The sequence below is a fragment of the Hemibagrus wyckioides genome, linkage group LG23 (assembly GCF_019097595.1).
Source record: "Hemibagrus wyckioides isolate EC202008001 linkage group LG23, SWU_Hwy_1.0, whole genome shotgun sequence".
In the NCBI taxonomy this organism is placed as follows: domain Eukaryota; kingdom Metazoa; phylum Chordata; class Actinopteri; order Siluriformes; family Bagridae; genus Hemibagrus; species Hemibagrus wyckioides.
In genome coordinates, this window is record NC_080732.1 from 5,675,284 (window position 1) to 5,816,245 (window position 140,962).

The 140,962-nt window shown below is 38.4% G+C and overlaps 2 protein-coding genes across 2 annotated transcripts; both read left to right on the forward strand.

Annotated features, from left to right (window-relative positions):
* Positions 1 to 10,726: 10,726 nt before the first annotated feature.
* Positions 10,727 to 115,337, forward strand: kcnb2b (potassium voltage-gated channel subfamily B member 2b). Its single transcript, XM_058376918.1, has 3 exons — positions 10,727 to 11,011; positions 15,237 to 16,208; positions 110,991 to 115,337. Exons 2-3 carry the CDS (start codon positions 15,627 to 15,629, stop codon positions 112,986 to 112,988), a joined length of 2,580 nt encoding a protein of 859 aa, XP_058232901.1. The 5' UTR covers positions 10,727 to 11,011; positions 15,237 to 15,626; the 3' UTR covers positions 112,989 to 115,337.
* A 7,709-nt stretch (positions 115,338 to 123,046) lies between these two features.
* terf1 (telomeric repeat binding factor (NIMA-interacting) 1) lies at positions 123,047 to 133,452 on the forward strand. The gene is made up of 10 exons (XM_058375908.1): positions 123,047 to 123,399; positions 125,194 to 125,289; positions 125,851 to 125,978; positions 129,639 to 129,725; positions 130,325 to 130,474; positions 131,115 to 131,209; positions 131,503 to 131,541; positions 131,676 to 131,773; positions 132,839 to 132,918; positions 133,000 to 133,452. The coding sequence occupies exons 1-10, from the start codon at positions 123,213 to 123,215 to the stop codon at positions 133,156 to 133,158; spliced, it is 1,119 nt and encodes a 372-aa protein (XP_058231891.1). The 5' UTR covers positions 123,047 to 123,212; the 3' UTR covers positions 133,159 to 133,452.
* The last annotated feature ends 7,510 nt before the right edge of the window (positions 133,453 to 140,962 follow it).

Below are 140,962 nucleotides of genomic sequence, written 5' to 3' on the forward strand. Positions count from 1 at the left end.
AGTGTACCAGATATATATAGCAACTAACCACATGCCGGTCCTGACAAGTTTCAGAATGAATTTAATAAGATTTTATTGATGGGAATGGAATGTAGGTAGATTTGGTCTTGGTAGATTAGATCTGTTATGCTGACAGAGATTTGGCTTTGGAACCTGCATACACATAGAGATATTAGAAACATGTTGCCGCTGCGAGATAAGGAGGAAAATATCTTGCCACACAGTGAGAGTTTAGTCGGTGTAATAAAGGGTCGGCGTCTAGAGAACCAATCAGTGCAAGAGTAGAGTTTCATGGCTGAACCAGACATTTTCCTTTACATTTTATCCTCCATTTCCTGTCAGTTGCTCTCACATGATATCATGAGTGCTTGAACCCCTCATTTGATTTTGCTCTGATTTGTTTAAATGATGATTTCTTTGTTATTTGTCCTCCAGTGCAAGTACTTTCGGTTTCAGTAAACAGACTCTAGATACTGTGTCATTTTTTATTGACATTGTGCGTCACATGAGGATATGCACATGAGATTAGGGGGAAGCATGTAAAATGATTTCAACTGTACTGCATATTGTTTCCACATGACTTACAATATCCAAACAAACTAGAAAGTTCCCTAAGACTTTGAAATTGAGAGTGACACTGAAAATCAGTGCAGTTTCATAAATAGTGTCTAGCAAATTCTGAGCAATTCTTCCACAGGGGACAATATGTTTTATATCCTAATGATGAAAGATAAAATCTTATACATTAAGCTTATTTTGCTCTAGGTAAAGAATACACTATGCCAGAGTAGTGTAATACACTTCAGTGCAAAGTGGAAGTGTGTTTATTATTGACTGTAAACAATGTTAGGAAGTGTTCATGAGACAAGTTAGTTCCTGTTATTACCAATGTTGATTATTTAAACTATTTGTAAAGTCTCACCAGCCTGAAAGTGTAACTCTATTTTTGTTTTAAAGAACTATTTTTGTTTTTCCCATGGTGGAAAACTCTGTGCTCTGACACTGGAGACTCCTTCTGTATATATTAAATATGTATAGTATCTCATAACAAAAAGCTGGAACATGTTAATGATTTCCCTCCTGATCCATCCAGAAGCTCTACCCCATGGTTGGAGTCTCATCGCTTGGTGGTGCTCACTGCTGCTGGGGATAGATCTGCATGACAACCCAGAGGACCGCTGTGGATAGAACCACTTGGAGACTATCTTTGAACTGCCGTTGCCTCAGTTAGCTTTCAGCAGAAAGGGAATTAGTGCTAGAATGAACTCAGTAACACTGACCTATTAGTTCCTCAAGAGCTCTTGCTCGCTGTTGTAGAAAGGACATTATCAACAGTTACATTATTTACTGTCCAGTGAGGATGAGATTCCCTTCTGAGACTAGTTCCTCTCAAGGTGTCTTCCTCATATCATCTCAGGGAGTTCTTTCCGTCGCCTCAGGCTTGCTCATTAGGGATAAATGTGAGGGATAAATAGTAACTTAACTTTAAACTTTATAATGTTTTCTATGTTTCTAAAGCTGCTTTGGTCCATTCTTAAAAGCACTATACTAATAAACTGAACTGAAATGTTTACAGCTTTCTTTCAAATCTTTTTTATTATTATTATTATTATTATTATTAGGTTTAGATTACATGGAGTATCAGCCATACCATAACCATTCCAAGTCCCTGTGAATGATTTGTTACTATATAAATACTAATGCATTAAAACAAGTGCATTAATCCAAACTTCTGACTACAGAGTCATGCTGGTACAGAAATTTTATCCACATCTTCTCATTCATATTTACATTTGGTTCAAAAATTGCTGTCGTAGTAGTACAGAATGTACTGAAGCCCTTGATCTACAATGCCCAGTTTCATTTTCTCAGTAATGAACGCTTGCTCCTTGTCCTTCTCAAAAGAAGGATGGATATGCCCATGACCTCTGACTGACCTTAAATGAGTGTTGAGATTTATGAAGCCTTTCATCATATGATGCAATCAGAAAGACACTCGAAATGCCATCGAAGTGCTATGTCTGTATACATATTTTGAATTTGTTTATAATTAAACACACCCATGTTTGGGTGTTTTTTTATATCAGATATTTGATGATTCAGGAATTTTTGAGAGTTTTGAACTTGTGGAGATCTCTGGGTGGTCCCCATGAGAAACATTCTGCTTTTTATTTATTATTAAAAAGCTGGATCTTTTATTTAGGTTTATTTAGGAAAGTTCTCATAAAGATGTGTGTGTGTGTGTGTGTTAGGAATAAAGAAAATATGTGATAAAGTGCGAAGATAAAAGTGTGTGGCAAGCAAATGATGCCACTGGGAGTGCGTGTTCCAGTTTAAGTGGTGTGAAATGGGTTTCATGCAGCAACACAAAGCTCAGAAGCTTGACACTCGGAAACCGACACCTCATTAGCAACGAGCATCCATAAACAAAACAAAAAAAATTTTAATCACTCAATTTAATAAACGAATTCATAATATGCCTGCATGCCATAGGTCAACTTTTGAGGCTTTACGGCGTGTCAGCTTGTGTATATTCCTCAATCCACAGATCAACAAGCACAACACTGTTTACTTCATTACGCTGCCTGATATATAGCTAATTACCCTAATGCCATTTAATTACACTGAGTACATTTTAATTAAATGATTATTTTGGCGTTCAGGTCTTTATTACAGTCTGTGTGTGCATCTTGTAAAGCGCATAATGTATTAAATTCACACTTTGTTTTGGAGATGATTAAATTAAGCTATTGATTTTTTACTTTATGCTTCATATGTAATTTTTCTAGAAGTTTCCCTGTATAAATATAATTGAAAACAAATATACTTGTTTTTGATCGAGGCCTGCTGCTTGTAATATTAGGTACTAATATCTGCCTTAAAAATCAAACAGGTAATAAATAAAAATAAGAAAACATTATGAAGTTATGGATTAAAATTAGAACTGATCTTTTAATTGGCAAAGCTACAAGTTGATTTGCATTTATTATTATTATCTTGTTAAACTCTTTGATATTTTATCACTGATACTGATCACAGACGCCTTTTCGTCTCTCTCTCTCTCTCTCTCTCTCTCTCTCTCTCTTTCCTTATCAGCTTCCTTTCTGTCATTCCTTTATTCACATTCAGTAATGAACATTAATTCACTGATAATTTCTTTTTAGAGAACAAAGAAAAACAGACAGGTCCTATTTGCCTTCAAATCTTACTTTGAATATACTTTGATATACTTAATTCCTCTGTTTTCTCTTTAAAGGTCACGTTATTTTTTATTGCTCTAATCAACATAACTATCGTTAAAGCAGCAGCCAGAATGCGTTTGGTTTAACACTGCGATCTGATCATCAAATGATTTTGCCATATTCACAGCATGTAAATGATGTTGTAATTAACATATTACCCAGAAGTCCATCCAAACACCTTGTAAATACCGGTTATTGAAGTGCTCTATTGGTCATGACAGTTGTTCTACAACACGAGTGCGAACGGAAAAGCCGATATTGAGTTTCAGGAGGTTGACGATGTGATTAAAGAGAGCAGGTGCTCTGTCCGACAAGATAATAAGGGATCTTTTTTGAAGGACAGAAGTGTCCGCTAACACCACTAAAGCTAAAAACAGACGTACAGCTGAGTAGATAATCATCAGTGTGCTTTCTTTGATGCTGATGTTTAACCTTGATCCATTTTATTTCAAACGACAAATAGAAATTTCTGGTTTGCCATTGTGATAATGGCGCACACATCTACAGGGAACATTTCAGAAATATCAGAAACATAACATTTAACATGATGGATGCAAAGTAAATAACCTTTAATCCCACAAGGTTCAGCAGGAGTCAAGTGCCAGAGAATCTGAGTAATCTATAATAAACACACATGCATGGGTCAGAACACGAACAAACATACCTTGGTATAAGAACCATGATAAATATGAGAACAACAAACAAGCCACAAGAGCAAATCTTGGTCAACATCCAATATTCAGCTGAGCCATAAGGAGGGCTTTGTTGAAGGACATGAGCTTCCATGTTGCACACTCTCACCTCTAGAATGAATCATTTCAGCGCAGCCAAAGGGACGTCTAAAGCCCTGCATCGGTAAATATATTTCCTCACAAGTACATGCCTGTTAATTGAATACATTACTTGCTGTTGTTTATTAGCATTTTTAATTGCACTAATAAAACAACCTGAGATAATGATATAACAAATTCATTTCTAATGACAGAAAAGACAACACATCAACAAGTCGACTTCTTTTTGCTTTACTGGTTGACTACCCCCGCTTATTAGTGCAACAAGTATCAGACTCAAAGTACGTTTAGACTGTCTAGAGAAAAAAATAAACACACTTCCGATCCTGGTGTTCCCTCTGTTACATCCTCTCTTAATTCACACCATGACAGCACCACCTCCCACATCCTGTCATAACGGTGAAAAGCAGGTGTTTCAGATTTTGCCTCCTTATAGGTTTCATAATGAACAAATACACACAACTAAATATTGAAATGAACACAGGGAACACTAGCATTTGCCAAAGGACTGCAGGTTCTAGAGTGCACAGAGGATTCTAGATCTGCAAAAAAGAATCTAGAGCTGTACAGAATTTTCTAGAACCACTAGAGCAATACATACAGTACTAAGGATAAAGCGGTTGCTTTGAGGATTTCACTTGGAGAACATTTTCAGTGAGATTATCTGGAGCAGAGGAGTATTCTAGATCTGCAGTAACAAATCTAGAACTGTACAGAATTGTCTAGAACCACTAGAGCAATACATACAGTACTAAGGACTATGCAGTTGCTTTGAGGATTTCACTTGGAGAACCTTTTCAGTGAGATTATCTGGAGCAGAGGAGTATTCTAGATCTGCAGTAACAAATCTAGAACTGTACAGAATTGTCTAGAACCACTAGAGCAATACATACAATACTAAGGACTGTGCAGTTGCTTTTAGGATTTCACTTTGATCACCTTTTCAGTGAGATTATTTAGAGCAGAAAAGTACTCTAGAGCCACACTGAGGATTGCAGTAAGATTTCTAGAACCTTCAGACTGGGACTTTTGTAACCACTGCACTTAGAGATGCTGAAAACATCAGAGCGTGAATTCTAGAACATCTACACCGCATTTTCCAGAGCTGCAATGAGGATTTCACAACCACACTTAGGATTCTAGAACTGCATTGATTACTACGAAGCCACCCACTGGATTTAAGAAATAAACACACTGATAATTCTAGAATTCTAGAAGTACACTAAGGAATCTAGAGCCATTCTGGAAAGACACAGAGAGAGGCGCATATGAATTTTAAAATCATGCTGAAGATTCTACAGGATTCGAAAACTTTCACACCGAAGATTCTAGAATATTCATATCCAACATTCTACAGCTTTTACATTCGGGATTCCAGAAATATTCTAAGGATTCTGTAGCGTTACTGTCAGTTCCAGCATTGCAATAAGGATTCTAGAGCTTTCATGCTGCACATATTCAACACAGAAAAGCAGATGACAGCATGATATACACGGTGTGGAGTGTAGAGGTTGTAGAAGTTGATGGATGTGTTGTGTGAAGCATCAGTTGCACATGAATCTTGCCCCCAGTAAACTTCCCTCTCTTCTCTCTCTCTCTCTCTCTCTCTCTCCCACACACACACACACACGCACACACACACACTTCAGGGCTGTTTCTATTTTTAGCACCATTGATTGAGGTCTTATTATTATTATAATTTGCAGAATCAGGGATCAGTTCCTCCCTCCTGCAGATGTTCACGTAAATTATAGTGACTAGGTTGTAAATGTCTGACAACACGACCAAGAACTGTTTATATTCCATCATATTTCTTAAAAACTGATACACGCAGGTATGACACACTGCAACTGGAAAAAACACACACACACAAATCATTTGTATTGATAAAACAATTTTTTCGTTGTTGTTGTTGTTGGATTTTTTGGGGCTTAAAGGCATAACCAGCTCACTGGGCCAAAATATCACTTGTGTTACACTATGGTTGGTGTTTCTATGGCAACTGCCTACACAAATACATGCACACACACACACACACACACACATCAAACAAACAGCTTTCAAAAAATGTTTCGTAGTCGTGGTAACACTGAGTGGTTCAGCACAAAGTTTATATTTATCTTTATATTTAAAGCTAAAATCAATAAAATAAACGTTGGCACAACATTCACACATATTTAATACAATTAAAATATACTAAAAAAATGTGCAATGTTATTGTTAATAACACACACACACACACACACAGTTTAGGCCTTGTTCTATTTTTAGCAACATTGATTGAGCTCTTATTATTATAATTTACCAGAGCGGCAGATCTGTTCCTCCCTCCTGCAGATGTTCACATCACTTATATTCGGTAGCTTGCAAAAGCCTGAATGTCTAAATCAGAAACTGTTTATATTACATCATATTTCTCAAAAGCTCATATCAATTTGGGTTACTCAAACAAAAGGATCCATCATTGTGTCCTCAAAGAACAGAACGTTTCAGCAGTTAGCGTGTAACTTTATGAGATTCTACATAAAATTTTACATCCTGTGAGTATTGCTCTTTCGCTCTCCACTACAGAGGTAATGATATTTCAGTGTAGGCAACAGAGACCAAAGCAGTATCTGAGATGATGAATTTGCGGGCTGCTTTTTCATTAAGGCATGCTAACGTCTTTAATCGAACTCTAAATGGGAATTACAATCATGGTATGGGACCACTAATCGTTAAAACACACCAGAACAGCTTACATTGCTTTTAAATGTATAGCCAGTCTTAGCTTCTTCTTTTTTTCTCTCTTTAGCTGAAAAACGAAATTCCACAGTGTCTTCTACTGGCTCTGCTCCAGGTCAGCTTTAACACATTCAGTGCCCTGGGAAGTTTCACACCTTCACCACCTCAAGAACAAGTCTATCCAAAGCCTTATGTTTCAAATCAGCAAATCAGTGGTTGCCATAATCAACATGAATCTTCTACAAAAAATTACAATATCTTTTCTCCACAGATATCAGCTACATAATTTATTTATACTTTATTTATAAGTATCTATTTTGGTACATACAATAGATATATTTTTAGTTTAAAGGATAATAGCATTTCTGTTTCATGCTTTTCACTTGAAATATGCCATTAAATGAATGGCAATGAATTTGGAAGGAGTCTCCAGGTACAGGCACACTGTAAATTTCTGTAAGAAGTTGCTGTTTATAGCTATCATAACACAACGTTATAGCTATCAATAGCAAAATAAAATGTGCAGTATCTTTAATTTGAAGTAAAAATGCTCTACCCCTGCTTGGAGTCTCTTCGCTTGGTGGTGCTCACTGATGCTGTGGATAGATCTGCGTGGACCGCCTGTGAACAGGGGACTGCTGTGGACAGAACCACACCGTCACAGATCTGCCGTTGCATCTGTCAACTTGTGACAGCAAGGAATTAGTGTCTATAATGAACTCAGAAATTATACTGCCCTAATAGTTTCTCATGAACCACTGGTTGCTAATGTAGAAAGGACATTATTTACATTTACATGATTTACTGCCCAGTGTCACCCAAATGAGGACGAGGTTCCCTTCTGTGCCTGGTTCCTCTCAAGGTTTCTTCCTCATATCATCTCAGGGAGTTTTTCCTTTGCCTCAGACTTACACAAAAGTATTCACTCACCCATCCAAATAATCAGAATCAGGTGTTCCAATCACTTCCATGGCCACAGGTGTATAAAATCAAGCACCTAGGCATGCAGACTGTTTTTACAAACATGTAAAAGATGTGAAAGAATGGGTCGCTCTCAGGAGCTCAGTGAATTCCAGCGTGGAACTGTGATAGGATGCCACCTGTGCAACAAATCCAGTCGTGAAATTTCCTCTCTCCTAAATATTCCACAGTCAACTGTCAGCTGTATTATAAGAACGTGGAAGTGTTTGGGAACGACAGCAACTCAGCCACGAAGTGGTAGGCCACGTAAACTGACGGAGCGGGGTCAGCGGATGCTGAGGCGCATAGTGCGAAGAGGTCGCCAACTTTCTGCAGAGTCAATCGCTACAGACCTCCAAACTTCATGTGGCCTTCAGATTAGCTCAAGAACAGTGTGCAGAGAGCTTCATGGAATGGGTTTCCATGGCCGAGCAGCTGCATCCAAGCCATACATCACCAAGTGCAATGCAAAGCGTCGGATGCAGTGGTGTAAAGCACGCCGCCACTGGACTCTAGAGCAGTGGAGACGCGTTCTCTGGAGTGACGAATCGCGCTTCTCCATCTGGCAATCTGATGGACGAGTCTGGGTTTGGCGGTTGCCAGGAGAACGGTACTTGTCTGACTGCATTGTGCCAAGTGTAAAGTTTGGTGGAGGGGGGATTATGGTGTGGGGTTGTTTTTCAGGAGCTGGGCTTGGCCCCTTAGTTCCAGTGAAAGGAACTCTGAATGCTTCAGCATACCAAGACATTTTGGACAATTCCATGCTCCCAACTTTGTAGGAACAGTTTGGAGCTGGCCCCTTCCTCTTCCAACATGACTGTGCACCAGTGCACAAAGCAAGGTCCATAAAGACATGGATGACAGAGTCTGGTGTGGATGAACTTGACTGGCCTGCACAGAGTCCTGACCTCAACCCGATAGAACACCTTTGGGATAAATTAGAGCGGAGACTGAGAGCCAGGCCTTCTCGTCCAACATCAGTGTGTGACCTCACAAATGCGCTTCTGGAAGAATGGTCAAAAATTCCCATGAACACACTCCTAAACCTTGTGGACAGCCTTCCCAGAAGAGTTGAATCTGTTATAGCTGCAGAGGGTGGACCGACGTCATATTGACCCCTATGGATTAGGAATGGGATGTCACTTAAGTTCATATGCGAGTCAAGGCAGGTGAGCGAATACTTTTGGCAATATAGTGTATATTCTATGTTTCTATACATCTGTAAAGCTGCTTTGAGACAATGTCCATTGTTAAAAGCGCTATACAAATAAATTAAATTCAACTGAAAAATATTGCTATGGAATAAGAAGCTGATTATTATTTGCCATGAAAAGTTTTTATTCCTTACCTGAGAAATACCTCCTTGAAAAAATGTAGGCAAAGGTACCAACAAGATTCTGAAGCCTACGGCCAGAAAGATTTTTTTAGAAAGAAATTTTTTTTAGATGCTTATTAGAAAGGCTAAGACTAACATAACTATAGCAGTCGCACAAATTCTGTATGGAGTACACAACCCAGAAGAGAAAACTCATGTAGAATGGAGGCATAGGGTTATGCAGTTATTAAAAGTTAGCTAAATAAAATAGCCAATTGTAACATGATGCATCATTAGACTGCTGTTATCTAAATATCCAACACCAAAGACAGCAACATGTCCATGTTAGTAATCCATAATAACATACACGCCAAACCCAGACTCATCCATCAGATTGCCAGATGGAGAAGCGCGATTCGTCACTCCAGAGAACGCGTCTCCACTGCTCTAGAGTCCAGTGGCGGCGTGCTTTACACCACTGCATCCGACGCTTTGCATTGCACTTGGTGATGTATGGCTTGGATGCAGCTGCTCGGCCATGGAAACCCATTCCATGAAGCTCTCTGCGCACTGTTCTTGAGCTAATCTGAAGGCCACATGAAGTTTGGAGGTCTGTAGCGATTGACTCTGCAGAAAGTTGGCGACCTCTTCGCACTATGCGCCTCAGCATCCGCTGACCCCGCTCCGTCAGTTTACGTGGCCTACCACTTCGTGGCTGAGTTGCTGTCGTTCCCAAACACTTCCACGTTCTTATAATACAGCTGACAGTTGACTGTGGAATATTTAGGAGCGAGGAAATTTCACGACTGGATTTGTTGCACAGGTGGCATCCTATCACAGTTCCACGCTGGAATTCACTGAGCTCCTGAGAGCGACCCATTCTTTCACAAATGTTTGTAAAAACAGTCTGCATGCCTAGGTGCTTGATTTTATACACCTGTGGCCATGGAAGTGATTGGAACACCTGATTCTGATTATTTGGATGGGTGAGCGAATACTTTTGGCAATATAATGTATTTATTGAAAATGTAGTTAGGAACAAATTTAAAATTATATAGATTTGGAGTTTGATTAATGCCTAATACATCATTTCATGAATAGTTTTAAGTGAATTCCTTTAACGGAGTACAAAAATACATCTTTTACATTAAGACGGATTTCACAGTAAGGATTAAGGCTGATTTTTGCATAAAGTTCAGTAAAATATGACCATATTCTTATTTTAGGTCATTTTCTATGCACTACCGATGCAGCAGCGAACAAAGATTAGGGTGAAAGTCCTGAAGTATTCATTTAAATTGCATATTTAAGAACTGCTGAGAGGTGTGGAAGACTGAAGTGTGGAACACTGTGTGACTGAGACACAGCCGATGACTGTTGCACTTACGCTTGGAGCTGGATGCAGTGTTCTGCAATATATGTGAAGGAAAGTAAAGGGCTTGTGCAGTGAGAAACAATGCATAAGTCACTAGGGCACATTATATTCTCTGTTTAGCAATTCAAAGTGTGTGTGTGTGTGTGTGTGTGTGTGTGTATGCCGGCTGTAGTCAAACTGCCCGCTCTGATGTGTTTCTTTTTCTCTCCACACTGTGGTGCAGCTTCTCTCTCTCTCTCTCTCTCTCTCTCTCACACACACACACACACACACATTTACACACCCTCCCTCACACGCTCACTCATACACACATACACACACACAGACTCTCTGTCAGCAGATGGACGCAGCTTTGCTCTGGTGCACACTCTTTTTTTTCCCCTCGTTATGTTGCAGCTGAAACGTTTCTCTTTAATGGAGATTTGCACGGAAAGCACTGAAGATTAATCTGCTCTAGGAAAATATCCCTTCTTCCTCTCTCTCTCTCTCTCTCACTCACTCTCTCTTACTGTCTATCTCTCAATCTATCTCTTTATCTATCCTTCTCTCTTAGCTGCTTGTGTGGAAGACGGTTTGCATGCCAAAGCTGCTTTACTTCAGAAAGGTAAGATCTCACACACACACACACACACACACACACACATGTTGCTATATATCCTCTGTCACTGCACTATAACCACACTGATAAAGCTTCATGTGAATGTTCAGGATGAAAAAGTGTTGCTGCAGCTTCACTGTTGTTTTCTTTAAGACTCTGAGGGTGAGTGTGATAGTAGAATACGAACGTGGTCCTGTGTGTGCAGCTAGTTAGGAAAAGCAACAGTTTGCGTCAATGCTGCTGCTGGACCTTAATTACAAGCTGCACATGAAAATGAAACGATCCACTCAACACCTTTAGTATCGGATTCACTCATGTGACCGAATTCAATCTTACACCGCTCACCGAACTTGATTAAACTCCTAGAGTGTTCATTTAGTGAATGAAATAACTACCATGTGGTGTGAATTAAACCTCAGGGATAGCGCTTATTAAACTCTATGACATGAATCAGTTCCTACTTGACAATGCCGAATTGAATTCACTAATAATCGGAGCTTCAGATTCGACTGAAATTATGACCCGTGTTACGTAATTAACGGCTATGTTAATTAAAGTGTTAATTCATCCATAAAGCAGAATTTCGCTGAAATCACACATCAAGTGGATTTCAGTTCGAAAAGCTTGCACACATATCCTCCATAATCCCTCGAGGAACCTTTTTATGGACTGTAATTAATGGATAATTCACAGTAGCTACTGTATAATGTTTTAGGATTAATAATGATATATATATATATAAAAAATTGTCACCCAAATTGCTGATTAAATTCTAACTTGAATTAAAATGCCCAGTGTTTGATTCATTTCTATACTGTTAATTATTTTCGAAACCCTAAAGATCCACTGGCCAGTTTAGACTTCCTTCCTGTTTGCAGAACCTTATCGAATATAAGAATATAAGTGTAAACTAATTTACTAAAACTGTTAATCATCCCGAATCCTTAAGGAATCTTTCTTTTTCTTTCCTTTTTTTTTTTAAAGATAGTAGTAAATGAATAATTCATAGTGGTAATAATATGCTTTAACAGAGCTGACAGTGATGAATTAACTTGTTAACACCTACGGTGTTGAGGTATTGAAATAACACGCATACCGAAGAAATGAACTGACACTCAAGAGTTCAGCATCTACACCAGTGTGGTCAGTTGTAATATTGATGAGATTGATTAGAATGTTGAATAAATGAACTCTTCTGTTACACTCATATTAAGACACTACATATGAATATTTTTTAAACGTGTGTTTTTCATGTTTACACAATACACAATTAATGTGATGTAATCACTTATTTATTTTAGAGTTGTTTAATTGCACCCTATTTTGCGGGTTTCCTCCGCATACTCCGGTTTCCTCCCCCAGTCCTTAGGCATGACTTATAGGCTGACCGGCATCTCTGAATTGTCCGTAGTGTGTGAGAGTATGTGTGATTCTGTCCTGTGGTGTTGTCATCCCTTCCAGGATATCCCCTGCCTTTGTGCCCTGAGTCCCTTCGCAGGCTCCATGTGACACTTTGTGGTTAATTTGGAACCCAAATGAATCATTTGTATGATATCAAATTTGTCATTATTGCTTTCCCAACAAGGAAGTATAGAAAGGTTCGCGTTTTAGTAAGACAGAAAATACAGATGAGTGTATTAAATAGTAAATCCAGCACTGATATTATGCTCATTGAATAATAAGCCTCACCCAATTGCTCATGAGGATCGCTCTGACGCAGCATGAGCTGCAGTTTGAAATGAATGGCTTCTGGGTTTGATAGCTAGTGTGTGATTTAGTTAGTTGTTGGGAAACTGGTTATGACTAATTGAAAGAAAAGGTATTGAATAAATTCCTAATGCTGAGTACACATAATATAAGTATTATAGATTTATATATGCAGAGTAATTGCTTCTTTGCTGTGTTTCATGTTGAAGGAAATTGCACTGCTGGCCATTTTTTAAGGAAGAAGATTTGATGCCATCGTACATAATACATTTTCAGCACAGTGGCTAGCAAGTGGATGCTGGAAAAACTGTGATGCCTTAGCTAGGTCATTTTACTCACATTAAAACCATATTGACAAATGCAAAGTGTAATTTACATATGTATTAACAAGTAAATATACTCGGAAGTCAAAGGGACGGTTTTGTTGCACAGTGTTTGTTGAAACCTTCACAGAACACTGCATCTGTGAACAGATTGATGGAATTGCCTTCACTGAGAAGGACACATGTGAGGTTGCCCTCAAATTCCTTCCAAATAGGACAGACTTTATCTTGGGAGTGCACAAATGCTGCCTACCTAGGGAGCTGCCTCGTGATTGCAACACAGTTGTGTTTGTGTGCAAGTAACAACCACAGATTGAAATCTTTTCTTTACTGCTTCATTACAACTAGTCATGTTTATTTTGTCTTAATTATTTTTGTCTTAAGAAATGCAGTGGTCTTTTTTTTTTTTGCAGGTAAGCGTAACACTATGTAGCTGTGTAATCACCTCTTGTCCTGGCAGTGCATGTCACTGCTGTGCTGTGAATGACCAACAACCAAAATAATATTTGCTCAGCAGTTGTCCAGTGGTGGTCACATTCCATAAATTGTGCAAAGTAATCCATGAGCTAGTTAGTAATCGTGACATGTGCCTGAAGTAATGGCCACAGTACACATTAGTCATTTTATACTGGGTCCAGTGTTGCCAATGTAGTAACATTTTGGTGGATTTCTAGACCGATTTAAAACCGAGCCTTGTGACAAATCTAGTGACTATTTGAACAGATGTTAGTGACTATCTTGCACTCGATGCAGCTCCATAGCTCACATCATAACTCTGGTTATAAGGGTTGAGAGAGCAGTCGACTTTGTTACGAACCTGACTAATTTGCGCTTGTGTGAAATGATGTTCCCAGCAACCAGTCACTGATTTCTGTAGTCTCCCACCAACCAATCACTGATCACTATCACCTCTTGACAACCAATCACTGATCTCTTTCATCTTCCAATAACAAACCACTGATCACTATCATCTCCCAACAACCAATCACTGATCACTATAATCTCCCACCAACCAATCACTGATCACTATCATCCTCCACCAACCAATCACTGATCACTATCATCTTCCAATGACCAATCACTGACCTCTATCATCTTCCAATAACAAACCACTGATCACTATCATCTCCCAACAACCAATCACTGATCACTATAATCTCCCAACAACCAATCACTGATCACTATCATCCTCCACCAACCAATCACTGATCACTATCATCCTCCACCAACCGATCACTATCATCTTCCAATGACCAATTACTGATCACTATCATCTTCCAATGACTTATCACTGATCACTATTGTCTTGCCAATTACCAGTCACTGATCACTATCATCTCCCAACAACCAATCACTGATCATGATCACCTTCCAATGACCAATCACTGATGACCATTGTCTCCAAATGACCAATCACTCATTACCATTATCATCCAATAACCAATTACTCATCACCATTGTTTGTCCCAAAATGCTTTTCTTTGTTATTTCCCAAATATTTACCACAACTTCTTATTTTTGGCTGCATTCATAATAAAAATTGTAGTATTATGTAAATACATATAATATATAGCTATGAACATCTGACCCATATATCCTTGTTGAACATCCTATTCCTGATTTCCTGTTACAATATCCTCCACTCTCCTGGAAAAGCTTTCTTTTAGATGTTGGAGTGTGGCTGTGGTGAGTTATGTTCATTCTGCCACAAGAGCATTATTGAGGTCACTGATTGTTAAGTAAGGAGGTCTGGGGTGCAATCTGTGTTTCAGGTCATTCTAAAGATGTTCAGTGGGGTTGAGGGTCAGGGCTATGTACAGGTCATAAATGCTCTTCCACTCCAACCTTGGCAAATCATGCCTTCGTGGGGCTTGCCTTGTGCCTCTTAGTCTCAGTGAAGGGAAATAGAAATTCTACATCATATAGTAACATTCAATACAATTGATTGCTTCCAACTTTGCAGCAACCCTGGTAATGGCTCTCATACGGGTGAGATGTATTTGGTCTGTGATAGCATGTCCGAAGACTTCCTCTTTCTTTGAGAAATAAGTAAAACTTGTTTTTTTCTATTTCATTAAATATATTAAGAATATATTTTAGTCTATTCAAAGACTCTTCAGACTTGCTTATTTATATAACACGTTTTTAATTTACTTGCGCCTATGACTTAAATGAACATTCTTATCTGTCTTTCCTTGCAGTCTTGGAGGCGCGCGTGTAAAGAGGATCCAACATAGACTGGATCACCTTTTTGTTTCTTTTTATTTTCTGGCAAGGACTGCTCATCCATGTTTCCTGTTTGGCTGATGGATAACCCGAAGAATACGACACAATCTGGTACATAGCTAAAATATTTTTTACGAATTGCACACAGGGAAGAACTGTTTTAATAGCATCTTTTTTTGAGTGCACGATATGGCGCATCCTAGTCGGTCTAGGAGTTGCAAAAGCGACCTCGCGCTCCTCCAGGTTGATTAGCTGTCACTGGATCCCATTATTATAAGATATAAAGTGCAACCCCATTTTTTATCCACTATAAACAACTGTTTTTTTTTGTATCCCGTCATCTATTTGTTTATTTTGAGTGAACCATGGCGGATAAAGCCGGTCTCGGAGTTCCAAAAACGGGCTCGCGCTCATCCACGTCGCTTCCTCCAGAGCCCACCGAGATCATCCGCACCAAAGCCCGCACCAGAAGAGTGCGGATCAACGTGGGAGGCCTGAACCACGAGGTGCTATGGCGGACTCTGGACCGGCTCCCGCGCACGCGTCTGGGGAAGCTGCGCGACTGCAATACGCACGAGTCGCTCATGGAGGTTTGCGACGATTACAGCCTAAACGAGAACGAGTATTTCTTCGACCGGCATCCGGGCGCGTTCACGAGCATCCTGAACTTCTATCGCACTGGGAAGCTGCACATGATGGAGGAGATGTGCGCGCTCTCGTTCGGACAGGAGCTCGATTACTGGGGTATCGATGAGATTTATCTGGAGTCGTGCTGCCAGGCGCGCTATCATCAGAAAAAGGAGCAGATGAACGAGGAGTTGAGGAGGGAAGCGGAAACTCTGCGCGAGAGGGACGGAGAAGGGGAGTTTGACCACTCCTGCTGTCCTGATAAGAGGAAGAAACTATGGGATCTTCTGGAGAAGCCGAACTCCTCGGTCGCTGCGAAGGTAAGACGATGCGCCTTGATGTGTGATCGTATTTTTAAAACCTCTCCCTTTATCCTGCACGTGCTTAATCAGCAGTAACGTTTGGTTTCCAAACTTATTTAACTTTTCTACTGCAGATGTAACAAGTAAAGAAAGCTCACAGCCTCAGGTTTAGCAGTGTGCAAACTCTGGACATAAATCACACACTTGTCTCAATGTTGCCAACATTTTCAAATTATCTAATGCATGCTCCTGGTGACCTCATAGGCTGATTTGCCTATTCACTCTATCCCCAAAATTAGTTGCATATCAGTACCTCACGTGAAGGAAGACAACAAGCATAGACTTTTATTAATACTTATAACGTGCTGCAGTTGAAGACATGAAATCTGATTGCTCAGAAGGTCTGGATCATTTCGATGGTGTTACATGAACTGTATGTTCATATTGAATGCGCTCTTTCTAGTATCTCTTTAGTACCAACTCTTACATAGAGACTTGCACAGGGGATGATTCATATGATCTAAGACTAATAATAAACAGATTTAAAAAAGTCTTGTTAAATATAAAATCATTGATCTGGTGTTTTTAAAAAATTTTTTTAGGAGATTTAACATTTCTAGTGAGAGTTTTGATTGTAAGCGCTTTGAACAGTCAAGTTTTTCAGATAAGACAGAGAGAGATAGTCAGAGAGAGAGAGAGAGAGAGAGAGAGAGAAACAGAGGCAGAGAGAGAGAGAGAGAGCGAGAGAGAGAGAGAGAGAGAGAAACAGAGGCAGAGAGCGAGAGAGAGAGAGAGAGAGAGAGAGAGAGGGAGGCTGGTCTGGAAATGACTTTGTCACAGCTATAACGAGGGTTACATCACCCAGGCATGCATTATTTTGGGATAACAGCACAGTTTGGTGTGTGTTGTTCCTTACATAATAGATCATCTTGTCATGACACCACAAACTAATTATTTAGGTATTTAAACCTACAAGGGAGTACCCAAAACTAATTTCCAATATTTATGTGGCGTGAAAACAATGATCACCTTATTTATTTATTTATTTATTTACATTAACAGGAGAGTTTATTCCCCCTGGACAGACTGTTAATTAGAAATTTAACACTTAAGTGCTTAGGGGTCTATGGGAAAAGAACATGTGGACAGATGGTGCACCCAGAGCTGGATCTTGCACCATGACAACACACCTTCATTACCACACATTATTATCTGAATTACTCGTAACGTGTACTATTCAAACCTCAAACATGACACGCCCCCAGTCTGGGTCTGATGCGCATAGCCCTTTACTTTAAACAAAATGTGCCACAAAATGGTAAATTGATAGATACTGGAGGTTACAGCTGTGATCTTTACTTGTACCTTCTAGAAATTTCCATTGGAATATTAAGAAGCAATGTTTAGAACATTAGCTGACTAAGTGAAAAAAAGTGTATGTGTGTATTGGCAGGATCAGTGGGTGTATGTGTGTGTGTGTGTGTGTGCGTGTGTGTTTATTCAGTGCTCTGTCCACAAGTTAGGGAAAGTTTCGGAAACATGGCTTTCATGGGTGCTTTTAACGGATTCTTTTCCTAACACAATGAACATTATGTATTACTGTGAAATAAGGAAGACTCAGTGCAGTAAGAAAGTAAGTGTGTGTTTGCATTTTATTAGTCCATCTGTGGTACCTGTTCTGGAGTCAGCTGAATGTCCCTGAATCCTCTTGCAGGTCTAGATGTACATTTCCTACTCCTTTAACTACATTCATTTCTTATTAGTTTCCCTCTAGGTACTGAATAATTCATTAAGTAATGAATACTATTCTTTAGTGACATTTTGTGGTGTTAAAGTAGCAATTTGCAATGCTCTGCAGAGACAGGATAAGGAGTAATCTTGTGCGAGCTGTTCTCTCAGCTGAGTTTTGTTTGTGTGTGATTAGTATAGGATCATTTTTTTTCGTTAAATTTTATAATAGCTTTTGATTTTTTGGTCGGAAAACATTGATTTTCCTTCTCGGAGTTACATCAGCAGTGTGGAGTTGATTCGGCTGTGACAGATTTGGTGATTACTCCTTTAAAGTCAAGGTGCTTTCTCCTAAAATCTATGCTTCCCTCTGCATGTAGGAAATATTCTCTGGCCGTAAAAATAAGTTGTTGATTTGTAGATGAAGGATGGGGTCATTTGTTTGGATATTACGTCTATGAAATAATACAAACACAAGCAGTCTTAATCTCATGTAAACTACAGTAGTGCTACAAACATAGATTTGGAACACAACAGAATATTTTTCACACTGTCGTTCATTTCTCCGGCTCTAAAATCGCACAAAATGTTGTATTATACGTAATTTAACATAAATATTTAATATTCTTTTGGTCCTCTGTTATTATTATTTTTGTATAAACAATAGCTCTTTTTTTATAGAGTGTCTCTGAATAACTTCCTACATCAGGTCACATAAATCAGATACACAGTCTCTCTCTCTCTCTCTCTCTCTCTCTCTCTCTCTCTCTCAGAAAAGATTCTACACACCAGCAGGAAAAGTAACATTTCAGCTTATTTGTTTCTCTTGAATAAATATTTAATCACGAACCATACAAGGAAGTTCCCATTGCTTGTCCAGTCTTGGAGCACATACTGCAGACAGGTAGATAGACAGACGCTTGTCTCGGTTAGCAATGACTCCATTCGTATGAAAAGTTTGATGGTTAGAGGCGTGGTTAGTGTTTAGACCTTTTCTTGTGTACATATAAGCTCATAGGAAGAAGAGACGCAAAATATGCACAGAGACAGACGGGTAGAGAAACAGACACATGCTGTAGATTGATAGCTGGGATTTTTTCTCATTTAGTATTATGTAGAAGGATCTTTGGGAAGGGGGAAATGTATTTAGTTAAATGTGGCAAATGGCTAAGGAATTGCCGTACAAAAAGAACCCCAAAATATATTTATGTGGCCTCACTCTAAATAAAACACCTTTAAAGTTTAAGAGTGTAGATAGAGAGATAGTCTGATTTCACAAAAAAAAAGCCCCCCCCCACTCTTTATCACTCCAGTTTGGATGAGACTGTGTCTTAGATTGCTCAGATATAGACTTCTAGGCCATCCATCCATCCATCCATCCATCCATCCACCTGAGGTGCTTTTCTGCTCACCTCGGTTGTAAAGAGTGATTATATGAATTTTGCTATAGTATTGGCACTCACCTAATGTTTTTTGTGTTTTCTGTTTAAACTCTTCGGAAAGTTCTGTGTTAAAATCCCTGGAATACTGAAACCAGCCAGTTTGTAACCAACCTAGCCACAGGTAAAGCCAGTGAGATCACCGCATCTGAAGATTTTGACCTGGATTCTGCATCGACTTAATGAATTTCTGGCATTTGGCAGATTCGCTTATTCAGAGCGACTTACATTTTATTATCTCATTTTAAACAACTGAGCAGTTGAGAGTTAAAGGCCTTGCTCAGGGGCCCAGTAGAGTCAGCTTGGTGGACCTGGGGTTCAAACTCTGCATCCACCTCTGCAACCACCTGATTGGCCGATTAGATCATTGCACGAATGAACAAGTGTACAGGTGTTCCTAATAAAGTGGCTGTACAGATACATTTAAACAGACAGCAGGACAACAGAGACAACAAATAAAGTTGTACAGGCTTTATTTCATTGCCCACTCATTTGAAGGTTAGTGCTCTCGGCCGCATCTAAGAGATTTCTCGCCACACTGGCAGTTATTTTATCTTTATTCCTCCTTGCGATCTTTTCTGTAGAACTTCATGGGTTATTGTACAAGAAATTTAATAATATAAACCACTGTGACCTGAATAAAACATTCACAGTCTACTACACTCCAATTTAAACCTTCTCTGTCTCACAAGCTTCATATCCGATCAGGTACACAGGCCCTAATGTACCCTCACAATGCATTATGGGTAATGCAAACATCTTACATGTTAATCTCTGCCTAAACATCACTAGCATTGAATTAAAGCTTGTAGCTGCCAGTTAGCACAATTACTCTTAACTAGCACAGTTATATGATTCCCAGTTTTAGTGCTGAATAATAGATTTTCGATCAATATAGAAAATGCCATTTTAATGTGCTCTCAGAATGTTGGCGCTGACATCGTGTGTAAATGTGACGATGTACAGTTTCGTCTCCAAGAGCTCGAGGATAGAAACGGGTGAAATTCGATCAGTGCTAATTCAGATGGAGCCTGCAGGATGATATTTCAAATCTGTCATGTTTAAGAAATAAAAAAAAGAAAGAAGAAATGACCCTGCTGAAAGTGTGTCAAAGACATGAGACTGTTTGAAATGATATCTGAAAATGTGTTATTGAACCTTCCGAGCAGAAGGCATGAGCAGAATCGTGTCCCACTGCAATATTTAATTTCTGCTTTCTCACACTTTTCAATTTATTTTTACATTTTGGAATTCCCTGGCCATATTGGAAGACGATGGTGATAGACGCACAACGTATTTCAGTGTCATGACCATGACTTATATCCTCTTTAAATTGGGATTGTAATTAAAAAATAAATAAATAAATAAACGGTACAAAAAAAAAGCATGGACAAATTTATTTAATAAACATAATCATAATTATCATGCAAATATTTGGCTTATTATTTATAACAGTATATGCAGTTATTTTGGGGATAATTATTCCAACCATAAAGCTTTTATTTCTGTTAATCCTGAACTCAATAATAAATGTAGATGCATGTATGTATAAATAAGAAAAAATATAATAATAAAAAAATTTTAAAAAGACAATCCCACGGCCCATGGTGATGCTTCCTGGCCTTAAAATCTCTATCAGCATGATTTTAAACATTAAGTAATTCCTTGTGATGATAAAGATCCACCCCACACTAATCATTTGCCATGAGGAGTTTCTATTTATTTAGTATTTAACACTCTAAAATCTCAGAATGCCTGATCAGGATTGTGTGGGCGTGTCAGATTGCATAATTATTGGAACTGGTGTTTCCATGGTAACATAACTGACAGTGCTAGTGCTGGAGAAGATGGGGAAAAAAAAAAAAAATGACAGAGAGCAGCTTCCGCGTCGCCTTCGTATTTACACGTAAGTCATGAGTGAAAAACGTGTGTGAACACACTCAGTGTTTGTTTTATTCGGTTGAATAAGAATCTCATTTCCGTGGAAGGAATCAAAACAGGCAGGCACCATTACACAAGGATTATCAGATAGTCAGAGATAACCATCATGGAAAAACTAGGTGAGGGTGAAAAAAAACACAAGCAGGTATAACTGAAAATAACTATACGGAACGAACGTTGATGGTTCTCAGCTCGGCATGATAAGACAGAGCTGAGAACAGAGGCAGCAGGGTAGATACGGATAAACTGGTTTCGGTCTTGACACAGTACAGGTAAACACATTAGGATAATCAGCCAATGTTGTGACAGAGCAGGATAGAGACAGGATCTAAACAAAGGCACAAGACGGGGAAAAATGACAGATAAGCAGAGATTGTTACTGCTCAGATTGCGGTTGCAAATGTATTCGTTAGAGCTAGACTGTAGGTTGAATTGAAAAAAACAAAAACAAGACAAAATAAAACTACGCTAGAAAGCTAATGCATGCTAATGCCAGTGGTGCAAAATTGATGTTAGCGCTACTGGTGATGAACCCTCTGGCATTTGAAATCGACTTATTGGACATTTTCAGAATGTCCAGGATAAAACAAATGGATAATTTTATGAATCAATGATTTTATTATTTTATTTTAATTAGTTTATTCACTGTTGGCTTTCAGTGTGAGATGTTTGAGATCCCCTCTGTTGGGATAACCTTAAACAGAATTTTAGATAACGCCTTCACATTTTAGATGTGCGAGCACTTGGGGCGTCTCAGAGAGAAGAAATGGGTTGGATATCAGGGTTTTCTTTGAAGACAGAAACATTTGTGTGGAAATTTCTCCTTTTTTAGAACTTATATATATGAATATTTTGCCCCTAGTAGGGTAGATAAAAATAGAAATACTTATGAAAAACTACAATTATTAAAGCACTGAGTGTCTACTTACATATAAGACATGAACCACTACTGTGAAGTGTGACATGACAAAGACATTCTATCTATCTATCTATCTATCTATCTATCTATCTATCTATCTATCTATCTATCTATCTATCTATCTATCTATCTATCTATCTATCTATCTATCTATCTATCTATTCCCTAATCACCCACTCATCTATCTATCTATCTATCTATCTATCTATCTATCTATCTATCTATCTATCTATCTATCTATCTATCTATCTATCTATCTCAAATTCAAATCAAATTCAAATTCAAATTTTATTTGTCACATACGAAATCATACACAGTACGACGTAGTGAAATGCATTTTACGACTGTCTTACATAAAAGAGGAAAGAGTAAAAAAAGAAAATGTGTGGACATGAAAGGGGATATAGTTAAGAAGTATAGGGAAAAATAGGGAAAAAATTAAATGGTAGAAATCACAATAAAAAAAAAAACAACAACAAACAAACAAACAAACTTGAAAATCAAGTGTCAGATATGCATATGCAAATATATGTCTATGTATGTATATATAACAAATATAAAAATATAAAAACAAAAACAAAAAATATATGTGTATATATATATATATATATATATATATATATATATATATATATAGTATATGTATAGTATATGTGAAAAATAAAACAATATAAATAAATATATGTGTAGACTCTATAATGTACAGAAGATACAGTATGTAGATAATATGTAGATGTAGATACAGTATGTAGATAAAATGGTCAACATTGAAATGGTGTTGCAAAAGAATATAGTATGTACAGTGTGCATATGTAAGATAAATATATAAATATATTGTAGATGTGTATATAAGGCAAAATATAATGTCCAGTTTAACAGGGAGTAAAGTGACAGTGCAGTGCACACACAAAGATGTATAGAGAAGATGTACAGATGTACAGAGAAGATGTACATCTATTTTGTTGTCTCTTCTCTAACTCACCCGCTTTTACCTAGTTCAGGCTTGTTAGCTGGTGGAATCAGATGAGTTAGTGGCAGGAAAAACACCAGAATGGTGTGGTGGTGGACTTCAGAAACACTGCTCTAGGGCACAGAGTGTACGTTAAAAACGCAAGACTGAACAACTCATCATGACCAAATGTAAACTACTGTGTGAAAATGGTAGCTAAAGCAGGTAGCTGAGAAATATAGGACTGCAGGACTGCCCAACAGTATATATAGTATAGCCTAGAAGAAAATTGTGTAGAAATCACTTTCAGCAGGGTATAAATGCCCAACTGAAGATATACAGCTATAGAAAGAAACTAAATACAGAGAGAGAGAGAGAGAGAGAGAGAGAGAGAGAGAGAGAGATCAGTTCTTTGAGCATCTCATTCCCTAGTTTGTTTAGGTAATGTTCAGCCACTGCAGTGACACCCCCTCAGTGTGTTGCTTATTTAACCCCAGATTCAACCGAATGTGTTATTTACATAGGTTTGCATAGTATATTTATGATAAAAGATCTAAGGGAAATAAAAGGAATGCATAAAAATCATCACAATACAGTGTATAAAAAACAGCCACTGCTGGATTAATATTTTTATTATTTTTTTAATTTTGGAGTAGTTATAAAACAAACTAAGGCGAACTAGTGTTCTGTGCTTTCTATTCTGTGCTGTGTGTGTGTGTCTGTGAGAGAGAGAGAGACAGAGAGAGAGAGAGAGAGAGGGAGACAGAGAGAGAGAGAGAGAGAGAGAGACAGAGAGAGAGAGAGAGAGAGAGAGAGTGAGTGACCCATCAGGCATGTTATCATGTTGCATTTTGTCAGGGGAGCTTTCCAAATACTGTACAGGGAGGCACACACACACACACACACGCACACTAATGTCGTCATTTCATGTCGTGTAGCACATGACATAATGTGATGACACATTATGTCATCGTTTTGCATTATGTCATGTGTGCCACGCTGCTTGAGCTGCGCTCTTAGGAAGGTGCATTAACATGAACAGGATGTTAAAATGACATTGATGGACCTTTTAAATTTGTATAAAGTTTGTAGAGAAGGACGACATTTGTAATAGAAGATATCGTGTGTGTGTGTGTGTGTGTGTAAATCCGTAGAAAGTAAAACAGTACAGTATATACCCATACTTACCACCTTTAAGTTTAAGCCATCAGATTTATTTTTTTCAAAGCCACAAGGGTCTCGAATTTATTTCTCCATAGCAACAGCTAGTAATGCCAAGTGTGATGTCATCAGTGTCATGGCCATTGCTATTACATAGTTTATTTATAGATCTCACTAGACTGGGGTTATTTAACTGTGGTGGCAGGTGGGCAACATAAAACACACACACACACACACAGCAGACAGACCAGTCAAACTAACCCTCTAATAAATGAAGGCCATAAATATATGAAATAAATGCAATCGATAAAAAGAATAAATGAAAACACTACCGCTATGTGGGAATACACAGGGCTTTAATCACACCACTCATATGGCAACTTCATTTAGCAAGTCCACCTACTTGGGAGGAAACTGAAGAAGAAACTCTACCCTATTACTTATTCATACCTAGTAAATATTCAAATTTATGATATTAATTAGGCAGCCGAAACATTGAAAAGAGCCTGCAGGTTCTAAGCTAAATAGAACCGATAGACCATACAGTAAAGTTTATGGTGTAGAACAAGAGTGTCAGACTGCAGTCCTACAGTTCCATGGCTTTGCCGAGTTTAGCATTCTGCCTCATTTAACATACCTGATTCAGCTCATCCGGTAATGCACAAGGCCTTCACGGTGTGTTAACGCAAATCTCTGCAGTGTTGTGGTCCTTTCTGGACTTGAGATGGACATTTTAAACGACATACTTATATACACATTATCTAAAAAAAAAAGTACTTAATTTTGTATTTATTATTTACTACTACTCTCTTACGCTTGACACAATCGTGTCTTTGCGTATTCAGTGTGCATATTTATTTAACACATATTAGACTTTTCTGCCTATAACATACTTTGACAAGTCAGAAACCTAACCATAAATAACCCTTTTAAGCTAATTATTTCCTCACATAATAAACACACACAAGTTGTAAGATAGCTACTGTACATGCTGTAGCTGACTGGACAGAAGCTGTTTGTAATCAGATACCTATGTGAAAATGTCTGTGATGATCCAGCGCTGGTGTCAGACTGGAATTTTTAAGTGCAGGTTTCATCTTTATATAAGATAATATTACTTGTGGTGGAGTTACATGTCTATATCAGTCTAGGAAAGCTTGCAGGCATCTGGACTATCCTGTATATTGTGGTCAAAATTTCAATTTGGGAAAGATTTTTTCCACAGATATTATTTCCACCATTGACAATTGGCTAAGAGTGCTTATAGCTGTGTGTACCACTCCGTTATTACTACGATTAACATATTAGAGTTAGCAACATCATCAACAGACATCATGAATGTTCATGTTCTTGTTCATGAATGCAACTTTAGACTTAAAAAAAAGTGAAAAAGAAGAAGGGATATGAGCTAGCTAGATAGTGGATCTATTTCTGCTAGCGGATTATCTGTCTATGTTCTGTCTGAAATGTCAGTTATACAGTATTACACAATATTAATTTCCTTTTTATGGTTTTGTTGTATAAAAGTGATATCATGCTCACAATCATGTGGTTATGCTGAATATTAAATATAGCTCTCAGCCTGAGGCAATGTGCCTCCAGCCAGTGCTGATTTTCTGAATACCTGCACTCTTGTTCATGTGAAATTACTGTAAATTATAAATGTGTAATTATAAAAGGTTGAATCTGCACCTAATTTAACAATGGACATGGACTGTTGGACTCAGCAGAACATTGACACTCATATGGTCATGTGTGGTATTGGTGTGAGTGTATCAGGGTGTAGCAGTGTTGAGAATTTCCTTCCATCCATCCATTTTCTGTAGCGCTTTTCCAACACAAGGTCACAGGGAACCTGGACTCTATCCCAGGGGATTCAGCGTACCAGGCAGGGGTCACCTTGGACAGGATGCTGAAACATCACAGTCCTCAATTACTCACACACCCGTTCACACACTACGGACAATTAAGAGATGACAATCAGGTTACAGCGCATATCTTTGGACTGGGGGAGGACACTGGGAGGACAGGCAAAATTTGTGCACACAGGATAGAGGCAGGGATTGAACCCCTAATCCTGGAGATGTGAGGCAGAAATTATAACTATTAAATCTTCAACTGAAAGACAGTGCTATGGCTCAGAAAATGACACTGATGAAGTCTAATACAGTGACATGAAAGAAAACCCAACACTGCTGTGCCTGATACACCCCAGTGTCAAGGAAAATGGTCCACCACCCAAATAAAATCCACTCGGCGCTGGTTGTTTTCCATCGACAGACATTTTGGAAATGGGCAACAAACTCCACATAGCAACACTTGGGCTAGAATCAATAATATATGGTAATTTGTCTAGTTAAAATGTCCACTGAATGGAACTATAAGCTATCTAATAAACTGGCAACTCAATGTACGTGTTTACCTCATTTGTGCTTCTTCTGCACATATCACTCTTCATAATCAATACCACACATTTAAGCTTTATAAACCTGGACATAAATTACAGGAATAAATTCCTCCTGAGGCAGGTTAGCTGCCAGTTCTAACAAACACCTGCGCAGATCTATATCCAGCAACAATCTTTATCCACACCACCTTGCTGTGGTTTCAAAAAGGAAGTGTGTGTTTGTGTATGTGTTTGTGTGTGTGTGTGTGTGTGTGTGTGTATGCGTTCTTTTCGGCTTTATGTTGGAGAAAAAAATCAACACGTCGATTCCTTAAACGCATCCAGGGTTCAATTAGCTTTCTTTCTTTCAGAGTGAGTTACGGTTTGTTTCTGTTGTAGCCTTACTTCTCATATCAGCTTCTTTAACCAAAAGGTCCTGCATTCCTTAAATGTTATATTACAAATACCTGACTTATTTCAGTTGTATATCATATTTTTGTTGTATATCGTATTTATTTGTGTTAAAAATGCCCATCTTTTATCTATTTATGTTATAAATTTCTTTTTTTCCCCTTTATATGACGTGCTAAAAATATTGTCATTTATTTATTTGTTTATTTATTTGTAAGTGTTTTATTTTTATAAATTAATTTATTTATATATATATTTTTTATTTTTTTAAATATATGTATTTATATATTTTATTTATTTTTATTTATCTATTTACATGTATATTTTTTGTAAATATTTTTAATTTTTTAAATATATATATATATATATTGTTTTTTAATTCTAATTAATAATTATTTATTTATTTAATTGTTTGTACATGTTTTATTTTAGTTATTTATTTATTTATACAAACATTTTTCTTTTTTTAAATATATGTATTTATATATTTTATTTATTTGTAAGTGTTTTATTTTTATTTATATATTTACATGTATATTTTTTATAAATATTTTTTACTTTTTTAAATATATATTTTTTCAAAAATATTGACAGAAAAACAGTGACAGAAATATTACAAGTAATTATATTAATTAAATTAACTAAATTGAAATAAGTAATTCACAAAAACTGCCATTTTTTAAAACTTCAAATATTAAATAATTCCACCTGTGATTTGTGTCCCTCTTCCTCCTGTGTGTATTTCTGGCGTTACATAACATTTTCACCCAGAGGCCCAATCAGTGCAGGTGGTGTATCATAAATCCTTTCCACTCACTTTCATGATCAGATATAAATCTAAAGATTATGAGGAGAGTCGTAATGGTTTTAGATCCTCTTTAGGACAGAAGATGTGCAGGAAATATGGCTGTGGTTGTTCAGTGTCATAAAACAGGCGTATGGCAGCATCTGTCTGTATATTCTCAGGACTTTTTAAACAATACATCTATAACTCTGTAAAAGCACACAGACTTTTCACACAGCAGGACCTGTCTGTATCATTTCCATGTGAAAATCACACGATGCTCAACACATCCAAATAGTGATTCATCTATTTCTCCAAAAAACAAAAAAAACAAAACAAACAACAACAATAAAACAACAAAACAACTTATCTTTTTTGATAAGTTTGACTTTTCTCTGAGGAAATTCTCAAATGATTCGTTCTTTTTTGGTGGGGATAAGATTAACGATACGCATTCATAAGAATTGTAATAATTAAGAGAATCAAAATATTGCTGTTCGGAAGAAAAGAAAACAAAGCCGTATTTCAGAAACAGCAGGATGTTTCATCCCGACTGAGAGCTTTTTCTACATGACTTACTCTCAGTAATGAGAGTCACACCAGGATACTGCTGTAGTAATGGACTGTAAAATGATGGCAGAATAATCACAGTAATGTCACGATCTACCTGAGTGAATTAGTGTAAATGGACCGGCAATGCGATTAAAGGTTAGCTCAGCGGCTTAAATCATATCAGCTCGCTCTATTGTATCCGTCACAGAGGGCAAGCGAGTGCAAAAATGTTTCAGCTCTTTGCTGAATGAACCCAGGAAGAGCAGTTAGGTCTTGTTACTTACAATATGTTCTTACTAGCGCAGCGCCCATTTTACAGTTCTATTTCATATCCTGTTGATAGCGGAGACTTAAAGGACAGAGGTAACACAGTGGTCAAGGCTTTGGAGTACCTCTTGAAATTTGAACTGGAGATCTTGCCTCTGCTACACACTTGAGCGTAGCCTTTTATCCTCAACTGCTTTGTTTTGTTTTTTAAATAGCTATTTATAAATGCTTATAAATGTTCATATTAATGTCTAGCCCTAACCCTGGCTAGCATGAGCTAACCTGACAGGGTTTTTAAATCATATTCATCTGTTCATATTTTTCCTCTGCTAATGCTAGACAGCTGGCTAACATGAGCTAATCTGACAGGATTTGTAAATCAAATTAATCAGTTCATATCTGTCTATGCTAATTCTAGACAGCTCGCTAACATTAGCCTGAAAGGATGTTCATTATTTTCCCCTGCTAATGATACACAGCTGGCTAGCATGAGCTAACCTGACAGGATATTTAAATCACATTCATATGTTCATATTTTTCCTCTGCTAATGCTAAGCAGCTTGCTAACATGAGCTACCCTGACAAGGATTTTTAAATCATATTCATATGTCCATATGTTTCCTTCGGCTAATGCTAGATATCTGGCTAACATGAGATAACCTGACAGCATTGTTAAGTCATATTCATATGTTCATATTTTTCCTCTGCTAATGATACACCGCTGGCTAGCATGAGCTAACCTGACAGGACAGATTTTTAAATCATATTTATAGATACAATGGTTTCACTGCCAGTCCTAGACAGCTTGCTACCATTAGCCTAAACGTTTGTTCATATTTTTCCACTGCTAATCCTAGATATCTTAAAAAACATTGAATTAACCTGACAGGATTTTTAAATCATATTCATCTGTTCATATTTGTCTATGCTAATTCTAGGCGGCTTGCTAACATTAGCCTGAATGGATGTTCATTATTTTCCCCTGATAATGATAGACAGCTGGCAAGCATGAGCTAATCTGACAGGATATTTAAATCATATTCATATGTTCATATTCTTCCTCTGCTAATGCTAAACATCTGGCTAACATGAGATAACCTGACAGGATTTTTAAATCATCATATTCATAAATATAATTCATAGTTTTCGCTGCCAGTCCTAGACAGAATGCTACCATTAGCCTTAAAGTTTGTTCATATTTTTCCACTGCTAATCCTAGATATCCGGCTAACATGAATTAACCTGACAGGATATTTAAATCATATTCATCTGTTCATATTTGTCTATGCTAATTCTAGACAGCGTGCTAACATTAGCCTGAAAGGATGTTCATTACTTTCCCCAGCTAATGATAGACAGCTGGCTAGCATGAGCTAACCTGACAGGATTTTTAAATCATATTCATCTGTTGATATTTTTCCCCTGCTCATGCTAGACAGTTGGCTAAAATGAGCAAACCTGTCATGCTTTTTAAATCATGTTCATAGGTTTAAATGTGCTTGCTGCCAGTGCTAGACAGCTTGCTAACATTAGCCTGAAAGGACGTTTGTATTTTTACATATACTGCTTATCCTAAATATCTGGCTAACATGAGCTAACTATTCCTCTGCTGATATTTTTCCACTCTATCTAGACAGCTGACTAGGATTTCTGACAGGATTTAAAACAAGTTCTATTTTATTGTTGTTAATAATGTTATAGTAATAACTAACACACACATTTTGAGTGGATTTATTCATAAAAAGTCCTAATCTTCATTGCTAATGCTGGGTAGTGGATTAGCCTGAGCTAAATATTCAGGAAGCACCTTCAATTGTGCAAACACAATAGTTGTGTTTGGCTGTTTAGGTCAGTAGTTCTCAAGGTGGGGGTGCAGGAAACATAACCAGGGGGGGTTTGTGTGTGTGTGTGTGTGTTGTTTTATTGTGATGAAGATAATGATGATGATGATGATTATTATTATTATTATTATTATTATTATTATTATTATTATTATTATTATTATTATTATTAGCCTATTTTACAGGTCAAATGAAAATGTTTAATCTAAAGCTTAATCCAACAAAAAAACAATTAGGACCAGTCTGAACCTAATAACATTTTGAATTGTTTCCAGTGAATGGAATGTTCTGGAATAAAATAAAATAAAAACAAACAGACAATGGCTTAAATAATAAATAAATTAATTAATTAATTAAATAATAATAATAATAATAATAATAATAATAATAATAATAATAATAATAATTATTATTATTATTATTATTATTATTATTATTATTATTGTTGTTGTTGTTATTAGTGAGTTCTTATAGTTATTAGCCTATTTCACAGGTCACATGAACACGTTTAATCCAAAGCTTCATAATTCAAAAACAATTAGGACCATAAATGGCATTAGCTTGAACCTTATAACAATTTAAATGAAACTGTTTCCTGTGAATGGAATGTTCCGGAATAATAAAAAAAGATATTTATTCGATATAAGTTCGCAAACCCTGGGTTAAGTAGTGGGCAGTTTTTGCACATACAGAGTGACAAAGTGTTCAAGCTTATCTGAAGTCAGACGATTTGATGGCTTGGGACCCGACCTTTCTTTTCTATTGAACGAGGCAGGCGCTGCCTCCTCCTTGATTTGCTCCATTGAAACCTATGACATTTCAGATTTGCTGGTTTAATTACCTCACAGTTAGTGAAGAAATCAATGACGCCGGTAATTACAAAAGCTGTGAGTGAAGCTGAAATGACACGTTCACGGATGCACTTGACAAACGTGCTTCACGGTTAGTGCTTTATTTTAATAACCTCTTATTTCTGTGTATAAGGGTCACTACAGGAAATTCACTTGGGATTGGTGGTGTACTGTAGCGGATTCAAAGAGTGGCAGAAAAAAATCCCCTATGTGATGCATGTAGTAGCTTCATTTAAATGTTTTTGAGCTGGATTAAGATGTAATACTCATTAAAACTACAGTTACTATAATAGTCAAGTAAAATAATGCCAGTGTTTCTTGACACATTTCATATAAAACATTGCACTGTGATGAAGGATAAAACTTCACTCTCACATCTTGCTTTGTTTCCCCCAAAACCTGCCCTAACATTCGTCTAATAGCTAACGTTTGCACTTTTTGTCTTGGGATAGCCTCCAGATACACTGCAGCCCTGACCAGGACGAAAGGTCAATAGAGGGAAGTCAGCAACATCACACTGGAAGTGTTAGGGTACTGTCAAGTCTGACAAAAAAAACACAAAATGAGTTAGGGAGTGACAAAGTGTCTGACTCTTGAGAAATAAATGGTTCAGAGTTAGCCAGCCAAGGGGGATTAATCTGCCAACATTGGGGAAAACGTGCCCCGGCGAACTGAAGCACAGACAGAAAGAGAGTGCAGGTTCAGAGGCTGAACTGTAGTAAAAAGCCTCATTCATCAAGTTTGTAGAAGTCTGTGCCCAGATTTATCATTACCCTGTGAGCAAATCTCATGATACCTCTGAAATTCATGTTTGGTCTTTTAGTGTTGGCAAAACAGCTTACAGTACCAAAAACGATCCAAGAAACCAAGAAGTTTCTCTGAGGAGCTTCATTAATTTCATTCATCATCAGTAACCGCTTTATCACCCGTCAGGGTCACAGGGGAGCCAGAGATTATCCTGGGAAGAACAAATGCAGTCCATCACAGGGTACCATGCATGTGCACAGACACACACAGAGGAATTGAGAAGACAAATCAGAAAAGAAAGAATGAAAGAAAAAAAATATGGAAGACAAATGGAGAAAAGAAAGAAAACAACTGAGAAAAGCAAGGACAAAAAAGACAAAGGAGAAAATAATTGAAGAAAGAGAAAAAAACATTGGTGGAGAAAATTAAGAAAGAAAGAAAGAAAGAAAGAAAGAAAGAAAGAAAGGTGGGAAAAGAAACAAGACAAATTGTGAAAGAAAGAAAGAAAGAAAGAAAGAAAGAAAGAAAGAAAGAAAGAAAGAAAGGTGGGAAAAGAAACATGACAAATTGTAAAAGAAAGAAAGAAAGAAAGAAAGAAACAAACAGAAGACGAATAGGAAAAGAAGGAAGGAAAGAAAGAAAGAAAGAAAGAAAGAAAGAAAGAAAGAAAGAAAGAAAGAAAGAAACAAAAGACGAATAGGAAAAGAAGGAAACAATGAAAGGTAAGAAAAGAAACAAGACAAATTGTGAAAGAAAGAAAGGAAGGAAGGAAGGAAGGAAGGAAGGAAGGAAGGAAGGAAATTGAGACTAAAATCTTGCTCCTTTTTGTGTTGCTTTGTTGCCTGAACATGTTGTTAACATTAATGAAGCTCTATAACTCAGCTTGTGTAGTCACACATGCATGAAGTTCAATTTCATGTTTGCTTTTGCCACAAGCAGGTTGGCATTACAATCATGTTCACACGTCCCTGCTACAAATCTGACTTCCTGCAACAGAAGTGTCGCAGAAATGTACCGCTACACGTGTAGTACCACGGCACCTCTCGGCATTCATGGCATATTAATTAAATACAGGTTTTCATAAAAGGAAGGTGATGCAGTCGGCCATTTTGCAAAGTTGCTTAATACCAATCAGAAGTATTCATTACAGCTAGTTTCACCGAGTTCTGCTTGTTCACACAGATTGACTTTCACTATAAAACAAGAACTAAAGTCATCCTTTCTTTCCTCCGAAACTTGCTGAATGTCTTGATATCATGTGACACCAATAAAATATAATCAGATACGGTTTTGTGGATTTATGTGCACTTAATCTGCCCTCAGTTGACAGCATAACATCTGTAAAATTGGTATTTTGGTTTGTATAAAGAAAAATATAGTGCACTTTGTTATCTGTAATATCATAAATTTCATACCTCTGGCACTGATGTCTTGAGGAACCCTCACAAATATGACATATAAATTAGTCATTTACACAAAGCACATGAAACACGCTTTCTGAAACGGTATAATCGGTCTCTAGCTGTGGGAGTTTCTACACTGCTGCTGTGCGTATGTGTGTGTTTGTCTTGCAGACATCCATCATGGTCCATTGCGATGTAGTAAGGAGTGTGTTTAATCATACTTACCATCCAAAGAGAGAGGAACAAAGTAAACAAAATTTATCTTCATTTGCCTGGCAACGAACAGAAGAGTATTAAGACAAGACATGATGAGAATTTAAAACAACAGAATTTTCACTTATTACTTTGTGGTACACTATAAACTTTCATTTATATATTTATTTCTATAAAAGGATACAACAACTGTTGCAGCGTTTTAGATTTCCTGGCTGTGTCCCATATGCTAGCATTTGTGACAGGCTAGCATTCATACGAGCAATGCAGCATTCACAAAATACTAATAAAATTACGTAATAAATTGATACTGTTAGTAAAAGAGAACCCATGATGCATGTGTATTGCGGTATTTCTGTACAAGTTTTCTGACAATTTTAACTCAGTGTGCTGACTTTCATAGAGAGCTAATCATGTATGCTAACCGATAATTAGCCTATTAGCAGGTAGGGCAATTAGTGTTACTCCTGTATTTGAGTTGCAGTTAGCTACAAGATAAAAACTAAAGTTTTAGGTTAAAAGCAAAAGTCTCTCTCTCTCTCTCTTACACACACACACACACACACAGTTTTAGTTTTACTGGCACAAATCCTTCCCTGGAAGCTATGTAATTGACTTCATGCTAATTGTTGTGTTAGACAGTGATTACAGGGTCTTGTCCAATTTTTCTGAGGTAATTATAGGATTTCAGGCTATGACAGCTTGAGTTAAAAGTCCACAGAATGTAAGAAAAAAAATACACATTTATTCAAATGTACAGCTTTTGCCTTGCTCTCTATGCTGTGTTTTGGAGAGCTGTTGTGTCTGAAACCATTAATGGCATAAATGATATCCCACAATTCACTGCAAAAGGTTGGTGTCTAAACCAAGTAGTACACTATGGTTTGGGTTTATAATGAACTAATGACGATGAAGCATTTTCCCGGTGTTTATTAGTTCTATATATTGAATAATGTGTGTGGCTTGGGAGACTTCCACAGTCGACTGATTATAAAACATTTATGATGATGTTTATTATATAAAGTGAATAGCATCTATGTTAGGTGTTTTAATAATTAAATTGCACTTCTTAAATGTGAATTAAAACATCTCTTACTTTACGAAGAGTGTCACGGCTTGAGCGAGTCCAATCTATAAATTCCTCTCTATTGTTTTTCGCTCTCTCTCTTTCCTAAACCCATACCTCACTCTTCGACAGATCTAATGAACATTTATGAGCTCCGTTAGATATTTTTCCACTTAATTTAACACTAATTTTTTTTTTTGCCGAAGGTGAATCCAAGCTTGGTGTCTGCCAGTGAAGTGTCTCAGTTCTTGGCTTGATGTGGTGGTATTGAACGTTGAGCTGGCTGTAATCCTGCTAAAGATTTTTTAATGCCCACTGTTCATGCAGTAAATCCCTCTAAGCACCATGAAATTAACCCTTTACTAGATTACTGTTTAAAATGAATTAATTGTTTAGAAATGACAATGAATTATCTGAATGTGTCAGATGAAAATGTACTTATATCGTCTTGAAACCTGAACTGTTATTTTTTCTGACCAGTCTGTGGCTTTGTTTAAACTCACACTCATAATTTCTTTTACTTGACTTCCTTTTGTTTACTTTCTTACTCATTTTTCATTCTTCGCACTGTTGGTCTTCCACTATATTTGTCTCTCCATTCTTCTTTCAGAAGACTTTGGTGTCTTTTAGGTTCTGTTTCCAAGTGCGTTGACATATAGGGGAACCTCGGCATACGGATTTAATTTGTTCTGGAGGCGAAAATTTGTATTGCGAAACGAATTTTCCCGTAAGAAATAATGTAAATGCAGATAATCCGTTCCAGACACCCAAAAACATTACCAATATGACCGTAATACAATATGACTGCTTACAAAGAACTGACCCAAGCCAAGCATTCCATGTCAAGGGTCCTCACATGAAGTCATGCCACCAAGCTTGGGCTAAAAATAGAACACGCCACCAATCTGTCAACAAAAAAAACTCCTGAAAATCACGTAGCTCTTGAACGCATGCCAAAGGCAATGTTGGTATCATGGGTTGACTCTTTTGAAACAGCTGACTGGAAAAAAAATTCGTAAACTTGCTTCTGTTGGCTTCATTTGGCTTTCCACTGACGCAAAGTTTTAGGACGGCTCCCGGATGTACACACAACTCATTTGTATGCCAAAAATACTTTATATGGTGATGCATTTAGTGAAGATCCTTTTTTAGGTGATATGTAATTTGTGCTTACCAGATAGACCTGTGTGCCACAGTGAGGCTCCCAGTATTTATATTTTTACCACTAATACAACTGGTGAATGGATGTGAATTGACAACCAGAGTGAGCTTCTCCTTCATCTTCTTTATCACTGGAGAAAATGACTCGAGCCTCGCTCAGTACATCTCTCCTATTGGCTATTGCATATCACATTATGGTCCATTGTTCCATCAAAATTCCGACAGCAGCTACTTTTTACACATCAACGTGTATTGGCGTGTATTATCCATGAATGTATTGTTCTCATCAGTGGATTGTCAGATTCCCACCTCCTCCTTGTGTGCAGAGTTTGCATGTTTGCTATTGGTTTTCTGGTTTCCTTTCCCGAGTCTAAAGACATGTATTATAGTGTGTGTGTATTCCACATTGTGCCCCGAGATCCCTTGGAATAGACTCCACAATCCCTGCGACCCTGTGATGGATGGATATAAAGGAATAAAACTTTTGGGCTCATGCGGTTACAGGCAAATAATAAACGGCTAGATGATGGGACGCATAGTTTCTTTTTTTTCCATATGCTGATGCTATTCTTTCAGATCCCATTTATAACCAACCTTGCTACATGGTTTATGATGCCTTCACAATATTGTGTCATTTTCAAACTTTTATGGTCCAGTGAGCAGAGTTATGGGATTGCCTTCTTTGAGAAATGCCCCGTCCGGACACATACTTTGTCCCTGTGCTTGAAAAAGATGTCAATCCATCCATTATTTCAAGCAATACTCACAGCACAGCACTAAGTCGCTCACCACCTAAACCCTGAGAGAGTTCAGGAATACCCTGATTTACACCTAGTATTGATTTGTTCATAAAACAAGCACTATATGTTAAGCACTGTACTCAAACTTTTTGTGTCTTTTCTGTGAGTTGTAGTATTGCGGTGTCAGATTTCCTGTCAATCACAAAGACCTTTCTTTATCATAATCCTCTAAGCACCACACATTTAATTAAAACATAGGGAAGTTTGTAAACTTTGGGTTATTTTAGAGGAAATCCTGAAGGAGTTTTTTATTATTATTATTATTATTATTATGATGATGATGATTATTAATGATTTTATTTATTTATTTATTTATTATTCACCACAAAATGCTCACATATGATTCCAAACACATTGTAGTAGTTTAACGTCTACTGAATTCTCAATTTTGATTGGCCAGAAAGAGTTGATTTTTTTTTATTAACATAATATCAGTACCACCTGACATATATATGTATGTGTGTGTATATATATATATATATATATATATATATATATATATATATATATATATATATATATATATATATATTTTCCCTACATGGGGAAATCTGGAAATTTGGATTTATTATATATGGGCTGTATATAAAACCTAGATCATTCCAGAATGCATTAAAACATGAACCGTTTAACCATTAAGCATCTATATGCTTATTATTTTAATACTCACGCTTATGCGTTCCCTTTTGTTCACCTTTTGTATTAAAGTAGACTCCGTGCAGATTTGATGAGGTGACCTCATTGTTCCTAAAAAGTGCCTTAAAAGGGATTTCTGATTCCCCAGCACACGCAGAGCCAGATAGGGAGATGAAAGAGGAGCTGGATGTCACAGAGCTCTCCTTTATGATTGTAATATATTCAGCTCGACTAGAATAAAAGCACCGAGAATTCACTCACTACCTTTTAACTCATCGATCTATTTAAAAAAAAAAAGAAAAAGTGTACTCGTGATTAGTGGTACAATTCTCTTTATCTTTATTTTGTAGGTTTTGCTAGCAAACTCTAAAAGACTTTTTTTTAACAAAAATATCTTTAGTGAAGATGTGGTTTCATCCATTTTTCTTTTTTAGATTTATCTCATAATAGTATGATTTGAGAGGAAAATGTGTTCCATCAGGAAATTGACAGATCTCACAGCATTCTTTTTACAAAGCCAAATTTCTGTGTGTGTCAGTCTGTGCATCTGTGTGTGTGTGTGTGTGTGTGTGTCTGTGTCTGTGCCGTATGTTCCCACATCCTGCATTTTGCATCTGTACTAAATGGAACAAAAAGCACTTACAAGCCACAAAACCACAAGACTTTTCAGAGCACTCAGTACAAATACATCCATTAAACCGTCAAATGAAAGTTACACTGGGGATAGATCTGTAGGTATACTGGATACAAATACATCTGTAACACACACTACACACTACACTAGGACCACAAGAAAACATTCTACTGATCATAAAGGTGTGTGTGTGTGTGTGTGGGTGTGTGTGTGAAGGACAAGTAAGTCACTTTGCGCTTTGGATATCCTATTCTGAATCGCACAAAGTGATTAGTCAGCCACTCAAGCTAAAATCCTTCATCACATTGCATGAATGATCAGGCAGGATAAATGTAGCTATTAAGCTGCAGACATCCTCTACTAATATTTGCATAAATGTCTTCTCCAAGGCTTAAAGAGTGTTTTGTAGAATAACTTTATAAACTTTTCCTTTACTAGGAGCAGTACAAAGCTCCTGAAGGTATGAGATTCACGTGGATAACAATTAAGAGTTTCATAAAAGATGAAATATATGACCTGAAATGTGTCCGAGTTGTACAGAAATCTCACACAGACTTAGTATGTAGCTTAGTTGGAGGTACTGGTGTTGGATTACTGATCTGAAGGTTGTAAGTTTGAATCCCAGGTCCACCAAGCTGCCCCTGAGCAATGCCTTTAACCCTCAATTGCTCAGTTGTATAAAATGAGATAAAGTTGCTCTGGATAAGGGCGTCTGCCAAATACAGTAATACCTCACGCATCCGCGAGGTTACGTTCCAGGACCCATCGCGAATGACGAGGTTTCGCGGATGTGGTGGAGTCACTAAAAATGCTAATAATGTAAATGCTTATTTTTAGAGTTTGAAGCCTAAATATGACCCCGATCATGCTCCCAAAACACTTTAATTTCATTTAAAAGTTAGCTTAATACATTACCCTTAAAAAAGTTAAAATAAATGTTTACATTTATTTACATTTATTTATTTATTTATTACATACATGTAAAAATAGAGTACAGTGTCGCCTGTATAAAAGCCAAGGAAAAAATCACTGAGATCACTGATTCACACTTATGGAATATACGTGCGTGTTGAACCGAGTACAAGGTACGAGGAGATGAACCGCGACATCACACATACAAAGCGTCGTAGCTACCAGCCAATCAACAGCTAGTAACAGTAAAACTGTTAATGCTCTGTGATTGGCTACTTCCAACCCTTCCAGCCAATAGCGTGTTGTAATAGCTTAACTCTACATATGTGATATCGGCGACGTTCAATATCATTAAATAACATTTATATTTTATTTATATTGATATTTTGTTGATTTTACTTTTATATTACTAAATAAATAAACTTAAATTGAAATATAAACTTTTCTTAATAATTTCGCCTTAAAAGCATGAAAATGTATAAATTGCCACGAAATTAGCTGTAAACACTTTTGCCGGATTTTGCGAGGATTCCGCGGGTATTACTGTACCAGAAATGTGAATGTTATCAAGGTTGTTTAGGACAAAGTGGGTTGTGTTATGTTACGTGTGTGTAGTCAGGACGTAATACTGAAATTGCACACATCAGTATTCAGACCTCAGATGTAAGTGCGATTCAGAAGTTCTGCATTAATTCTGCACATGGCTAAAGCAGGGTGTATGTCAGATATGTGAGACGCCGTTAGACTTGAGTCTGTTTTTCTTGCGCTATTTCGGCTCAAACGAGAAGCAGTATTAAGACCAGGACTACTGTCTTACAGTCTAATTTTAATATGTCACGCTAAAATTCACGTTTTAATATAATAAATATTCATGTCATTTGCAAGCATTATTAAATACGTAAATATTACACTACTCATAATATAATAGAATTGTTCATGAAAAGTTTGTTTAAATCAGCTGTAAACAGCTTATCCTTAAAACCAACATAGCACACGGTATCAACTCAACCTTTTATTAGGTTCTCTTTTCTTATGCTTAACTTTTTTATTAGCACTTATTTTATTCATTAGGCAAATAAAAGAGCTAATTAAAAGCAAATTAAAAATAGATTATATCCTGTGGACACAGAATGATTTGATGACCTTGATTAGTATCTTGTGGCTTAATTAAATGCGCACCGCACTGTATAACAGAAAAATATTCGAGTGTGCTGAATCAAGTGCTATTTTATAAGATGCCAAATAATAATGGTGGAACATATTGTTAAATCAAATATGCTGTGACTAATGTGAGAATTATGACTGTGGTTTTCATGCAGAAATACATCGGCAATACGATGTTTTATGATTGTTTTTTTTTACTGTTCTGCATGCGACAGTCAGCATTTTCTATCCCTCATTTTTTTTTTCAAACTTTATGTAAGTGCTTGTGTTTAAAGGTGCGTTTCTGTACACTACTGAAAACTCATCTTAGAATCTTCTTCTTCTTTCGGCTTTTCCCTTCAGGGGTCTCCACAGCGAATCATCTCTCTCCACCTATCCCTATCTTCTGCATCCTCAACACTTGCACCCACTAGCTTCATATCCTCATTTATTCCATCCATATACCTCCTCTTTGGCCTTCCTCTTTGCCTCCTGCCTGGCAGCTCCATGTCCAACATTCTCCTACCAATATACTCACTCTCCCTCCTCTGGACATGTCCAAACTATCTTAACCTGGCCTCTCTAACTCTGTCCCCCCAAACGTCTAACATGAGCTGTCCCTCTGATGTACTCGTTCCTAATCCTGTCCAACCGTGTCACTCCCAAAGAGAACCTCGACATCTTCAGCTCTGCTACATCCAGCTCTTCCTCAGTGACACTGCCTCTAAACCATACAGCATGGCCGGTCTCACCAAAAACTCATTTTTGTTTGCAGTAGAGTATTCTAAGATAAGATGAAAACTCACCTTAGAATACTCTACTGAAAACAAAAATCTGGCAGTCTCAATGGTGGGAACTACATGCAGCTGATTTACATGATCTAAATTGTGCACCTAAAAAATGTACTTAAGCAGCTAAGCATAACTTTCCATGCGTAATTGTTGCCATAAATTTCGAACTAATTGTATGGGAATTAGCGAGAATTCTCTGGAAACACTTTTAATTTGATACACTTTAGCATTTTGATAATACTTATTTGAATGTTTGCCACATATTTATGGTAAAACTTATAAGATAGACTTCCATATTCACAGAGCAAGAAAATATACAATGCAGCACAGCTAAAATTGTTCTATCACAAAGTAGCTCTCTGTACTGTTCAGGACACATAATGCTTGAGGACCAGAACTACCATTTCCACTGGAACAGTGTAACAGAGTAAATAAAAGCCTGTGCAAATTCTCTAAGCGAGGTTTAAGCACCTTTTTTAAATTTAATGTTTATGGTTTTTGGCATTTCTGAGTCTGAGTCACTGATGAGAAAGTTTCACTGCTGATGGTGCAGAAAGATTCCTTTACTTTTAATGCATACTTTCATCCCAAAACATGGAATTATAACATAAAACATACATGAACGTTTCATCAATCGGAGAAATCACATGAATCTTTAGCTTATTTCATGTAAACTTCCTTTAATTGAACTCACAGAGTGAGGGATTTTAGTGGTTGTGGCATGGACTTATATCAGCTTTGCCTCTTTAATTCATTAACTCTGCTGATTAGCATGTGAATAGATGTAGGAAAGGATTGTGTGTTCATTTTCTTAGAAATATGAAAAAGATAATGAACCGATCTTTGCTAAGTTTGTGTTATATGTGGTGTGTATTTAACACCTCATTTTAGTGTGGAACAGTAGCAAAATTATTAGCTTATTGCATTCCTTAAACTAATGTTTTACAAATCTCCAGTCACAGCCCCTCACTGTAATGCTAGCTAACTTATTTAATAAGTTAACACAAGCTTCATCTAGCTAACGTTTTTATATATATATATATATATATATATATATATATATATATATATATATATATATATATATTTATTTTTTTTATTTTTTATAAAAGCTAATAAATAATCATCAGTGACATCAAGGTGGACCAGCTGTGCAAAAAAAGACCAGCTATTCGCTGTGTCGGCCATTTTGAAATTTTCAGACCACACTGCCATTTGATGGCTTCGCCCCAGGCTGCGAACTTCAAGTGCCGGAAGTGTTTAGCGTTCTGCACTTCATTTTTTGGCAGTACTACATCGTCGTTACGTTATTGATAGCGCATTACCTCGCACTAAATTTCCCTCCCCTGTGGGAAAACACTACTTGCAATTAAAGTGACTAGTGTATTAAGGACATTGTCCACTTTTGTTCTGAAGCGCCTGACACTTTTTCAACAACCTTGGCCCCCAAAGCTTCTTACTATTCATCAACTCCGGTGGCATTTTAGAAGAGTTTAAGCAAGACTATGACTTTTACAAGATTAATAACCATCTTTACCATAAAGCTTTAAATCCCCAGATCAGATTTTTGCATATTTTCTCCTGAGGTTTAATATTTTACACTGTGAACACTAGATTTTTTACTACTTATAAGCTTTGTTCTTAAATTAGTCTTCCTTGCTAGCAGGTTTGTTTGCTAGAGGAACACATTTTGGGCCAACGCTGTAGTAAAGAAATAAAAAAGTGAGAGGGGGTTTAGATTGTCATTGTTTGAGCTCATTTTTATGGCAACAGCCAATCCTCTTGTTGCTTTTTACGATTATGAAGTACGGGAGACAATCAAGCAATAGTCATACGGGCGTCTAGAACAATCTAGTAGTATAATCTCATTGCTTAATAAGCAAAGAGATTATAAATAATAAAAAAGAAAGTAGCACACATTCTACCTCTGTGTCCCTTTGCTACATTCTCTCACAGTCACTTCCTATAATGTTTTGCATTCAATTTTGCATTGGCAAAAGTTGTGGTTAAAAGAGGATGTCCTATGAAAATTGTACTAATACCCTGACAGAAAAAGCCATAAACAATGAAGCTGTGAGTTAAAAGCAACTTGCAACAGCAATGGACATGTATGTTTGGTGTCTGGGGTTCAGTTTGTTTACTGCAAGTTAACACAAAGAGTGATTTCGATTACTTCGGAATCTGTGTGATGTATAATATGTATTCAATTCAGTCTTGTTATCATATACCTCAAAAATTCTCACTTTTCAGTCTTATAGTCAGGATTGAGGAGAAGGCTGTCTAGGTAGGAGTAAGGCAGTGAGGTAAATTCAGACCCACTTGGTAGGACAGCTGTCTGTATTTTTGACAGAAGCAAAGCAGCATGTGTCCTTATCAGAGAAGACAATCCAGTAATTCTGTTCACTAAATAAGAATTTGAAATGGAAAATAAAACATGGCAGGAGAAAGTGTTGTGAACATATTATCATGCTGTTATTAAAGCATAATACAATTGTCAGCTATTGTGATATGAAAATTTCAGATCTGTTTGTATTTAACAGTGTGTGTGTGTGTGTGTGTGTGTCTGAGTGTGTGTCTGTGTGCGTGTGTGTGCCTCTGTGCCTGTTCTTACCTACAACTGTCAATTATAGTTATATAAAAATGTATATCTGTTTGTATATATGAAGTGTATATGTGTGTGTCTGTGTGTGTGTCCTTACCTACAATTATCAGTTATTACTGTGATATCTGATATGAAAATTTTATTTCTGTTTGTATCTATACAATGTGTGTGTCTGTGTCTGTCCTTACCTACAATAGTCACTTACTGTTTTATAACTGTGTGTGTGTGTGTGTGTGTGTATGTCTGTCTGTCTGTCCTTACCTCAAACTGTCAATTGTAATATTATTGTTATATAAAAAATTCATATCTGTTTGTATATATACAGTGTGTGTGTGTGTGTGTGTGTCCTTACCTGCAATTGTCAGTTAGTGTGACCTGAAAATTTCATTTCTGTTTGTATTTATACAGTGTGTGTGTGTGTGTGTGTGTGCCTCTGTGTCTGTTCTTACCTACAACTGTCAATTATAGTTATATAAAAATGTATAACTGTTTGTATATATGCAGTGTATATGTGTGTGTGTGTCTGTGTGTCTGTGTGTGTGTGTCCTTACCTACAATTATCAGTTATTATTGTGATATCTGATATGAAAATTTTATTTCTGTTTGTATCTATACAATGTGTGTGTGTCTGTGTCTGTCCTTACTTACAATAGTCACTTATTGTTTTATAACTGTGTGTGTGTGTGTGTGTGTCTGTCTGTCTGTCCTTACCTCAAACTGTCAATTGTAATATTATTGTTATATAAAAAATTCATATCTGTTTGTATATATACAGTGTGTGTGTGTGTGTGTCTGTCTTTACCTACAATTGTCAGTTATTGTTATATAAAAGTGTCATATTTGTTTGTATATATACAGTGTGAGTGTGTATGTGTGTGTGTGTGTGTGTGTGTGTGTGTCTGTCTGTCCTTACCTCATTGAGCACTGAATCACAGTGTACAGAAGAGTAAGTCAGCCATGAAGGCACGGTTAAAGGCGTATTAGTAAAATTAGTGTGTGTGTGTGTGTGTGTATTTGTTTGTATAATCCTGCATGTACACTGCAAGCTATTTAAATTTTCCACTTTAGCAAATCACAAGTCAAGCTGTTCTGCTAAAATCAAAACAATAACGTATAAAGTATAAATAAAGTTTGGGACTATGGTAATTCTGTAAATAAAAATGAGATATTCATTTTATTAATTATAGCACCATTAACATAAGTTTTAATGGAGGTTTGATGAGTTTTTCTTTGAAGAAATTGCTAAACTGTGTATCTAACATTTGCATTATATTAATTATGCATGTTTTAAACAAACAAACTAATAAATAACAGTTGATAATCTTATAGCTAGCTCTTATATATTATATATATTTTTATATTTTATTTGATTTTTGACTCAACACATTTTTTTTATTTTTTTATTTGATTTTTGATATTCTATTCTATTCTATTCTATTCTATTCTATTCTATTCTATTCTATCTGTTATATTTCAGGACTTAAATTGTATATAAGTAAATAAATAAATAAATTGACCATTGAAAGAAGCAGCAAGCTGCGTGTCTAATGCATCCATTACTGAGGCAGTGTGCCCGAACATTTCCTCCAATAACAACCCACAAAAAAGGGCAGGGCTGCTAGCACTCATTAGGCACTCATTACCCAATGCCGATGTCATGTCACATTACCCACTATGCTTCTACAAAATAGGATGGGAAGTTCTTTTAATCTAATGAGGGTCTGTTTGTAGCCGTGTCTCATCTCTATGACAGATGCACTGTATTAGCCTTATTGTGATTCTCTTACTCAGCTCATACTGTTTACTCACAATACCCATAATGCACCCACAACGAACAAGTGGTGTAGGATCATTAGCCTAAAAGAAGCATGAATGTTTATATACTGTATGTTTTTATTAAAATACTAGTTTCATTGCTAAGAAAAGTATTTATTCAAGCTGGAAGTAAATAAAAAGCTTTCTGTTTGTTTACCACTGCATCATTATTGTAACATACGGTAGCCGGACTCCAGAAGTTGTAGTCGTGAAACATATCGGGGGTGAGGTTATTACAGGCATATTCAAATCCATAATCAAATAAACAATAAACCATAGGAAACTGTTGCTTGGTAATGTTTAAAACATTTACTGAGAGTTTGAAACATAGACACAAGGTAAAAATCAGACATATTTATCATAAAGCGAACACGAAACAGGTGACCAACCTGCTGGGGAACTACATCAATCCTGAGAGAAAGGATTTTGTGACAGTTAAAAACTTAACTTGCAATTAAAGTACTGTTAAAACTGCCAAGAATTGTTGGAAAGCAGTCAAATTATTCTGAACTGGAGGCAATGTCGAAGCATTGAAAGATTCTGAGCTGGATAATTGATAGAAGAATTCATCAAGTTAACAAATAGATCGATACAAACATTAGAAGGCGTTTTAATATTCTTTGCTAGCTATGTTTGCTAGCTCTATTTTAAGTTGTGAATACAGAGCTGAGTTAGTTGAACCTAGTGAGAATGATGAGTGTTTTTGTTTAGCTGACAGCGAGGTGGTTGTCAGAGCTATAGATGCTACCATGTGTAATGGCAACACAAACCTGAGGTTGGCTTGAGAGTCAATTTTGCTTGAGCTTTGTTGAAATAGCGAATCATTTCAACTCACTGTGTTTGTTGTTGATGTCGCTGAAGCAAATCTGACCTATTCTTTCGGTAAAGAAAACCAGGAAGTGCAAAAAAGGTGACCTAGCTGTTATCACCCATAATTCATCAAACATATTTAAAAGTTTTGGGACGAGCCTCCAAATCATTGAATTCAGATGTTGTTTTTCAGTGGTTGGGCTCGGCCCCTTAGCTCCAGTGAAAGGAACTCTTAATGCTTCAGCATACCAAGACATTTTGGACAATTTCATGCTCACAACATTTTGGGAACAGTTTGGGGATGACCCCTTCCTGTTCCAACATGACTGTACACCAGTGACCAAAGCAAGGTCGCATAAAGACATGGATGAGGGAGTTTGGTGTGAAGGAACTTGACTGGCCTGCACAGAGTCCTTACCTCATCCCGATAGAACACCTTTGGGATGAATTAGAGCGGAGAAAACCTATGGATTCAGAGAACACCTGAAGCATTAAGAGTTCCTTTCACTGGAACGAAGGGGTCAAGCCCAACGCCTGAAAAACAACACCTGAATTAAATGATTTGACGGGATGTCCCAAAACATTTGGCAATATAGTGTATGACATTGCATCTTGTACACTTACATAGCTATATTTTCAGCTTCTAATATGCTAAATATAAATCTAAAAATAAGAGAAGATATTGATAAACTGATCTTTTTTTGCTTTCTTCCCTGACCACTATTCTATGATTCATTTTCTATTATTCTATTCAGTTTACTTTTGTGAACTCCTCATATCATTTCTTAAAACAAGGCTGCATTTATTATTAATCCAGAATGTCACATTTTTCATACTGTATCATCTAACCACAAGAGAGGAAGCTCTTAGCTCAGGCTAAGTGGTGTATTAGCGTACATTATGCTAAAAGAAGCCAGAGTAATTACCGTTTGTACAGGTTGCATTTCGACTTTGATGAATTACGCATTTTAATCAGTATTTAAATAATTAATTAATCTCTGTGTTTGTTATTGGTAACAACTCTGCTTTATATATATATATATATATATATATATATATATATATATATATATATATATATATATATATGTATTCTTTGATATGTGCATCTGTGCTTTGGAACCATTTCATCCCATTAAAGAGGGCATGACTGCTAATATCATTACCTACAGTGCATCCAGTCACATTACCCATAATGCATCTGTCTGAGACAGGAATTTGTCTTCATAAAGAGTGGTTATCAGTCTGTGTTTATTGATGTCTTATTTGTGATGTTTTAATTCATTGCAAGTGTATCGATAAGCATTATGCATCATTATTATTATTGATTATTATTATTAAGTGCAAGAGGTTAACCAGGGATGATCTGTGTGTGTGTGTCTGTATATATGTATGTATGTGTGTGTGTGTGTGTGTGTGTGTGCGTCTGTGCACTGAAATATATGCGTCAGCTGCTGTGACTCAAGAGCAAAAAATAGCACAAGGATTATGAAAGGATTTTAATAAGAATGCACTACGTAATCACACAACACCCTGCTTTATTACACGCAAGTGCTCAAAGTGTGTGTGTGTGTGTGTGTGTGTGTGTGCGTGGGTGGGTGGGTGTGTGATAGAGGGTGGTTTTCAGTGGGGTTCACAACACGATATTCAAGAAAGTCTCTCATTTTCACATTTCTAGTATTTTAGTAGTTTCAGTGCTTTCAAAAGTAAAATAGAAAATTTTACCTTTATTTGTCACATATACATTACAGCACAGTGAAATTCTTTCTTCACACATCCCATCCTTGGAGGTTGGGGTCAGAGCACAGGGTCAGCCATGATACAGCACCCGTGGAGAAGAGAGGGTTAAGGGCCTTGCTCAAGGGCCCAACAGTGGCAGCTTGGCAGTGCTGGGGCTTGAACTCCCAATCTTCCAGTCAACAACCCAGAGCCTTAACCACTTGAGCCACCACCCCTACGAACATTCCCTAAAAGACATATAAGCCTCATTTATGAATCATTTAATAAAGTTTAGTGTGTAAATTTGTTCGTAAGCCAAAAACACAAATTATAACCAAATGTAAAGAACATTTTGGAGTTTGCAGTTTAAGTGAAATAATGAAGTTATTTAGAGTTGATAACATAATCTGTATATAAATTGCCGTAACGCACTGCAGTTATACAAAACAGTCAAGGTTCTCATTAGTGAGTGTCTTTGGAAGATTTTCTACCACCTCTTCAGTTTTGTTTCTGAATGATCCTGAATGCCAGATTTAATCTGTGAACAATTAAGTCCCAGTGATTAAGATGTTGGACTATAATCAGAAGGTACTGAGTTCAAATCCCTGCATTGAGACAACTGGGTTGTGTAAATGAGATAAATATACATTGCTCTTGATGGGCTTCCAGAGCCCAGTGCTGTATAAAACATAAAAGTTATTATGACATAAACTCGCTAATGAAACCTTGCTTTAACCTGTTAGATTTATCACGTCCTCTAAAACTGATTTTCAGATTTATTATTTTAACCTTACCGTTACACCTGTGTTCACTGACTACGTTAAAGTCACATTGAACGGAGTTGGTTTTGCACACAAGAAAATGATTATATTTAAAAATAAACTGGTGCACGTGTGTACGACAGGCTGCATGTCAGCGCTGCGCAGCGCTGCGTCATGTCAACCTGTCAACAATGGCCGAGCTGTTGCTAACTCTGAGAACAAAGAGCTGTATCATCACCGACATAGCACTTACTAACAACGTGGATTTTCTGGAAGAGACTGACTGTGTGTCAGTTGTGAGGTGGACAAAAAAACGAAACGAGTTCACATTCGATGATTTCATCTCCATTAGTCAGAACTGACAATAATAAAACGCTCTAAAATAATGCTGCAGTGATATTTTTTTTTTTTTTTATTGTCAATTTGTCATTGTAACTCTTGCGGCAGCGCTGTGAACTCATCCACAGTATTCTTCATTGCAAAACAATTCACTGAGCACAGCTTGAGCTCTGGTAGATGAAATGAAGCATAGCTGCATTTTTTTATGTAGCTGATATTTCTTATACTTTACACTAAGGAAAAGGATGACGAATTCATTTCTGCTGCTTGTAGACTGTTTGTCAGATGTACACAGCAAATGTACACTTGCCATGCACTTTATTAGGAACACATCCAGTTACACGGTCCTGCAATTTATCCATGGAGCAGCAGTGCAATGCATTATGCAGTGCAGATACAGGTCAAGCTCTTCAGTTAATGTTCACGTCGAGTATCAGAGTCGGGGGAAGAAAAGTCAGTGATCTCAGTGGCGTGGTTCTCAGTGCAAGACGGGTTTCAGAAACTGCTGATCTCCTGGGATTTTGTTTTACCCGCAGCAGTGTATAGAGTTTATACAGAATGGGGGAAAGAAAGCATCTAGTGATTGGCAGCTCTGTGAGTGGAAGCACCTTGTTGTTGTGAGAGGTCAGAGATGAAAGGATAGCTGACTGGATGGCTACAGTATCTCACATGAGCACTCTTGACATCCATGATGAACAGAAAAGCATCTCAGAATGCACAGCACATCAAGCCTTGTGAGAAATGGGCTACAGCAACAGAAGTCCTAGAGTCTAAGGCTCAGCAATCTAAGGCTACAGATTTTGTAGAACATGAATTAAATCTCTTGACCTGTATTTTCATACGCATAATGCATTATAATGAGCAGAGGTACTGATTATTAAAATCGCTGTAGAAAATATATTTTGGCCCTTAAAGAAGGTGTACAAAAATAACTGTTGGCACTTGAAACCTCTCCAGTCTGGTTTACAGCCATTCCATACCCCAGAGACAGCCATGCTGAAAGTTATCAATGACTTATTTACTTCAGCTCCCTGCGGGATTCTCAGCATTCTCGTTTTATTAGACTTGAGCGCAGCCTTTCGCACAATGTGCCACTCTAATCCATGAACTGAGCTTCGTCGGCACCACGCGGGCTTGGATTATCTTATCTGACAGACTGTACACATTTCATCACTCTGTCTGGCTCCATTGTTACACAATGGTGATCCTCAAGGCTCAGTTCTTGGTCCACTGATTTTGTCATTTATATACTCCTCTCTCACATATGTCTGCCTCTGGGATGTCTACTGGAAATTTAGACCAGGATGATAAACATTTTTATCCAGTTCAACAGACTGAGCTTATGCTTCTTGGATAGAAAAAAACCCCCTCTGTAACCCTTGAGATTGATGACATGCCTATTTTCTATTTCTTTTTCTTTTTGCAAGCTCATTTCTGTCATCCTTCATAGTAAAAACCTTCAGCTTTTCGTCTCCAAAACACTGAAAAGCTTAAACCTTGTCTGTTTTACTCTGCTTCTGAATCCCTCTTCAAATGTCTTTGTCTTTGGCTGCTTGGATTACTGTAATTCCCTCCTCGACGGTATCGGTCTCTCAATAAACCTCAAAATTCTAGCACTTCACTTCTCACCAGGCACTGAAGTTTCACTTGACAGCCTTCATCATCTGTCTAAAAACCATATCAGGACTTATTACTTGGAGAGACTTTAATCTCAGTCAGTGTGATGTTCCTTCATCCCAATCCACAAAGGGATCCTCAGGAGCTCTTGGTCCACTGATTTTAGGATTTATATACATACCTGGCTCACTTCCTGTTCTCTATCTATCTAAAATATGTAGCTTTGGGCGCTTTGTCAAGTATAAAATAACTTTTGGAACACTTCATCCTCATTTCATCCTCAATACGGTACATCTTTCAAATTGAAACCAGCTACCAGGCCCTTAACTTCTCTGATAGATGTTCTGCATTGGGGCAAAACATACAGATACAGATATTGATATTTTTGGAAATTTCATCAACCAATCTTATCTAATTGCTAGAGCTGGCAGGAGTGGCATACCAAAAAAAAAAATCCCATGAACCTATCTACTGTGAGGTGAGTTTTTGTGAGTTCTTCTGTTTTTATTGGTTCTCTAAACAAAAATGAGAGGAATAGCAGATATACCTCACATATATACGCCAGGGTTTAGTGTGTGTGCATGTTCTTCCTGATTGTATGTTGGTTTCTTTCTGCTTCTGTGGTTTCCTTTCACTGTCTAAGAACATGCAGTTATATGGATTGGCTATGCTTAATTGCCCAGTGTATGTGTGTCTTCCAGCGTACTGGCATCCCATCCATGTTGAATTATCCTGCCTTGCGGTTTAGATTTTCCGGAATAAGCTCCGGACCACAATGCTTCTGACCAGGATAAAGCATTCCTTTAGGATGAATGAACAAACTGTATACAGTGGAATGTCAGCATACGAATTTAATTCGTTGTGGAGGCGAGTTCTTTAGGCGAAAATTTGTATTGTGAAACGATGTAAATGCAGATAATCTATTCCAGCCACCCAAAAATATTACCAATATTACCAATACAAACTGTATGGCTGCTTACAAAGAACTGACCCAAGCCAAGCATTCTATATCAATGGTCATCACAGGAAGTCGTGCCACCAAGCTTGGGCTAAAAATAGAACAGAATCTGTCAATAGTGCCACCAATCTGTCACCAAAAAAAATGCCAGAAAAATCACATAGCTTTTGAATCCAAGGCAACGTTGATATCATGGGTTGACTCTTTCGAAATAGCTTTTGCTGACTGAAAAAATATTCGTAAAATCCGTAAACTCACTTTGGCTGGCTTCGCTTGGCTTTCCATTGACGCAAACAAGTTTTGAACAGCTCCTGGACGTATGCGCAATTTAGCCGGTGTTTGGTTTGTTCGTATGCCAAAAGTGCTTCATATGGCAATGCAAAATTTCAGTTCTTAAGGTGAAAATTCATACATATGGCGAGGTTCCACTGTATAAGAAATGTGTTATGATTATTTACGTTACTAACGATGATCAACGATTCTATTAGAACTATAACTGAATATTTATATTTTACTAAATATTACTTAATATTATTTACTCAATAATACATGAGTCAAATTATGAAACCAGGCACAGTAACTGATGCGTAATGACAGATATTGTTATGCTCAACTCTGAGATCCATCAGAAATGCTTCCCAGAAAGGGTTTATACATACTTGAATACGTGATATCGACACTGATAATTGCTCTATCTGTCATATCGAATGCACTAGAAAGAAACTCACAGTGCAGCAAATTCAAATCAGAGGACAAGTGAGATGTCTAGAAGACTACTGATCTTTAAAACATCAGTAATCACAGCACTGGAGTGAGCAGTTAATTAAAACCTGGGGAATCGTATATGCATGTTGGTGTGTGTGTGTTGGTGTGTTGGTGTGGGGGTGTGTGGGAGAGAGCAGGAGGAGAAAAGGACAGGCAGCTGTGTATTGATTGGATGAGAGCCGAGGTGAGGTTTACAACCCTGATCAATTTTCAATCTGTTTAATCCACCATGTTTTAGCGTGATTGATTTCCACCTGTTGTTTTTATTGTTACGCATGACCCACCTATTCACTGAACCCTGCCCCACCACACACACACATGCCTCTGTTTCCACTAATGCAATTCTAATTTTGTGTTTGTTAAAATAATTTACATTAGAAAGACTCATTTTCCTGTAAGGAGATAAGTGCATTCTACACCTGATATATATATATATATATATATATATATATATATATATATATATATATATATATATATATATATATATATATATATATATATACATATATGTATATGTATGTGTGTGTGTGAGAAAGAGAGAGAGAGAGAGAGACAGGGAGATATAGAGACTGCTTATCTTCTTATATCCATATAACAAGATTTTTGATGCATTATAAACTTCCTTCCTCTCATTCTGACATCACACTGTAAGTGCAGTCAGGAAAAGTCATTACTTTCTCATTCACACAACACTCACACACTTATACAGACACACACACACACATGTACACAAGGATTAGAGTTAGCATGAGGTTAATTATCTTGCATACCGTAGCCATATATGGTCGCATCATGTTATTTCGCAAAATCTAACAAGAAAGCATCTGTTTTACAGCCAGCAGACTTAACAGGCGACTATTAATGTAATACTGATTAGCAAAGGGTTCATTTTAGCTTCACGTCAATTATTTGCATAATATGAAAAGAACAGTAAAGTTTGCTAGCACCACATTCTTACAGAAGATAATATATAACATTTTTTTTCCCTCTCTTGTAACTCTGACCCGTTTTAGCCTTGTACTAAAAACGGATCAGTGCTAAAATGATTTTTCCAACAGCTTTATGCCTCCGGTTAAAATCCTTTTTTTTATATTATAGAGATGATTTTCAGGTCATTTCGAGTTTGAGAGTATCAAAGTGACATAACAGGATCTTGCTGAAGGCAGATGTGTGCACGCAGGTGGGAGTGGAAATAAGAGCTGGAGGGAAAGAGACAGTGTTATACCATCACATTTCTGCTTTACGTTTTTCAAACACCGGCCGTTTTCTTAAGAACACTTTTATTTCCTCTTCTTCCTTTCAGCTCCAAATGACCTTGACATCATCTCTGTAACAGAAACAGACAATTAGACGTCAGTGTAAGACTCTGAGATGCTGTCCTCGGTTCTAATGATGAAATCCTAAACTCTGCATTCACAAACCCTTGAACCTTTAACACTCTTAGCTCTAATGTGCTTTGTACTCAGAAAGATGCTTGTATAGGCCACTGTTTAGGACAATGGTGTAGTGATTTTGCCTGATGTTGTGCTTTATTTTTTTTTTGCCAGATTGCTTAGTGAGCCATGCTAAAAGAGGCATTTTCACTCACTGGCTGATTGACTGACTTATTGACTGATTGACTGATTGATTAAGCCTCAGTGTTGAAACATAAATGAGCTTCTCTGTAGTAGGCAGGAGTGCTCACCTATAACATGGAAGTGCAGTCAGTCAATAAACTAAAAAAATAATCACTTCTGACAATCTCCGCCTCATGCGCTACAATAAATCCTGTCTCATGTGCTAGTATTGGCTAGTAATTGAGGCCAATTTAACAGATGACTTTTATTATGTACGGTGAATCGAATAAATCCAACTTCCTGTGCTAAAAAATTGATAGTAATTGAGGCCAATTTAACAGATGATCTTTGTTATGTAAAGTGACTCAAATAAATCCCACCTCCTGTGCTAAAAATGTGCTAGAAGCTAAGGCCTTTTAACAGATGACTTATAATGTAATGTGACTCAAATAAATCCCACTTTCTGTTCTAAAAATTTGCTGTAGTTAAGCCCTTTTAACAGATGACTTTTATTATGTAAAGTGACTCGAATAAATCCCACCTCCTGTGCTAAAAGTATTTGCTAGTAGTTAAGCCCTTTTAACAGATAACTTTTATTATGTAGTTACTTGAAGAAATCCCACCTCCTGTGCTAAGAAATTTGCTGGTAGTAAAGCCCTTTTAAACAGATGACTTTTATTATGTAACGTGACTCAAATCCCACCCCCTGTACTAAAAAAATTGCTAGTAGTTAAGCCCTTTTAAACAGATGACTTTTATTATGTAAAGTGACTGAAATCACACTTCTTGTGCTAAAATGTCCGAGGAGTTAAGCCCTTTTAACAGATGTCTTTTATTATGCCTATGCTAATATTACACAGTAATGTTACCTTAGTCTCATGAAGCCAAAGCTTTAGTCTGGTCTGGACACAATAGCAGCTTTTATTGGTCAAGGACTGCCCAAAAGAGTGTCATGTTTAGGGGTATGTTAACGTTTCTTTTAATTTAAGAAAGATAATTAACGAGTCTATACTGTGAACTTCCGATCATTTGGAAAATCCAGCATTTATCTGATCCTCATAAGCGCTGAATGTCACATGTCACCTTCCTTCTTCCCTGAGTGAAATAGAGCATCATAACGGCATAGATTAAAAATGTGGCATAAACGTCTCCTGGAAATCCTCTAGAATCCAACCAGTCAGATGGCTCCTGAATTGTTTCCAATTTTCGGTGCCATATGCATCAGACGCTCAGCCGACGGTTCGTGGGTGTGCCGTCTGAGACTGAGACTAACGTTACCCAAACCTAGCTGGCTATCAATTAGTGGATGTTTGCTTTCACAGCCCCAATATGAAGATGCACTGACACTGAAAAAATGTGCCAAAACTATTGGCAGTATTAACAATTTCTAAACTGCTAGCCAAACTTTCATGATTTCTGCCCTTAATACTTACTAACACTTTTGTGAAGAGTTGTTGTGAAATCCTGAGCATTTGAGCATGACATAAAGCTCTCTGGTTTAATTTGTTGGCTAGAAGTGGACTAGATTGTGCACATAATTCTCCGCTGTAGGGAATAAGGAGGAGGGTGGCATTTGGAACACAGCCCAGGAAACTAAAACACTGGAAGCGGTGCTTGATCACACACAGAAGTTTTCACACACACACACACACACACACACATACACACACATTCTATCTTGTTGCTGTCAGGCACAGAATCATCTATGTAATATGATTTATAGCTTGTGATGTGGAGTCATTGTAATGTTCCTGAGGCGTGCCGGTATGCTTTTCTGAAGATGGACAAGCAACTCAACTCTGTTTCGGTCGCTTGACCTTTCGGTGAGCAGCAGTTAAAGCTTTACGAGTGGATCAGAGAGGATTTTAGGGCTTATGAAGGTGAAGTGAAAGAAGGTGGTCTTAAAAGTTGCGTGTGTGACTTGGTGAACTTATGGTTTTTTGTTTTCGGAGAGTGTTGACATTATTTTAATGCTCAAAAGTTCAAAACGGCGTGGGATGATATATTGTTTAATGTGTTTCGATGTTGATTGTGATTTATTGTTTTCAAGAAAAAAAAATTATGATGTAAAATTTAATAGTCCAGACTGGAGTAAAAGACTGTAAATGTTTGCCTATACCTATAAAAGTAAGCCTTACTGGATATAGTGGCAGTACTGCATATCCGATCATTTCAAGATGATTATATAATTATTAAACTGTTGGTAAGAATCACTGAAGTAGTTATACACCAACCAGGCATAACTTTATGACCACCTGCCTAATATGGTGTTGGTCGCCCTTTTGCTCGAAAACAGCCCTGACCCATAATGCACTGTGTATTCTGACACCTTTCTATCAGAACCAACATTAACTTCTTCAGCAATTTGAGCAACAGTAGCTCGTCTGTTGGATCGGATCACACGGGCCACCCTTCACTCCCCACGTGCATCAATGAGCCTTGGCCGCCCATGACCCTGTCGCCAGTTGACCACTTTTGATAGATACTGACCACTGCAGACCGGGAACACCCCACAAGAGCTGCAGTTTTGGAGATGCTCTGATCAGTCATCTAGCCATCACAATTTGGCCCTTCGTCAAACTCACTCAAATCCTTACGCTTGTCCATTTTTCACATCAACTTTGAGGACAAAATGTTCACTTGCTGCCTAATATGTCCCACCCACTAACAGGTGCCATGATGAGGAGATCATCAGTGTTATTCACGTCACCTCTCAGTGGTCATAATGTTATGCCTGATCGGTGTAATTAATATACAGTATACACTGAAAGAGGTGAGCATTGGTGCTATTTCTGACCCTTTCAATAATATCCCTGCTCTTCACTTTAATATCAAATTCTCCTGTTATTTAATGTCATAAACAAATACCTTGTAGCTTTTATGTCACTGTTTAGGCGGTTAATGTTGTGAAAACTGGATTCACAGCTAACAAAACTCCGCTCCATTAAGTCCATGCGGTTTTATTAAACCCATAAAGATTCTTTTTTACGTCCCTCAGACTCAAGGGTCGTCACGTCATCGCATAGTTTTGTGTTATTGTTAGATTATACAGACAGTGTTTATATTTATACTGGCGTAGTTTATAGGAGCGACTGCTCGAAACTCCCGCCTCGAGTTTTGTTTAATCTCGTGACAAAACAGTGTTAAAACAGCTTGGTGTACAGACGAGTGTACAGTTACCACCGGATCCTTCACTGTCAGTGTTTATAATCAGATAGTGGCTTTTTAAGGTATCCACATTTCTGATGATGTAATGCTTTGTTTTAATGTTTTGCCATCCATATTAGGCGGTAAAAGGGAGACTAATTAGCATTGCCGATTTCCCAGAGAACCTCGAGGAGACCTAAATGTACACAGGGAGGACAAGTGAAACTCTCAGAAACTCAGAACCAAACCTACAGCACCGCTGGAATAATACAGCTACAGAAGAAACTGTATACAAAACTGTATGGTTTTGACTCATGAGCAGTGATTCAAATGAATCGATTCAGTAAACAGGTAGAATCGGATCAGTGAGTCTTAAAGTCCATCATCACATACATTATTAACATGGCAGTAAGAGAAAAATTGACAGGATTGCTGATTTGTAGCCGCATTTGAACAGTCACTTAACAGTCGTATACAAAGTAGGACCTGAATTAGGTTCTGGGATAGTGAAGGTTGTGTGTTCAAATCCCCGGGCTGCAAATTGCAGCCATTAACTAATCCAAGCTGTGGGTTTGGATTGTAGCTTGTGTCATTTGTAGGCTTCTTCTGTTGTTTTGTGGTTGCCATGGTGATGTCAACAATGCCTTAAATGTCCATTTGGCCTAGAGAAGAGCTGCTGGTCATTAATAATCTAGTAGGATTTTTGTTTAATATAGAGAATGACAAATACAGCAATAAAAACAGGAAAATAGTATGAAATGCTAACATGGCACACAGCAAAGCAAATGTTCAATGCATGTCTTGTATATACATTGCTTGTTTACAATCCGTTTAAGGTCTCTACTGCTTTTCATTAGTCACATGAACAAACATTTTGTACTGAAAAGCAACACCGTCGTTGCGTTCCTCTTTCATTTCCTCTTCATCTCAGGAAATTGCTTTTTTTTTTTAAAAATGAAACCCTGACCTTTGTGTCAGATATGAAGGCAATTCCCTGTTTTGATTTTTTTTTTCATCTGTATATTGCAGAAGCGCTACACTGATTATGCAATCAGAGTCCAATCACAGCTCTGAGCCAGGGCAGGGATGTAGTCGATGACATGGAGAAGTAGGTAATGATTTAGTGTTGGTCAGGGTGATTAAAGGAAGCTGACAACACCAGCAGATCATCTACATTTGACATCTGACTTTTTTCCCCCATCTCATTTAAATTCTACATTCTACTGCATATTAGAAAATACTAAAGAATGAATGATATTAATTACTGGCATGTCTGATTATATTGGTATTTGCAATTATTGCTATGACTCCTTCTCATAAAACAGTATAAAGGCAGCTCATATCTCTCCATGTGCTTTCCAGATTGTTCAGATTTTATATTTAGAAAGCTGAAGATGATTAAAAGAAAGGTTAATGCCTTAATGCTGAACTTTGAAGGGATTTTATCACTATCCCCATGCAGACTACATCTGCGTCGGGTCTAAGCACTAAAGAAGTGCCCTTCGATTGCTAATTAGTGTAAACTCCAGAAAGGTTAAAGATCGGAAGTCCGATTCGGTGCGTTTTCTGTTCTTGACATGTGTTTAGTATTCTGTTCACACACACAAAGGGCACATCCTTATCTCAGGGCACGGCCGCATGAACTCTGTCTGCTCATTACTGATAATGGAGCGAAGCATTATGGGAAAAGATAAGTGGGATCGCCTTGTCTGCTGTGTTTCAATACAATTCCATTAAAAAGTCCATGAGTCAGAAAGAAATACAGACTGAAGGACATTTTCCAAGACAGAGAAAGAACAGAGTGTCCTTCACTGACCGCAGGCTGTCAGAATCCACTACTGTTTCATCAGTTTTCATCATTCTTTACAATACATAGGTCTGTATTGGATAATATAAGTTCTTTCTGGCTGAAAGCAGTGACATACTGCATAAAAGAAGGATGTACTAATGGGCTTGGTATCAGTTGCTAATCACATCAGATGGGAAGATATTTTGTCTTCACATTGTCTTTGGAGCACAGCTGCTTCTCTGTGTGCTGCTTATGAGAATTCCTTCCCTCTGTTGTTTTATTTTGAGTGCATATCATGTGGTTATGTTTATTTTGTGTTTTGTTTTTCGGTCCTGTCTTCACCATTATGTGTTTTCTGGTTTGCTGTCCTAATCTGTTTACCTGTTCCGTGTTTCACTTAGGGACATGTTGGGTAGATTAATTTGTCTAGACCTATCCTTCTGTCTCATCAAAAAAGCGTTTTCGCTGCTTTTTAACTGACCCGAGGCTTTGTGGTTAACATGTCTGACTTATGCCTCTAGGGTCAGGGGATTGAGTCATGCCACCACAATGTGTGCATGTTCTCCCTATGCTTTGGGGGTTTCCTGTAGGTCCTCCAGTTTCCTCTTCTATACAAAGACATGCATTGTAAGCTGATTTGTGAATTTGTCTTGAATGCGCCCTGAGATTGGCTGGACCCTATCCATGGGGTCTACTACCTTGTGCCCCGAGTCCCCTTGGATAAGTCTCCTCCAGGTATGGCTTTGTTACCTAAAGGTACCTCTATTGGACAAGTGGTACATAAAATGGATAGATGAACACTGAGTACATACAGTATAAATACTGAACCCCAGCTTGGTATCATTTTGTTCTGCGGCATTCTCATATATCAATATCTTTAAACACAGCACTTGCAAGGAAACAAGGAAACAGTACATAACACCATGTTGTCATCAGTTCCTAAACTCTAGATGCTGTTTAGGCTACATGGAATAATTTGTCACTGGGTAACAGAATGAGGATTCTCTGACTATACCAGCTGTTTCTCATCAAAATAATTACAAAAATCTTCAGCAGACGAGCTGATACACCGAATTGTGAGATATATTGCACAGTGAACGTTACACTTGAATGAATTCACAGTTTGAAACCATCAAAATGTAAGCAGGGATCCATTGGTTAAACGAATCCAATTATAATTTTTGAGTCTACAAAGTGTTGCTGATGAAGCTTTACACACTCTTGGTGCCTCTCAGCAGATTTATGAGAAACCTCCAGGGTTACTTTTCCAACAGTCTGGAAGAAGTCCCCACATGCTGAGGATTCGTTGGCAGCTTTTCCTTCACTCTGTTTGGGAGCCCTCCCAAACCGCCTCTGTTTGCCGTTCACTTTCTGGCTTTGTTAATGTGGAAGTGTAATTAGTTGCAATATGAAACCTTCACTTAGGCTGTAAACAGTGCCACTGATGACAGTGCTTTATGGTAGTTCAGAAGGTACAGAGACGTAAATCAGTCACGCTGCTGTACACATGAATTTTTCATTAAAAATTTTTCAGGTAGCTGTTTCTAGCTGTTTATACATGTGCCTTGAAGGTTGTACTGTTACTTTATTAGCTTATGTAGTGTTAGAGTGATTTTGTTCACTTAAGCGTAAAACTTTCCTCGAAGGTATTCTCATGCAATATCAGATGAATCTGGTTAGAAGGTTAAACATGTACAATATTTCACGTCTCTTAATTCATTCCTCTTCAGTAAATATATGATCTTGGTCAGCTTTGAGGTCAATCCAGTAACAGAAGGCTATCTAACCAACCAAATGCGTAATGTTTTTGGAAAGACACTGGAGGAAACCTAAAGGAAACCTAAATGGATTGAGGCAAACCATAAAGACTGTAACCTGAGCCCAAGGTCAAGCAGCTGACTTAGGAACTGTATTTGGATTGAGTTTTGTTCCCTATCATTACATGAAAGCTGAAACTATTTCTTAGCAGGTTAAGAACTTGGTCCACCTGAAATAGACTGTGCAAAGTTCAAATGAAATACACTGTACAGAAAATTGGTGCCGATAGGTATACATTGGAACCTCGGCATACGAATTGAATTCATCCTGGAGGCGAGTTCTTAAGGCGGAAATTTGTATTGCGATACGAGTTTTCCCATAAGAAATAACTGAAATGCAGATAATCCATTCCAGCCACCGAAAAAATATAGCCAATATTACCAATTTCCAACACTATAATCATATTTTTGCAAGCATTCCATGTCAAGGAAGTTGTGCCACTAACTTTGGCTAAAAAAAGAACAGACCACCCACGCCACCAATCTGTCAACAAAAAAAAAACTGCGAAAAATCTCAACATTGGTATCGTGGGTCGAATCTCTCAAAAGAGCTTTCGCTGACTGAAAAAAAATCGTAAACTCGCTTCGGTTGGGTTCGCTTGGCTTTCCACTGGCGCAAACAATTTTTGAACGGCTCCCAGACGTTCACGCAACTTAGCAAAAATGATTCGTTTGCCGATGCAAATTTCTTGCAAAATTTAAATTCTCAAGGTCAAATTTCATAAGGGAGGGCATTGGGATGCCGAGGTTCCACTGTATTGTTCTGGCTGCAAAGGGTGTCTGTCAATCCATCCATTTTCGGAACCGCTTGTCCTACTTAGGTTTGTGGGGAGCCTGGAGGCTATCTCAGGGGACTCGAGGACACATTCACACACTACAGACAATTTAGAGAGGCTATACCCTGCATGTCTTTGGATGGGGGATGAAATCAAAACAGCTGGAGGAAATCCACTTTGAGTCTTGGAGACTACTAGTGAACACAGTAATGATGCTAAAAGTGGCTTTTCCACCACAAATGTGTGACAGGAAGAAGCCTTAAAAAAAAGAGACCCAACATTACATCCAAATAGTCCTTGGCTCCAGTTTGTTCTATCGGGGCTTGCTGCCAGCAGTCGTCCTCTTATTGACTTTTCTTTTTATCTTAAATGCTCTTATAAGAGGACTCAATGAACTTGGCAGCTGTTTACTTTCGCACTAGTATCACAAGTGATTGGAGAGTCTGTCCCTCAGTCTACCTCTGTGTCTTATTTACACTTTCGCACTGGAAACAGTAATTAGTGGTAATATTTTATTGTTTGAATTAAACAATAAATTGAAAAAAAAAAAAAAGAAGACAGGACTGGATTCTTTTTTGATAAGATTTATTATTTCATGTCATGTGATTAAAAAAAAGTCCAGGACTCTGACAGAGCCCTCCATTAAAATGGGAATGTCATGTAATGTCATGCACTAAGTGCTTCATTTCTGCTCTTCTGTCTGAAAAATTTAAATCACTTGTTACAGACAACTCATAAAAGACATATCAACTCTGTAGAACATTTCTGTCACTCTTATTAGAAGACTATTTACATGAAATTCTTGGGGAAATGTCAGTTTTTGACAAGGCAGAAGTAGTTTTATACAGAATCTTTTGTTACTCTGTAAAGCATTATGGTTAATGGAAATAATCTGCTGCCAGAAGAATACACATTTTGTTCCGAATATTTCATTTCTCATTAAAAAAAAAAAAAAAAAAGTTCATAAACTCTCAAGGAAGGTTAGATTATATTAGAGATTTTTTGAATATAAACAACAGTCTGGAGCCTAGGGAACATTAGAGCAGGGTTGAAAAAGGAAGCGATGCGACTCCTCACATCATCGTCTTGCGGAGATCTCGTTATTTATTCCTTTTTTAAAAAAATAAAAATAAAAATATGAGAAATATTTAGCCACTTGTTTCAGTCACCTTAGATTCAAATCACATAAACATTATTTCTTTAATATTAATAAGATTTATTAATGATGTTCAGTTTTTAGGATCTGACCTAACCTGTTCCAAGCGACATTTAGGTAAAAAAAAAAAAAAAAAAATCATTCATCATTAATACATAATTTTTATTTTATTTAAAATGGCTCATTTTGATCTGAAATATAATTAAGAAAAAAAACCCTAATTTATCAATGATGCTGTTACGCTTATTAGTGAACATGAGCTAATCCGCATCAAGCTTTATTTTGAAAAAGTCATTTTTAATATTTTACCTGATTTAGTTTGGGTAATTTTTGTGCCCTGAATAAGACAGGAAGGGGTTAAACCAGCGCAAGGTGCCCTCTTGTGTGTCAAACACCTGGGAGAGAACCACATATGCTCTTACATGAAATATCTATTAATCACGAGCTGTTCGTTTGATGAATGAAACCGGGAAATGAAAGTTACTAAAAAAAGATGTCTGTTTAGCCTGAGCTCGTTTCTCAGCTGTTCAATGTCAAATTAATATTGCAAGAACAGGTGTGTAACAATCTGATAACGCCTCGGTATGATCCTGGTATCTGCCTCCAGCTTCCTGTTTACTGACGCTGTACTGTACGACAATGTAATACATGAAAATTCTTTAAAGCGAAACATGTTTCCGAGAATCTCTCTCAGAGCTGATTAGGTTATGAACAACACGTTCATGAGAAACCTTAATAAATCAATAAAAGCTGCAACTGACATTGGCAGGAGGTGGGGCAATGTGTGCGGGGTGAGTCGCAATGAATTTGAGCACTGCGGCAAGTGAGCGGTGCAAGGGCGGATGACTTCCGTCAATGTGAAGCGTTCAGACTGGATTAGTTTGACATGTGGAGGTGGAGTAATGTAGTTATGACCAGTGTATCTTTTGGGATTTTAGTCCTGAATCTTGTCGGTGACTGTGCATTCCCAAGCCTGGAAAGATTACGCCGTATTTTACCTTCTGTAAATTGACCAGTAGGAATAACTCTAGCTAATATACTGTACATCCCATTTGTATTGACATGCAGGTAAAGATTTCATAATTCCTCATGAAAAGTGAGTTTTTGCACTTTTTCTGCGGTATCATGATGCTCCCGGAAGCTTTTTTTCTTTCTTTCTTTCAAGTATTGACTGCAGAAAAGTAAAACGTAGATAATGTTTTAAAGATTTTCCCCACCCATTTTCTTCCCAGTTTGGTCAAGTCCCACACACCAGCTATCTGTTTCCTATCACAGAAAAGAGGTGAAACTGCTTCATCTTGGACATAGCAATCTAACCTCTGCATCTTCTTCAGATTCTTCTTAGAGGAGTGTAACCCTCTAACACCCACAGGAAATCTGCCCTCTTCCACATACACGAGCTCACAGAGACGTGTCATTGTGATTGACTGGTCTTACCACCCATCCACTGGTAAGACCAGTTTAGCTTTCTAGACTTCAGGTCAGAGGAATAGACCTTGCGATCTCCTGACAGTAATAAATGATGTTCCATTGGACAAAGGAGAAAAGTGATGGTTTTAGTTGTTGAGTTCCTGGCACAGGTTTATTCTATGTTTATGTTATGGTCATGTGACCTGAAAAATTGTAGTGCTATCATTCTGACAAGCTTCTGAGTAGTAAATTTATGGCATTTGGCACCTTTATACAGAGTGACTTACATTTATTTCATTTTATACAGCTGATGGTTAAGGGTCTTGCTCAAGGGCCTAGCAGTGGCAGCTTGTTGGACCAACTTCCGATCAGTAGTCCAACACTGAACTACCACATCCCTACTGATTGGAAGGTTGTGAGTTTAAATCATAACACCACTAAGTTGCCCCTGCTGGGTCTTTAAGCAAGGCTCCTAACTCTCAATTGCTCTGCCGTATAAAGGAGATAAATGTAAGTCGCTCTGGATAAGGATGTCTGCCAAATCCCATAAACATGGATGTAAATATCATCATCAGCACCACATAACTGGGTTCCATGTTGTACTGGTGGCCGTACAGCCATGAAAATAAAATAAACAGACATTTGTCCTGGTTCTTTGAGCATCCAGCTTTTGATGTGTGAGAATGTGCAGTGTTTGAAGCCACAGCTACACTGTCCTTCATCGTGCCCTCTATCACACTCATCATTCTTTAAGTGACCATTCTTTACACTTCTATATACACTCCCAAACTCAAACACTCATAAATCTCTTGCACACACAAATACACATAACTAAAAAGAAAAGAAAAGTAAAAAGACACAAATGAAGATGAAATAAAACTTAACTAAAGGAAACAGAGACACTAAGAGATGATGGGAGGATTGTTCGGATTTCCTGAAATTGAATTCACTTAATGAGGATTTAAACAGGAAGGAATGATGGAAAACCAGTCTCAATTCTGTCTCCAATTTCTGCCCCCGTGCTTGTTTTAATCGTGTTCCACTGAGAATTGTTGTAAATGTTAGATAATTATTACCCTCTGGATGCATCACAGATTTCTAATAACATCACTGTGCTTGCTAAGTGGGTACTTAAACTGTATGCGTTAATGTCATGGCCTTAAACAAAAGTAAACGAACCGTAGATTTTCAATTAGTCAGTTATCGAATGATCCCATTATTATTCTAGATGTGATGATTGCGCAAGGACTGCTTGATAATATTCGGGTTCCTGGGAATAGCAGTGTAACCTTGTTAGCGTGAACACAAGGTCTCTTCTCTCTTACAGTGAGTTCCTCAGAAGAATCTGGAATAGTCACTAGAGTACAGTAGAGATATAGTAGCTGTTAGTGACAAAGTGGACTGTTTCCTTTCATCATCAGTTTAGTGCATAATAAACAGGGGAGAGTCTGTCTTGTTGTCTGGTACGTTTCACACCGTGTGGTTTCGTGTAATGGAAATACTAAGTGCACCCACTGGATATGGATAGCCATTATGCATTCTCCGAGCAGACAGGGCTGAACGGACCCCAGCAAAGAGGTGCCAGGTTCTGAAGTTAAATCAGTTTGACCAAAACATCCGTGCATTTATTCCTCTTCAGTAAGAGCTTTATCTTGGTCAGGCCTGAGAGCATCCTGGATCAGGATCCATCTCCATTTTGGATTGAATGCAAGTTTGTTGAAGGGTGCACACACACACACACACACACACACACCTGGGGAAGATTAACATCTGTAGCTCCACACGGACACTAACTCAAACCTCAGGATCAAATCAGAGACCCTGGAGCTGTAGGATGGCGACACCACCCACTGCACCATTGCGCTGCTAAGAAAAGTCATGCATAATTTAATGTTTTTGAAATATTTTTTTTTTACTGCCGCATAATATAATTAGGAATAAATTGTTCTCTTATCCATTACCATGGTAAAACAAAAGCACAAAATAAAAAGATTAACGTGAATAGAAAAAAGACAAATTGCTGTTCACAAATTAGATAATTGATATAAAAAAAAAATACATAACCATTTAATAATACCATTAAGCACATTAACATAAAAAGAAAAAGTTTGGAAATTCAGGTTGTAAAAATTTGGGCTTTAAAAATTTAAAGGTTGTGAGAAAAAAAAATATTCCTTCCATTTATATATATTACAAAATAAAAACAATATATTGGAATTAATATAATATAATATAATATAATATAATATAATATAATATAATATAATATAATATAATATAATATAATATAATATAATATAATATAATATTTATCTATAAGAAGAGAGAGAGAAAGAGAGAGAGAGAGACATATTAATAATAACAAAATTTATTATTATTATTGTTGAAGTTACTGAGTAATGCTGACTGGGGACACTGAAATAAAATCCATTTTGGAGCATCTGGTGTCCAAGAGTCATGTAAAGTGTTTAGCAAAATTCAAATGTGCACTTGTTTTTCTCCCTCTTTCACTCTCTTTCCTCTCTCTCTCTCTCTCTCTCTCTCTCTCTCTCTCTCTCATCCTCCCTGAAACTGCACATGTCTCCGTTATGTAACCGTGGGTTTTTGCAGAATGAATATTTAATTAGAGCCCTTAATGTGGAGAAAGCATGCAAATGAAAAGGCTGGGTGTGGGAGTGGAGCAGCCAGCAGATCCTCCGGCCAGAAAATCTCCTCTCTGAGAAAATAATGTGGCACTGTACCAAAGAAAGAACGGTAAAAAAAATAAAAAAAATGAAAATACAGCCTATGCATTCGTCGTCTCATAGCGTGTGTGTGTCCATTCGTTTTTTTATGGCGTATTTGCTCATCATGCTTTTTAAGAACATGTGTTTATGGATTTAGGGGTGGCTCTTAGAATTGAGTTTTATTTTTTTGCATAAGAGAGATGTGATAAATGGTGGGTCTCTTCTTTGGTAAAAAAAAAAAAAAAATTGCAAAAACTGCATTGTCACCGCATTGTACTGTATGCCTGAGAAAAGTCTGTGATTAGTCATACAGTAGTCAAAGTACGACATGTCATTATTTATTAATTAATAATGATAAAAAAAAATCCCTCTATATGTTTTGATATTGCAAAATAAATATTTAGATATTATATTTATGGATCATTTAAACAAGAATGCAAAACTTTAAAGAATGCTCAATCAGCATTTTTACTTAACGTTTTTTAATAGATTGATCAGATTAAGGCATTACACAGACACACACCCTAATCGCAGCACTGTCTGTATACATGCGTGTTACATGTTATTCATTTATATGCGCATGTGATGAGTGATATTTATTCACATCATTACCATGGCAACGAGGAGCCAGAGCACAGCAACTAATCAGCTATAGGAAAAAAAAAAAAAAAATCCATTGGTGCAAAATGATGAGCTATTACATAATGATGTTACTGTACTGACTCTACAGTATGAGATGCTTTTCAGTTCCTAATGTGCAGGTAAATAGTTTGCTGTTTTAAATCAAAATGTCCTGGATATGATTCAACAAATTAAAATGATTTGGAATGAATTGAAGGGATAATTGGCTTTAAATAAGCTTATGGAGTTGATAATTGGAGTGGTAATTGGCTTTAAACCACCTATGCGGCCATTGATCTAAGCAGACATCTTTAAAAGCTGTCGCAATTTGTTTCAGACCTCAACAGAAACTTGCAGATTCAGTGTTTAACATCTCGGAAGCCTGGGCTAAGCCGTTCGCCTGCAGCTGCAGAGGTCTGAGTTCTTAATACAGCTCTGTGAGTGTTAGAAATAAGTACGGCAGTTAGTGGACTGTAGTAAAGCAACTACCTGATGGTTCTGGGGAACAGAAGTAAAGGGTTTGTTTTCTTCATTACAACAGAAATAGGACAAATTTCAAGACTGTTGTCATTTGTGTAAATTGTGCTAGTGAGACTAAGATTATTACAAAGATGTGGGTCCCAGTAGAACACCAGCAGCTGTTACTTAAATACAGGAGTGCCAACAGGACAAAGCGTGAAGGAGGAGTGAAGGCAAAGCCTGCAGGACTATGCATATGATGCTGTTTAAGTAGAAGCCAAAATACGGTTGAGAATGAAGCTTGTCAGAGAGGTCAGTTTGAGGTAGTATATGGATGAGGACAAAACCTGTTGCAATACTAAAATGCAGTTGAGGACAAAACCTGTTGCAGTACCAATATGTGGTTTTGGAAAATAGTGTAGCAGTGCCAAGGACCCAGCATGTAGGAGTACCAATATGAGATTTAGGACACAGTGTGTTGGAGTTCCAGTATGTGGTTTAGGACACAGTGTGTAGGAGTACCAATATGAGGTTTAGGACACAGTGTGTAGGAGTACCAATATGAGGTTTAGGACACAGTGTGTAGGAGTACCAATATGAGGTTTAGGACACAGTGTGTAGGAGTACCAATATGAGGTTTAGGACACAGTGTGTAGGAGTACCAATATGAGGTTTAGGACACAGTGTGTAGGAGTACCAATATGTGGTTTAGGACACAGTGTGTAGGAGTACCAATATGAGGTTTAGGACACAGTGTGTAGGAGTACCAATATGAGGTTTAGGACACAGTGTGTAGGAGTACCAATATGAGGTTTAGGACACAGTGTGTAGGAGTACCAATATGAGGTTTAGGACACAGTGTGTAGGAGTACCAATATTAGGTTTAGGACACAGTGTGTAGGAGTACCAATATGTGGTTTAGGACACAGTGTGTAGGAGTACCAATATGAGGTTTAGGACACAGTGTGTAGGAGTACCAATATGAGGTTTAGGACACAGTGTGTAGGAGTACCAATAATAGGATTAGGACAGAGTGTGTAGGAGTACCAATAATAGGATTAGGACACAGTGTGTAGGAGTACCAATAATAGGATTAGGACACAGTGTGTAGGAGTACCAATATGAGATTTAGGACAAAGCCTGGAGAAGTACCAATATGTAATTTATGATACAATCGTTAGGTGTAGTAACATGTGGTTTAGGACTAAGCCTGTAGCAGTACCAGTATGATGTTTAGGAAAAGCCTGGAGGAGTACCAATATTTGGATTTTGGACAAGCCTATAGGAGTACCAATCTGAGGATTAGGACAAAGTCTGGAGAAGCAGTAATATGAGGTTTAGGACAAAGCCTGTAACCAGTACCAGTATGATGTTTAGGAAAATCTTGTATGAGTATTTAGTTTCAGACAACACCTGTATGAATACTAATATGTGGATTAGGACAAAGCCTGTAGGAGTACCAATATGTGCTTTAGGACAAACCCTCAAAACCTGGAAGAGTACCAAAATAAGGTTGAGGAAAAACCCAGGAGGAGTAGTAATATGTGATTTATAACAAAGTTGTTAGGAGTAGTAACATATGGTTTCGGACAAAGTCTGTAGCAGTGCTATTATGATGTTTAGGAAAAGCCTGTATGAGTTCCAGTATTTAGTTTTGGACAACACCTGAAAAAGTACTAATATGCAGATTAGGACAAAGCCTGTAGGAGCACCTATATGGTGTTTAATAAAAGTCAATAAAGTAGTAATATGTGGTTTAGGATAAAACCTGTAGAAGTACTAATGAACAGGTTGTGCTCTGTAGAACTACAGTGGTAGAGGACAAGGCCTATAGACTATTAACTTGTGGTTTAGGCTTGAGCTGTATGTTAATTGCCTTTGCTGATAGTTTACATAGGATAATTGCGTGAAGGGATTAAGATGCAAAGTAAGGAGACGAAACAACATTTAAATGAAGGTTTTGCGTGTCCTGATTTGTTTTCAGTAGCTGTGGCCAGCAGATCTCACTGAAGCTCCTGGAAGATTAAACTTGTCAAGCATGTACATAATGGTGCATTAATTATAATGATGATTCAGGATTTTTATTCAGGTGTAGGTTTCCCCATTATCTCACTGTTGATGCCACCAAGCATCGTTCAATTATGCATACCTCAACAGAATAACCTGTAACGTTCACCGTGACTCAATACAAATGATCCCAGGAGATTCAATTTAACAGAATATACATGTAGACATGTCCTTGTGTTTGACCTGTTTTATATCACCAATGAAGCTATTTTACTCCAGAATTCTGAACAGATTAGGCTGAATATAAACACAGCAGTAAGCACTAAGCTTTTGCAGTGGTTGAGAAAGATATTCTTTCTGATCTCAGCATGAAAATGTAAAATGTGAGCAGATGTGGTGGTTGTGAAGTGTGAAAAGCTTCTCTACTTGTATTTCTCTCCTCTGATGAGCAGATTTTCCCTCAGTGCCACTAATTACAGCATACAGATATGTGCACTTCAGTGCAGACTTGCTGGTGACAGCAGGACAGATGAACTACACTAAAGAGCTAAGTTAACTTCACTACTGAGCAGTGGCATCCCAGCGACTTGAAACTGCCAAGACGTCTTCTCAAACTCCTCCATATTCACTTCACCAGTCTACTACATTGAATAATGCTGTGGACTGATAATTGTGATAATGAGGACTGATAATGGTGTTCATTTGACTTAAATTTCACATAATTCACTGATATGTTTGTAATACTGTTTCTGCAGTACATAGTGAATATGCTGTGTGATTTGGGACACGTCCACAGAGGCCTCAGACATTAATGATGTTGATTATTTGGCCTGTGAAGGGTATGTAGGGTGTGTAGTTTTGGATGGTGAGATGGTTGCGATGGGGTTTATGTGACCTACTGTATATAATGAGTAGGGTGTGTGATTTAGGACTCTTTTAGTAGACTGCAATGTTTGTGATGGAGTTTATGATGTGGCTTATATTGTGAATAGGCTTTGTGTTTTGGGACATGCTTATTGGATCGATATTAATGACATGTGACTGGTTGTGTTTATGTGACCTACTGTATCTCACGAACAGGTTGTTGAAACACTTCCACAGTGCCATTAAAAGGGGCTTTATTTGGCCTATGTGGTCTGTAGGGTGTGTAGTTTGGGACACATCCCTTCTTAACTAATAATGGTGAGATACACCGACCAGGCATAACATTATGACCACCTGCTTAATATTGTGTTGGTCCCCCTTTTGCTGCCAAAACAGCCCTGACCCGTCACTGAACTGTTGGATCAGATCACACGGGCCAGCCTTCGATCTCTCCGGGCATCAATGAGCCTTGGCCGCCCATGACCCTGTTCGCCGGTTCACCACTGTTCCTTCCTTGGACCACTCTAGCCATCACAATTTAGCCCTTATGCTTACGCTTGGCTCAAATCCTTATGCTTGCCCATTTTTCCTGTTTCTAACACATCAATTTTGAGGACAAAATGTTCACTTGCTGCCTAATATATCCCACCCACTAACTGGTGCCATGATGAGGAGATAATCAGTGTTATTCACTTCACCTCTCACTGCTCATAACGTTATGGTGTGTTTATGATGGTGTGTATATAACTTCCTATATATACTGTGTAGTTTATAGAGGGTGTGATTTAGGACGCATCCATACTGACCTGAGATTTTTATGATGGTGTTTATTTGGTCTACAGTATGTAGTAAAAATTCTGTGTGGTTTGGGACACATTCTTGCTGGATTAACAATGTTTGTGATGCTGGTTATGTGACCTAATAGTGAATAGGCTGTGTGGTTTGAGTCACGTCCACAGTGTCTTAAACCAGACATTATAAAGAAAGTCTTTATTAAGCCTATATAATGCATAGTGTAAGTGGTTTGGAATATATCCACAGTGGAGTGGGACATTTGTGATGGTGTTTGTTTCTTACTGTATATAGCTGTGTGATTTGAGACACATTCAGAGTGAACTAATAATGCTGAGATGTTTGTGATGGTGTTTATGTGACCTACTGTGTGGTTTGAGACACCTCCACATCTAAAAGAGTCTTTATTCTGCCCATATAGTCAACAGGGTGTGTGGATACATAGTGGACAGATGAAGGTGTGTGTGTGTGTGGTTTGGGTTTTGTCACCGGTGGACTGATAATGATGACTCATTTGTGATGATGTTTATGTGGCTTGTATAGAGAACAGGGTCTGTGGTTTGGGACACGTCCACAGTGAAATGATGATGGGGAGATATTTATGTTTATGTAACGGAATAATAAAAAGCCAATCCAAAACCCAGACTACTGAATGTTTTTCATTCTGTTTCCTGTATTAATGTATTAGATCATTCTAATAACTCTCCAGTGGAGGAAACACACTAGTGACACACTGTTAGATTTTTCAGGGTTTTTTCAAACTTTCTGGAATTTTCTAGACACTAAGCCTTGCCCACACTACACACACTACATTTTCTTTAATCAAGATTTACAGTCATGGACTATGGAAACATCTTGTTAGTAACAAATCAAAGGAAAGTTTCTTTGCCTTAACTTACTTTTTCATTCCACTTATATCATGACAGCCACAACTGAATTATTCCTTACTTATCGATCTTCACACTACTAATTGAGCTTCACACTGACTGGGGTTTTTATTAGGGACTATCATATTCAGTGCCTGCAAATAAATATTTGTTTTTGTATTGTACCAAACCTCTGCCTCAGATCATGCATATTTGTTTCTGTTTATTGTACACCATCATGCTTGTAAACCCATATATAGTAAATGTTTGCACTGCTAGGTGTATAGGGAAATTTGTCCTTTTTCTGAACTCCTACACTAGTGCAAGTCAGGATAGCGAAAAGGACATAAATAAAAATTATTTGTAAGTGACAAGTGACCCCACATGGGGTCATGACTGTAGGGCAGTGGTAGCTCAAGTGGTTAAGGCTCTAGGTTGTTGGTTGGAAGATTGGGGTTCAAGCCCCAGCACTACTAAGCTGACACTGTTGGGCCCTTGACCAAGGCCCTTAACACCCCCCTCTTCTCCAGGGTCACTGTATCATGGCTGACCATGTGCAAACCTCAAAGAAAGAATTTCACTGTGCTGTAATGTATATGTGACAAATAAAGGCTATTTAACTAGTTTGGGAAACCCAGTTGTTAGGACTGAAACATTTTTGATCACCCGACTCAAAAGATTGTCCCTTGTTTCCTTCACTGGATGTAGCGCAGTAATACATGCGACAGGATGGACTAGAATGTTCCAGTAATTACAAAGTGAAGGTGAAGTTTTAAACCAGTACCTCTACATCCCTTAAAAGCTTTTTGCCCCAATGTAGTCTGTATTAGCGTACCACGTCGTGCTAATGATCCTGTACTGTAATGAGCAGGGAGGCATCTATGAGCAATCATACGTGGTCATAAATAGGACCAGGTGAGAGTGCTCATTAGAGAGCCCTGATAGTGTCAGTGCTGGATTTCCTCAGATTTGTTTGTTCCTCGGATGTTCGCTGAGTCACATTGTCAGCAAAATGCATTTGAAGCAGTCGCAGGAGTAGTAGCTCATTAGCTTGCACAGTGTGCAGGCTCTTTTATGTGCTCTAGGCTGTTCGCACACCATGACGCGCAACACCTTCGTGGAAAAAAAAAATGACTTTTATACTTTCAGCATGGGGAACATTCCAGAAATTGCACTGATTTTCAAGGCGTCCATGCAGACTCAGAAATGTTTTCTCCACCTGTTATTGCAGCAGGCGTTTTTAAATGCTGCGTTGGAAATCCACATGAGTAATGGAAGAATTATGAATTATGAACACTATTTTGTTCCTAATATCCAGAACATCTTGTTTCTTTTTCAGAGGATTAGTTCCAGGAAAACGTACAGTACCAAAACATCACTGCTAATTCATCATCATTCAGATGGCCTGCGTAGGGAATATGTCATGAGGTTTGAAATTCCTCCACAGTGCTTCTTTATATGGCTGATACAATGAATGTAAAAATGCCTCACAAATCATTAAAAATTGAGAAACAAAAGCATGAATAAAATAACCCGATGAGCAAACTACAGCAAAAAAACAATAATTAATAAGGAAAATATGTTAAAAATTGTATTGAATGTGCAAAAAACAATAAAGATGGACAACCTATATTAAATCTATAAATAACAATAATGAATGGATAAAATACAGTAAAAAAAAATGGATGTATAAACTACAGCAAGATAGCAATAACGAAATGGCAAATGACTGAAAAATAGCAACAAATGTGCAAACTGCAGTAAAACAAACATCACTGGGCAAACTAGTATTAAACAAAACCCACAGTTAACAGACAAACTACAGTAAAACAAAAAACCGAAATACACGAACTACCATAAACAACAGTAAGATATCAGTCGACTACCATGAGCAAACGATCATAAAGGTGAACAAATGGATAGACTACCATTAAAAATGCACAGATGTGTGAACTATCATAGTAAAAAGCTAATAAAATGATGTCCAATCCTATTATTGTAATATTATTAGAATACATTGGCTCCCTGATTATGATAGTTAAGATGACCTGTGCATACTATAGATTATGAATATGTTATATGAATTTTATCCTGCCCAGTGGAAAAGCACATCAGTGACAGCTGAGAAAATAAACAGTGTGCAGGGAAAGAAAGAAGGAAGCAAATAAAAGCAGCTTTTTATTATTATTTTTTTTACCTGAGGAAGGAACCCCTGAAAACCATGCATATGTATGAGCCCTTTCATCTCAGCCTCTGATCACTGCCTGTAGTAACTCAGATGATTGAAGATGTTCATTAAAATGCGACTTTTGGAGTGAGATGATTAATTCATCAACCTTTATTGTTTCATAAAGCAACCCTCATGCAGATTATTTATTTATTTATTTATTTTTGGCGACAGGGAGGTGCTCGGATGTAATCATAAGTAATAAGTAACATGTAAGTCATAAGTAATGACACTTAAGTCATTAAAGGTTTTTGTGAATGGTTTATTATTAGCTCTTGTAACTCGGGGCAACTGTTGCCATGCTTACATATCCATAGATACGCATAGATACGGCGCAAGGCCTCCCGACTGAGCCCCATTATTCATGAATTTCGCTTAAGAGAGAATCTGTTGTGTAGGAATTTCTCAAGTCACATCTTTAGTCACTGTTGACCCCCCCCCCCCCCAAGAAAGCATAGTATTGCTGTAGATTTCATTCAGACATAGCTCATGCAATTCTACCACACAGTGTTCATGTTTGTGGTCTCAATCAATCAATCAGTCGATTCTTCCTGTGTTATACATGATTGTCTGATAATGTCCTGAAGTTTGGTGTGTTAACATCGAGACACAGGATGTTTGTTCTTAGCTACACTGTCTTTATATAACAGTGGTGCGTAATGTATAACATACAGAGTTAGTTTGTCCCTAAATCCCAGATTCCTCCCCAGACTGATTCGGTTATATACAGTATTTTTTATAGTAGATTAGATTATAGTAGACAGCGGTCTGTCTATACACATTTTTGAGAACATTCCAGAAGATTATAGGATTTAAAAAAAAGGATTTAAATACTTTATATTTTATTGAATAAATCTCACTGTCGTGTAGATGCCAGTATAAGTGTTCAACTAAACTTCTGAGAACTCAAACATGACCTCTGAGAACACCAACATCGAAAGGCCACACTAATACATTTTCGTTTAAAAACGCATATTTGTCTAAAACGCATATTTGCCGTTTTTGGCCTTCCGTCCACACTGAGACGGCGTTTTTAGTCAACGAAAACGAATCTTTTTGAAAACGGGTAGTGGGTAAGTTTGAAAACACCGTTTTTGTGTCGCAGTGTGGACTGTGAAAACGGAGGCTTTCGAAAACTATGACGCATGTGACACAGTCACAGTTAGTTAATTTCCTCGACATGTAGCCGTGACGTTTCAAAGAGCCGGAAAGTAAATAAACGTCAGGCGGAAATGACGCAGGTCAAAGCGTCTTGCATTTTATTCATGCGCAGTGCAGGGATGTAAGCGTTTTCAGGCATTTCAGTGTGGATGACCAACTTTTGGGAAACGATTGAAAATGATAACTTGGACACAGAGCATTTTTAAAATTTACAAATTAGACGTAGCCAAAAATGTTCACTTTCACGTTCTCACCTGAGACTCAATTACAGTCACCAGACACACACACACACTATAAATAGACTCTTAATTCTCGTACTTATTGTGATGTAAATTCTCTGTGTCCTGTTGGGCCACTGGTTATCATTCCTTTTGTTATTGTGATAGTCTTGCAGGTTTGCTCTAATTGTGTTCATGTTTTCCTCTTGCCTGTCTTTGTTATACGCCTTTGTTGTTCTCTCATCGCCGGACCCTTGCCTGATATTTTGACTACGATTTTGGATTCCGTCTTCGTTCTGTTTGCTCCGATGTTCCTGCACTTGTGTCCTCAACTGCATCCTGGCACTCAAGACATTCATATAGACAACGAATAACTTGCATGTACTTTATGTGAGTAGATATATTTATTAAAAATAAATCTCAGTTTCCAGTACAATTTTGCTGGGGATAGATAGATAGATAGATAGATAGATAGATAGATAGATAGATAGATAGATAGATAGATAGATAGATAGATAGATAGATAGATAGATAGATAGATAGATAGATAGATAGATAGATAGATAGATAGATAGATAGATGTGTAGCGTTCAGATAGTTCAGTGTAGCGCACACCATACACAAAATGGCACTAGTTACATCCCACATTTCTACACAAAGGTCATGCATCATAAAACGGCTAATCATACTTGTGTAAAATATTCAGCCTAATGCTTCAGTAATGCTTGCTAGCTTGTATTATTGGCTATTAAATAACCAAGCTAGCAACAAGATCATGCGAATAATAGAAAGCTAGCTAGCGACTAACACTATTAAATACAGTAATAAATATAGATAGCTGGCTAAAATTACACCCAGAAATCACGATAAGAGAAGCTAAATATACTGTACATAGCTAAATATCTAGCTAGGTAGCTTGGTCTGTGTTAATCAAAGCTAAAAACCTGCATGTTTAATAAGGATGTTTGCTGAAGGTGAAGATTTGGAGGTTTATGGTTGATGCTAATGCCAGAATTGTAGAGTACCCTCATGCTTGTGCTTCTTTCTGGCTCTCCTTTTTAGTTATGCTGTCATAGCTAGACAAGTTTGTGTACTGCTGCCCAATGTGATGCCTTATGATCTTGAAACACTTCTCCAGCTGTGGCTCCTCTCAACCTGCCTCAGGTGACACTAGTACATGATCCCTGAGCTCTAACTCTGCTGCTGTTCCTTCTGCTTCTTTGTCGCATGATATATTTGCATGTATGATTCATAATCCTGCTGCCATCAAAATCCCACTATCTGCTATCACCCATAGGAGGATGATTCACCTTCCTGCTGCCATCAAAATCCCACTATCCGGTGTCAGCCTGAGCAGGATGGGTTCGGAGTCTGGTTCCTTTCAAGGTTTCAAAGCTCCCCAGACAGACCCAAAGTTTTCTAATTAAAAACAGTAGTAAATAGTTTGTTTTCTGTCCAAACCTTAAAACAGAGAGTTTCCTCGTTCCAGGCTCTCAGTGGAACCCTTTTAGTAGCTTGAGAGCTGATAATTATCCAATGAACTCTTAAAGAACACTTGAAGAACCTTATAAATAATGAAGTGATCTTCATTAATCATATACATATTCATCAAAGTTGCATAGAACCGAAGTAGAAATGCTGTATTAACAATTTATGAAAATGTCATTTGGCATCAAATCAAATCATTTTGAGTGGAATTGATGAATCAGCGTCAGCTGTGTGGATACAAGCTCCCACCCACTGGGCTCTAATTTACATGTCATACGCATACATAATTCAAAGATTTGCCCTATATACAGTACATTTACATTACATGAAACTCACACTATTGTTTATTTCCAATAGGAAAAAGTAGTAGCTACAGTATGAATTGCTTCTAAAGCTAGCTAGTTAAACTTAAACTTACTAAGCGGTGCGAAAAAGGTCGGTCAGCGTAGCTAAGATGTCAAGATGCTTTTATTGTCATTTCAAGTGTATCCAGCTGGTGCAGTACACAGTGAAATGTGGCAACGTTCCTGCAGCATACAGTAAAACAACAGGTACACTGGTATGTAGAATTGAAGACATTACAACACAATATAATAGTGTTCACAGAGCAGCGCTGACCAGATTGAAGTTTTGAGTGAAGTGCAAGTAAAAATTTTGCTGATGTAGCAGGTGGTAGCAGCAAAAAAAAAAAAAAAAAAAAGGGACAAGTTAGCATAGTGGTTGCGGTGTTGGGCTAAATCCCAGGTCCATCAAGCTGCCAAGGCTGGGCCCCTAAGCAAGGCCCTTAACTCTGAATTGCTCAGTTATAGAAAATGACAGAAATTGTAAGTTGCTTGGGATAAGGGTGACTGTTGGATCTGTAAATAAACAAACCTACAGAGGGTTTTTTTGTAATATAGTGTGTAAAACTCAAATAGAAGTTTATTCTGTACATCAGAGTGCATGGAAAGTAAAGAATGGAAATGCAGTTCATATAGTGTGTAAGTGCAGTAAATATAGTTTGTAAGTATGAACTAAACTGAGTGTGTATTGTGTAAAAGTGAACAAATTTACAGTGTAAAGTGTGTACTTGTAATACTTATACTGTGTAGAAGGGGGTGATGTGGTAGCTGGACTACTGATTGAAAGGTTGTGTGTTCAAATCCCAAGTCCACCAACTGCTGGGCCCCTGTATTAAATGACATAAATTGTAAGTCGCTCTGGATAAGGGCATCTGCCAAATAATGTAAATGATAAAGAAATGTTTTGTTGCTTGTTAGCGTTCACGCAGGATTAGCACTGTTCTGTCGAGGTTTATGCAGGTAACTTGTCAATATATAAAAAGTTTGTGGTTATCTACTTTTATCTACTGTTACTTGCTATTTCTATTGTGCTAACTTATTATACTTTCTATCCTTACTTGTTATACTCAATAATACTTAGTATACTATAGTAATACTATTAGTATTATGTAGAAGTATAAGATATTTGACTTTGATGAAAAAATTCCAACGTATTCAGTCTGTTTACTACACCGTACAACAAGTACAGAAAGTGTAACGCGTAAACCCAAAGCAGTATCTCACATTGTTCTTCTGTGGACGAGACAAAGAGACGTGTAAGTGCAGCTGAGCCGTGTGGCGGCCGAGTGAAAATAAATAATGAGATTGATTAAAGGTCGATCGATAAGCAGCCGAGTTAGAAACCTGGCCGACACGAGGCATTTCTCTGCAACGCGTTTTCAATCAAGGTCCACTTCAGTTGTCCGAAACTGAAGAGACAGGCAGAGAGAGAGAGCGAGAGAGAGAGAAGATAAGAAAGAAAGGAACAGCAAGATTGAGGCAGAGAAAGACAGCAAGCTGTAGACAACACTATAAATATATAAAACCCTTAAATCTGAAAAATATATTTTACCCTTAAACATGCAGAAATTCATCAATGCCTCGTCTCTGTCTTTCTCTCTATCTATTTCTCCTTTCGTTCTTTTCCGCTCTCATCTCTAGAGGACTGAACAAACCAAGTGAAAGAGCAAAAGGTTCATGCTAATGAGTGTCTTTTTCCCACAGATTCTGTTTTTTCTTGAATAATGCAGGACTTGATATTTAACATTGGGCCTTTTGAGAATATAAATATATATATTAACTTTTGGACACATGCTTGCTGAGAAACGGGTCGATTAGGACAGAAAGCAGTGTAAAATGTTTCTAAAGCTACAGAAATCTTTAACATTTACAGCCTGGAATTCTTTGCAGTGTTTTGAGCGTGTAGATGAGCTCTCGCCGTTTTGTTGAGCTGCTGCACGGCATCAGAGTGAAGGACTCCTAATGCTCACTCACTGCAGACGCTCTTACAGCAGAGGTAGAGAGCACTGCGAGTGTGAATAACATTTATCATGTCATTGTTAGCATTGCTAATCGGAAAAACAATGAACACATCACAGTTAGCCTTGCTATTAGGAATAACATTATTCAAGGCACTTCTAGTATTGCTGTAGGTTATAAAATATATCACTCCACAGATAGTAGTGGAAAATGTAATTAAGAAATAGTTCATAAAACATGTAGCATTGCTAATAAGAAAAACATTAACTACACAACAGCTAGCACTGCTGATAGTATGTTAATTACCCCACAAGTAGCACTGCTAATAGGAATAACATTATCTACAGCTCAGAATACTGAGAATAATAGTGTTAACCACATCACAGTTAGCATTGCTAACAGGAATAACATTAACAGCTAGCACTGCTAACAGTAATAATCACCTCAAAGCGATCATTACTAATAGGAAAAACATTAACTACACAACAGCTAGCACTTCTAATAGCAATAGTATTAATTACCACATATAATGCCAAACTTTTTAGCACACCCCTCCAAATCATTGAATTCAGGTGTTGTTTTTCAGGGGTTCGCCCCTTAGTTCCAGTCAAAGGAACTCTTAATGCTTCAGCATACCAAGACATTTTGGATAATTTCATGCTCCCAACTTTGTGGGAACAGTTTGGGGATGACCCCTTCCTGTTCCAACATGACTGCACACCAGTGCACAAAGCAAGGTCCATAAAGACATGGGTGAGGGAGTTTGGTGTGGAGGAACTTGACTGGCCTTTTGCAACTATAACAGCTTCAACTCTTCTGGGAAGGCTTTCCACAAGGTTTAAGAGTGTGTTTATGGGAAATTCCTTTAAAAGCTCATTTGTGAGGTCAGACACTGATGTTGGACGAGAAGGTCTGGCTCACAGTCTCCACTCTAATTCATCTTAAAGGTGTTCTATAAGGTTGAGGTCAGAACTCTAGTTTTGCCACACCAAACTCACTCATCCATGTCTTTATGGACCTTGCTTTGTGCACTGGTGAGCAGTCATCTTGGAACAGGAAGGGGTCATCCCCAAACTGTTCCCACAAAGCTGGGGGCAATAAATTGTCCAAAATGTTTTGGTGTGTATTTTGCATAAGAATTAAGAGTTCCTGTCCCTGGAACTAAGGGGCCAAGCCCAATACCTGAAAAACAACACCTGAATTCAATGATTTGGAGGGGTGTCCCAAAACATTTGGCACATGTAGTGTATTTGGCTTTGCCAATAAAAGACACAACAGCTAGCACTGCTAATAGTAGTAAAATTAACTACCTCATAGTTAGCTTTGCCAATAGGAATGACATTAACTACACAACAGCTAGCACTGCTAATAGGAATATCACTGAGGTCACTGCTTAATCACTGTTAATACTGTTATTTAGTATTGGTAGAAAAAATATCACCACCAGATTTTAAAATCTGGCTATTCAGCCAGAAATTACCAAGAGTGTATATACATACAAACAATAGCTGATTTACATTCAATGACACAAACAAAGCTACATCAAAGAAAAAATGTACTTGCGTGAGCATTAGCTTGTCTTGCTTTGACTTTTACCTCACGATAAATATTAGAACATGTATCTTTCACAAACTAAACCAAAGCTAAACCAAAGCCCACTTATTACCACAGGCTACTCCTCAGTAAATGCTGATATTAAATTCAGCCTGAAACTGACAGGGATTTAGCAGGTGACAGTGTGAACGTGATTAAGTATCAAATCTGTTTTGTCTGTCAAGTTTTAGCCACTAGCCATAGACTAGCGCATAGAGTTTAGCGCATCATTTTTCTTCATCCGTGTTATGAAAAAAGAAAGTGACAGAATGTTTCAGAGCATCTCACATCTCCTGATTTTATTTAATATCAATATCAACATAATGTCCAGAGTTTGAATTCAATCCAGTCGGATGTTTTCAGCGACCCGAGCCAAAAACCGCCAGCCATAGATCAATGAGTCAATGAGGATGTAATGAAATAGATTGGGTTCAGGTCAAGTGGGACTTTAAATGGTAAAGCTGGATATTGTAGCCTCTATGTAGTCATTTTGTAAATGTATGTTTAGTAATCCTGTGTGCATTTTGGTGTGACAGTATTTATTGGTGTCACATGTCATTAAAAAATAATTAGCAAAGCAATCTGAATTTGAAATCTGACCGTTTCAGCAGATCTACTTCAGGCTTCTATTCTTCTTTCATGTGAAATGTTATAGTTTTCTATTTCACTGAGATCAAAAAATGAACTTTAGGCTTCTGATTGTCTCATTGTACTTAGACTCACTGGCTAGTTTTTCTACCATTTTGGTCAATTCTTATCTATGTAATTGCTGACTGGAGCCCATCTGTGGTTCTGTTCAGTTTATTTTCCCCTTTGCGCCATCTATCAGTAGAAAAGGATGACCTTTCCATTGATGGATGGGAAACAGGGTGCATGATATATGACCTGAGAACAATAAAAATCTTTCAAGAATGATTCGATGCGTCAGGAATTCCATTCAGCTTGAACTGAGTCTTTAAACAATACAGCGGAAGGAAGGAGATGGTCACGTGAAGGTCACATTTAGACAATAGACAAGAAATAACCAATAGACAAGAAATAACCATTTTAGAAAATATCTTGGGATTCTGTTAAATAGTGGAACACTCCAAGGCCAATTTAACAGGTACACCAGCGGCCCTGCTCATTCATGCAATTATCTATGAAATGGCAGCAATGCATAAATGTTTACAGGTGTAGGTCATGTCATTCATTTAATGTTCACGTCACATCAGAATGAAGGAGAAAAATTGATCTCAATGCATTTCACTCTGACATCTTTGTTGGTTCCCACACAGGCTGGTTTTGAGTGTTTCACATTGACATTCAACAGTATTTAGAGAATGGTGTGGAAAACAAAATATATCCAGTGCGAAGCTTGTAGCTGGAAACACACTATTGATGAAAGACTGGTTTGAGCTGACAGAAAAGCTACAGTTACACAAATATACACTCTTTATGACCATGGTGAACAGAAAAGCACAAGCTTGGGTAGTTGTATAGGATGGCCTAGAACAATCAGGAACAGGAATCTGAGGCTACAGTCGACACAGGCTCACCAAAACTGGCCAGTCTACATGATTTTATGTGTTGTATGACTGCCACATGATTGGCTGATTAGCTAATTGCATGTCTAGGTGTACAGAATGTGTGCTTTATTAAATACTATCGCTATATTAATTATTACTAAAGGGAACTTGGACTCTGAATTAATTATTAATTCAGTATGACTTATTAATTATGTGATATTTTGATATTAGGACATTTCCACATAAAGAACGTCAGAGGATTGTATGCCAGTGTGTGTGTTGTGCCACATTGTCTATTTTTGCTGGTTTTGTTTAGAGGTATTGCATAATAACCTCCTGAGACATGACTGTGGTTCTTTATGTTAATGATTGTCAGGTTTAATGTGCATCTGAATTCTCCTCAATCAATTTTTTTTTTACGTCAATACTTCCGTCAATCAATATTCCAGAAGAATCTTTTGGTTATTTTAAACATGATGTTTTATGTTAACGATGCTTAGACTTTTGTATTTAAAGTGCTGCCTACGAATCCTTGGATCCAAAGCGGAACGTATCAGACTCTCTGGATGGTATCAGTGCCAGCATGTGCATCTGTGAGTAGGCGTTTATGGCATGTAGGTTCTGTTTCTCAAGGGAAGGAAAACGGAAAATAAGGAAAAATCGGACAAGGCCACCTTGAGCACTCACCTTCAAGAAGAACTTTCACACCTCATTAGTTTTTTTTTTTCTCCGCTTCAGGCCTCGCTCCAGTTCCCCTGCGTGTTTAGGAAAATGTCACTGACTGAGCGTTTTATGTACTGAAATGTAGAAATCTGTGCCTCCTACAGAAGAGGATTATAAAAATCTAAATTCACACCGGCGATCTATGACGGATTATCGGATTCCTTATGATCCATAATAGCAGAGTTTTAGTTATACCGCCGTACCAAAAGCTTCTCATGTCTACTTACTGTAAAAAAAAAAAAAGTAAGGTTGAAGAATCCCTTTAATATCCATTAAATAGAGGATATTTATATGTTTAAGTGCTTATGCAGTATTGTTCACCATACTGTGTATTACCCACAATGATAATAATATTATAGGAGTATATGACAGGAAGTATTTGGGTGTGTTTGAATAGTAATATATACACGAGCACACTTTGTCCATTTTCACTGTAAGACATTTCAAGGTGGTTAAATGAAGAAATGAAATGTTTCTCCTGCTGCCTTCAAAATCTTTAAGTTTAGAGCTTCTTCTTTAAGTTTCAATTTTTTGAAAACATTATAACTGGAGTTCAATATCCAAAAACTTGTCATGACAATCGGAGTTAAAGAGAAGTTCACATAATTTAACTGGAATCTCCGGCTTCCTTCCAACTCCTGAAAACATGCCAGATTGGCTTTGCTTAATTGCCCCAGTGTGTGAGAGTATGGTGTCCCATAACATCCGAGCATTATTCGAAAACGCTATACGTTCTCAGAAATAGGCCAGTGGAACCCCTGACTAGGCTAGGGCAGTTAATGAAGATGGATGAATGCGTGCACATAGACACAACAGGCGTCATTTATCAAGCGGAAATTAAGGGATTTGTCCGATAAATCAGTCACAGAAGCATTTACACAAGAAACGTCAATGAATGCAAATCAGTTAGTTCAGGGAACTGTTTGTATCCTACAAGATCTTCTGTAAGTTCATGTTTAATGTAAACCTTCGAATCATATAACTGACTAGTGCACTTTTTTTAACAGACTATAGACAGATTGTGGACAAAGAATGAAAGCAATTTAAAACAAATACAGCTCTGGAAAAAAATAAGAGACCACTGCAAAAATAATCAGTTTCTTATGTTTTTTTTTCTTACAGGAGCATGTATTGGTGAGATGAACAGTTTTATTTCATTTTTTGTGAACTACTAACAATATTTCTCCTAAATTCCAAATATAACTATTGTTATTTAGAGTGTATATTTAAAGGAAATGGCAACATATCAAAATAACCCAAGATCATGCAGTATTTGCAGAGCTTTAATAACTCAAATAAAACAAAACGTAAGTAAACAAATTGTGTTAATGCTTTGTCTAAATAACATTAAGAAATCAGTATTTGGTGGAATAACCCCGATTTGCATGAGTTTTGGCTCCATGCTCTCCACCAGTTAATCACATTGCTGTTGGGGAACTTTATACCACTCTTTTTGCAAAAAAGCAAACAGCTCAGCTTTGCTTGATGGTTTGTGACCATCCATCTTCCTCTTGATGACATTCCAGAGGTTTTCAATAGGGTTCAAATCTGGAGATTGGGCAGTGCTCTCTTATTTTTTTCCAGAGCTTTATATAATATAAGACAAAAAGAAATGGCACCCTTTACAAAGATGCAGGGTTGGTGTGCGTCTATGGTATGAGCTGCATTACTGGAAAATTTAGTACATGTTGCACTTAGGAGACTTTTTTCAGCATTTCTTCATTTTTACTGTTTAAATGTAGTCTTTATAGCCATAACTAAATGTAAGTCAGCTGTCAATTTACAGGTAATTCACGGGCATAATCATTTGAGTATAAAAAAAATCAGCATTAGGGAATTTTTAATTTGGTTTGACCATAATAACTTTTTAAAGTGTTACTAAAATTACAATTAAATGAGCCCCAATATTCAGAGCTTCAATCCCCAACACAAAAACTGAAACAAATTTTTTTTTGGCACCCCATTTCCAGAAAATCGAGAAATTTCCCCCTCCCTCCCTCCACTGACTCCGCTCCATGTCATACTCCAGTTCTTGTCCTCATTACAGCCACTGCTGACCCTAGATAATGACACTGACTGTTCTCATTATAGCCTTGTATTGGATGTGAATCTGATCTAGTCCTGCATGTGAAAGTGGCTTAAGATAAAGATACCAAATTAAGGCACCTGTCGCATTCTGTAAGACGATGCTGTTCTCATGTGAAAGGTTAGAACAATGAAACACAACAATCAGCCATGCCAAACATTTATGGTGTGTAACAAATAGAGAAGATCAATTTCCTGCTCTATGTATGTTGTATCAGATACTCAGCTGTCGTGCTGCGTGTTTTTAAAAGCCGTCCATATTTTTAGGAAGTAGTTGTGTGTGTGTGTGAGAGAGAGAGATCAGAGGTTTAAGTCTAATCCATGGTTTGCATGCTGTTCCTCCGAAGACGGACATTGTTCTGTGTATCGTTAATCTGAAATGACGCACGACGCAGGGCAATATATTACGGCGCAGGGTTTTATTTCATCAGAAAGCTAACTGCAATAATGTGTAGTGGAAAAGACAATATGAACTGCAGAACCTGAGGCACGTTCTCATGCCAAATTAAAGATGTAGCATGTGATTTTTTTTCTTCTGAAGGCATTTCTTGAGCTAAATTGTGCCGTCAATATTAATCTCAAAATCACTATTTCATTTAAAACAAATCCACAACCAAAACTGTCACTTAACCAAAAGATCCACTTACTCACAGACAGCACTGTTTGTTTTAATGTCTAAATCTAACAGCTCACAATTTTGCTCATATTACATTGGATAATGCAATTTACAAAGGTGGAGTTGGAGTGAAGGATAGGGTTAGAGTAGACAGGGTGGAGACTTAGAAGAGATTTAGAGTAATGGGTGTGTTTTTTGTAAGAGGAAGTGTAGAATGAGGGGTGGAGTTAGAGTGAGAGTTAGGGTTAGAATGATGTCAGAGTAGAATGAGGGGTGGAGTTAGAGTGAGAGTTAGGGTTAGAATGATGTCAGAGTAGAATGAGGGGTGGAGTTAGAGTGAGAGACAGGGTAAGAATTATGTCAGAGTAGAATGAGGGGTGGAGTTAGAGTGAGAGTTAGGGTTAGAATTATGTCAGAGTAGAATGAGGGATGGAGTTATAGTAAGAGACAGGGTTAGAATTATGTCAGAGTAGAATGAGGGGTGGAGTTATAGTAAGAGACAGGGTTAGAATTATGTCAGAGTAGAATGAGGGGTGGAGTTATAGTAAGAGACAGGGTTAGAATGATGACAGAGTAGAATGAGGGGTGGAGTTAGTGTGAGAGACAGGGTTAGAATTATGTCAGAGTAGAATGAGGGGTGGAGTTAGTGTGAGAGACAGGGTTAGAATTATGTCAGACTAGAATGAGGGGTGGAGTTAGAGTGAGAGACAGGATTAGAATTATGTCAGAGTAGAATGAGGGGTGGAGTTAGAGTGAGAGACAGGGTTAGAATTATGTCAGAGTAGAATGAGGGGTGGAGTTAGTGTGAGAGACAGGGTTAGAATTATGTCAGACTAGAATGAGGGGTGGAGTTAGAGTGAGAGACAGGATTAGAATTATGTCAGAGTAGAATGAGGGATGGAGTTATAGTAAGAGACAGGGTTAGAATTATGTCAGAGTAGAATGAGGGGTGGAGTTATAGTAAGAGACAGGGTTAGAATGATGACAGAGTAGAATGAGGGGTGGAGTTAGTGTGAGAGACAGGGTTAGAATTATGTCAGAGTAGAATGAGGGGTGGAGTTAGTGTGAGAGACAGGGTTAGAATTATGTCAGACTAGAATGAGGGGTGGAGTTAGAGTGAGAGACAGGATTAGAATTATGTCAGAGTAGAATGAGGGGTGGAGTTAGAGTGAGAGACAGGGTTAGAATTATGTCAGAGTGGAATGAGGGGTGGAGTTAGTGTGAGAGACAGGGTTAGAATTATGTCAGACTAGAATGAGGGGTGGAGTTAGAGTGAGAGACAGGATTAGAATTATGTCAGAGTAGAATGAGGGGTGGAGTTAGAGTGAGAGACAGGGTTAGAATTATGTCAGAGTAGAATGAGGGGTGGAGTTAGAGTGAGAGACAGGGTTAGAATTATGTCAGAGTAGAATGAGGGGTGGAGTTAGAGTGAGAGACAGGGTTAGAATTATGTCAGAGTAGAATGAGGGGTGGAGTTAGAGTGAGAGACAGGGTTAGAATTATGTCAGAGTAGAATGAGGGGTGGAGTTAGAGTGATAGACAGGGTTAGAATTATGTCAGAGTAGAATGAGGGGTGGAGTTAGAGTGAGAGACAGGGTTAGAATTATGTCAGAGTAGAATGAGGGGTGGAGTTATAGTGAGAGTTAGGGTTAGAATTATGTCAGAGTAGAATGAGGGGTGGAGTTATAGTAAGAGACAGGGTTAGAATGATGACAGAGTAGAATGAGGGGTGGAGTTAGTGTGAGAGACAGGGTTAGAATTATGTCAGAGTAGAATGAGGGGTGGAGTTAGAGTGAGAGACAGGGTTAGAATTATGTCAGAGTAGAATGAGGGGTGGAGTTATAGTGAGAGTTAGGGTTAGAATTATGTCAGAGTAGAATGAGGGGTGGAGTTATAGTAAGAGACAGGGTTAGAATGATGACAGAGTAGAATGAGGGGTGGAGTTAGTGTGAGAGACAGGGTTAGAATTATGTCAGAGTAGAATGAGGGGTGGAGTTAGAGTGAGAGACAGGGTTAGAATTATGTCAGAGTAGAATGAGGGGTGGAGTTAGAGTGAGAGACAGGGTTAGAATTATGTCAGAGTAGAATGAGGGGTGGAGTTATAGTGGGAGATGTGGTTAGATTGATGTCAGAGTAAAATGAGGGGTGATGTTGATGTTACTGTAGAATGAAGGGTGAAGTTGGAGTAAGGGGGTGTGGTTAGTGTAAGAGGCAGAGTAGAATAAATGGGGGTGGAGTTAGAGTGAAAGATTGGGTTAAAATGGTGTCACAATAGAATGTGGGGTGGAGTTAGAGAGAGAGATGGGGTTAAAATGATGTCACAGTAGAATGTGGGGTGGGGTTAGAGTGAGAGATGGGGTTAAAATGATGTCACATTAGAATAAGGGGTGGGGTTAGAGTGAGAGATGGGGTTCAAATGATGTCACAGTAAAGTGAGGGGTGAAGATAGAGTGAGTGATGTAAGTGTAACCCCCCTGGGGCCTACTCACAAGCAGGTCTCGAACCCAGGTCTCCGGCATGGGAGATGAGCGCTCTAACAAGGAGGCTAAAGACTGCAGCCTCTAGCGTCAGTCGTTAGTTCGCCTCTTGAGATCAGGGGAGTGAGGTTTACCTGCTCAGCACCTACCACTGTCCTCTGTTATACTCACACCCCTAAACCTCACTCCCATCCGGGTCACGGCACCAATGTAACCCCCCTGGGTCCTACTCACAACCGTTCCAAGCGGGTCTCGAACCCAGGCCCCCGGCATGGGAGGCGGACGCTCTAAAAGGAGGCTAAAGACTGCAGCCTCTAGCTTCAGTCGTTAGTTCGCCTCTTGAATTCAGGGGAGTGAGGTTTACCTGCACAACACCTACCACTGGCCTCTGTTACATAAGGGTAGAGTGATGGGTTAAAAATTAAAAATTCACGAATTATTTGCATCGTAGTTGGTAATAAAGCTAATAAAGTCAACGCAATAACTCTATCTAGTTAGCTGAAGTGTAGTGTAAAGAATAAAACTGTCACCGCCGGTCACTTCTCAGTGTTCTCTGTGTATTATATTTTTACTCTGTATAATTTGCTCTCCAGGCTGTCAAACACTCTAGGCACAAGTCTGATAGTGTTAGCATGCTAGCCAAAACACAAAGCAATAAATATACACAAGGGTGAGCAGGCACACTGGATGATTCACTCTCGCTTGACATAACAGAATTTTAAATAATAAAAAAAAATACAGAGAAACACACAAACATGTTTGTTAGTCACTAGCCACTACATTGTTAGATAGTCACTATCTTTACCTATTTCACCAAAATAGGGATAAAATATTGTTTGCTAGTTTCCCCACTGAATAAGAGAACAAATCAAAAATTTCATTATGTATGATTACGTTTTTCTTTTTGTGTGTGTGTGTATATGTGTGTGTGTGTAAGGGGGACTCTCTCAATCAGTTTGATTTTGTTTACACCCTCACACGTTCCCTCCTCTGATTGGCTGCCTGTCACTGTGTATGATAGAGGTTGGATTTTCTTCACGTCTGAAGTTGGGGTGTGACGTCATATGATGTCTGAGTGCAAATCTCCCACCAGTCCTGACTCACAGCAGCCTACGATCCTCATATTGTAGTGTATTTTGGTCTCCTTGTTCAGTAAAATCATATTTAATAAAAATTCTTCATACTTTTCTTCTGTAATACCCAACTGAATTTTAGTATTAGACTTGACATGATGGCTATTAAAACATTGCACTGTGGCATTTTTAATAATATTTGGGTGATTTATTGATGAAAGTTTGTAGCAGTTTAGAACACTGCTGTGTGATTTCAGCAGACACACACACACACACGAACAAACTGATGGATGAGAATATGTGTGTGTGCCAAGTGGTCAGTGTGAGTGCATCTGTCTTTTTCTTTTTCTCTCTCTCTCTCTCTCTCTCTCTCTCTCTCTCACACACACACACATACACACACACTGCTACAGCTTTGTAGGCTCATTAGCAGCAACAAATTTGTTCGTGACACTAATTACGGCCTCGCAGGAAACGAGAGAGTCAAGGCAAACGAAAGGCATTACATTACTTTTGTATGGCTTGCCAGTAGAATCTGTGTGTGTGTGTGTGTGTTTGGTGTAGAGGGGTTTGTCTTTTTCTCTTTATTGCTGGTGAATGATGATAAGCGCAGGAGCCTTGACAACTCACGAGAGATGTAATCCATCCGTGTCTTTTGTGTGATCCCTCACTCCGTGCTGCTCTTTTCTCTTTGTATTCGCGTGCGCTTTTTATAGCCTTATACCAGAAACCGTGACTGAACCCCTCCATGTTTTTTTTACACTGGGTGCCGTTTGGGTTTGCATACAGGAGGCAGCACATGCAACAGTGTGGGAAACGTGTGTGAACAGGCACGGTGTTGTCAATCGATTATACTCTGGTGGGATTTCCAGTTCTATTCTTAGTAATGCAGTTAAGTACGAAATATAATACAAATACTGCATACTTATAAAGTCACTTTCACTTTACATTGCTATAACAATATTCATAATTTTTTTTATTAATCTTTATTTGTTTAAATCTTTATTCCACTTAGAATATACCAATACACCCTATATTAATACACAACCCTTACACACTACACTACATTTCACACTAACCCACTACATTTCCATTCTTTACTAAGCTTATTACATTGTACATTATAAATATCCACTACACATACAACCTACATCCCACTTCCAATTTATACTTATATACTTTCACACTAGATTTGAGCACTACATGCTACACATAAACACACACTCATTACAGGTACACAATAAATGTATACACATAAATGTTAATTTTTACATTTATACACAATACTATAGAAGTACACACTATAACATTATAATGACATGCTACAGATACACACGCTATGCATAAACACGAAAGCTACCTAGTACACTTACACACCACCTGATGTACACACTCGACATCCACTACACTTACACACTAACCCTAAAGGCTATAATTACACACTACACTTACACACCACTCGAAGTACAGACTAGATACCCACTACACCCACGCACTAACACTACACACTACAAACTACAATTACACACAATACATACACACTAAACTTTCCTGCTACACGTACACACCACTTCATGTACACACTAGATACCCACTACACTTACACATTACAAACTACAATTATACACAATACATACACAACTTGCCCACTATACTTACATACTATTAGATGTACACACTAGATACCCACTACACTTACACACCACTTAATGTACACACTAGATACACAATAACTGTGCATACTACAAACTACAATTACACACTAAACTACACTTTACACATTACACTCACACACTACTAGATGTACACACTAGATACCCTCTACACATACACACTAACCGAATGTACTACAAATTATAATTAGACACTATAGATACACACTACTAGATGTACACACTAGATACCCACTACACTTATATACCACTTCATGTACACACTAGATACCCACTACACTTGTCCACTACACTTACGCACTACTAGATTTGCACACTAGATACCCACTACACTTGCCCACTACACTTACGCACTACTAGATGTACACACTAGATACCCACTACACTTACACACTACTAGATGTACACACTAGATACCCACTACACTTACACACTACTAGATGTACACACTAGATACCCACTACACTTGTCCACTACACTTACGCACTACTAGATGTACACACTAGATACCCACTACACTTACACACTACTAGATGTACACACTAGATACCCACTACACTTGCCCACTACACTTACGCACTACTAGATGTACACACTAGATACCCACTACACTTATATACCACTTCATGTACACACTAGATACCCACTACACTTGTCCACTACACTTACGCACTACTAGATTTGCACACTAGATACCCACTACACTTGCCCACTACACTTACGCACTACTAGATGTACACACTAGATACCCACTACACTTACACACTACTAGATGTACACACTAGATACCCACTACACTTACACACTACTAGATGTACACACTAGATACCCACTACACTTGTCCACTACACTTACGCACTACTAGATGTACACACTAGATACCCACTACACTTACACACTACTAGATGTACACACTAGATACCCACTACACTTGTCCACTACACTTACGCACTACTAGATGTACACACTAGATACCCACTACACTTACACACTACTAGATGTACACACTAGATACCCACTACACTTGTCCACTACACTTACGCACTACTAGATGTACACACTAGATACCCACTACACTTACACACTACTAGATGTACACACTAGATACCCACTACACTTATGCACTACTAGATGTACACACTAAATACCCAATACACTTACACACTACTAGATGTACACACTAGATACCCACTACACTTATACACCACTTGATGTACACACTAGATACCCACTACACTTGTCCACTACACTTACGCACTACTAGATGTACACACTAGATACCCACTACACTTGTCCACTACACTTATGCACTACTAGATGTACACACTAAATACCCAATACACTTACACACTACTAGATGTACACACTAGATACCCACTACACTTATACACCACTTGATGTACACACTAGATACCCACTACACTTGTCCACTACACTTACGCACTACTAGACGTACACACTAGATACCCACTACACACACATTAACTGCACACACTACAAACTACAATTACACACTACACTTACACCCTGTTTGATGTACACACTAGATACCCACTACACTTACACTTTAAACTACAATTACACACTATATACACACACTACACTTGCATGACATAGTTATCCACTTACATACATGCTCCTGTTGTCCACTACACTCACAGACACCACTACAGTTGTTCACTCACAAACATTACATCATCCCATTACACTTACACAATACCTTTATGCACTAGACTTGCATACTATAGTTGCCCACTATACAAACACACTACAAGTTCCCATTACACTTACCTGCTCTAGATGTCCAATACACTTACACACTACATGTACATACAACACATTCACACTGATGACACGCTACATGTACGTCTGATCCGAGCTCATGAAGGCTTGTTGTTGGAAAAATCCACCTGATATAATAATGTAATATGGCTAATATTTAGCAGGTTGTTGGTGTGAACATGTGACAGCAGAGGTGGATGTTATATTGGATTTTGCTTACAGGCCTGAGGAAGAAAGTGTGTAGGAGGATGAGCACAACTCCCCCTCTACACCAGATGTCAAGTGTTAGTGTATTATCAAAAACGCGAGTGTGGCCAGTCTTTCCCCGCAGGCAAATGTGAAAATGTGTGTATTACTCACTTAACAACATGATGAAACATTTTTCAGCCAAACTGGCTTCCCTAGAAAACCCACACAGATAAATCTAATATTTATCAAATGATGAATTCACATGAAATGTTCACTTGCTTTTCGATAAAAATGTACACATATCTATTACACATCTCACCTCTGTAATTCTAATCCTTTAACGCATTGTGTAGCATCTGTGACATCGGTGTAGTGTATGGTCTTTTCTCCCTGAAGTTCTTGCTACCATCAAAAAGATGCTTCAGCTCGCCTTATGTGTTGAAGTCTAGTTTAATGTTTGTCCTGTTAGTGTTGCTGCTGTAGTGCAAGCGCCGTATAGTTTCCTGATCTTGAAGCCTTTGCTAGAGTCAGAACCCTTCTGCCAAGTTAGCAAATCAGGTTCGATTTTTCCTAGTTTACAATTACGAGTTTGTTTCTTAGCCAATAAATCCGATCTTTGCCCTATAAACTAAACCAAGGCATGACAGTATTAATATTTTCAGTCATGGGTTGAGAAATCATGATCAGATTATCTAGTATTAATTCTTACAGCAGCGGTGGTCTGATGTGAATATGTTTAATATTGAAATGTAACCACAGGATGTATTACATAACAGCTGACACTTACTACACTTACACACTACTCTCCCTCACTACATTCACACTCTACACTTACACACTACTCTCACTCACTACATTCACACTCTACACTTACACACTACTCTCACTCACTACATTGACACTTTACACTTACACACTACTCTCACTCACTACATTCACACTCTACACTTACTACACTTACACACTACTCTCACTCACTACATTTACGTTCTACACTTACACACTACTCTCACTCACTACATTCACACTTTACACTTACACACTACTCTCACTCACTACATTTACGTTCTACACTTACACACTACTCTCACTCACTACATTCACACTCTACACTTACACACTACTCTCCCTCACTACATTTACGTTCTACACTTACACACTACTCTCACTCACTACATTTACGTTCTACACTTACACACTACTCTCCCTCACTACATTCACACTTTACACTTACACACTACTCTCACTCACTACATTCACACTCTACACTTACACACTACTCTCCCTCACTACATTCACACTTTACACTTACACACTACTCTCACTCACTACATTTACGTTCTACACTTACACACTACTCTCCCTCACTACATTCACACTCTACACTTACACACTACTCTCCCTCACTACATTTACGTTCTACACTTACACACTACTCTCCCTCACTACATTCACACTCTACACTTACACACTACTCTCCCTCACTACATTTACGTTCTACACTTACACACTACTCTCACTCACTACATTCACACTCTACACTTACACACTACTCTCCCTCACTACATTTACGTTCTACACTTACACACTACTCTCACTCACTACATTCACACTCTACACTTACACACTACTCTCACTCACTACATTCACACTCTACACTTACTACACTTACACACTACTCTCACTCACTACATTCACATTCTACACTTACACACTACTCTCCCTCACTACATTCACACTCTACACTTACACACTACTCTCACTCACTACATTTACACTCTACACTTACACACTACTCTCCCTCACTACATTTACATTCTACACTTACACACTACTCTCCCTCACTACATTCACACTCTACACTTACACACTACTCTCACTCACTACATTCACACTCTACACTTACACACTACTCTCCCTCACTACATTTACATTCTACACTTACACACTACTCTCACTCACTACATTTACATTCTACACTTACACACTATTCTCACTCACTACATTTACACTCTACACTTACACACTACTCTCACTCACTACATTCACACTTTACACTTACACACTACTCTCACTCACTACATTCACACTTTACACTTACACACTACTCTCACTCACTACATTCACACTTTACACTTACTACACTTACATACTACTCTCACTCACTACATTCACACTCTACACTTACTACACTTACACACTACTCTCCCTCACTACATTCACACTTTACACTTACACACTACTCTCCCTCACTACATTCACACTTTACACTTACACACTACTCTCACTCACTACATTTACATTCTACACTTACACACTACTCTCCCTCACTACATTTACATTCTACACTTACTACACTTACACACTACATTTACATTCTACACCTACACACTACATATACTGTATATTTGTTCACTTCGGCACTACAAGTGGACAAAATAGCACTCTCAGTGGCGTTCAGATTGGGAGGCAGCTGCTTCAATAGGCACCATTTGGGGCAGGGATGGACAGGACTTGCTCATAAGGCAACATTACAGTGCTATTGTAAAATGTTCCACCCACATAAAGTTCAGTGTCAGTGTCATTCCACTTTTAGAACCGGCTAAAATCCTATTGTTCGTAATGGGCGCTGTGTCATTTGTTCCCTGAGTGTCTTTTCTGCACTTGGCATTTTTTTTTATACCTCTTTCAGATGAGCAGTAGAAAAAAAAAACATAGCATGCCCTGAAATCGGCACTCAGATGATGACATTAGTAGAGATCGAGGAATAAAGCGCAGTAACATGATCTCTAAATTGCTTCCATCATTCTGTAAGTGTTCTCACTCGGCTAAGTGGAGAGCAGCACTGCACAAACCGCTCTCACGCCCTGATTCTGCTGAGTGACAGGCATCCCTGGTTAACCAGCACGAGGCTTAGGCTTAGTCAGTCCATAGCAATCTTGATCCTATGACATCACCACAGTAGTTTAGCTGGTTTGTGTTTGTGACTCCTGTTGTTAACACACACTTTTAATAATTAGCTTGATTGGTAGCAAATTTGGATAACTACAAAATAACAGATACCTACAGGTAATGTCAACATTAGCATGGCTAAATAGGAACCTAGCTGATATAAGTGATATTCAGTTGTGTAAGTAAAAACCAGTATTTTTAAGCATTCTGAGTAAATTTGTGTTCTTCTAATCAGTGGACATTGGAGGATTTCTAATAGTCAACATAATGTAGCTGTATTTGTTAATATTGAAATATAAATTTAACTATGCAAATGTCCAAATCCACCGCCAGTCTAAGAGTCACCACGAATCCACAATCGATTTCAGATTAGCTCGCTCTCACTTGCTGTGTATGACCTCTACCTGGGGTCAAACCACAAGTTTCTGACCACAGGTTTGTCTGCTGATTTGGATTGGTAATAAATGGCTTGCACTTACAGCCATCTGCCTCTGCCTTGTGATCACTGCCTTGTGATGTGAAATTGTTGATTGTTATTAGGTGAATAGATGTGTGGCCAGCCAATGTTAAACAATCACTGATGACACCACTGGTTTAACCAAATAATCTTGCTAGCTGTTGAGTGAGTGTTTCAGATTTCAGTGCTGGAAGTGACTAGCTGATGTTTGGGTTCCATGCACTTTCTCAGATATTTATGTATATATGATTAAAATGTGCTAATCTGCTCAAGCAAAATAAAATAGTTGAATGTTATTAACAGGAGTCTCAACAGCAGCATGTGCCGATGTTCACTCTGTGATTTGAGCTTGTAGGTTTAGCTTTGCAGTTTCCAGGTTTTTACTTCACATGTTGACATATTTAAAGCAATAAATCTCAACAATACTTCCATCATAGTTAGGAATGAATATCTAATTCAAACACATAGATAGATAGATAGATAGATAGATAGATAGATAGATAGATAGATAGACAGACAGACAGACAGACAGACAGACAGACAGACAGACAGACAGATAGATAGATAGATAGATAGATAGATAGATAGATAGAGTGATTGATAGACAGATTGACAGATGCATGGTTAGATAGATGGATGGATAGATAGATGGACAGACAGACAGATTTTTCAAACAAGTCAGTCAGTGCAGCTTCACACTGTCACTCAGTGCTATAGATTGTCTCCACATCATTTCACTTCTGATTTGCAAGTTTTAACTCGACTCAGCTTCATCGTAAGTGCTGGACCCTGCCGATTTTGCTTTGCCCGACTGTCACAGCAGATCCTTTTATAACTCTTACTGAAAATAAACGATTTCTGGATGCTGTGTCATACCAGGGTGCTGACTGTATGAATTCCGGGATCTGCAACAAAAACAAGGAAAAGAAGAATCTTTTATCTCTTTTATATGGAAATTGCCTTTTAAGCTGTAAAATCCTTGTTGATTCCAGGAAGACAGACTTCATAGCGCCCAACTTTCAAGTATAGCTGATTTCACTCAAAGGCTGATTGCGTGAGTGTGTGAGTGTGTGTGTGTGTGTATCCGCATACTGAGCAGCACAGCAATCCAAATATGGCCGTTCTCTTGCTCGCACCATTTAACCAATCCGGGCTGTCACATTTTCATATAAACACGTGAAAAGCACTCTGTTTATGAAGCTCAAATGGAAACACACTCCAGTGTATTATTCATCATATTCGCCATGTTTACAGTCGTAAACCTGCTTCCCAGCTCTTTGCTGGAACTGAGAACAGAGTGGAAACATCTACATGAAAGCTTAAAGTCATTGCTCTTTTTGTTTTTGGATGATTTGTGTGTGTGTGTGTGTGTGTGTGTGTGTGTCCAGACTGTCCTGTTGTCAGGTCCAGCCAAGTGTGAAGCACCTTTTGCTTCTTTAGCTTATAGAACAGGATGCACCTGTCTCTCTCTCTCTCTCTCTTTCATACTCACACACACACACACACACACACATCTCAGGCTATGTTGTATTACAGCAGTGCTGTACAGTCTGACACTTTTTTCATCAATCTCTGTGAATTATAGAAAATCTTCACTGTACCTCTATACAGTGCAGTGGTTTAATTTCAATATCAAGTCCTGTTTAACCTGTTTAACTGTCAGTCCTATTCCCTCCATTATTTTCTCTCCCAGCTGTACATACACACACACACACACACACACACACACACACACAAACAACATCAGAAGGAACCCCTGAGCCTGGATTGTTGACATTAATGATCATTGAGATAAAGAGACGATTGAGAATTTTATTGCTTTTAAATGAGGTTAATGTTCGTCATGTGAACACAATCTACACTACAAGGTCTGAGTTATTGTGCATTTCTCCTTTTTTCAATATAAAGTGGGCGGGCCTAAACTTGTGTAAGCACAAGGCTGGTGTCTGTATACTTCCCACGCTGTTTTGTCTAAGCTATGGTCTTTTCGAGCCTGAGGAAATTAGACGCTGTGTCGTTGCCATTTGGTTAAGTAATGTTGCCGGAGGACGTCTGTAGTGACCATAATTGATTCATACGGTCTCTTTATAAATCTCATTATAAGCTCTTATTATAATGCTTGTGGCCCTGCGATCATTTGCAGCTCACATGACCATAACATGGATGTAAGGCTCTACATGTGCTAGGAGCTCCTAAACTTACCTCCAACTTCCAAAAACTTGACTCTGACAAGTCCATATAATTGTCTGTTTTTTCCATTTCATTTTGTGTTAGGTGATTAAACAATCTCATCCAAAAAAGCATAAAATGGGGAAAGGAAATAAAGAATCTTTTCCAACATGTCAGTATTTTTCTACTGGTCATTTTGTAGAAGGTAAAATATGACATAATCTTTTCAGGTGTGTGTATGTTTAGCCTATAACAGAATTACTGACATGGCCAAAGTGCTTATAATTACTTTACCATAATTAGAGTCCCTATGTAAACCAAATGAAGTGTGAATAGGGTGTTATTGTCCCTATGTAAAACAAATTCATTCTGAATAGTTTCTTATTGTGATTACTTGGTTGATTGGTGCAGTTAAGTGTGGTATCTTGTGGCAGAATTATATACATGCTGTGAATCGGCCATTCAGGATATGTTCATTTTCATATTTTTGTAAAATTCTGACTGACAACTCCATACATTTTACATTCCATTGAAATACTAATACCTTGTCTGAGTGACCAACAATTTAAATAAATATAAGCTTTTCTAGGTGCCCACTGGGACAGGAATCATGCTGGCCCATGCTTGGGGAAGGAGCAGTTAATAATTAAATAAAGCATCCATCCATCCATCTATCTACCTACTCACCTAATCATCCACCCAACCACCCCCCTACCCATCTACCCATCTATCTATCTATCTATCTATCTATCTATCTATCTATCTATCTATCTATCTATCTATCTAGATAGATAGATAGATAGAGAGGATAAAACCAGAATATTGCCCTGAATTTACACTTCTGTGAGCTTTCTGCATGCAGTTGGGCTGCAAACTTTGCTGAAACATGTCAACCCTGGTTAATGGTATTCCATCATGCACTGTTGAAGGTACGGTTTAAACCCGCTCAAATCGAGCTGCTAGACTGTATGCTGGATGACTCCATGTTGTCGATTCTCAACCTCCTTTTATAGGGTTATTTTAACAATGTAGCCTAAGCATAAGTCAAGTGTGTCTCTCGAATAAAAGTTGTTTGTTTCTATGTCGGTAATGTCGCTAAGCCGATGGATTTAACAAATACACAAAGCTGGGGTTTGAGCAACATTATATCTGATTTAGTTCCTGTTATCCTTTAGGAAGGAATGAATTTATTTTTGCAAGCAAGGTTTAGGTCAACTTATCCGTTCTAGAAAAGAGTCTGCACAAATCAATACAAAGTATTTCTGACTGAACATCTATGGAACATTTTTATCCTGGTGGGTGTGGTCTGTTCCAGGAAGACTCCACCCCCTTGTGTGCCAGCATGCACAAGGGCTCACTGAATGTTGTGGTGAGGTTGTAAATGATATAAATTGTATGCTATGACCTTCATAGTCACCGGATTTCAAACCAACTGAACACTGGGAGATTTTGGAGCGACGTGTCAGTGCTTCATCATCAAAACACCAACTGACACAAGATCTTATTTTGGCAAGAACGGTGTCCATCGATCCAGATCGGTTCCCGGTACTTGTAGAATCTGTGCTGAGGTGAATTTAAGGTGTTCCAGTGGATTTTTTTTTCCTTTCATTTATGACCTGTAGCTTAGCTCATCTTCAGCATCAGACAAAACATTTTTAAAAAATAAAGTGTCTTATACAGACTTTAATTATTTTGTTTAAACGGTAGCAATTAGCTACAGTCAGCTTACTAGTTCTGAAGCATTAGAGGGAGTTAGTGTACATGCTCCAGGATACTGAGGAAAAACAATTAGCGTTAGCTAAAATGAAGTATTAGCATTAGCAGGGCTCTTTCCAGTGAGATTCTCTTTCCAGTAAGTGACTTTCTAGCCTTTTCCTTTATCTGAAATTCCTTTCATGTTCTGTGAATGGACAGCTTTGAAGTAAAGTGTGTTGATGAGGCTCTTTTAAAACACACACACACACACACACACACACACACACACACACACACACACAATGCAATCTGATTCATCAGGGGTTTTTTTTTTCACACTGCGCTTCTCTCATTAGCATTATTCTAATTGTACTGTGTATATATATATATATATATATATATATATATATATATATATATATTTATATTTATATATATATAATGAATCATTAGAGCACAATTAGCATTAAGGATGCAAGTCTTAGCATCTGGCTTGGCTGGTAGGTAAACACACAAATATTAGCATCGCTGTGGAATTTGAATGTAACACAAGCAGAATTCAAGATTAAGTCTAGCTGTAAGCGATGCATTAAAGTCAACAACCACCTAATCAGCAAGATGCAAATTACAGCATGCTAATCCAGCCATGTTAGCACGAGCTATTGCTTTCATTTTTAATTGTGGTTTGAGCAGTTGTTCAGCTCAGTGTTAGTTAACGTTAAGATGCTTTTAACAAGAGTATGCATGCTACCCAAGTTACCCAATGAAGGATGTAAGAGTGAAGTGTGTGCGTGTGTGTGTGAGAGAGAGAGAGAGAGAGAGTGTGTGTGTGTACACCTTGTCCATACTAAGTGAGGACACCTCAGGATAATGGTAATAGGATTGAACATCTATCTTTAGTAAGGACGTAAAAAGGTTATAATCAGCCAGTCACTCTTTCCCTGTGACCGAAAATTGCAAAAATAACCTCTTACCCTATTATATGACATTATTATTATCACTATTATTATTATTATCATTATTATTATTATTTTTATTACCAGATTATGATGCCATAATGACTATTACAACAGCTGACTAATCAGCAGCTCTGTTCAAACTTACAACTCACTACAATCTTAATACACACTCAGCATAAAAAAATGTTTTATGTCTTAAGTCCAGCCATTTGGAGAAATGAAATGAAACCACGAGTGAAATGAGGACACAGCAGAGTCTCTCGCATCAGGAGTCGAATGTGATAAAGCAATGCTTTTAATAACTACAAAAAAAAAAAAATAAAGTATATGTTAGAGAAGATGCTCAGGGTTTTTCAATTTCCCAGAAGTTAAGGCTGTTCTAAGTGTTACGGTGTATTTAATGTCTCCACTATTTAACAATTATCTTTGTGCTGTGATGCAGAGGAACGAGAGAGAATATAGTGTTGCATGTTGTTTTTAAGAATGAACGCAAAGAAGTGATGCTGGTGGATGGTTCATTCCCTCCATCTCTAAATTCCACCCCATTCTTTCCCATGACTTTATTAAGAACATATTTCAATCAGATAAAACGCTCTCTGTTTCTCACTCCCTCTCTCTCTCTCTCTCTCTCTCTCTCACTTCACACACACACACACACACACACACACACACACACACACTAGCATTTTATAAACAGCTCTATATCAGTATGATGTAAACAGACTGTCAAGGTTTTTAGTTTACGAGGTGCCTAAAGCACTGACACACTACAAATTATAGACTGTCAAGAACAAGCTCTAATATATACATTAATGCTTGTGAAGATCTAATGTGTATATTAGGTTGACTTTTTATTCATTTTTATTCAAGCTGCATACACAGAAGAACAATACCCGGGGTTTGAACCCTACACATTCTACATATCAGATAAATCGTACTTATCAGTAACAAATGAATCGAATGAATCGTACGCATCAATAACAAATGAATCGAATGAATTGTATGCGTCAATAACAAGTGAATCAAATGAATCCTCGACATCAGATTATTCAAATGAGTCCTACATATAAAATGCCATAGATGAATCCTTCAACATCAAATTAATTAATGAATAATTAATGAATTAATGAATCATTCACATTCACTGAATATATCAGTAACAAATGAATCAAATGAATCATACATATCAATAACAAATGAATCAAATGAATCGTACCCATCAATAACAAATGAATCAATTGAATCCTGCGTCAAATTAATTAATGAATCATACTTGTCCACTAAACCAAAAGAATCCTTCACATTAAATGACTCATATGAATCAGAAACATCCATTAAATCAAATGAATCCTACACATCAAATTGAATGACATGCATGACAAATGAATCAAATGAGACCTACACATTAGATGAATCATGTGTCCTACGTATCAAATGAATCATGCACATCAGATGAATCAAAAGATTCCAACACATTAAATTAAAAACAAATTAATTCTGCAAATCAAATTAAGGAATTGAGTTATATACACCAAATGAATCCTACTCGTTAAATAAAAACACACATCAAATGAACCCTACACATCCATTTAATGAACTGAATCACCAAATGAATCAAATTAAGTATACACATATAAAATATAAGTGTAATACATTTATATTATGTGTAATATGTACATTACGTGTAATATATATCCTACATATCAAATGATTCCTACACATTAAATACCAAAAAAAATGATTAAATGAACCCTACACATCCAATTAATGAACTGAATCATCAGATGAATCAAATGAAGTATACATATTTAAAATACATGTGTAAATATAATTTAATGTGACAAAAAAATATGCAGCTTCTCATGTCAATTCCAGAAAAGGAATCAACAACCCCTTCTGACCAATCAGACGTGAGAATTCAACAGCGCTGTGATATAAAACAAACCAGTAATTATCAAGCCTGCATGTTTCGGGGACCTGTTGCCACCGAGCTGAATTCAGCAGGTCTCTGTGTTCGTATTACACCGTCTGCTACGCTAAGATACGTTTCTGTTAAATTCACAATCAGGCAGCAGACAGAGCGGATGGGTACAATAAATGATCGTGCCAACCTCTGAATATCATGCTGACGGCAGCAAAGGCTTCAGCCTTTGCACATATATCATACTTCGCCCCGTTACAGAGGATTCTGCACTGTAAGCTTGACATTTATAGGAGATGATATAAAAAGGATACATGATTAATATGAGGACAAGACGTGTGATTTTGGAGTGACGAGAAAGATGAAGAGAGGGGAAGAGTGCACTCTAGTGACAAAATGTAAAATATACAATTGGGATGGATGGATGGATGGATGGATGGATGGATGGATGGATGGATAGATAGATAGATAGATAGATAGATAGATAGATAGATAGATAGATAGATAGATAGATAGATAGATAGATAAGTGGTGCAGTATTAAAGCTTTAGTCTTTACTGCTTTGAAGTTAGAAAGAGAGAGAGAGAGAGAGAGAGAGAGAGAGAGAGAGAGAAAACTCAAGCTGAATGAGGTGCCAATTTGTTATGTGTTAAGATTTCTTATCGCACACAGAAGGAGAAGGTAAAAGTAAATGATGTGTCATGTTTTCATGCCGGATCTAGATCAAGCACTGAGAAATGACACTTAAATAAAAGCATAGATGATGATAATGTAGATGTGGAAGTACAGATAATGTTGAATTGGAGGTTTTGAACCAAATATACACTCAAGTGAAAGTCAAAAAGTAAGTGACAAGCTTAACACGTAAGCAGATTTGTCATTTTTATATTGAACAGACAGAACAGAATTCTTACAGTGAACAGACTTTGTAGCACTGTGTAGTGAAAGAATTGCTCATTAAAAATATAATTCATGTTAAATTACACCCAATATAACTTTCAAATTCTATAGACAATAAAATGGTGTATGCGGTTTTAAACTTAATACAGAATTCACTTATTGTGATGCAGTCAGCGGCTTCAAAAATCTCTCGGCCAATCAGAGTTCAGGACTGAATCTACACGTTTTATAAAACACACTAATAAATTAATCAGCTTTACTGATCTATAGATCAGGCAACCTTCACACAGCTATGCTGATCGTTTCAATGATGTGGAATTTATTCATGAGAAATAACTGATAAAGCTTGTCCCCTGTGGTCCTGGTGTATTTGGTGTACAGGGTCTGTGTACTGTTTGTGTGTAAATAGCTGCAGTATTCTATACTGACCTGTTTACTGAATGTCCTTGTGCTGTGTTCTGAATGACTTTAGGTCACTAAATGTTGCCTACCTCCTGTAGGGAGTCAAATCTAGAACGCAACCCAAGGCGAGAGCGCTTGACAAGCAAACTAATCTTGTCGAGTTTTGGTTGCATAGAGTGACAATAACAGTGAGCAATTCTTTAAAAATGGCACATATAAATATAACACACCAGCAACCAACAGTCCTAGCAGTCAGCGTTTAAGATAACACACACACACACACACGCACACGCATACATGCACAAGGACAAGAGAAATAGCCTGATCCACACCACCCACTGTCTGTCAACCTTGAGTGAATATTGATTGTGTATAAATTAGAGTGAGAAATGAACTGGAATTGATATTGATTAGTCATGCACTTGCACTCTGAAGACGACCAATATAGCATCATCACCTGCGCCGAACATAATGAGATTTTTTTTTTAGCTGATGTGGCAAGTTTTTTTTTTTTTTTTTGCTAATATGTCTCTGTCTGTTTAGCAACATTACTGCAACTAGCTAAAAAAAAAAACTAGCATTATAGCAAACATGCTAGCCACATACAAGCATTTTAGAAAACAGGCAGCAGGGCGCTAGTATTATAATAACCAGGCTAACACTTGAGTTAGCATTATAGTGACCACTGCAGACTACAAACTAGCATCGCAAAATAACAATACAGCCAACTAGATCAGCAGCACATGGTCTACTAGTCACCAAATTTTAGCTAGTTAGCTAGCGAAGAGACTACAAACTAGCATTGTGAAGTGACAATACAGCTCAAATATAGTGTAAGGAAAATTAAACTAGATAGCAAACGATCATTTCAGGTGTTTCAGTATGTGTAAAGACTCTGGGTCTGCTCTTTATTCGATATTCCTGTCAGAAACGTTTGATTTGAACTAGACAGTGGTAGCATGCTAACTAAAATCCAGCAGAGGATAGAAAGACAGATAAGAAGAGTTAGGGCTTAAATCACTCACTTTCATCCTCAACACCACTTTGTGTAAGGAAAAAACTATCGGCTATCAGTGGGTAAAGATAAAAACTTTATTTTTTTTGTCATATTATTTCATCTATATTTCACAAGCTTCTCACCAAATTAGAGAACAATTAAATCCCTTAACTGTTAAGAAAACTGCCTGTCTCTCTCTCTCTCTCTCTCTCTCTCTCTCTCTCCTCATTGGCTACAGGTCACCATGCAGTCTGACTTCTTTCATACCTACGGTTTATGATGACGTTTGACATGTATGATCTAGCATAAAATTTTCTCAGGAATTCTAACCTGACCTCCTCAACACACCCCTCTTACAGGATGGAATCATATCAGATAAAGAATTTTTCTTCCATGCCTGAATAACCTTCACACTGTTTTAAAAAAATAATCTTTCTGTCTCAGATCCTATAGTGTTTTTCATCATGACCTTTCTCTTCTCTTGGATTTGGCCTTCAAAGCAAATATCTAACCACTGATCCATAAAACATCGAACCCAGAAAGACCAACACATCTGAGTGCCCAAGTCCCATACCACAAGTCTGATATCTTATAAATATTGTAGATCTGCACTGAGAGAGAAAAGCCAGTATACAGATGGTTTCCATGAACAACATGGCTTCATGGTGGAGCAAACAGATGATGTGTTTGGAAGATAACACTGACACTAAGCTAGCTGAGCGAATTTATGTAGAAACCAAATGTAAGTGTTGAACCCTTTCATTTCTTGAGGGGCAGTGGTAGCTCACATGGTTAAGGCTCTGGGTCTTTGATCGAAAGGTCAGGGTTCTAGCCCCAGCACTGCCAAGCTGCTACTGTTGGGCAACTGAACAAGGCCCTTAACCCTCTCTCCTCCCAATTCCTCTGTGATGTATGTGTGGTGATAATAAAGTCTTCATCTCTGATCTTCTTTCTCTAGTTGTGTAAATTGTCCTGAAATCTGAATTGCAGTACCAGAGCATTCGTATGTGAGCTGTCACCAACCATAACATTATGACCACCTTCCTAATATTGTGTTGGTCCCCCTTTTGCTGCTAAATCAGCCCTGACCCGTCATGCACTGTGTATTCTGACACCTTTCTATCAGAACCAGCATTAACTTCGTCAGCAATTTGAGCAACAGTAGCTCGTCTGTTGGATCGGATCACATGGGCCAGCCTTCGCTCCACACGTGCATCAATGAGCCCTGGCCGTTCATGACCCTGTCACCGGTTCACCACTGTTCCTTCCTTGGGCCACTTTTGATAGATACTGACCACTGCAGACTGGGAACACCCCACAAGAGCTGCAATTTTGGAGATGCTCTGATCCAGTCATCTAGCCATCACAATTTGGCCCTTCGTCAAACTCGCTCAAATCCTTACGCTTGCCCATTTTTCCTGCTTCTAACACATCAACTTTGAGGACAAAATGTTCACTTGCTGCCTAATATATCCCACCCACTAACAGGTGCCATGATGAGGAGATAATCAGGGTTATTCACTTCACCGGTCAGTGCTTATAATGTTATGCCCGATTGGTGTATGTGATAATACAGAGGGTATGCGTCTTCTCCGTCTTCTTCTGGAGTAGATGTTGGTGTTACTTCGGAGGAGTGATTGCAGAGGCTTCACACACTTTGTCCCGCACGCAGCAGCAGGACGAGCTTTTAACTTCTCACAAAGCTCAAATAACTTTATTCCAATAAAAGTACACAGAGGCTGTTAGCAGGAGAAGCCCTTCTGTTTATTCAGGAAGGAAAAGTCTTGTGTCACATTTTTACTGAACTGTGTTTTGTGTCCCCTGTGTTTCATGGACATGGTTTACAACTGTAATTTAATTTCATGTTTAATTGATGATGGCATGTGGGGCAGAGTTCGCCTTGAATTTCTTTTTGATTAACTCCTTTTATTACTTTTAGGAACTTAATTATAGCCCTGGTAATTTCTTTTTAACTTCTTAAATTTCCTCCAGTTTGGTTTGTTAATTAAACTTTACTTTCTTACGTCTTTCTACAACTTATTAATAACTGCTTATTTTATGAACTGCTTAATTAAATGAAAGGAAAGTAAACATTTTATTTCACTGTATAACTTTCTTTAATCATCAACGTTGCTTTGTATTATTTTTTACAGATCTTTTTTTTTCAGCTGTGTATCTTTATTACTTGATCTCTCATTATTTTTTTTAGCTAGCTGTGTTTCTTATCTAAGCGTAAAATTCCTATATTTCCTTTTCATTCTTTAACTTTTTCTTCTTTCTCTGTGCGGTCGGATTAATGTCTCCGTTGCGGCTGTCTGAATCCTAATGCACTCCCATATAGCTTTTCACCCACTAAAATCACGATACGCCCTAATATTCCTGCACTTAGAGGTTCTCCTAAACCACATTCCTGCAGTAACGCAGACCCCCAGTGCATATCGGCTAATGCTAATACTAACAGGTTTACTCTAAGTAGCACTCACCACTTCTCTGAGCAGCACCCACTTATACATAATGAAATGTGGGGCAGTTGGAGATCTTTGTAAAGAAATTACACACATTATCTCCTTTAAAAGGATCTACTCTGGACAGTATTGTGGTTGTTTAAAAAAAAAAAAAAAGCACTCAGTTGTTTCTGCATTCTTGCAAGTATTTGGGATTTTTAATTTTTTTTTTTTAGTATATGTAGCTTTGTGAATAGAGTGGCTGCATCACAGCTCTGGCTTCTTGTGTGTCAATGGGTTTCCTCTGAGTTCGCCAGTTTCCTCCCATCTCCTGAAAGCATGGTAGCTGGCTAAGATAAATTGCATTAATTGTGAATTTTTTTGCAATCGTGACGAATTCCTACCTCACATCTAGTGTTCTCCAGCTCCAGGTTAAAGCAGTTTAGTGAAGATGAATGGTCGCGTGTAATGATCAAGCCTGCTGGGTGAACACAGAGCAGACTGAGACTGAAAGGGTTTTTTTTTTAGCACTTGGTGAGTTAAACTTGGAATCTGTTTTTTGCCATGAGCGACGTGCCACCAGAAACGTACAGAACCCAGCGTGACTCACCACTCATGTGAAAACAAAACAGCGGAGGAATGTCCCACTTTGCAGATTGTGCCTCATTGCCTCAGGGAGAAAACACTGAACTTTTTGAATTGCAGGAGAGGGGTTCAGACATATTGTGAAGGTTATACAACAAGTTCTGCCTCCAGTATTAGGATGTAGAAAAGAACAGACTGAATCAGTAAGTAAACTTATCCATGGTTCCCTTGGCAGAAATGTTCATACGGTTTCTGTGTTCCTAAAAAAAGATCCTGCAACAGGAACACACCTGCAATTACATCATTCCTGCAATGGAAGCATAGTCACATAACACAAATCAGTGTCTCTCTCTCTCTCTCTCTCTCTCTTTGGGTTTGGGTTGTACATTATATGGGCAAACGTTTTTGGACATCACAGACATGTTTGGTTCCTCCCTACTCTGTAGGCACAATTATAGAGAATGTCTTTGTATGCTTTTATCAGTACAATTTCCCTTTACTAGATCTAAGAGTCCCAAACCTTTTCCAGCATGACAGTGCTCCTCTGCACAAAGCATAATCCATGAAGGCATGGTTTGTCAAGGAACCTGCGTGTCCTGCACAGAGCCCTGACCCCAACCCCACTGAACACCATTAGGATGAACTGGAACACTGACTGCACCCCAGGCCTTCATACCCAACATCAGTACCTGATCTCTCTAATGCTCTTGTGGCTGAATGAACACACATTCCCACAGCCTTGCTCCAAAATCTAGAAGAAAAGAGTGGAATTTATTATAACAGCAAAAAAGGGACTACTCTGGAATGGAGTGTTCGAAAACAAAAACATTTTTAATGTGTCCACAAACTTTTTGGCATTTGTCAATATGGTCAGTATTTTGGATTTTTACTCATGATTACATTGTTTCCTGGTGGTCAGGCAGCAGGATCCTGTGCTCTCATTGCCTCAGCCTGGGTTTGATTCCCGGGCTAACCCAGATACTGAATAGTTAACTCTCAGTGCTGGTCCCAAGCCCAGATTAAATGGGAGGAAAGGCATGCAGACCAAATGATCCGCTGTGGTGGCCCCAAACAGGGAGTAGCTGAAAGAAAAAGAAGAACAACAACTCATGTCATGCCATTGTCAGTATAAGGGGCATTGATTTAGAACTATGATTAGATTTCTGACTCCATCTACACCAGGGGTGTCCAATCTTATCCGCAAGTGTGGGTGCAGGTTTTCATTCCAACCAAGCAGAAGCTAAACAGGTGAAAACAGGTGGAATCAGGTGTGGCTCCAAAATGCTTCTGGCTAGATGAGATGATATTAGGTTAACATACAGTTTTAACAGATTTCAGCTTATCCTAAGAAATCACAGTCTGATCTGTACATGCTTTTTTTTTGTACTGTAAATAAGTTGTAGTTATCCTGAATTGAAATTTCTTTGCACGCCTCCTTTAGCGGAATTCAATTTCACCACAGGAAACCGAGCATCAGTGTAGGGCCATCATACTTGGCGAAAATCAATATTCGCAAAGAAAAACTAATGAGATAAATCAGATATTTTCCCTGCAGCCATTTCACCCACTGAGAGTCAGACAGACTGTAATAATATAAAAATAACAATGTAATCATCCACTGCCCGACTCTAAAAATGATGAAAAATTAATTCATATTCATAAGTGGGTGTTATTATACAAAGTATACAAAAACAGTGAATTCAGGTAAAACAGACATTACAGGTCTTGCACTTAAACAACTCTTTTCCATGGCTTTGCAAAGAGATTTATATATTTTTTTAAATCCTGTAATTAAATATATAATGACTTCTTGATTTCTTGAAACTTTCTAGCAGTTTTAATTATTTGATCAGAGGTTCATTTTTAAATAAACTAGTCCTATATCGTTAAGATTGAAGCAGGATGTAATGTAGGAAGTGCTTTTGCAAATCTAATACACTGATCGATAAGGCTGTTGCGGTGCTTGAGGCTTTTATGGATCAAAAAAAAAAAAAAATCACAGAACTGTGTGTAATAATAAATAATGCTGTAGCCACTAGGATAGTATATTTTAACACTTCAAACTGACACTTTTCTTTCTCTCTGTCTCTCTGCAGATCTTGGCCATCATCTCCATCCTCTTTATCATCCTCTCCACCATTGCCTTGTCCCTGAACACACTACCTGAGCTCCAGGTGACAGATGAGTATGGCCAGGCAAATGATAACCCTCAGCTGGCACACATCGAGGCTGTCTGCATCGCCTGGTTCACCATGGAGTACCTGCTGCGCTTCCTGTCTTCACCCAACAAGTGGAAATTCTTTAAAGGACCTTTAAATGTAATCGATTTGTTAGCCATCTTACCTTACTACGTCACTATATTTCTGACTGAGTCGAACAAGAGCGTGCTACAGTTCCAGAACGTGCGGCGGGTGGTCCAGATTTTTCGCATCATGAGAATCTTAAGGATCCTTAAGCTGGCCAGACATTCAACCGGACTCCAGTCGCTTGGCTTTACGCTCAGACGGAGCTATAATGAGCTCGGTCTGCTCATACTGTTCTTAGCGATGGGAATTATGATATTCTCAAGCTTGGTGTTTTTTGCAGAGAAAGACGAAGACGCAACAAAATTTACGAGTATACCAGCTTCATTTTGGTGGGCCACTATCACCATGACAACAGTTGGATATGGCGATATTTATCCACAGACATTGCTTGGTAAAATAGTGGGCGGGCTTTGCTGCATCGCAGGTGTGCTGGTGATCGCTTTACCAATTCCTATCATTGTCAATAACTTCTCCGAGTTCTACAAGGAGCAAAAACGCCAGGAGAAAGCCATCAAGAGACGAGAGGCCTTAGAAAGAGCCAAGAGGAACGGCAGCATTGTCTCCATGAACCTGAAAGACGCCTTTGCCAGGAGCATGGAGTTAATGGACGTTGTGGTGGAGAAGAGTGAAGACAAACCTTCCTTCGATAATCACCTGTCTCCAAGCCGGTGGGGAATTCCCAAGCGTGCTTCCTCGGATGCCAGTTTAAGACCGTTTGATAGAAAGATGGGATCACGGGAGTGTTTTAAAAGCTCGAGTCCACAGCATCTTAATGTGCAGAAACTAGAAGAAATCTACAACCAGATGAGCAAGACACGATCCTTATCAGACCTCGACAAAAATCTGAGTGCTGCCGGGCCAAAGCAGGGGGCACAGAATGCCAAATCTCATCGACAACGGAATAGACCTGCTTCGGATGTACCACACATGGCGAGCATTGACAGCTTTGCGAGCTGCACTGCTGAACTCAGAGAAGCCAACAGGTCAAACCCTTCTTCTAACACCGCAGCTCAGCTTGAGCAAAGTCAGACTGAAGTGCCTCCACTTTCCTACAAGAACTCACCATCAGACATGTCCAAAGTTAGTCCAGAAGAAGAGGATGAACAGTTTGATTACACGTCTAAAAACCGAGTTAACCAGGTAGCATCCAAAGAAGATGATGAGTGCTTTGTGGAGAACACAAGTTTGGTGAAAAGTGGTACACCAGTTGAGACAGCCTTCCAAATTAGTCCTGAACAGCAAAGCCAATTCGATTACTCACCTAGTCATCACGTAACATATAATAAAGCTATTGTGAATAACACGGCATTTTTAATTCAGAGCGTTGACCCAGACATGACAGTAAATTTTCTAGGAAATACAGATGACGCTCCTCTAACACCTCCAAGCACTTCCTCTGCTCAGGAACTCAGCATCAGTTTTCTGGAAGACAACGACTCACCGAAGCAAGAGGGCTCGCCACTTTTTGCTGAATCAGTAATGCTAGCTAGAATCCCAGAACAAGGACGAATCCTTTCTCCAAAGTTTCCGCTTGGCGATTTCCATCCCAACGAGACTTTAGCGCTCCTCGAGGAACATGAGCGGGCGTCCACGGAAGAGGACATTGCCGGCACTTTGGTTCTTTCACCCAAATTTACAGCACAAAACTGCACTCAGGACGGAGTAGGTGACAACGCAGAGGGGAAAAACGAAAGCAACCAAAGCGGACACAAAGTAGAGAATCACATGTTTACGCCAGAGATTCATCTCATGCCTGGAGATGGGGATATTTCACAAACTAGCATGTGAACCACTGGAAGGTGGAAAAAAAAAAGAGGCATGGAGGTGTAGCGAAAGATATTTTTGCATGGCATGAAAATGAAAAGGTCATTATATTTGTGGTATTGTCTGCAGGAAATATACGGAAAAAGATATTTATCTTCAAAAAAAAATCACGATCCTGCTGATTCATACGGACTCGACGACGGACGAGAAAGTGCAGAGAAAGAGCATGCATTAAAAACGTATGTTTACGGTGCTTAGTTTGCTGAAAGCGCTTCACTGTAAATACACCGAGGACTGAACGATGCACATAGTCACAGAGGACACAAGAAATTCAAATCCAACTTATTTATTTAAATACCGTGCTTCAAAGACTGAAAAGTTGCAAAACAGCAACGTACTGAAACATATCATTACACAGTAATGCAATGTGTACCATGACAGAGCTGTCTTTTTTTTTTTATTTAAGAGTATAGTGTGTGATATCAACAACATTTTGACTGGTAATTTGCAATTTGAGTTCATATCAGATTTAATGACCAGAAATGAAGTCACGTTGGTTCAGGAATCTTGATACGAGCAGATTTTCTTACTTAGTCAGCCAGCTGGCTAGTTTGGGATGTTAATGAACATTGCGCTAGCACACCAGGCAGCTAGCAGATAAGTCAGGTTTTGAATGTGTATAATGATGATGTTTGACAGAAATACTAACATTCACCATGACAATGTGTTAATATAACTCCATATATCTCACCTGTTCTCATTTTCCATTCACATCTGCTAGCTAGCTTTCTAGGTAAAGGATTTCTAGTTACAGCAGCTAGCATAACACTGAACAGCTAATTCACAGGTAGACACACGGACACTTTTAATTCGGTTTAATAACTGATCCTTTATGTCCTGACAAGACATAATTCACGGGTCCACGGGTCTGAATCTGAACTTACTTGCTGTCCACTTTATTAGGTACACCTGCAGTATGTTTGTGCAGTTATACAAGCGGTGTAAAAGAAAAAATCACGTAGCTACAGATCAAAAGCTTCAGTTACAGTTCACGTCGAACAGTAGAATGCAGAGAAGTGTGAGCTACATTTGCAATTACATTTCTGGCATTTGGCAGACGCTCTTATCCAGAGCGTCATACAAGAGTACTTTGAAGTCTCTATCAATGAATATATATTAACACTGGTTCAATAGGTCACAGACTTAGGATTCCATCAGAAGTAGGTTTTCATCCGGCTTTTGAAGGCGGTCAGTGACTCGGCTTTACGGACATCATGGGGAAATTCATTCCACCACCTCGGTGCCAGAACCGAGCAGAGTCTAGATGTATACCTACCTCTTACCCTGAGAGATGGTGGGATCAGTCGAGCAGTGCTAGTAGATCAGAGGGAACGAGGTGCAGTGCAAGGAGTATAATAATGATCTCTGTGATTTTGATCATGATTTGGTTGTTGGTATGAGATGGGCTGAGTATTCTAGAAACTGCTGGGATTTTCACATGAACTATAGACTTTAAAAAGAATGATTAAAAAAATATTCCATTTTAATAAGGGAGGTTGATGGAGAATGGGAAGACTGGCTTCAAGGCAAGTCAAGGCAAGAAGCTTTTATTGTCATTTCAACCATATATACAGATTCAGTACATAGTGAAATGAAACAACGTTTCTCCAAGATCATGGTGCTACATAAAACAACACAGAGCTCCATAAAACAACACAGAGCTAAGGACTTACAGTTAGGCTATACGATGACTCAAATAACTACTCTGTACAACTGTGGTTCAAACTCGCTCAGACCTTGAACTGGACACAGGCTTACTGAAATATGGACAGCTGAAGATATGTACTCACTGGCTGTTTTTTCCGATCTTCCGCTGTTCAGTCTGAGCAAGTTTGTGCCCCTGTAGTCTCAGAGTCCTGTTTTTGGCTGACAGGAATGGATTTTGTGTTTTGAGATGCTTTTCTGCTCTCCACAGTTGTAAACAGTGATAAATTGACTTACCAGTGTTGATTTAACTCGGATCTCTCTAATCAGCATGTTGTTTCTACCCTCAGAGCCACTGATCACTGGTTGTTTTTTGTTTTTCACACCATTCTGGGAAAATTCTAGAGACTGGTGTGTGTGAAAATTCCAAGAAGTCGGCAGTTTCTGAAATACTCATGGTTGGTCACTGAGATTTCATTTTTATTTTATGTTTAATGTGAACATTTTTTAATAATACTCTTTATCTGTATCCACATGATTTTATGCATTACACTGCAGCTGTATGACTGGATAATTGCACAAATGTGCAGGTGTACAGATGTATGTTCTGGTCATTAAATCTTGTTTTTTTCTTTATATATATATATATATATATATATATATATATATATATATATATATATATATATATACATATATATATTCAATAATAATAATAATAATAAACATTAGGACAGAAAAGCCATATTTTAAAATTAAAATTTTAAATTTTCAGCTCTGCTTTCAGCATGAATTTCACAGAATTATGCTTCCAAAAATTTTTCCCTTATTACATTTGTGCCCCTTTTCCATAAACAGTCCAGAGCCGGTTCTGGTTCGGTTCTCTAATGAACCTGTTTAAAAAGCAGAATGTGTTTGAGAACCAAACCATGCCATCATTTAATGTGATTGTTTTTTTATTTATTTATTTATTTTTAATATTTCCTTATTTTACTGCCATTGTGGACGCTCTCACATAACCGGACAGACAGCTTCGATTGTTTATGTGGTTCATTCTGATTCGGTTAGCATTAGCATTAGCGACGTAGCTCCCCCTCAATTTGTTAATTGCCAGTGAAGTGTTTCTTCCTCAGACCGCAAATTGTGACATTGATCTCACTCTTTGTGTCAAACCTAATATTCACATAATCATCTCGTATTCATGTATAATTTCATGCAATCAACTCTGTTGTCATGGCGACTAAACGTCCTCCAAAGTCTGTCAGGTCTTCTGTTCCGGTTTGTGCTTCAATGCTGTTTTCAATGCACACTTGTTGACTTCCCCCTCGTGACTCGTCGTTAGTCTAGTGTGCGAAATACTAGTGGAGGAAATCATTTTTGGACGCTCTTGCTTCATTCAACAGAACCACTGGTCTAAAGCAAGGTCTTCTGGGTAGATAGTTTCCCTGATGCCTACAGTGATGTCATCCGGATCCCTCATCCCTCATATAGTGCTCTTCTAACTAACAAGCCAACAAAGTAAAGGTAGTTTAAAAAAAAACTGGACTTAACTAAGGGGAAGTGGACAAAAGAAGTGCGTTAAAAAGAGAATTGGAACTCTCCAGCACCGTATAGACGGAAACATCCATTTTTATTTCATTATCATGTGGAGTAAAATGATTTCAGTCAGACTGAACCCCAGTTAACTTTCAGCTATCATTTTCTACTGTCACGTTGCCTTCATTCAGATGTTGCTGTATGTCGTACGTGTTTTCATCATATTTAATTGAATTTTTGTGTAAAAAGAAAAAGATGAATTTTAAACGGTTTTTAGTAAACAGAGGGAAAGTGCAATACTGTCATACTGCAAATCTATGCAGGCCAAGAAAAAAATTACTGCACTTTATTTTACAGTTCAATGTACAGGCGGACAAAATACACATGTATTTTACAAATATATATCTTTAATATTTGAAAAAAACAGTGTTACTACAGGTCGGAAACGAGATTTTACATTAGTCGGATATGAATTATCTTCAAAACGGCAGATATGGGCCTTTATAATTATGTAAAAATGACGTGAGAATGATCCGAAAAGGCAACAGGCGAAGTATTTTACGTTTTTTGTGAGCGAACACTGTCGATACTTCTATTTTTTCTAAACCGTTTTCCTGGTTGAAATGAAGCTCGCCTGTTCCTAAATAAACGGCGTTATTTATGGAAAGGCTAATCCATTTTTTTTTGTTGTTGTTCATAGCACTGTACAGAAAAAAAGAAGAAAAAAAAACCAAACTACTTTTTATAGGAATAAATCAGGTCTTTCAGTGAGAGATAATAAGAAATAATCTATGAGTTCTCAGGTTTTCTACAAAACGAACGTACGACTAGTGTATGTTTCTCCTTATTTACAGATAATGATGTCATTTAGGTCTCTTGTGAAACAGGTACGTGTTCATGTCTTGGCAAAGAGCGAAACGTTATAACATAAGGCCATAGACATTATACTCATCACACATGGGAATGTATTTACTCTGAATATTCATCTTTACTGTTTAACCTATATCATAAATATTCATCAGTGCATCACATGGAAACACTTTAAATCTCGTAATTGCTGTATATTACGTATAAATATTCATCTCCTCGGGTGGATAAGCCATCGGTTTATTAGCTCATACACCAGGCAACAGTAAACAACGCGCCAGTTCATATGTCTTGCTTTCCGTGAGACGAAGCGTTTTTATTTTTGTTGTTTATTTTTTAATGTAGAAGGGAAACGCACTTGTTTTTCAAAGTGCAGATGTCACTGCGCATGCATTTTTACTGCCAAGTTCAAAAGCCGCACATTCAAATGATTATATTTAGTGATCAGGTCATGAATGGTTCCTATTTATGCTGTATTCTGTACATTTCCAAATCGGGGAAAGATCGTCTGTGGACGCTAATTAAAATGCGTAGTAAATAACAAACAAACAAAAAAATAAAAATATTAACCCGATCACATCTTGACAAACGAGTGCTACATAACCAAATGAAAATTTTCCAGAGGTTAAAAAGAAGTAGGATTTGGTTTTATTTTAGTTTACTCACTGGGTGACGATAAATAAAACAAAACGAAAACACGGAATCTGTTTGCCCCTTGTCACTACTCGATCCGTACCGGAAACAGGATTTGTACTCCGCGTGTGCGGAAATGCGTCTACTTCTTGTCTAAAGTATGACGTAGCGATTTACGACAGTTTATTTATAATACTACTAATAATATAATGTTAACGTGTTGTGGCCAGCAATTTCGCGCTTGAGCAGGACAAATCGTGTCTCCTGTACGGATCGATTAGTAACAGCGCTAGCCACACAGGTTTGCGATTAGCTCGCGTCTGATGTAAAGCTGAGCGCTTCAGCATTTTTCCATCGCGGTCAAAATAACGTTTTAAAATACTATATAAAACAAATCTAAAAATCGTAGCACTAACGCCTTCTTCGAGAAGGATTCATCCAAAACATTTTGTTTGAAATGAATGACCAGCTCTCCTTATGGTACACACTTCAACTCACTACCCAAAATGCTGCCTCTAATTAGGCTGCCTCCTTCCAAGGCGAGAGCGAAAACAAGCGAAATGATCGTTTTATGAAGCGTTCTTAATATACTCTACCGCTCAAAAGTTCGGGATCACTCAAAAATGTTATTGTTTTCCAAGGAAATGCACACAAAGTTAGTCTGAATAGAAAATATAGCAAAAGAACAGGACCTGCTGACATGTCGCAGTATATATAAATAAATAATAATGATTTTGATGGAAATTTTCTTCAGACTTTGCCTTCATCAATTCATTCAGCGTATACAGCCTGAGCATTCTAGCTGTCAAGATAATCTGATGAGATTTCACCCCAATCCTTCCTGGAGCATCTCCCACAAGATGGATTGGCTTGATGGGAGTCTTCCTCCGTAGCTGAAATCAAGCTGAAACATGCAAGTGATCCCAAAACTTTTGAGCGCGAGTGTATATAACTGATTTCATTTCATTCCTCGATAAACCCTCCTAATAAGAATAATGTGTAGTGCAAATCTCAACGCACACTTACTCTAGGAGGAATAATGTAGATGTTCCTTTATTACCAAGTAGCAGATGTGTATGTTAAGGTATGAATAGTGAGCAAAAGAAAAATAGCAGCTCAAAATATATCCCTTTGTCGATGTGATACTAAGATTTTTTTTAAAAAAATACGTGACTTAGGAGCAGGATTTGGATCATCAGATATAGATTCACACTGACGAGTGCATAACGACACTGTATGCTAATCATCTGCCCTAATTAGCATTAGCATTATTACTATCTATGCCTCTGTAACGTATCATAACGTATAGTTATCACAATATATCATTCATACTGATATATCATCACACTCCTGTTTTAAATAAGTAGTACTAGTAAAGGTGGCGATTTGGGACGTTAACCAGAAAGGCTACAATGGGAATGCTTTGCACTTGCTCTTATATAATAGGGTGGGATTTGGGACGGAGCCTGAAAAAACACTGCTAGTGTGTGAAGCGATTATCTCTAGTGCAACTAGTTCAGATTTCATTAAACATGGTATAAAAATATATCTATTATTCCAGCCCTGTATTTGATCACTGTGCCATTTCAAACACTGAGCATTTTCATTGTCTTGTTTTATTATGTTTATTTTTTATTTTTTTGTGAGGGAGAGAGGAAACTAAAGAAAGAGCTCACTGTGATACTGTAACCTTCTCTTCAAAAATGTTCTTTTTCCAAAATGAGGTGACACGTCTTGCAAACTTTTAATGTAGAATCTCCTCCCGTTTTTACGATTTCTTACGATGAAGGGAATAGCAGATCGCCAGGGATCTGTCAGCTAATGCATGTTCTGTCATCGCTTTTGTTTTTTTTTTTCCTGAAACTCTTAAGCCATGATGATAAATGTGTGCTTTTGTTTTTGCATTGGAAGAAACGTTGGTCTGTGTAAAATCCTTTTCTTATCGGTTTTGCCTCTTTTTTTGGGGTGGGGGGGTGGGGGGTGGATTTGGGTGAAGCGTTTGCTGAAGACAGTCCATGTCTCTGCGCACATCAGCATGTTGGACTCATGATCACTTTGTTATGGTACATGTGTGTCGCCGTTTCTGTACGTTAGAGAGCGGTGTTCCTTGTTAAGTCTGTCCTAAGCATATGCAGAATAAAGAATAAATATGTATATAACTCACTGTCTGTGTGTGTGTGTGTGTGTGTGTGTGTGATTATCCCTCAAACATTCTGCATTTCACCACTTTTGATTGCTTAAAAATAAAAGTTTCTCAAAATGTTTATTTGAATTTAAGTGTCTTTCTGAATGTCTACTTAAACCGATCAGGCATAAAATTATGACCCCCTGCCTAATATTGTCCTGATCCCCTTTTGCTGCAAATACAGCCCTGACCCATCGAGGCATGGACTCCACTAGATCTCTAAAGGTGTGCTGTGGTATCTGGCACCAAGATGTTAGCAGCAGATCCTTTAAGTCATGCAATTTGCGAGGTGGGGCCTCCATGGATCAGACTTGCACGTCCCACAGATGCTGGATTGGATTGAGATCTGGGGAATTTGGAGGCCATGTCAACACCTCAAACTCGTATTTGTGCTCATAAAACCATTAACCATTTTTGCTTTGACAGGACCCAAGGTGTTCCAGCAGAACATTGCCCAAGCATGATACTGCCTCCGCTGGCTTGCCTTCTTCCCATAGTGCATCCTGGTACCATGTGTTCCACCTGGCACCTGGCCACCCACGTGATGTAAAAGAAAATGTGATTCATCAGACCAGGCCACCTTCTTCCATTGCTCCGTGGTCCAGTTCCGATGCTTGTGTGCCCATTGTTGGTGCCTTCGGCCTTGCACAGGGGTCAGCATGGGCACCCTGACTGGTCTCAGGCTATGTAGTCCCATATGCAACAAACGGCGATGCACTGTGTATTCTGACAGCTTTCTATCAGAACCAGCATTAACTTCTTCAGCATTTTGAGCAACAGTAGCTCGTCTGTTGGATCGGATCACACGGGCCAGCCTTCGCTCTCCACGTGCATCAATGATCCTTGGCCGCCCATGACCCTGTCATCAGTTCACCACTGTTCCTTCCTTGGAGAACTTTTGATAGATACTGACCACTGCAGACCGGGAACACCCCACAAGAACTGCAGTTTTGGAGATCCTCTGATCCAGTGGTCTAGCCATCACAATTTGGCCCTTCGTCAAACTCGCTCAAATCCTTAAGCTTGTCCATTTTTCCTGCTTCTAACACATCAACTTTGAGGACAAAATGTTCACTTGCTGCCTAATATATCCCACCCACTAACAAGTACCATAATGAGGAGATCATCAGTGTTATTCTGTTCACCAGTGCTCATAACGTTATACCTGACTCTTCCTCACTTCCTGCCACTAAATCAGACTGTTCCTAACATCCTGCCTCACTTCCAGCCACGAAAAGTGACGCTTTCCTCACTTCCTGCTAGTTATAATAAATTCATTAAAAGTGGAATTAGTGCATATAATAAAACTGATATAACAAGTGGAATAACATAAAAAGTTATTTAAAAGATATATATATATATATATATATATATATATATATAAATATAAATCATATAAATAAATAAATTCAAGTATAATAATACACAAAATAAAAGTGGAAAAATTCATAATTCAAAGTGGAAAAGGTTCAAATGAAATATACATTAAAATTTGAATAATAAAAGTAATGCTGAACAAAAAGATAGAATCATACATAAAAAAACTTATAGAATATAACAGCAGAGGTTCATATTGTAATAGATTTTAGTTTTTATTAACTAATCTAATACTAACTAATTAACTAATATACTCCACTGCTAATAAGAGTTCAGAACGGGAAACGCTTGCTTAGAGACCAGCGGTGATCACTGCCACCTAGCGGCCATTGTCTCTAACAGTTCGTTGACACAAAAATCGCTGAAATAATCGTTCAAAAATCGCTTAAAGGGTTAAAAACGATGTGTTGTCGAGGTTTATGAAAGTACACAAATCAGCCTGCTCTTTGTTTATTATTTTATATTTCTTTATTTCGTTCTTTATTCATTTTTTTTAATATTACTAGATACTCCCGATATAAATGGGACAGGTGATTTTTCGGGAAAGCTGTTAGATGAGAAGATTTTAAGGATAGGAGTGCAATAAGATACGTTTTACCAACATGATGCAAATTTTCTAAAATTGTAAACATCTTAAAGGTGCATTAATTTCTAAGGCACTCAACTGTTTAAAAGCCTCATAATGATTTATGAGATTATGAAGGCGTTTTGGGGGCGTGTCTATAACATGACTGACAAGAGGATATTCCCAATACAAACTAACTCTCCTGACCAGAAAGGAGGTTTCTAAACTGGCTCGGAAATTAATCCACTTTATCATAAAGCAATGGTTTAAATTTTAGGATTCCTACATATACACTATATATCGCCCAAACCTTTGGGATAACCCCATCAAATCATTGAATTCAGGGGTTGGGTTTCGGCATAATGCTTCAGCAAACCAAGACATTTTGGACAATTTCATGCTTCCAACATTGTGGGAACAGTTTGGGGATGACCCCTTCCTGTTCCAACATGACTGCACACCAGTGCACAAAGCAAGTCCATAAAGACATGGATGAGTGAATCTGGTTTGGAGGAACTTGACTGGCCTGCAGAGAGTCCTGACCTCAACCTGATAGAACACCTTTGGGATTAATTAAAGTGGAGACTGCAAGCCAGGGCGAAACTGGGACGTCTGCCTTCACATGCACATTAATGTAATATAGAGTTGGCCCGCCTTCTGCAGCTATAACAGCTTCAACTCTTCTGGGAAGGCTTTCACAAGGTGTTTATGGGAATTCCACTTGAAGCGCATTTGTGAGTTCAGACACTGATGTTGGATGAGAAGGTCTGGCTCGCAGTCTCCGCACTAATTCATCCCAAAGGTGTTCTATCAGGTTGAGGTCAGGACTCTGTGAAGTTCCTCCACACCAAACTCACTCATCCATGTCTTTATGGACCTTGCTTTGTGCACTGGTGTGCAGTCATGTTGGAACAGGAAGGGGTCATCCCCAAACTGTTCCCATTAAGTTGGAAGCATGGAATTGTCCAAAATGTCTTGATATGCTGAAGCATTAAGAGTTCCTTTCACTGGAACTAATGGGCGAAGCCCACCTGAATGCAATGATTTGATGGGGTGTCCCAAAATTTTTGGCAATATAGTGTATTGCGCATTATTTGTAAGGGCTGAAACACATTGACTCTTGCACCTTTAATTGCATTTGTTATTCACCGTGTTGTCCAGTAGGTGGCAGTAAGTAAACGCGTCTAAAAAAGACGACGAAGAAGAAGCAGAAGAAGAATAGTACATTCCTCCGAGTTTAGTTGATCAGTTTCTCTCTCTCTCTCTCTCTCTCTCTCTCTCTCTCTCTCTCTCACACACACACACACACACACACACACACACACTTAAACCGCACTGTATTTGTTGCTCATGCTGTAGGAACTTTTACACGGCTGTCATTATGGATGTCGGAGCTCCACAGGAAAACCAGGCGGTTATATCGAGCACGACAGGCGCCACAGTGGACATTCGTAAGGTAGAAAGTGTTGCTAAGTCGTGGATGATTGACTTCAGCTTCCGGTCACTGTGTCGCTACTACAGAGAGCAAAGCGCCGAGAACTTCAGCAAAACTTTAAAAGTCTTCGAAGGTAAGCCTGTTGCTAAGCTAGTTTCGGTCGCTTCACCGCTTTAATAGTGCAGCTTCGACCCGCCTCCTGCGCTGTAATTGGCCAGGTGTCTTGCTCCTCTTTACTGAGATTGGCGGATTCCTTGCACGCATGAACTTTTAGCCAATCATAATGCAGGAGGCGGGACTTATTGGTGCACAGGCGGGAAAATAAACAATTGACTCTTTTAAGCTTCTTCAAACGGAGCCATAAATCATTTAACTTTTATTTCTTTTATTTATTATTCTCCGCATTTATACAAAAAAATAAGTCACACTACAATTAATGTGGGTTAATTTATTCACCAGTTTCCAGTCAGTATATGGGGAATTAGAACGCCAGACATTAATGTGTATTAATTAGCAGTGTATTGCAATTAAGGTCCTTAAAGGCGAAGCATGTGTAATTATTTATTTTGTAAATAAATACTGAGGTTTTTGTGTTTTATTTAGTTTAAACTTCTTCACTGACATTAATTCACCGAACATCACCCACAATGCCATTTGATCTCCTAATGAAAGTGGTGGCATCTCTACCTAAAGTGAGCGCTTTAATCCTTCAGCCTGCCTCTTCTCTTTCACCTCCTTATCTGGGGATTTTCATGCTAATACCTCAGTCAGCTCGTAGGGCGCTAGTGGCTCAGTGGTAGGTTCGATTCCCAGCCAGTGCCCAAACCCCAGCCACTGGATGCAGTGCCGGTCCCAAGCCCAGATGAAAATGGGAGGGTTGTGTCAGGTGCCCAGTTGGTGTGGTGACCCCTCACCCATGAAGAGAGCAGCCGAAAGATCAACAGTCTCAGTCAGCTCGTATCATCCTGCGATTTTCCTGAACAGCCGAGGCTAATCTCTATTTGCTGAGCCGAATGTTTGCTGTTTTTCTCAGCCGTTGACATTACTGTAAAAGACTGAGTGAGAATAGAATCCTTTGTTTTTAAGGTCTAACAGCAAAACCTGGCTGTTTCCTCTTACACTTGAGACCGCTGAAATTTTTTTGAAATCTTCTATTAAACGCCATTATATTTGCTAGCAGTGTCACCCAATGATGTCAGCGTGTCACAACAGCTTCTCACATGGATAACAGAAATACAATCCTGAAATTAATACCAGACTCATTAAAAGTGTCTGGATATATCAATATAAGCAGTTTCAGGTTTCCTTTACAGCTTTTAGCAGACATCCAAATCTAGAGCAACTTACATTTATCTCATTTATACCACAATTCAATTCAATTTGTATAGCGTTTTTAACAATGGACATTGTCTCAAAACAGCTTTACAGAACATTAGAAACATAGGACAAAAGTCCAGGACAAAATCATCCCTAGTGAGCAAGCCTGAGGCGACTGTGGTAAGGAAAAACTCTCTTAAATGGTAAGAGGAAGAAACCTTGAGAGGAACCAGACTCAAAAGGGAACCTCATCCTCATTCGGGTGGCACCGGAGAGTGTGATTTATAAATGATGTCCTTTCTACAGTCATTTGGAGTGTGTGATGCAGATACAACATTGACATTTTGTATATTTTTTGGGAAGTTGTCCTCATGGGCTTGGCATTTGAGGGTTAAGGGTCTTCCTCAAAAACCCAACAGTGTGTCTTTGGATTTGACCTCACAACCTTCTGATCAGTAGTCTAACCCTTTAACCACTGAGCTGTCCCTTCCCCTTTAACATTACGTTGTTTTATATTGCACAAAAGCTGACGTATTTTACCGTTTACGCCACGCAGATTTCTCCCTGCTTTCATATTGTAGAAGTAAAACTTTGTTTTGAATTTCTCCAGCGATGATCGATGACGAGTACCAGCTGCAGGACCATCAGCAAACGAAGAGAACCATCTGCTGCTTGCTTTCCAGAATTATGGACGGCAAAAACTTGGGTGACTTTTCTTCTCCTTGTTTGTCACATTATCACCTCTTTCTGACTGTCAGAGTAAATCCTCCAATGTAGAACAGAGCGCGCTAAAGACTGAGTGTGGGAAAATAATATCACTTCTTTGTACACGCTTTAGAAACAAAACCTTAACGTATTCCCTCTTTAGCGACTTATGCAGCACAGAAAAGAATAGACAACACATTCCTGATCTCCCACGATGCACTGCGGTAGTTAGTGTCCATACAGTGTAGCAGAACACCCATAATGTACAACTTTCCAGCTTATCTGTTTCTCTGGATGTGCGTAGTGCAGCAGGTAGCGGGATTTGTTCAGTAATTATAGCATCGAGGTTTATCACACCGTCAAGTTTAAACATCCGAACCCCGAAAAGCTTTCTTTTGCAAACATCTGAGAGGATGAGGTTCATTTCTGGCCGTTGACTGAGGAAATGAGACTTGCAATGACTTAAATTAGATTATTCACATCAGTGGCTCCTTAATGTAGGAGTTAATTATTCATAAATTGTGCGTGCGTGTGTGTGTGTGTGTGTGTGTGTGTGTTTCAGATGCGCATTATGACCCAAACAACAAAGTGACTCCTCTGATGTCGGCTCTCTCAGTGTGGGACAGTCTGAAGGACAGTGTGGAAGACGCTGCTCTACACGACAACATAAAGAACCTGTTATTTATTCAGGTCAGAAATCAGCACTCTGGAGCATTTACAGAGTTTTCTTCATTTATGTAGACACATTCACACACACTCACATGTAGACACACACACACATGCATGCAGATACATGCACACACACACACACACACACCTACCTATAGATGCAGACACACACACACATGCACACACACATGTAGACAGACACACACATGCATGCAGATATATGCACGCACACACACCTACATGTAGACATGCACACACACACACACACCGATAGATGCAGACACACACATACATGCACACACACCTACATGTAGACAGACACACATGCATGCAGATACATGCACACACGCACACACACCTACATGTAGACACACAAATGCACGCACACACACACCTACATATAGACCCGCACACACACACACCTACATATAGACCCGCACACACACACACCTACATATAGACCCACACACACCTACATATAGACCCGCACACACACACACCTACATATAGACCCACACACACCTACATATAGACCCGCACACACACACACCTACATATAGACCCGCACACACACACACCTACATATAGACCCACACACACCTACATATAGACCCGCACACACACACACCTACATATAGACCCACACACACCTACATATAGACCCGCACACACACACACCTACATATAGACCCGCACACACACACACCTACATATAGACCCACACACACCTACATATAGACCCGCACACACACACCTACATATAGACCCGCACACACACACACCTACATATAGACCCACACACACCTACATATAGACCCGCACACACACACACCTACATATAGACCCGCACACACACACACCTACATATAGACCCACACACACCTACATATAGACCCGCACACACACACCTACATATAGACCCGCACACACACACACCTACATATAGACCCGCACACACACACACCTACATATAGACCCGCACACACACACACCTACATATAGACCCGCACACACACACACCTACATATAGACCCGCACACACACACACCTACATATAGACCCGCACACACACACACCTACATATAGACCCGCACACACACACACCTACATATAGACCCGCACACACACACACCTACATATAGACCCGCACACACACACACCTACATATAGACCCGCACACACACACACCTACATATAGACCCGCACACACACACACCTACATATAGACCCGCACACACACACACCTACATATAGACCCGCACACACACACACCTACATATAGACCCGCACACACACACACCTACATATAGACCCGCACACACACACACACACACCTACATATAGACCCGCACACAGACACCTCTACATATAGACCCACACACACCTACATATAGACCCACACACACCTACATATAGACCCACACACACACACACCTACATATAGACCCACACACACCTACATATAGACCCGCACACACACACACCTACATATAGACCCACACACACCTACATATAGACCCGCACACACACACCTACATATAGACCCGCACACACACACACCTACATATAGACCCGCACACACACACACCTACATATAGACCCACACACACCTACATATAGACCCGCACACACACACACCTACATATAGACCCACACACACCTACATATAGACCCGCACACACACACCTACATATAGACCCGCACACACACACACCTACATATAGACCCGCACACACACACACCTACATATAGACCCGCACACACACACACCTACATATAGACCCGCACACACACACACCTACATATAGACCCGCACACACACACACCTACATATAGACCCGCACACACACACACCTACATATAGACCCGCACACACACACACCTACATATAGACCCGCACACACACACACCTACATATAGACCCGCACACACACACACCTACATATAGACCCGCACACACACACACCTACATATAGACCCGCACACACACACACCTACATATAGACCCGCACACACACACACCTACATATAGACCCGCACACACACACACCTACATATAGACCCGCACACACACACCTCTACATATAGACCCGCACACACACACACACACACACACCTACATATAGACCCGCACACACACGCACCTACATATAGACGCACACAGACACCTCTACATATAGACCCACACACACATGCACACACACCTACATATAGACCCACACACACCTACATATAGACCCACACACACTTGCACACACACACACACCTACATATAGACCCACACACACACACACACCTACATATAGACCCGCACACACACACACACCTACATATAGACCCACACACACACCTACATATAGACCCGCACACACACACACACCTACATATAGACCCACACACACACACACACCTACATATAGACCCACACACACACACACACCTACATATAGACCCATGCACACATCTCTACATGTAGACACACATGCACACACACCTACATGTAGGTACACCTGCACATGCATGGCTATGACGTGATCTGCCATAAAGCACTACAAACCAAATCCCGGAAATGTTTTTTTTTTTTTAAATTTGAATAAAATGAAAAGTAAAAGAATTGAATGCCTGCTACAGGTCTCAAAATAGTTGGGACGGGGGCATGTTTACCGTGGTGTAGTATCTCCTCTTCTTTTCAAAACAGTTTGAAGACATCTGGGCATCAAGGTTATGAGTTTCTGGAGTTTTGGTATTGGAATTTGGTCCCATTTTTGCCTGATGTAGGTTTCCAGCTGCTGAAGAGTTCATGGTCGTCTTTGACGTGTTTTTCGCTTAATGATGCACCAAATGTTCTCTATAGGTGAAAGATCTGGACTGCAGGCAGGCCAATTCAGCACGTGGACTCTTCTGCTACGAAGCCATGCTGTTGTAATAGCTGCAGTTTTGCATTGTCCTGCTGAAATACACAAGGCATTCCCTGAAATAGACGTCGTCTGGAGGGGAGCATATGTTGCTCTAAAACCTGTATATACCTTTTAGCATTCATAGTGCCCTCCAAAACATGCATGCTGCCCATACTGTATCCACTTATGCATCCCCATACCATCAGAGATGCTGGCTTTTGAACTGAACGCTGAAGGTCTACCTCTTCTTTAGCCCGGAGGACACGGCGTCCGTGATTTTCCAACAAGAATGTCAAATTTGGACTCGTCTGACCACAGAACACTTTGAAACAGTCCACTTTAAAGGCCCACAGGACACGCTGGCGCTTTTGGACCATGTTATGCCACATCCGGCTTCCTTTTTGCATTATAGAGCTTTAGTTGGCATCTGCAGATGGCATGGCGGATTGTGTTTACCGACAGTGGTTTCTGGAAGTATTCCTGGACCCATTTAGTAATGTCAATGACAGAATCATGCCGATGAGTGATGAATGTGTTGTCCTCTGAGGGCCCGAAGACCAAGGGCATCCCAACAAAGGTCTTCAGGCTTTTTCAACCCTTTGTTGCCCCCGTGCCAACTATTTTGAGACCTGCAGCCGGCATCAAATTTGAAATGAGCTCATTTGGTGGATAAAAGTGTAAAGTTTCTCCAATTAAACATTTATGTTCTAATGTGAATACAATATTGTCTTTTAGTTTTTCCATTAAACAAGCATATGGAGCGGTGTGTTTGTTTTTTTCCCAGTGTGTTGGTGTGTGTTTGGAGAAGGGAAACGCTCAGCTTGCAGCACATACCCTGCAGTGGCTGGAGAAAGAGAGCGATTTACCGGAGGTAATTTCCTCTAAATTACACATCAGTGTTGTTAACAGAAAGCAGATAATGAGCTGATCAGCTGTGCAGCACCGAAGCTCCGATCTTATACACACTAATTAGGGCTCTGTCTCAAAACCACACATTCTACACTAAGTTCTTCCACTATGTTCTATGAGTGGCCAGTGCCAGGATGTTGGTATTACAGTAATGTCCTGATGTCATAGAGGGCATTACAACAGCTGACCAATCAGCAGCTTCACATAATCACACACTCAGAAGAACTATACACACATACTGTATAACAACATATAACATCTTTTTTCTGTCTTGTTCTTGTCATTTCTTATTCTTTCACTTTTTGTTCTCCCTTCTTTTTTCTTTTAAAAAATTTCTTCTTTCTTTTTTTCTGTTTTTATATATATATTTTTTCTGTCTTTTTTCCTTTGTCTTTTGTTTAATTCCTTCTTTAATGGTTTATCTCCTCTATTTTCTTTCTTTCTTTCTTTCTTTCTTTCTTTTTTCTTCTTTATGTATATCTGTTTATTTGTCTTTTATTTTGTCTGTTTTTTCTTTCTTTTTATTTAGCTTTTAATTATTACTATTATTATTATTGACAGAAACTGCAGAGGAAACTGTCCACCGTTGTGTCTAAGAAGGACGTGTACGATCAGCTCCTTGCCAAGTTCTCCTTTAATCACCTCCTGAAGGGCGTGAACTCCTTCTTGGATGCGTTTCTTGAGGAACATCCGTCTGACTTTTTATTGAAGGTGTTAAACCGAGTCTCTCTGAATCTCTTCACCTCACTCTCACCTGTAGGATGTTTGTATGCTAATGGTGTTTATTATCTCTGCTTGAAATACACTATATTGCCAAAAGTTTTGGGACACCCCTCCAAATCATTGAATTCAGGGGTTGGGCTTCGCCCCTTAGTTCCAGTGAAAGGAATTTTTAATGCTTCAGCATATCAAGGCATTTTGGACAAGTTCATGCTCCCAAAATTTGTGGGAACAGTTTGGGGATGACCCCTTCCTGTTCCAACATGACTGCACACCAGTGCACAAAGCAAGGTCCATAAAGACATGTATGTGTGAGTCTGGTGTGGAGGAACTTCACAGAGTCCTGACCTCAACCTGATAGAACACCTTTAGAATGAATTAGAGCGGAGACCTTCTCATCCAACATCAGTGTCTGACCTCACAAATGTGCTTCTAGAGGAATGGTCAAAAATTCCCATAAACACACTCCTAAACCTTGTGGAAAGCCTTCCCAGATGAGTTGAAGCTGTTATAGCTGAAAGGGCGGACCAACTCCATATTACATTCATGTGCATGTAAAGGCAGACCTCCCGAAACTTTTGGCAAAATAGTGTATGTCTACATGAGCGTGACCAGATGTCCTCTCTTACAGGCTGCCTCTAAAGTGGTTCAGGCTCGACAGGAGAGACCGGAGCAGGCTGATGTGGATCAGAACAGTGAAGAACCTGAACCAGACAGTCCTGTAAAGTAGGATACACTCTCAAACCAGTTGCTTTTTAGTCAGTGATGGAAAACTGCTATCAGTGGGCAATTAGTCAATAATATAACCATCCTTGAATATATTTTTACAATACATAATTTTTTAAAAGTAACTGGAAAGGAGGTGAAGTTTAGATTTCAGACACTCCATTAAAACGTAAATTTATACTTCTCTTAGTAACACTCCATATAATAATTGAAGTACAGAATTGTTCCTGAAAACACCTATAAGCAGTGTGTATTGGTAAATGAAACCATTTTCTTTTCTGCTTTATGTTAAGGCCAGAGACAAACGCTGCTTCATCAGAGCTTAAGCTGAGGTAAGTGTTCACTTACAATGGAAAGTTTATAAGTCTCTCTCTCTCACATAAAAATATATATAAAAAAAAAATTATACCAAAATAAATCATGCCAGAACTTTTTACACCCTGTTATGATGTTGCGTTTCTCACAGACCCAAAAAGAAGCTTTTCTCCACTAAATCTGCTCATCCCTGGAAACCAGAAAGCACAAAGAAGCTTCAGAGTCATCCTCGTGGAACAACCAAATTAAGTACGAACTTGCGTTTTTTAAAAAAAAAAAAAACACTGATTATCAGCAGCGTGTAGATTTCATCCACGTGTTATCTGTGAGGCTGGAGACATAAGTGTGTGTTCTCGCCTCTTTCTGGCAGCATGAGATTGACTGGTCTCACATGGCATGCTGCTTATTGCTACAGTTGAACCTTGGGATACAAATGGCCTCCTTTACAAATTTTCACCTTAAGAATTGAAATAATTTGCATCAGCATATGAAGAATTTTTGTCATTAGAACGGCGCGTACGTCCGGGAACCATTCAAAACTTGTTTGCCTCAGTGAAAAGCTAAGAAAAGCGAGTTTGGGCTTTTGTTTTTGTTGACAGATTGGTGGCATGGGTGGTCTGTTCATTGTATAGCCCAAGCTTGGAGGTGTGACTTCCTGTGACGACCCTTGACATGGAAATGCTTGGCTTGGGTCAGTTCTTTGAAAGCAGTTTACATACGCTTCGTTTTGGTAATATCGGTCATATTTTTGGGAGGCTGGAACGGATTATTCGCATTTACATTATTTCTGATGGGAAAATTTGTTTCGCAATAAAGATTTTCGCCTTAAGACGAAGTATTTAGGATGAATATTCTAAATACAGTAGAACTTCGGCATACAAATTTAATTCGTTCTGGAGCTTCAGCTTCCTGCTGAAAAGGTGCTATAATGTGAAATAAAATCTATCCACGGTTCTCTTTTTTAATCAGTCTTTTAGAAACATTATGTCTGAATGTTTGTGTAAGGCCTCCTCAGTTTGGTCACATGTCAATTCCTATCCACCATTCAGCCTTCATCTGTCCTCTAAGACACATTAAGACCAGCTGACCACTTCTTTTGAAACTGCTGCTCATGTAAAATCACAGAGTAAAGCATGCACGAGTTAACAGTTGCCTGTGATTGGTTAGTGACCCTGTGATTGGTTAGTGACCCTGTGATTGGTTAGTGACCCTGTGATTGGTTAGTGACCCTGTGATTGGTTAGTGACAGGACTGATGAGCTATTTGATCGCATTCTTAAATACTGATGCAAGTTTTATTTGTCAATCTGTACAGAAGTCTCTAGAAGGAGTTCGAAAGTGCCACCACCACCATCACCAGAGCAAAACACCATCTCCAAACACCGGACCAAGAAGGTAAGAGTTCAAGTCTGATCATGATATAAAAGTTACCGAGGCTTTATACGTGTGGTAAAAAATATCTTATGTCCTCTGTAGAAGTGGATGTTCGATGAAGATCAACGCCTAAAGGCAGGAGTGAAGAAGTACGGCGAAGGGAAGTGGTCCAAAATCCTAGAGGAGTTTGAGTTCAGAGATCGGACGAGCGTCATGCTGAAGGACAGGTGGAGGACGTTAAAGAAACAATGGAAGGTTTGAAACGCTGATCTCAGGGCTCTAAATCTATATGTTTTTCTATAATACTGATGCTTTAATGATCCTACTGTGCCATCAACAGTTTCTCTATTTTAGAATTATTCCATGAAATTCACAAAAATGCACATTTATGATTTTTTTTTTTATTATTACTTTTTATAATGAGTGACTGTAAATAATGCTTTTACTGTTGTGTTTTTTTTAACTACATATAAGATTGTAAAAGTGAATATTGAAGCTTATTTTGCACCGGAAATGTTGCACAAAAAATGCTTTAAATAAACTGGAGTGGATGTACGTGTGTCTCGAGCCTTATTGGATTTAAATCCTATAAAGATAAATGCATTATGTAGGTTTCTAGCAACTTCCTAGCAACACCCTAGCAACCACCTGGAATATCATAACAATATTCTAGCAAAGCCTAAGGCATGACCTGGAAAATCATAGTAAATGCATAGCAGCAAGCTTGTAACCACCATGGATACCATAACATCTACCTCTGGCAACTGGCTGGAATACCATAGAAACCCTAGATACTACTTGGAACACTACAGTAACTGCCTAGGCACCACTCTAGCAACCACCATGGATACCACAGCAACCACCTTACATAACCCATCTGCGATACCATACGAACTACCTTGCAGTACCCTAGCAACCACATGGAATACCATAGCAACAATCTAGCAAGACACCTGGAACATCACAGTAACTACCAAGGCACTAACCTAGCAACCACCAGGGATCCTATAGCAACACCCTAGCAACCATCAAGGATACCATAGCAAGACCTTAGAAACCACCTGCAATGCTATAGCATCTCCGTAACTAAACATTGAAAGCCAGCTTGAACATAGTAAGAAATGCTTAGTAATTACCTGGGATGCAATAGCAACATGCCTAGCAACCACCCAGGGATACCAAAGCAACTGCTTAGCAACTCACCTTGGTACCATCCTAGCAACCACCAGGGATACTAAAGCAAGCATCTAGCAACCACTATACATAAAGTAGCAAGGTCCTAGCCACCACTTGGAATGCCATACCAACACCCTAGCAAAACCTTAGAAACCACCTAGAACATGATGTTAAGTAAGTACCACAGCAGCTGCCTAGCAACACCCTAGCAACGACTTGGAATATCATAGGAACACCCTAGCAAAACCTTAGAAACCACCTAGAACATCACTGCAAATACCACAGCAACTGCCTAGCAACACCCTAGCAAACACTTGGAATATCATAGCAACACCCTAGCAAAACCTTAGAAACCACCTAGAACATCACTGTAAGTACCACAGCAACTGCCTAGCAACACCCTAGCAAAACCTTAGAAACCACCTAGAACAGCACTGTAAGTACCACAGCAACACCCTAGCAACCACTTGGAATACCATCTAAGTAGCCTAGTAACATACTAGAAATTTCTGCACTATTTTTTTAATAACATTTCTTCTCCCCAACTGACTTTTAGCTCCTTGCAAGCACAATGTATTTCCCTTAATTTTAGATGGAAGTCTAAAGTATCTAAGTGAAGCTATCCTCTGAGGTTGCACAACACACATATACATTTAGATCCATGGTTTCTTATAGATAATGCTGTAAAAAATGCTAGATCCATTCATGTCACTGAGTGCATTATGCAAATGGAGAAGAATATGAAGGCCTGTGCATCAAATAAGCATTTAATTAAAGATGTACACTGTGTAATTAAACCATGGTAAATTAATTAGCTCTACCTCTGGCAGCATAATGAAGTAAACAGAGTGCTGGGTTTATTTAGGTGTGAATACACACAAGGGAGTAGAAATGCTGTTATGAAAAATATGCAAACCTACTCACTGTAATCGTCTAAATGAAACATAACACCAGCTTAATGATTGGAAATTGATTGACGTGTGTGTGTGTGTGTGGTGCCCTTTGATAAAGTGACGTTTCATTTGGAGTGTATTCCCGCCTCATGCTCAGTGTTCCAGCTCTACCGTGACCCCGACCCGGATAAAGCAACTACTGAGTGAGCGTGAGTGTATCTTGGCTTTAAGATCCTTCATGTCACACTGACATTGTGAATGATTATCTGCACTATGTACACTTTTTCTTTCTCTCTCAACTCCTGCTCTTTGCTCTCTCTCTCTCTCTCTCTCTTTCTCTCCCTCCTTTGCTCTGTGTCTCTGTCATCAGTCTGGAATGCTCCTTTAATCCAGCATCTCTAAACTGTTTCAGATGAAAACTCTACATCAGCAGCACAACTGCAACCTTTAGTCAAAATCCCAGATCTGTCATACTCGCTGTACCTCAGTGATGAACAATGTTTTTGATCCTATATATTAATTCCTACTTGAAGCTCCTGAGCCAGACGGTGATGCTCATTCTGCCCTTCGTGCATTTTTTCTCCCTGTCTTTCTTACTTTGTTTTTCATTTCTACCTTTTAGACTTTCTTTCTTATGTATGTCTGTATGGATTTCCTTCCTTTCTTCATTCCAGGCTTCATTTATTTCAGATTTTTTTTCTTTCCTTCTGGAGTTCCTTCCATCCATCCATCCATCCATCCTTCCTTCCTTCCTTCCTTCCTTCCTTCCTTCCAGACTTCCTAACTTCATTCTAGACTTCTTTACATACAGACTAACTTACAGAATTCCTTCCTTCCAGACTCCCTAACTTCATTCTAGACTTCATTACTTACAGACTAACTTACAGAATTCCTTCCTTCCTTCCCTCCCTCCTTCCTTCCTCCCAAACCTCCTTCCACACTTCCTAACTTCATTTTAGACTTTTACACTTACAGACTAACTTACAGAATTATTTCCTTCCTTCCTTTCTTCCATCCACCCACCCATCCATCCATCCATCCATCCATCCATTCGGACTTTATTCTAGACTTCTTTCCTTACAGACTAACACACATTTTCCATCCATCCATCCGACCCCACCCATCCATCCATCTATCTATCCATCAATCCATCCATCCAGACTTCATTCTAGACTTCTTTACTTACAGACTAACTAAATTGACTTCCTTCCTTCCTTCCTTCCTTCCTTCCTTCCTTCCTTCCTTCCGTCCTTCCGTCCTTCCAGAACTCTAATTATGTTTGCCTCTCACTTTTTTTACTTGGGGCAAAATTAGTTGTAAACAACTAACCTACAGTATGTACAGTTACATTTTGTTATGCTTTTTGGCCCTAATGTTCGAGCAAGTGTAAAGTATCAATAAATATAAGAATATAAATGTATAATTAAATCAATTACATGTAATATTTTTTAGATTCTGTGTCCCTGTCTGTATTTCTTTCTTTAGCCGGCCATCTAAATGTGTCTTTCTTTCTTTACCACTCTCAACCTCTCTTCATATTTCCCACTCTGTCTTCTCTCTTTCCCACAATGTCTTGTCCTCTGTCGCTCCCAACATACCCCTAACCCCCCTAACCCCAGCCCCACCAGTAACAGGTGTGAGTCTATGAGCTCAGTGGGTTCTCATGCTCAGTGCACTTGCACAGCTGTGGGACAACACTAACACGGTATAAATGCATCGAAATGGCCACACACACACACACACACAGAATAAACCGAACCCACTGAGAATTTAGTAATCTACCTAAATTAAACTCAGCACAGAGAGACACTAAAAACCACTAGAGCCCTTACATTCATAGGATCAAACTGACCACACGGAGGCCATTGTTGCTACAGGATGTTGAGATTAGAGGTTTGTTATTTGTAATATTTGACCTTCAGATTTCCCAACCCACAAATAAAACAAACAACAAAGACAGATAGATAGATAGATAGATAGATAGATAGATAGATAGATAGATAGATAGATAGATAGATAGATAGATAGATAGAAACAATGTCATAGACATACACACACATATTACACACATGAGTAAGGCCTGCCTTTGTTCTCAAAAGCCTCAATTATTCATGGCATGGATTCCACAAGATGGTGGAAACATTCCTTTGAGATTCCGGTCCATGTTGACATGATTGCATCATGCAATTCTTGCACATTTTTCGGGAGCTGTGAAACTCCCGTTCTACTACATCCCATAGGTGTTCTATTAGATTCAGATCTGGTTCTTGGTTAAGGCCACTGAAGAACACTGTCCCTTCATGAAACCAGATAGAGATGATGTTTGCACTCTGACTTGGCTCTTATCATGCCATTAGAAGATGGTATATTATGGCCATGAAGGGCTGATTGGAGTGTGACAAGAAAATATTCCCCACATCATTACACCACCTCCACCAGCTTGGAGTGTTAACACAAGGCAGGTTGATTCCACAGATTCATTCTCTAGCACCAAAGTCTGACTATCATCTGTGAGCCTCAGCAGAAATCAAGTCCCAGTTTTGGACTCTGCAGCCTCAGCTTTCTGTTCTTGGCTGAAAGAAGAGGAACCCTAGATGATCTTCTGCTGTTGTAGCTCATCCTCATGCTCTGGGTTCTGCTCACCTCAATTGTACAGAGTGCTTATCTAAGTTACTGCAGCCTTTCTGTCACTCACACTCGCGCTAGATGTTTTTTTTTTCTTATTAGCACCATTCTGAGTAAACTCTAGAGACTGTTGTGTGTAAAAATCACAGATTAGCAGTTATAGAAGCAGAAATACTCAAACCAGCACCAACAATCATGCTACAGACATAATCACTGGGATCATATGACAGATTTTTCTCCACACTGATGGGTGATGTGAACTTTACCTTAATCCGATGTCCTGTATCTTGCACTGCTGCCAAATGATTGGCTGGTTAAATAATTGCATTTACATTTCTGGCATTTGGCAGACACCATTATCCAGAGCGACTTGCAATGTATCTCATTTTATACAACTGAGCAACTGAGGGTTAAGGGTTAAGCAGTGGCAGCTTGGTGGGCCTGGGATTTACACTCACAACCTTAGGATCAGTAGTCCAACGCCTTAACCACTAAGCTACCACATCCCATTCCACATTCATTGCATGAATGAGTAGGTGTACAGGTTTTTCTACATTTCTTATTATATTGTACATAATATCCACAAAACAACTAGTTCCTGTTATCACCTATAGCAGTCGTTCCTTCATAAGCCTCACGTTTTACTCTTTCCTGCAGTTAATATGACAAAAGGTAAGTTTTAAACTTAAAGCAACATGTAATTTGCTGTGCACCCAGACCTGTGATGTTTTTGATGATTTACTGAACATTGCTGTTGTGTGAATGTACAATAAAACACAATAAAGCAAAAGTTTCAGCCAGGAAAACGAACGAATCATCAGCTTCCATGCAAAACCATGTCCATCACTGTCCCATCATAGGACAACTTCTGACCTGACATTGTTTAGCTCATGGATTATTCTCACAGCAGTGACACTGGTACAAGTGTACATGTTCCCAAGGCTGAGCTGTTCTCAGGACCTCACAGTGTTCACAGAAACCTGATATCTACAAGTGTGACAATCAGATTTTATATCACAATGGGAAATCTGTAAGCAGCAATTAACACAGCTGACACACACACACACACTTTGTTTTTGGCTGGAGCAAGTTTTCCAGTGTTCCATTACTAAAAGAAGACAAACAATGCTAAAATGCTAATGCTAAAACTATGGAACTAAAATAGCAACCACAGAGCATCTGGAACTGTAATAAAGCTCGAATTTTTTTGTACTTAGATCCATAAACTGTGTTTTGATGAACGGTTCATGGACACAGCAGCAGATTCAAGTTCACCATGGAGGGAAAGGCTACGTAGCAGTTTCATTTCTGTTTTACGCTCCTTTTGGTATTAGTTTTGGAAATCTTTCACGCAATCTGTAATATTTAATCCGTAATTAGTCAGGAAACTTTTCACTAGCTAGTCTAGGATGCTAGGTGACAGGTAAAAGGTGCTGCTAACTCATCTTTTGCGGTATGTTAATCTCTTGCTAACACATGGGATAAAAATTGTAATGTTTGTGCATGTTAAAAATGAGGATTGATGATTGAGGCTTAAGAAAATTATTGCAGACTAACAGTATGGCTCCTGAATGATACCCACAGAAGTAATATAGAGCATTGCTAAGCATAAAATTCTAGCAAAAGACAAATAGACAAAAGCTTAGCCACATGAATATAATGTAATGCCACAAGGTGGCACTATGTTCTGTTACGGTAAACTAGAGCAGAGTATTATGTGTTGCTGGAACTAATTACCAGGTTGTTCCACTTTCCTCTGTAACAAGCGCTGTAAGGAAATTAATTTCATACTTAGTCATGTATGACTCAGCGAATGAAGTAACACACATGCTTTGCCTCGTGTCAACAACTTTCTTTTTTGCCGAATAAAAGTACCTTGTAGAAATCTCTACGCAACAGTGTTTTCGGCTTTCTTTGCTAAACTGGCTAGCCTGTGGCTACTACAGATCTGTACTTTTGCACAATTTCTACTATTTGCACTTCTGGTTGATGTTAAACAGCATTTCGTTGTTATGTACCAGTATTTCTCAATGACGATAAAGTTCTATCTATCTATCTATCTATCTATCTATCTATCTATCTATCTATCTATCTATCTATCTATCTATCTATCTATCTATCTATCTATCTATCTATCTATCTATCTACGGATCACCAGCTTCCAATTATCCTTCACCCTTTACACTGTGATATATTACACAGGGAAAGAGAATAAAACACAATACTGGACACAAAGTGTTGCAGGGGCACACTATCCCAGTGGGCACAAGGTAGGGGACATCCTGGATGGGGTGCCAACACGTCACAGAGAACAATCTAATACACTCATACACCCATTCCTACATTACGAATAATTAAGAGATGGTGCAATGCTTGTTTCTGGACTGCGGAGGAAACCGGAGAACCCAGGTGAAACCCCTGAAGCACAGGAAAACATACATACAGCACAGAAGCAAAAATCAATCCCTTAACCCTGAACATGTGAGACAAACCTGCTAACTATTGTGGGTTACTTTTGGACAATTACATTTGCAAAAGCATTTGTTAAAGTTGTTCCCGATCACTAGTTTCTTCATACTTTAAAAATGTGTGAATTTGCTGTATATTCTCCTCACTGCCTGCTTTCTTCATGATTTCATTACTTTTCCTAGCAAAGCTTTTCGATAAAAGCAAAACATTGATTATATTTTTTTTCTATAATGGTGGAAATAAATCACAGAATGAGAGATGGAGTCTCTTTAGATTCATATTCAGTGATGGTTCTGCTTCTCCACCTCCTCCACTCGTTTATCGTTCTTTCTTATCCCTCCGTCCAGAGTGAAGTGGCGACAGCTGTGTCCAATGCGCACCGGCCGTGTGTGGAAATGTTCAAAACGCAAGAGAAACCCGATATCTCTGTGAACTGACCGGGGGATTACTGACTTTTCATAAAACTTTCTGACACTTCCATTACCTAATAGAATATTTGAAGATAGCATCCACTAGCAAGTTTTTTTTTTTATTATTATTTTTTTATTTCATCGCTTATCAAAAACTAATACAAGTAGTCAGCTGATCAAGAGGCTAAACATCTGTACAGAGACAATTTGGACAAAACTGAAATGCAGAATATTTTCCTCTTATCTCAAATGGAGTTGGTGTTTATGGGGTCTGAAGTTTGCTTCTTAAGACTAAGACCAGTTTAACACTTAACGCTTAAGCTCAGCTCAGAAGGCAAAGTTATCGTACACTGTATACTAGGGCTGTAACAGAATTTCAACAGAAATGAATACAAGGCGCATTATTTGTTTTTGTTCATTTTTTTCCGAAAGTTTGTCCATTTCCCATGGTATCTTATTGGATCTATAAATGTGTATCACTTATATCGGGAC

Bases quoted from the DNA above. Each gene is read 5' to 3' on its own strand.
- kcnb2b (XM_058376918.1), top strand. From the start codon at position 15,627: ATGGCGGATAAAGCCGGTCTCGGAGTTCCAAAAACGGGCTCGCGCTCA. The intron at 16,209-110,990 runs GTAAGACGATGC...GTCTCTCTGCAG, and splicing joins ACTCCTCGGTCGCTGCGAAG to ATCTTGGCCATCATCTCCAT.
- terf1 (XM_058375908.1), top strand. From the start codon at position 123,213: ATGGATGTCGGAGCTCCACAGGAAAACCAGGCGGTTATATCGAGCACG. The intron at 123,400-125,193 runs GTAAGCCTGTTG...GAATTTCTCCAG, and splicing joins AACTTTAAAAGTCTTCGAAG to CGATGATCGATGACGAGTAC. The intron at 125,290-125,850 runs GTGACTTTTCTT...TGTGTGTTTCAG, and splicing joins TATGGACGGCAAAAACTTGG to ATGCGCATTATGACCCAAAC.